Source organism: Leptidea sinapis, chromosome 15 (genome assembly GCF_905404315.1).
Source record: "Leptidea sinapis chromosome 15, ilLepSina1.1, whole genome shotgun sequence".
NCBI lineage: Eukaryota > Metazoa > Arthropoda > Insecta > Lepidoptera > Pieridae > Leptidea > Leptidea sinapis.
This window is the reverse complement of record NC_066279.1, coordinates 1,444,445-1,588,623: the sequence shown is the minus strand read 5'-3', so window position 1 is coordinate 1,588,623 and position 144,179 is coordinate 1,444,445. Positions and strand designations below refer to the sequence as shown.

At 33.4% G+C, this 144,179-nt stretch overlaps 1 protein-coding gene and 3 non-coding genes across 4 annotated transcripts; 3 read left to right on the top strand and 1 right to left on the bottom strand.

Moving 5' to 3' along the window:
• Window positions 1-25,517: 25,517 nt before the first annotated feature.
• Window positions 25,518-138,382, top strand: LOC126968395 (facilitated trehalose transporter Tret1-like). The gene is made up of 6 exons (XM_050813402.1): window positions 25,518-25,709; window positions 67,221-67,252; window positions 108,360-108,536; window positions 117,991-118,150; window positions 126,899-127,086; window positions 134,148-138,382. Exons 3-6 carry the CDS (start codon window positions 108,435-108,437, stop codon window positions 135,177-135,179), a joined length of 1,482 nt encoding a protein of 493 aa, XP_050669359.1. The 5' UTR covers window positions 25,518-25,709; window positions 67,221-67,252; window positions 108,360-108,434; the 3' UTR covers window positions 135,180-138,382.
• Trnag-ucc (transfer RNA glycine (anticodon UCC)) lies at window positions 34,398-34,469 on the top strand. Its single transcript has one exon. It is a non-coding gene; the product is annotated as a tRNA-Gly (tRNA).
• Window positions 63,594-63,665, bottom strand: Trnag-ucc (transfer RNA glycine (anticodon UCC)). The gene has a single exon. It is a non-coding gene; the product is annotated as a tRNA-Gly (tRNA).
• On the top strand, window positions 67,054-67,125 carry Trnag-ucc (transfer RNA glycine (anticodon UCC)). Its single transcript has one exon. It is a non-coding gene; the product is annotated as a tRNA-Gly (tRNA).
• Window positions 138,383-144,179: the final 5,797 nt, after the last annotated feature.

Here is a 144,179-nt window from a genome sequence, read left to right as displayed (position 1 = left end):
GGGATTTGTAAGAATCTATTCCTAAGCGGCACTACATTGTAATGGGCATGGCGTATCAATTACCATCAGCTGAACGTCCTGCTTCTTCTTGTCCCTTCTTGTTGTCGATCGGCTCTGAGAGGCTTCAAGTATGTGTGATGATGGATTGTCGTCTAGGTAGAGTGTCACGATGACATAGATATTAGTTTCGCGCAAAATATGCATTTTTTTAGTCAAGGTAAGTGTAGGTCTGCTCTTAAATGTCAATGAAAACACTCATAATTATTATTCAAAATTGCTAATTTATTGGTTCTTACAAAACAAACGCGTTCTAAAGTTCTAAGCTTAACTAAAGAGTGACTTTGGATGTTGAAGCGTGACACTGCATGTCCTGAGCATACTTTTCATAAGATGGTAAGTAATTACCGATTTTAGTTTATTAAAAAGCACTCGCGATCGACCGTTTGAGCACCCCTGGTAAAGACAAATAAAGCGGGTGAAAGACAAGATCTCTTAGGTAGACAGTAAGATAGAAGAGGTAAGCGAATATATTGTCACAACATAACCGATTTTGATTGACAAATTGCAAACAGCCAGCCACGCTTGGAATTAAGAGGTAATTTAGTATTTAAAACACTTACACTTCTATAATAAAGTCCCAGCCACTGTTCAGGCATTATCTATAAATAAATTTAAATGTTTTATAAAAAAAATGGCTTTGTGGTAAATCCTATTACTCCACTGCTGAATATCTAAATGATCGGACAGCCTGGGACTAGATTGTGATTATTTTATAGCGATAGAAATGACTGTACAACATTGTATATTTTTATTGAAAAGAGCGCAAAAAAAGAATGCTGGGAGAGTTTCTTGCGCCGCTTCTTCTCTCTCAGAGCGCCATTTCCTTCCGAAGCGGTAGTAGCATCTAGTAGTTATTAGAAATGACATCTAAAGGAATCAATTTTGAGAAAAAAAATGCCTTTTATGCCTTTTAAAATAAAAAACTTTATATACATAAATTTTATACATCTAGATAGATAGCTGTGAAAGCACCGAAAAGAAAATTGAGTTTTGAACTAGTCTCTATTTTGAGCATTGCACGCACACTAAGCCGAAGTGTCATACAAATCGCGAGTGTAAGAAATAGCTTGTCACGCACAATAAACTAGTATTCGTGGGCTATTTTTTACCATTGTGTTACAGTAAGAGACTATCTAAACGTATTAATTATCTAAGGTAAAACTAGCTACCGCACCCATTGAAAAATAAAAATTTCTGACGAATTATCAGGCTGCCAGGTGATCTACTCGCAAGTATTTTCTAAGTCTGTGGTCTACACCGTTGTAGCTACAACATGAAATAAAACCTACAGTAAAGTTTCCTGAATCTTTCTTCCACGTACATACGAACTATGAAAAGAGCTTTTATGCGCGGTGGTTCCAGAACGAAACGAAATGGTTATTGGTAAACTTAAAACAACAAATACACTATCCTTAACAGCCAAGAATGCTCCTGTGATTCCTCTGATCTTGAAGTAGAATGTAGGTGGCGGTAATCATTTAAAATCTGATGACACATAATATGCTCGTTTGTTCTTGAATTTTTACTTCTCTCCCATAAAAAAAACTCATTTTGATCGAATTTAAATCTTATGCTAATGAAATTCTTTTTATTCAATAACAACTATATATAAATTTAGTAATAGATCCGCGATAGACGCTCTATTTAGAGCCTCTGTTTAAGATTTAGAATTAATTATGAATTTCTCCCACGCGGAAAATGCGTAAATTAATAGCATTTTATATTTAGATTCAATCGATTCGCCTTTAATAGGCGTGAAATTACATACCAAAGATTATATAATTATACCATTTTCTGCCGTGAAGCAGTAATGTGTAAGCACTACTGTGTTTCGGTGTGAAGGGTGCCATAGCTAGTGAAATTACTGGGCAAATGAGACTTAACATCTTATGTCTCAAGGTGACGTGTGCAATAGTAGTGCCGCTCAGAATTTTTCAAGAATCCTGAGCGGCACTGCATTGTAATGGGTAGGGCGTATCAATTAACATCAGCTGAGCGCCCTGCTTGTCTCGTCCCTTATTTACATAAAAAAATACGAAATTCGTATAAATTAGAATTTGACTTTGGCGGCGCGCAATGGTTACTGTCACATTTCTGTGAAGAATGGACACTAAGGCGGCATTTAGTGCTCGACCGACGGTGAACGCTGACGTCGGTCAAGCGTAGCTATTACAATGAAAAATTATGAACGCGTACAATCCAGCGCTGTTGAATTGCTACGCGCGTACAGCTAAGTCACATTGACGAGAATAAAAAGAATCTTTGGTCCGGCGTACGGCGTACCGATTCGCTATTGTGATAATAAAGCGCATTCAGTGCGACGCCGACTGAGTAACTGACCGTACGCGCGTGCTTAATATCTTTATCAAAAATCGTAAACAAAATTTCAAATATATATGTCGGAGAATTAGAATATAAAAGTAATATGGCCTGTATGATTATATTCTACTCTGTGTATTGGGCTGAACTGATGGCGAACGTCATCTGTCAAAGTTTATTCGAAGTTGTCATTGTGTACGTCAATGTATGTGACACGATTGAAGTTAGTTATTATTGTCCATCAGTAGAGCGCTCATTGAGAAGTCGCAGTCGTCTTCAAGCTAGCGGCCGCGCCGGTTGTGCGCAATGATCGACTTAAAACAACATGGGGGATACCAGCACGGTGACGCCCGATTTTAAATCTAAATAAATCTCCGAGATATAGGTACCAAATTCTCCTTCAATTTGGCGCTCTATAATAATTGGATGAACATAATATCTTTTCCGTCTCTTATTTCGTAACCGTTTGCGTGTACAGTGCGCACATATGAAAGAGATAACAAATGAATTTAATTTTCATCGCAATTGTACTTGTTCAATCAAGTTTGCTGAGCACTAAACACACCATGGTCAGCGCGTATGCGTACGCGTTACGCCCCACCGACGTCAGTTCTCACCGTCCCGTCGGTCGAGCACTAAATCCAGCCTAAAAGCTCACCAGAATTTTAAATGATACATAAAATATATTATATACTATGCTATCGTCTTTTGTTCGATCTATATACGCAACAAACACATTTAATTATGTTTAATGATCGTCCATTTTTATGTTGAACGATTAATAAAACCATAGATTTCCTTTTCGCAGTAAATCCACCCGATTTGCAGTAAACAGGACGTTCTAAATTTTTATACGAAAGCCACTAATCTGTTCAGTAACCTACATTCTATTACTGACTGTGCGTGGGTAGAATAGTGCTTAGGGTTACATCACAATCACAAAAGTATAAAGTAGAGATGAAGTCACGAAATGTAACACAATGCACTAAATCAAACAAATTTAGAACCATTATATTCATTTAGGTCAAATAAATTACACTTGTGAATGTCAAAAGTAATACTTTTTACCATTTACCACCACTTGAGAACAGGTTGAGCTTTAATGAGAAGAAGTACCAAAAAACTCATTGCCACTCTTTCAAACTAAAATAAAAACCACGAGAGTTATTGAGTGCAATAAATGCATCAAGCCACACGCACTGTAAATAAATAAAGGTATATAATAAGAGTTTTATATTAACAATTATAAAGATATATATAAAAAAGCAATGTTTCCGATGACAGAATCATTCAGCCACCACAAGAAGCGCCCATTGACGAGCACGACGCATGGACCAGTCATTTACCATTGGGAGGCTCCTTTGCACAGGATGCCGACTAGATTATGGGTACCACAACGGCTCCTATTTCTGCCGTGAAGCAGTAATGTGTAAGCATTACTGTGTTTCGGTCTGAAGGGCGCCGTAGCTAGTGAAATTACTGGGCAAATGTGACTTAACATCATATGTCTCAAGGTGACGAGCGCAGTTGTAATGCAATTTAGCATTATTGGGGTTTTTCAAGAATCCTGAGCGGCACTGCATTGTAATGGGCAGGGCGTATCAATTACCATCAGCTGAACGTCCTGCTCGTCTTGTCCCTTATTTTCACTAAACAAAGCCATCACCTCGATCGACCACATTTAAGGAATCCCAACGTTCACCCCCGCCACTTTTTAAATATTTTTGTCAGTAAAAACATCAGCGAATGCAAATGATTATTATATAAATCCTTCATACATTACTTATTTCACTTAATTCTACTTAATATTATTATACTATAATAACAATACAAGTAATGGAACATACACGATATTTTTCTGGACAAACAACACCAAATACATCAAAATAATTTTCAAATATTCACAATGCTTTTCAAAATAATCGCACCACTAATCCCGTAGGATAAGTAGTGTTTCTAATAGTTAATTAAAATATTTTATATTATTTTAGTTGTCACTAGCATTAAACTAGGCCGGGCCTGTATTTTAATACTAGTTACTTCCAGATACATTGTTTTTTACAGATAACTTCAATACATAAAAGCGTATATAAGAATTTAACTTATGGAAAAAAAAAATTTTTAACAGTTCTACGAGAAAATAAATAACATTTGTCTATCATACATATTATTGGATAGTACTTGAGCGGTCAGTAATAAAATTGAGGGTATACTTAAAAACATTTGGGTTGACTACAAAGACTGTTGACTTGGGCTATTTTCATATAATAATATAGTAAGGTATTATTGATTGGGTTTATTTTGAACTTTTAAAGTAATAATGTATAATAAAGTATTAAACATAATAAATTTTAAAGATAAATATATAAAGGTACATGTATACATATAGATAAATAGAAATTTTAATTTATTGTAGATGTGAAATATAAGCTATTATTATGCATACTATAATTTTATAAGATAATGGTATAAAATAAACAATGAAATTTAAAGTTTTTTTTTTCCTGTATGATGTGCGTATATCGGTAAGGTAAGTAAGGCTGGATAATTAATAATTTAACGTATAGCTATAAACAAATTTTCAATTTCATCATACTTTTTATTTTTTAACCAAACAGTTAGCTTTTTTTTACAGTTAAATTTGTTTTCAGAGTAGATATTAATATTTTGTTTAATTTATTATAGAGCATGGGACCAAGATAGCATTGAAATTTACGTATAAAAAAAGTTTTAAAAGTGTTTGTAGGACAGACTTTATCTTTACGTCGTTTTGCTACTGCTTCTGGAACAAATATAAGTTTTGAGTGCTGTGCCATTATAGTGTCCCTAATAAACAATTGTCTTACAGACAAGACATCGCATTTAGTGTATAGTTCACAAGTAGGATACCGAAAGGTTTTGTAAATAATAACCTTTAATAGAGCACGTTGGGCCCGTTCAAGCTTCAAAAGACATGATTTTCGAGCGCCACCCCACGATTTAATACAATAAGTTAATAAGGATTGTGCTAATGCAAAGTAAACATTTCTCAAAAGAGTGAAATCAGCAATCTGACGTAAGGTTTTAAATACGAAAATAAGTTTTCTAGTCCTTTCTGACAGTAGATCAATTTGCGGTTTCCATGATAGGGTCTCATCTATTAGAACTCCTAGGTATTTAATTATTTTCGTTTTATTAAGGTAAACACAAGAGCATCCTTTATTTTGAGTCAAGACTTTCTTACAATTATGAACTTGTACGGAAAAATTTTCGTCTGAGGGAATTTGTCTTGTAGTAATGCCAAAGGTGATATATTTTGTTTTAAGAATGTTTAGAGTTAACAAATTCTGTTGAAGCCATTGAAAAGTTTTTCGAAGTCCTATTTCAACCTTGGTTTTGACATCTGCCCAAGAATCGGCATGAAAAATTAAGGCCGTATCATCGGCATACATAAATGTTTTGCAGTTAATTGGATTAAGATGACAAAGGTCGTTCACATAAATCAGAAACAAAGCAGGACCGAGCACACTGCCCTGAGGTACACCGTGAGTTACTGGATGAAAAGAGCTTACATAATCACCTATTTTTACACTTTGCTTTCTGTTTGTAAGGTAATCCTTAAAAAGTGAATGCACCTTTCCTCTTATTCCAATTGCCTCCATTTTGTCTAAAAGAAGTGGTATAGAAACGGTGTCAAAGGCTTTCGCAAGGTCAAGAAAAACGCCCACGCATTTTTCTTTAGCATCTAGACGGGCTGCCACAAATTCTGATAGATCCGATACTACATCACTTTCTGCCCTAAAGCCATACTGATGCTTAGATAAGATATTTTCTTTATCTAGAAAGGACATAAGTCTTTTACTCATAATTTTTTCAAATAATTTGGAAATAGTCGGTAAAATTTAAATAGGGCGATAGCTATTGGCACATGATTTTTCTCCTGATTTATATATGGGTAGAATTATGGAGAGTTTGAAAACCTGTGGAAAAGTACTCGTTTCAATACATAAATTAAAGATGTGTGTTAAAAGTGGAACAAGGATATGTCTGCTCAATTTTATTATTTTTGGTGATATATTGTCCCATCCAACAGCTGAGTCATTTTTAAGGTTCGTTATTAAGTTTTCTATTTCTTTTTCTGTTGTTTTCAACATCACCATAGAGTTTGATGGCGTCATTGGTTTTTTATTAGAACAATTTAAATCTACGGGACATTGAACGTCAGGAATTTTGTCTGCTAGGTCCTTGCCAATACCAGCAAAATAGTTATTAACTTTCTCAACTGCGTTTTCAGGCTTAGTGTCAATTCTCAGGAGATCCTGTTGTAATTCTTTTTTGTTAGTTGTGTTTGTGAATTTTCTTATTGGTGTCCATGTGTTTTTAGGATTTTTAGCGTGTTTTTTTAATTCATTTTGTTCATATGTTCTTTTTAATCTTTTTAATAAATCGTTACAGTGGTTTTTGTATCGCTTGTAAGTAATACTGAGAATTTGATTGTCAGATATATGAAATGTCTAAAAAAATTTATAAATTTACGGAGATCGCCGTCTTAGTTTGCATTATTAATTAGTTAAATTTTATTTGTGTAATTAAACGCAGAAGTGAGGGTTATCACCTTAAAAACATAACAAATTGTTTAGATTAGCAAGAGCTAGACATCTCAAGTCAATTTCCTAATATGCAAATATTGGGTTGAGCAGGTTATCAACTGTAAAGTAGATCTTGTAGAATGTAGATGAAGCGACAACCTGAGGGTTGAACAAGGCATACATGATTTTATGAACGATACGTCACTCGAACGGTTGGCTCAGTTGGAAAGAGCGTTCGCACGGAACGCGAAAGGTCGCAGGTTAGAGTCCCGCATCGTTCATAAAATTTTGTTTTCAGTTTTATTTGTGTTATTTATTATTACTTATGGCAGTATTGTAAAACAAATTGTTATAATTTTAACTGTCTTGATATTGTAACTTATGCTATAAACAGTATTATATATGTATAAAAATGTTGGAACGCTGCATCGATTTTCAAGCAAAAAATTAAAAATCATTTAATTAAATAATATCATTCGTCTTTATTTTTGATAATAGTTGATGTATTTTAATAAAATTTAGTTGTTTGTTTATCGTTATAAGTTTTTATGTTTGTAAGAACTTTATAAAGTAATTTAGATAGTAAGTAAACAAGGATTGTCTTATTTAAATAATGTTATTAAGTACTTGTAATTTAATTAATTGCATGTCGAATTAGCCCGTAAATGGGGTTTACGATGTTAGATTTTACAATGACTTATTAATATGCAAATGAAGTACAACGTGGGCTTCCTACTTAATAAAAAACAAAAAAAAGCCTACAAACATAATTATAAGAAAATGCGATCTTTCGTTCCAATTATTGTGGAAAATCTATTGCCGAAAATATGTCGAGAGTTGTGCCTGAACTGACCTGAAAACCGCGAAGGGCTTCAATCCCTTCTCAGCGTCCGTACTTCTTAATTATTTCAAAGATTTCGTCGATACTTTTGAACATATTATATTCTACATTCAAAATCACAGTGAGAATTAAACACAACATTGATATTTTAACGGCTATCAGAGGCTGATGATCAAAAAATAAGATTTCGATTGTACGAATTGACGTCGAATGACGAATGCAATCGCAGTGCCACACAGAATCTAGTGTCATTACTCCTAGGCGGCATTGCAATCTAGGGGGCAGTGTGTATCCAATTACGCTTAGGTGAACGTCCTGCTCGACTCGGGACTTTTAACCATAAAAAAATAAAAAAAAAGCATATTGCTATCTGTATTTCTATTGGTAGTTGCCTCTTCTTGGTTCATCCACTCTTTTCTACCTACTACTACTACTACTAGTGAAATTACTGGGCAAATGAGACTTAACATCTTATGTCTCTAGTGATTAGCGCAATTGTAGTGCCGTTTAGAAGTTTTGGGTTTTCCAAGAATCCTGAGTGGCACTGCATTGTAATGGGCTAGGCGTATCAATTTCCATCAGCTGAAGTCCTGCTCGTCTCGTCCCTTATTTTCATAAAAAAAAACCTCAAGCTATACTTAGACCATATTGTCTTGCCTGCTATCGTCCTTACTTACTCTGACCATCTTCTGTATTGCTTTACTCGTTTTCATTTTAGATTTCTGGTGTACCAGTCCGTGATGGATTAGCACCACTTGTACGTAACCCGAAGTGTGTGCCCTGTCCAGTGCCATTTTAATTTTCTCAATTATTGTTATTTCTCTTATAGATATGTTCATCATTCAATATTTTTATTAATGTTCAGCATCAAATAACATTATATTTTATAATTATTCATATAATAATGAAAAAATGTTATGGAAGCAATACTTACTCAGACGTAAGAAGGGTATTATGAAAGATTTAGGACACAGTCGTCTACGAAACAAAGATTTAATTTGCTGCGAGAGTTAGGATGTATTCATACTATTTTGTTTATGATTTCTAGAGTTTATTTTGATTTATTTGGTGATTGAATTGTGCTCATGTAATTATTGATTTATTAATATTATTTTACGTAGCGGTGTTGCTTGGGCAATGCTAAGTGCAAGCCGCGGCGGACTTGAATACTGCACAAATTTCTTCCACGGCCTGCCCATAACCATTCAAATATTATATTTCAAAGATGAGTCTCGCAATACTAAACTGGTGTTATTTTGAATAGAAAATGCTATGGTGATAATTTTTAGCTTGAGATTCTTAATTTATTCGTATTATATTATCTATATAGTATTACGTAGCTTCGTAGTAAACCAAATTACTTTCTTAAATTATTAAATCAAATCAAATCAAATCAAAATCACTTATGAAAGTCAAAAAAAATTTTTTTTCTTACTGAATCTACCGCTACTTTGAAAAGAAAATTATATTATTGATAACTGAAAGCGAAGAAAAAATAAATTAAAATTTGGGTGCTAGCATTGTGATATAACGTTAATGTTTGCTAAGTTTATTTTATTTTATTATGATATTATTTCCTTTATTTATAGTTGATACGGATTTATATGGGGGTTTTATCGTGGTACATAACTTTTAGCATACGGATATATTCTAAATATTTTACTGGCGATCCAATAGTTATTACATCGTATATTATATCTAGAATTACAACTATTGCCGTACAGTAACCTCGGCTTAACAGGAACACTTAAATTACGGCGACAAGTTCAAGAGCCATTTTAACTATACACTTTCATAAGTTGTTTTTCGTTCGAAATGTGTCAAGTAATGACATCCCTTGCGACCATATACTTCTGGTGACCTGGTATTTTATTAGTTTGACATATATTGTCTAACATATTTAAATCTAACAATCGAACATTCTACTTTCTTCTAGACATTTTTAAATTGGTTTTCATGAGAAAATAGTGATAAAACGAGCTAAAAGTGAACTTTTTGAACTTGAACTTTTCAGGTGAACCTGAGGGTGAGTGGTACATCAATTAGCAGTCTTCACTTTTAGACATAACATAATATTAAGTCTCAAAATCTTCCGCCCATTTTTGGATAATTCGATCGGCACAAACAGCGCTAGTAGTAATTTCTTTCATTAGACCTTTAGAATTTTAGAACCTTCTTTTCATTAGAGAAAATATTATTATATTCTCTAGATTCTAGATCTACAGTTTCTTTTAAAAATTCAGTTGCAAGACACAAACGAGTAAAATAAGAAGGACTCCGTGTCACCTTACATAACAGTGAGGCACCAAAACAAGCCGGTAAACACTTACACTAATACAAGCCGCTCGGCCACCATTATGAGATTTGCCATCGTCTGTGACAGATCAGTTTGCGTCGCAATAAAATATTTAAAAAATGCCGTCGTGCGTTGTGAAAAATTGTAAAAAAATACTATAAAAGTATTTGTGGATAAATGATTATTTAAGGGAGAAAAAATTGTGTAACTGGTATACCCCGTAACCGCACACACACTAGCATAAAGGTGCTTCACTTGCTTATATCACGGCGCGAGTCCTACTTTTTTTACTAGTCCGTGTTGCAAGATATGACCCTTACTAAAAATACAATTAAAATAAAGCTAAACGTACGCTCACAGTGAAATTCACACACAAAACAAAGAAAAAAAGAAGACATAATAATATTATTGTTTTCGTCAATTCTCATAACACAAACAAATCAATTATCAATAATCTAACATTGTTTCAGATGAGTAATTACATAATGAAGTCATAACGAGAGATTTACTATCGTGTTGTGTGTTTCAAAATAACGGAAAACAATGAGATAGTGATATGGAAGTGTACGTTCCGTCCGCTGTTCTAATAAACTGTTTCAATGTGTTTTTAAAACACGTGGAAGCCGAGAAATAGACGCTATTTGATTATAATTTTTAGGGCTTCAATTGATTATCTAGTTTAGTTCGTTCCGTCGATTCGTTTGTCTATCTCATAAATTGCGATAGTACCTAAGATAGCTGAGATTTATACTTCTCCTTGCCAAGAAATAATAAAATCAAAGATGGCCAATTTGAAAACGCTTGTCATATAAGAAAATTTTTCTTTTCCTGTATTTTAAAAGTACTTATATTTCGCTGTCAACTTGATTGATCGACACAGTAATTGAGTAATTGGTTTTTATTCATTTATCTAAATAGATGCCCTTTTATAAATATAAATACGAATACTTAACTTATCTGCTGAGTGCACAACAATAATTAATACTTAATTGTAGCTTAGTTGTGACGTATGTTTATTGAATAAGTAAATTCAAATACTAGATAAATAATATTGCATATCATTAAAATATAAACTTTTTTTTGACCTTTTATTAAAATAAAAGCTTAGTTGTGACGTATGTTTATTGAATAAGTAAATTCAAATACTAGATAAATAATATTGCATATCATTAAAATATAAACTTTTTTTGACCTTTTATTAAAATAAACACTGTAATGTCATAGTAAAAAAAGGAAAAAAATATGCGGAAGCATTTTGCCTTATAAACAATTTTAAAATATTTATATAAACCTTATTAAACGCAATTTTTCTCTATTTATAAGTTTAGCTAATCTCTTGCTCTTAGACAACCGATGAAAACAGGCCAGGAATATTGTTTGGACATATAGCAAGATGAGGCTATGTGGGAAAGGCCAATAGGAAGATGTAGAAAAGTACGTCCTAGGAAAAGGTGAATAGAAGATATAAAAGTGACAGCAGGAAACTTATGGAAAAAGATAGCAGTGGACAGAGAGGCCTGGAACAAGCTGGAGGAGGCCTATAGCCAAGAAGAGGTTCCAATCAATAATGATGAAGACAGTACATAACAACAGTTATTAATATCACTAGATTATATTTTTTTCATACATAAATATTATGTAAAATGTAGATATTTACTTACCATGTAAATAATTATAACAAAACTAGCTGACCCAGCAAACGTTGTATTGCCGATATTAAAATCGCGATACAAAAGTAACTGTTGATCGTAGATGGGTGAAAATTTGAAGTTGTATGTATTTTTTAATGCTGACTAATAATCATACAAATTTAAAAAAAATGTAAAAAAAATTAAAAAAAAATTGTGTGGACCACCCTTAACATTTAGGGGGATGAAAAATAGATGATTTCCGACTCAAAGACCTACCCAATATACACTCAAAATTTCATGAGAATCAGTCGAGCCGTTTCGGAGGAGTTCAAAGTTTAACACCATGACACGAGAATTTTATATATTAGACTACCTGGCCCAACAAACGTTGTATTGCCGATATTAAAATCGCGATACAAAAGTAACTAATGATCGTAGATGGGTGAAAATTTGAAGTTGTATGTATTTTTTAATGCTGACTAATAATCAAACAAATTAAAAAAAATATAAAAAAAAAAAATTTCGTGTGGACCACCCTTAACATTTAGGGGGATGAAACATAGATTATACATAAGTAATATTTATTATTACGGATGTAATCATAGATAATAACTGTAATATAACAGTAAGAATGTAATTTAATACATAAGATACGTAATAGCTTTAAGGGTAAATGTATACACTTCTATAATAAAGTCCCAGCCACTTTTCAGGCATTATCTATAAATAAATTTAAATGTTTTATAAAAAAATGGCTCAGTCGTAAATCCTATTACTCCACTGCTGAATATCTAAATGATCGGACAGCCTGGGACTAGATTGTGATTATTTTATAGCGACTGTACAATATTGTATATTTTTATTGAAAAGAGCGCAAAAAAAAGAATACTGGGAGAGTTTCTTGCGCCGCTTCTTCTCTCTCAGAGCGCCATTTGTTTCCGAAGCGGTAGTAGTATCTAGTAGTATAAGAAATGACATCAAAAAGAATTCTAAAGGAATCAATTTTGAGAAAATAAATGCCTTTTATGCCTTTTAATAGTAGATTGGAAATAAATAGGTTTTATTATTATTATATGTGCTATTTTATTGGATGACTTTTTGCCATTTAGTAAGTAAGGACATGATACCGTTTCTGCAGAAATTTTTGGACTTCATAGCAAAAGAAAAAAAATGCGGCAACCTGCCAGTCTTAGCAACTGACTTAGACTGAATCAGGTCGAAACCTGAACGTGAAAAAAATAGCATTAGGCTTTTTTATTATTAAGAGATTTTTGCTAATACATCGTAAATATGCCGTTAGTTTTGTTTTTTTTTAGTAACTAATGAAAGTGAATCAATATAGGATTGCAACGCGTGGTAAATGGGATGAGAAACTAGCGATTTATGAATAAGCACCGAATTCCACCTTCGCACGACTCGCCACAAGTTAGGATATCATCCCCACCATCTGGATGTGTGGCGGTCCTCCACAGTGCGGTTTTCAAGGAGCTTTCTTCCACGTACTACAAAGCTGTGGAATGAGCTTCCTTGTGCGGTGTTTCCGGGACGATACGACATGGGTACCTTCAAAAAAAGCGCGTACACCTTCCTTAAAGGCCGGCATCGCTCTTGTGATTCCTCTGGTGTTGCAAGGGAATGTGGGCGGCGGTGAGCACTTAACACCAGGTGACCCGTACGCTCGTTTGTCCTGCTATTCCATAAAAAAAAAGCTTGTGAATTAAACGAAATTTGTAATTTTATTTTTCTAACATTTTTTTCGATACGTTTGCTAACAAAGAAGACTTATCTACGCGGGTTTAGCGTGGAGAAAGTTATAATTTTAACTTCCAAATTAATTAAGAAAGTTTTTAATCAAAATATTTTATGTACAAATTTTTTGATTATATTGATTGTTTACACCGTAATACATGAATTATATTTAAAATACGTTCATAAAATATATTCAAATTGAAATAAATAATTAAATAATTGAACGTATAAAAACCATTGTCCTATAAAGAAAGAAAAGGAATTGTAATTTGAAAAATGAGATCCGATGGTGATGACTATATTTTTCAAAATTGTATCAAAACATCGTTTGATGAACGTTCGAAATTGTTAGTTCTCGTTTCCGCTTTAAGCTCACGCCTTCAGCTTGAGTATAAACAAACCGAGAATAGTAAAGAAATTACAAATTTTCCATAACTGTATCGAAATGATGAGGATAATATATAAGCTTGTGGCGTGCAGGGATCATATTACAATTTGATTTTAACCCCAAGTACAAATTGAAGCAAATCTATTGATCTATCAATTAGGAAATAGGATAGAGTTTCAAGGGACCCGAGTATGCGGAATGATTGATACTGATTGTCTGGGCTATGCGGAAGTTTCCAGATGAATGATGATTTATGACCACCCATGCTGAAAGATAATAGATTTTGATAAAGACGTATATATGAATATGATATATTTTTGAAAAGGCATACCTGAACTTTATTTTTATTTTTTATGAAAATATGGCACGAGACGAGCGGGACGTTCTGCTGATGGTAATTGATACGCTCTGCCCATTACAATGCAGTGCCGTTCAAGATTATTGAAAAACTCAAAAATTCTGAGCGGCACTAACATCTGCGGTCGTCATTTTGAGACATAAGATGTCAATTCTCATTTGTCCAGTAATTTCACTAGCTAGGGCGCCCTTCAGATTGAAACACAGTAATGCTTACATATTACTGCTTCACGGCAGAAATAAGCATAGTTGTGGTACCCATAATCTATCCGGCATCTTGTGCAAAGGAACCTCCCACGGGTAAACATATCGTAAATTCAGTAATTTAAAATAAATATTTCTAGTGACGATTCAGAACCGCTTAGTTTTAGCCTATTTGAATAAAATTTATTTGACTTTGACAATATTTAATTATATTTAACAGTGGGATGCCGGCCACAACGGCGCCTATTTCTGCCGTGAAGCAGTCATGTGTAAGCGTTATTGTGTTTCGGTCTGAATATAACTTACAACTATCTTGCCGTTTGCCCCCTTTTATCTGATTAAGGATCTATCAGTAGACCGCAAACAGAATATTTGTATGAATGTTTTGTGACTGACATACAAATGCCCTCGAAAGCCTTTATAAGGTATACAAAGGGGCAGAGCGGTAATTACTTATCATCATAATTCACTACCTCATTTGCCACTGGTATCAATTCTAAAAAAATATCTGAATCATTCCATTATTTGGATGTGACGTAATATTCGTAATTATGTCTATTCAACGTCTCACAAAGGACTAAGGAAATTGTAACGGATTCGTCAGATAGGAGGAAAAGCGGTTATACTAAAAAGGTGGATATAAAATCGCGGATTGTGCAAATTTTTCGTCTGTTATTTAGAAAAGGGCGCTAGGTTTTGTTCTTACTTTTAGTGTTATCGGGAATTTTGTATGTTGTCTCCTGTTTCAAATGACATTGTATTTTTAATAAATTTCAATTTCAAATATTTTTATTCAAAATAGGATGTGAAATCACTTATTGAAAGTCAAAGATAAAACTAACACCCATTCCAAAATGAATGGCTCAGGCCTGAGAAGAATGGGCGCAACAAACTCAGCGGGCTTTTTTTCATCAAAAAATATGTTTAAAAAGTAATATTGTACAATTAAACTTATTATTTAACAGCCTGAGGGCAGTCGCTCCATTCCTAATCTGTGGTATTATTAGAAAGTCATTTAGGTTATACCTTTACCACACAAACGTTTTTTAACAATTCTTTTGAATAACGTAATACTTTTGTTTTGAACATTTTCCGGGATCCTGTTGTAATAGCATATACATCGCCCCACAAAAGACTTACTAACTCGACTTAGCTGAGTAGTAGGCATTATATGTGTATTTCTGTTCCTGATGTTAACATTATGGTTATGACAGTGTCTAGCAAATTCACTTATGTACCTATGAACATACATTACATTATCAAGAATATATTGAGAAGCAACAGTCAAGATGTTAGTTTCTTTGAATTTTGCTCTCAGTGATTCTTTAGGACTAAGGTAATAAATAGCGCGAATAGCCCTCTGCTGCAGCACAAATATTGTATTAATATCGGCATTGCATTTACAATTTACCAAAGGACATAATACTATGGAAATAACTAAAGTATACTAGTCGCGCCGTATCTATGTCAGTTAATTGTCTAATCTTTTTAGCCGTGTATGCTGCAGAACTAAGTCTGTTCGCCAATCCTTCAATATAGGGGCCCCATTGTAATTTGGAATCCAGAGTAATGCCAAGAAATATAGCAGATTCCACCGGTTTTATCACCTCTCCGTTTAACAAAACACTTGCATCAACATTTTTGACATTTGGTACGGTAAATTTTATATATTTCGTTTTCTTGCTTTTTAACAATAGGTTATTAGCGCTAAACCAGTACACGATGTCAGATAGAATATTGTTCGCTTCGTCATACAAAGTTTGGTTTTCTTTTCACTTTGAAAATCAGTGAAGTCTCGTCCGCAAACAATACTACCGAATAAGAACTTAAATTTAAATACAATTTTAATTTGTACCGAAATCTATTGACGATGGGGAACTCAAGTCCGCGTCTTTTGGATTCCGTGCGAGCGCTCTTGCCAACTGAGCCAACCGTCTGATTGCCGCATCATCCGTCAATTGATCGATTGTTCATTGTTTAATTTACATACTACGTTTATTCTTTATATTTCAACAGCTGAAAACCTTTTACCAATCAGTTTCAATAACTGATGGGACATTTCTCTCCTTTATCAAAATATAATTACGTAAAAAATTACACTTTTGGCTTAAAATATATTAGCTTTAATGAGAAAAGTAGCAAGAAAATAACTGTCATTATTTTAACATTTTAATTCAGTTTTCTGCAATATTTCTATACAATATACGCAATGTAATGCAAAAGTACCTAAACGTAAGGAAGTTATATGGATGAATATTTCAACCACAAAACCTAAAAAAAAGTATTACGAGTTCGGCAGATACATAAATCTGTACCTACTGATAACAAATATATGAATATTTAATAATAAAATAATAAAGCCTTTTTTAATGATCTTCCATTTGATTTTCTACATTTTGGTGTTAGTATGTACCTATGTTAGTATGTACGACAAACATGATTATTTTATTATTAACTTTTATGTTAGTAAGTTATAATGCATGCGCTATGTTAGTTTTATTCATAATTTTCAAATGGATCCCAGTTGCGTAAAAGCCTCCTCCATTCCTTTCTATTTTTCCCTTTTTCGAACCAGTTAGTTCCGCCAATCTCTATTATCTCATCGGTCCACCTTTTATGCGGTCTGCCCACATTTCTCTTCCCTTCCATGTTGTGGTCTGAATGGTCCATCTAGCGTCGGTAAGTCGGGAAATGTGTCCGGCCCATTTACAACTTAGTTTTAATGCTTGATATTGTTTTAATGTGAATATTTAATCACCATTAACTTTAAGAAATAAATATTTTTTCTAAAAATCTGACACAATAAAAATGACGACCTGTATAGCCGAGTGGTTAGCGATCCTACCTACTAAGCTAGAGGTCCCGGTTTCGAATCCCGGTTGGTGCAAGCATTTGTATGATGAATATGGATGTTTGTTTCCGAGTCATGGATGTTTAAAATGTATTTATGTATGTTTAAGTAAGTATATTGTATTAAACATATAATTGTCTAGTAACCCATAACACAGGCTATACAATGCTTAAATTGGGGCAAGATAATTTGTATAAAAAGTGTGTAATATTATTATTATTACAATATGGCCTTAGAATACATTCTTCTAACAATTTTAAAAGGTAACCTCTTTAATCTTTAAAATCGTAAAAACTCCCTGTGGGAGCGCTTCAAAGATACACCTGTGTTTTGTTATATAACCAATAATAACCCTTATCATAATGCGTTAGGGGTCATTTTTATGCCAACACAATATATGCAAAGATAATGCCACGTGTCAAAGGGCACCACACAATGGATTTTAAACTCTGACCAATGAGGTTATAGTTAATTTTCAAACATGAATACATTATTATTGTTATTTAACTGCTATGCTTATTTTCTAATGGTTATTAATAAGTTAATTCTCATATTGTAAACAATAGTTCCAACATGTATCTACTTAAAATTAAGGTTATTTATTACTTACGCTTCGAGTTCTGATTGAGTTTAACTTTAGAGCCCTTATATTTATTACTGGCCTGTGCTTCCCCGGGGCATAAAAAGAATAGCAAAGTCCCAGGCCTAAGGATGTCGTAAAAAGCCAGTAATGGTATTTACCAGTGGGAGGATCCCTTGCACAGAATGCCAGCTAGACTATGGGTACCACAACGGCGCCTTTTTCTGCCGTGAAGCAGCAATGTAAGTATGTGTGTCTCGGTCTGAAGGGCGCCGTGAAAGTGCAATTACTGGTCTAAAGAGACTTAACATCTTAGTCTCAAAGTGACGAGTGCAATTGTAGTGCCGCTCAGAATTTTTGGGGTTTTTCAAGAGTCCTGACGGTCACATGGAAGAGAGCCCAATTGGCCACATGCATCAAAAAATGCATAAAAAGGCATTTATTTTCTCAAAATTGATTCCTTTATAATTCTTTTTAATGTCTTTTCTAATAACTACTAGATTCTACTACCGCTTCGGAAACAAATGGCGCTCTGAGAAAGAAGAAGCGGCGCAAGAAACTCTCCCAGCATTCTTTTTCCGCTCTTTTCAATAAAAATATACAATATTGTACACTCATTTCTATCGCTATAAAATAATCACAATCTAGTCCCAGGCTGTCCTATCATTTAGATATTCAGCAGTGGAGTAATAGGATTTACGACAGAGCCGTTTTTTTATAAAACATTTAAATTTATTTATGACTGAACAGTAGCTGGGACTTTATTATAGAAGTGTATACATTTACCCTGAAAGCTATTATGTATCTTATGAAGTCTACTAGACAAATGATTTAAGTTTTCTTTAGTGTTAATTCCGCCAATTTTTAAAACAATTCGAGTTTCGTCTCGTCGTGCCAGATTTTGGCGAGACAACACGTCCTGAGGATGCCTTGTGTAGAGGCGAACCACGTGTCGAATTGTTTTAAAAACAAATATTGGCGGAATTAACACTAAAGAAAACTTAAATCATTTGTATAATTATGGATTTCCGCAAAGTAACGCCTAATTCAATAAAAGTCTACTAGAATTAGTAACAAGAAATCCCTTATTTCTAGTGTTATAATATCATCACGGTGAGCGTTCAGAGGAATTGTTCAGGTTGTAGAGGAACAAGGCATGCAAGCTAGAAGATAGGATTCAAGATAGAAGAACATCTTTAAATTGACAAGTTGTGAATAGTCAACCATTCTTGGAATAAGTATTTGTAATATTATAGTAGCTAAACTATAAACTTAGTATAATAACTTAACTATAACTTAGTATAATAAAGTAATAGACAAACACTCTCCTCATGAGACGAGACTAAATTTAAAATGTTTATGTGTGCTAGTTTTAAAGATGTGTAAGTAAGTTAGTTTATTTTATTAAAATAAGGGACGAGACGAGCAGGGCACTCAGCTAATGGTAATTGATACGCCCTACCCATTACAATGCAGTGCCGCTCAGGATTCGTGAAAAATTCTGTGTGGCACTACAATTGCACTCGCCACCTTGAGACATAAGATGTTAAGTCTCATTTGCCCAGTAATTTCACTAGCTATGGCGCCCTTCAGACCGAAACACAGTAATGTTTACACATTGCTGCCTCATGGCAGAAATAGGCGCCGTTGTGGTACCCATAATCTAGCCGGCTTCCTGTGCAAAGGAGCCTCCCACTGGTAAAGTTAAGCGAAATTATTCACGTATTATCCCCTTTTCAGGTTGTCTATTCTAAGTCTAAGGTGATAGCACAGACCCCCATGTCATCAAAAGAGAAAAAAATAAAAGTGTGTGTGTACTTATGTATGCACGCAAGAAGTTTTACTTCTTTGGCCTAGCGAAGCAAAAATCATTTATTCCTCGTGCTGTTCTACGTTTGTAGAAAGAACAATATTGTAAAAATCTTGCAACGATGGCATTGACAATTAATTATCAAATAACGAATACGGCTGTACGAGCTTGAACCCTTTGCCTATCTTAATAATGGACGAAGAAACCAAAAAAAAAATAACGAATGTCGCAAACGTCAAAAATTTTAGGAACCAACTTCAACCTATTTTGTGATGCGCGCGCATCTTAAAATTTCACTCTTATCATATTTTCATAACAAGCCTAAAGACGTATAACTTCAATAAAATTCTTAAACTGCTCTTGAGTTATACACCGATAATACTCCATATATTTGACTACAAACATAAAATTTAGCACTTGTAAAAATTATTGATCAATCTTTGATCTTAAAACGGAAGCAATACATATAAATCGTGATACATACATGACCTCAATAGCATTGCATTAGTAACTGCGTCATGGCCGCCTTCTCATAATCTTCATTTATTTTCATTCACATTTATTTATTACTTAGATCATTTATACGTCACTGTACTCTACTTTATACCACTGGATTGGCGGCTGTCATAGTGCTTTTGTGGCTGTTTGATATTCGCCATTTTGGCGCTGTCGGCCATGTAGCGAGAGTCTGCCGTACTAAAACTTGTGATGACAACCTCAGCAAACATCAATAGATGGTGGGACAGTATCTACAAAAAAAAATGTGTACTTTATTACGTTGATTCTTGAAGTTTAAATAACACGGAAAATGAACGAAATTAATTCAAAATGCAAAAATACTTCAGAGTATTGTTCGTTTCTTTGCAGCCATTTGTATTATACGTCAAAAATAGTTCTCTGTACGCTCGCGAGTGGCGCTTCAAATAGGCACATAAAATTTGCTGTCAAGCATATGGAACAGCCTGTCCAGTGGTCTTTATACAGGTAGATAGATAGACTATGACAGCTGCGAAAACGTTTAAAAAAATTGAGCTTGGAATTAACCTCTGTTTTGAGCAATGCACGCACACTAACACAAAGTATCATACAAATTGAGAGTGTAAGACGTAGCTTGTCACGCACACTAAACTAATATTCCTGGCCTATTGTTATCGGTTATCTAATAGCAAGAGACTATAGAGTCTTATATCGTATAGAAATCTTAGATACACTATAGTATTTATGAAGTCACTCTTCTATACGGACGCTTGATTTGGGGAGAAAACTGGCGAATGCGTGACGAGAGCGTTACGAAAATTGTGATAGGGCGAGTAGTTCGTTTGCGAGATTGCAGGCGATACGCGAACGGTGATTTCTTGATTATTGAAGTAAAACTTCAATACACACGCTTGATTTGGGGAGGAAACTGATGAATGTGTGCGAGCGTAATTTCATTTCATTTTTGAAATTTTTTTTAAATATATGTTTGTCTTACTTCAATAGTCTAAATCACACTAGTTTTTTCTAGGAAAATAGTAGATGGACGAACGTTTAAGAGAGTGGTTACAACGAGAGGAAAGAAGGGAGACCATGTAAGAGATGGAGAGACATCTTCAATAACAGATGTGGAACTACTTGGATGCGGACGGTAAGGGAGAGAGACGTTTGGAAGGAGTTAGGAGAGGCCAACACTACAGCAGGGACTACTTCTTTCCAATTTTAATAACAAGTATATGAACATAGTTATTTAATTAATTGAAATATCTTATATTATTTAAACTAGAATTAATTTTCACGGTTAGGTATAATTGTAGTAGAAAAGAAAGTGTGTGTACGCAAGAAGTCATACTTCTTTGGCCTAACGAAGCAAAAATCATTAAAATGATTTTTTACTCGTGCTATACTACGTTTTTAAAAATAATAATTTTGTGAAAATGTTGCAAAGATGTTTTTGATAATTAATTATTAAATTATGAATACGGCTGTATGGGCTTGAACCCTGTGCCTGTTCTCATAATGGACGAAGAAACCAAAAAAAAAAAAATAACGAATGACGCAAATGTCAGAAAATTTTAGGAACCAACTTCAACCTGTTACTTTTGTGTTAGGTACAGTGATGAACGCGCATCTTAAAATTTCACTCTCACCGTTTTTTCATAACGCGCTTATAGAAGTATAACTTCAATAAAGCTATTTCATTTTATTTTATTTTATAATGACCCAAATATTCTATAACATCGTGAAGAAAAATTTTAATCTTGAAAATAAAAGCAGGTTTAATTTATATAAGAAAGTTAAACAAACCGCAAAATTATTAAACTTAAAAGCATTCTCACCACAAAATTTATGCCATTATAAGGAAATTCTATTAATAAATTGATTTTAACGAAGCTGAATTGCTCGAGACAAATAAAACTTTACAGATCGTAAAATATCAAGTTGATAGTGATGGAGAGGAATAAACTTGAATATTAAACTTCATGCGAGTGAATATTAAGATATTTATATCTGTAGGTCCTTAACTTAGACCTAATCTAGTTTATAGCATTTGCTTAACTTTACTATCGCATATATGTAAATGTAAATAAAAGTAACGTGTGGATTTTATTTAATATAAAAAAGAAAACTTTAATATGCAGACTTCTAAGCATAGACTAATAATATACTTGCGTATTGACAAATCAAATCAAATCAAAATCACTGTATTCAAATAGGTCAAGGAAATGACAGTTATAAATGTCAAAAAAAAAATTTTTCTTATTGAATCTACCGCTACTTCGTAAAGGGTTGAGCTTATGAGAAGAGGTAGCAAGAAACTCATTGCCACTCTTTTAAATCCATATTTACAATTTCATTGTTTTGCAAATCATTTCAATTATGATATAATATGTAAACTGATGAAACAAACATACAAACAAAGCGTGTCAGAGACAACTACATCTCTAATTTATAATACAGTAGTAGAAAAGGTAAATATGTTGTTACTGTAACCGGTTTTGATTTAAAAATCGTAATTAGTCAGCCACGCTTGGTATGAGATGTATGTTTTGAATATTGAACCACGAGCTAACCTACATATTGACAAATCAAAATTGTTCAGTGCATTATCGGGCTGTATACACTAGTAGGACTACTGATTTAAAAAAAAATCAAGTGGTCTTTGTATTGCGAATTTCTTCACTTTAAAAACGCTGCTTCGGGTAAAGTCACAAAAAGTCGGTTAAAATTGCGCGATTCTTTTGTTAATTGCGAAATTTGTAGAAGTTCAATCAGCACACAAATTATTCCGTTATTCCCTGCTCTTGTGATGAAACAATGTCGCAGCAGAATAATGAAACTGACTCAAAAATGTATCTCATAGAATTATTAATACAGAAATAAAATTTGAAATTAAAAAGTAAAAGGAAACGAATTCAAATAAAAAATATCCTATCTCTCAAGTTGGATCAAACTGCAGTGTGCAAAACCTGATTAAAATCAGTTCAGTAGTTTAGAGGAGTTCATTGTAGACACCCAACATAGCACGAAATTTTTATATATTATTGTATTTATTAAAAATGTTATAACCACCTGAATATAGTACTATATAATAAACATCGTCTTGAAGTAGTTTTTACTTCTGTGGGTATGTGGTTACTCTTATTTTTGTCTTTCTGCTTTACCTTACATCTTATAACATAAGTTATAATTTCACTGCAACTGTTACATTACCATGTAACGAAATCTACATAGACAAAGTCGCGGACAGGTGCCCGTTACCAATAGGTATCACAGTTACATATTCCAGTTTCCCAGGGAACATTCTAGGTCCCGCTTTGTATCCGTACTGTTCAATATTCAGTGACAGTAATTAACACAAATCATTATATGATTTTCACACAGTAATGAATGATATCTAGAGGCTTTTATTGATGCCCATATTTGGACACCGTTAGGTGTACGGTTCAGTATTGACAAGCTTATGGTTCCAAAGTCTGCGTTGACTTCAAAGTGGGTCCGCAATGATGATGGCTAGTAGGTTGGACTAGATGCTACGCCGCTGCTTGTGGCGGCGACGTAGGGCGGGTCGTTCCTTTCCCCAAAATATGGTCGAGGGAGGCGATGGCTGGTCATGCGTCATGCTCGTGAACGGGTGCTGCTTGTGGTGGTTGGATGATCCTCTCACCGGGAAATCTGATGTATGTTTTTTTATTTCCTTTATTTTTTCTACATTTTTTTAAATCAAAGTTATAATATTTTTTTTTATATAATAGCTAATGAAATGCTCGCATAATGCCTTTATTTTAATTACGGTATGTGTGGATACCGTACCGTAAGTACTGTATTGTACTTTAAGAATGTACTCAATTACTATAAATATGTTTTTACTTATTAATTTACATTTTTTTTTTACTTACTCGTGTAAGGCATTTAGTAATTGACGTTTGTGTATTTTGTTGCATCACTTTGCATATATTGTAGTTGAAATGATTTGTAAAATTGATTTGTAGAATTAGTTTTGAAAAGATCAACCTTAGATTTTCTTCCTCCTTCTACTCTAAGGTAATCTGCATTCCAAACGAGCTGTAAGAAAAAAAATACATACTTCAAGTCTTATGCAATTTACCTACGAAATAAAAATATTTTTGTGTGTTTGATGTGGCGTCGGTCTTTTTTTATAAACAGACTGTGGGCTCCTTTTCACAGAATGCCGGCTAGATTACGGGTACCACAACGGTGCCTTTTTCTTCCGTGTAGCGTTAATGTGTAAGCATTATAGTGTTTCGGTCTGACGGGCGCCGTAGCTAGTGAAATTACTGGGCAAATGAGATTTAACATCTAATGTGTCAAGGTGACGAGTGCAATTGTAGGGCCACTCAGAATTTTTGGGTTTCACAAGAAGCCTGAGCGGCACTGCATTGTAATGGGCAGGGCGTATCAATTACCATCAGCTGAACGTCCTGCTCGTCTCATCCCTTATTGTCATAAAAAATATACTAAGGTTAAGTTCGCCTTTATGACGAAATCCATATTGTGTATTTTTGCAATACTTAATAGGTATTTCGTTAGGGTCGACACGGGAGTAGCTCAAATATTTTAGTAATTATTCTTCTTAAATTAAATCTTCAGTGACTAAGCATTGGCAAGAGTGATCACCTATCATCAAGTAAAACCCACCTATCATCAAATAAAACCAAGGGTTTACTTGATGATAGGTGATCACCCATAGACATATGAAAAAGGGAATAGATTCTCCTACCATGAAATATTTTTTTTTTAATTCTCAATTATTAATTGTCTAATTTCTAAAAATATTTTGAACGGCCGCATAAAACTGCTATTTTATCGAGTAGTATAAATGGTTAAGGAAAACTATGACGATAATTTAATTAGTGAGTCGATCTTTTAAATTGATCACGTACTTGGTACTTGGTGATTTCACTTTCCTCTCTAATTACTCAGAATCCTCAATTGTTATCTAGAGAAGATTCTTAAAATACTCTTTATCATTTCTGGAGTAATGCCATGTGTGGGAATTCCTAGTAACAATCTGACAATATCTTCGTAAACATAAAACATTGACACGAGTGAATCACATGTATAATTGTAACAAACATTCTGAGCTCAACAACGAATAATGCTAACACATCAAGTCTTAAAAACATTAATTAAGGTTATAAACGTTACTACCAAAAGCTCTAACGTTTGTCTTCATTCATTTATACGACAAATGCCCGACTTACTAACACAGATAAGCATTACAATTGCATTGCAAAGGAATCTCAACTGTATGCGGATTTGATAAGAACGGTTTTGGATTAAGTGTTCGATAGCGTTGCACATGGGGCTTAGTAAACATAGTGGAGAGACGCCGGCGCACGATTCAACAGTCTGTTTCTGATAGTTGAGTTGAGAGCAGGCTATTGAATGCCACGCGCTAGCGACCGGAGTATTATTATCGAACAATAACATTTCGGGCGTACTCCAGGGGTGCACTTTTGGTTCAGTGATTTATAATTTATACGCGAATCATACTCGTTGCTTTGTGATTAATGTGTATTGTTTTGTGATCCATATGCATTTACAGCATCACATGGTAAGTGATTTTGAAATGTTTCTTGCACTGTTTGAATGCTACCATTGTTTAGGAGGCAGTCTTTTTGCTCAAAGCGTCAGCATCAATGGTACTTTCATCTCCGTTTTGTTTTATTTACAAGTTTATCAAGTTCTAATTAAAGAGTTGTAAACGCTTTAACGCCGGCTGTAAAATTTTAACGAGTTTTAGCTCGAAACGTAAATTTTATCTTGGAATTGGTAAACATTTATTGTTGATATGTACTTGAACTTCTGTTGGTGCTATATTGTTTACGTTTTAACTTTAACGGTGTCATTAGTGTATGGGAACTAAGCGATATCGGGGAAATGTAAGTAGGTGGTTATTTGTACTAGATACTATATCAGTTAATTACAACTACTTTCTTCTACATTTTATTGAGTTTTCTCTTAAGTTGCCTCAATTTCTCTACTAAATACTCATAAAATATATAATTGCATAAATAGTATAAATTAGACTTATAATTTAATTGTTTTTATCAGAAGCATTCCTCTCATATCAGATAGTATTCGTTCGCAAATTTTCTTTACCACCGTGATAATGTAATAATAGGCCTTGCAATATTTTATCTAATCACTATCATTTGTTTAGTCAATTAATTACGTTTCTGTTGCCTTAAAATTAACAAATACTGCAAGATAAACAAGAAAAATATATAAGGAAAATATTAATACTTCTTTACTGTTAAAATAAATTATTTTCATATAATCGCCTAAAGACATTAGCTTTATTTAAAATACAAAAGGGTGACCTACCTGTTGCCTGCTTAAAATTCGGCGTATTATAAATCAATAACTATATTTTTTTGTCTTTAACCGTTTGGAAATGAAACAAACACTAAATTTTACGGATCATGCCGCAATATATCACAGGCAAATGCGTCGAAATCAGTTTAATTGTTTCTGAAATAAAAAAAAAAAACGGACATAAATACTAAAAAACAATCTTAATATCATCGGTTAAATACGTATAGTGTGCAAAAAATTTTTTGTTGAAAAAATATTTGATTTTATTATAATGTATAATTTTTTTATAACCAGCATGGACTTGAACTGGCGACTCATTCCTCGATAATGTCTCTTCAATATTCATCATGGAACCATAAAAAGCCTCAATCAATTTCTCTAACTAGTTAAAAATATGAAAAAACATATTTGTTGTTAAGATTGTTTAGAAAGTGTACAATTAACCAAAATGATTCCAAATATATTTGTGATTTTCCCAATTTATCTTACGTAAACAACACTCAGGTAATCTTTGAAACGTCTGCTATTGTTATGGTAATCTTCGCCCCTGCTTTATTCTTAGTATAACTTCTTACTCGAATTGTTGCATATTATCTTGTAGTGCAATGTTAATGACTCAAAAGAACTCATATTTTGCTTCGTATTTGAGTGTTAGCGTGTTTAAAATAGTTTTAAGTTCGGTGGCAGGTTTGATGAAAAAAGTGTGTACAATACACGCAAGAAGTTATACTTCTTTGGCCTAACAAAACAAAAATCTTTAAAATTATTTATTTCTCGTGCTATTCTACGTTTGTTGAAAGAACAATATTGTAAAAATCTTTCAACGGTGGCTTTGACAATCAATTATTAAATAGCGAATCCTGCTGTACGGGCTTGAACCCTTTGCCTATACTAATAAAGGACGAAGAAACCAAAAAAAATTACGAATGTCGCAAACGTCAGAAAATTTTAGGAACCAAGTTCACCCTTGGCTGAATGCGCGTGCATACAGTACAGTGCCAAAAAATATTTCACCCTGTTACTTTTGAGGTGAGTTGCTTTTTCGATGTTAGGCTGACTTGACTTGTAAAGTAAAAACTCCAATTCTACGATGAAACGGAACCTGTCGGTACAAGTACACTTTGAACATTTTAATTACTTGACACTTTATTTATGAATATTGAATGACCTTGGCTATGTGACTCTCGTTCAGTATTCAGTAGTAGTTCATAGCCGACTCGAGTTGCATAAGGGCTTAGTTGTATGATAATAATCTCTTCTTTATAAAGTTTTCATATGTGTCGTATGGCCGAAGCGATACGTGTTTTTTTCCATTTTAATACTCATATGGGTGATATGAGTATTCGTCTTTCATCTCCAGTTTGAATTATTTATTTTTGAGCGTCAGCAATACAAACTGTCTGGCAGAATATGAGCTACCTAACTATACTTCTAGTTTATGAAAAGAGCTCGCCTGTTAGCTATAGATGAACGTACAGTGGACCCAAAAACTTATTAGGATACACCCCTTGTAGACTCCACGTATAGTGGGGACGATTCTTATCTTCTGAATATACTTAGTATGAGGCGGGAGATCATTTTAAATTATTCCTCGTGTGTATAAACCTGGCATCTGTTTAGGAAGAATTAGCGTAATTTTCTACAAATAGCTCAGATGTAGCTGAAGTTAAAGCGGTAGAATTCCACCCCTGAACACCACGTTAATAATATGTAGAAAATGATGTCAGACATCATTTGTGAAATCCACTGATGTGAGTGATGCAGTATTCCAAAACCATTACAATAGAATTTAGGGACTCCTAATTTTAAAGCATAATCCTATCGCAAATGTTGGCAACATATCGCTTGACCTCTATTGCGGTTGTCCATTGGTGTCTGGTTATCACTTCAGGTGAATTATTTGTAAGTTTGCCCTCCCAACTAATAACATCCTTTACCGACCAGGTAACGATCCTGTGATTACTCTGGAGTTGCAACAGAGGATCTATGAACACTCCGTAAGCCAGCGTCTCGGCCGCTTTATATAAATTTTTAATTTAGTAATATTACAAAAATCGTAAATTATTACTTAAACATACATCACAATAAAAGAGAAAGAAATACATATAAACATCCATGAATCGGAAACAGACATTAATATTCATCATATGAAATATGTTTACACCTGCCGGGATTCGAACCCGGCACCTCTATCTCAGTAGGCAGGGTCACTAATCACTGGGCTATATAGGGGTCGTAAAAAAAACCAACAGTTAAATAGTTAGATGTTTTGAGATTATCCGTAACAAATAAACAATAAAATGTTTTCTCTTCACCATAGACTTATCAAAATTCCTAACAAGGGTTATTTGAATTTGGAACCCACCCGTATATTAGTACTTTCGGCCCAGTCGTCAAATGGATACGAGGCCACTTTTAGAGAAGGTGTAATCTATATATTATGTATATAAAAAGGAATTGCTATTCGTTAGTATTGCTAAAACTCGAGAACCGCTGGACCGATTTGGCTAACTTTGGTCTCAAATTAAGAAATATGAAAATCCTCGGAATTAAATAAAAACAATAATTTTGTATTTACTTTGATGCGTCCCCTGTCGTTCAAAATCAGTCGTGTTTAAAATCAATAACTAATTAGAATCTTTATATTTCTAACTTTCTCGGGAGGTAAAAAACAAACTTTACTCTTAATGATTTTTTCTTATTACTTTATATGGCAATACAACGTTTGCTGGGTCTGCTAGTATAAAATATATTACATAATATATAATAGCAACACGGCGATTGAACCCGGAACTTCATATTTGACCCATATGTTGAAGTACAGTGCCATCCCGAATCTAAACGTCTGACACGATGACTCAAAACGTAACCATAATTTATTGTTGATACTGCTTTTATTGGGCCGTTCACATGAAGGGTTGTGCACAAGTGGGTCGCGGATTTGATTCTCTTTAAGAGCTGTATAATCACCACCTTGTTAGCAAGAAACTCAATTCCCCCTGAGAATATGTTTTTACATTTGTATTAGTTTTTTTTAAATATGAAAATAAGGGAAGAGACGAGCAGGACGTTCAGCTTATGGTAATTGATACGCCCTGTCTATTACAATGCAGTGCCACACCGGATTCTTGAAAAACCCCAAAAATTCTGAACGGCACTTTTAACTGCGCTCGTCACCTTGAGACATAAGATGTTAAGTCTCATTTGCCCAGTAATTTCACTAGCTACGGAGCCCATCAGACCGAAACACAGTAGTAAATAGGTTGTGTACCCATAATCTAGCCGGAATCCTATGCAAAAGAGCCTCCCACTGGTAAAGGTATATTGTTTATTCAGTATATTATTCCACACGATCTAAACACATACTACATATAGCCTATTACTAGTAATAATGGTCCCAGGCAAATATATAAAATTGCAGGATGATACTGCTACCAGAAACTCTGATTAATTTTTTAAAATTAAATTAATTATATTTTACACAAATAAATTTTGAGAACAAAATTTTATGAACGATGCGGGACTCGAAGCCACGTCCTCTGGCGTTCCGTGCGAGTGCCCTTCCTGAGATAACCGTTTGAGTGACGTATCGTCATAAAATCTTGTATGCTTTGTTCAACTCTCAGGTTGTGGCTTCATCTACAGGATCTACTTGACAGTTGATAACCTGCTCAACCCCAATATTTGCATTAATATTTTTTTTTATCGCTTATAAAATACTCCCATAATCCTTTATTTATTTACGGTGTGTGTGGTTTGATGCATCTCTTGTACTCAATATTTTTTGTGTTTTTACTTCAATAATTTACATTTAGGTACTTTATTTGACTTACGTATGTGTAAGGCATTGACTAGTTGCCGTTTAAGTATTTTTGTTGCACCACTTTACATATATAATAACTGAAATGATTCGTAAAATGATGAAGCTATTAATGTTGATTTAAAAGAGTGGCAATAAGTTTCTGGCCACTTCTTCTCAATAAAGCTCAAAACTCTCCGAAGTGGCGGTAAATATAAAAAGAAAAGAACACTTGATATTCATAAATGTCATTTCTTTGATCTACATGAATTGATTATGATTTGATCTGATTTTGATTTGAATTGAATATGTTGAACACATTGATTGATTATAATATATATTTAAGACATTCAAAACTGTAAAACAAACATTAATAATAATATAATAATGAAGCTTTATTTGATTCCATGCAAAAATAACAATTGCTTAATATTACTCCAAGTTGCTGTCTCTATCTCTGCTTTTGTTTGGACCCCTTTTGGGTAAAAGCCTCCTCCAAAGAATTTAGTTTTGGTGTTTGCAGTCTCTATCCAACTTTGCCCCGCAACCGCCACTATTTCATCTGTCCACCTACCACAAAGCCTGCCTCTCTTTCTAATACCTCGAGGGCCGGACCATTTAATTATTCTGTGTGTCCATCTGTCGTCAGAGTATCTGGCCACGTGCCCTGCCCACTTCCATTTTCTTTTGAGGGAGAAATTTTTAGTTTTGCTTCGGATATCTGCGTTTCTCACCCTGTCTTTAACTTTTAAACCTAAAAAAAACAAACATTCATATTATTAATTAAAAAATATTTTTAACCTACAGAAAGTTCGACTCCGGACCCTTAGCTTAGCACAGAGGTCAAGATTACTAGACACTAGGCTATGATATAATAAATTAAAGGACTGTTTAACTTAAATATTCTCGAAATAACGAACTATTTTTTATATAATACTAGCTGACCCGACGTATAATAAAAAAAAATACTATTTTATAGGAATTTGCCAATAATATTTCAAAACATCAAGATTTATTTCGTAAAAAATGCTCCCTGTTGTTATAATGAAATTGTTTCACAGCAGAACTGTCAAAGCGCGCGTCAATAAATTCTCTCACAGAAAATATGTACATACAAATATTGAAAATAAAAATAATAATGGGTCCCAAATCTAAATAAAAACTATCCTATCTCTCAAGACAAACAACGTGTCACGTAATTTATATATATTAAGATGTAAGGTCTCTAATGTCACATACGAATGGTCCGTTTCGACTGCAAATCTTTTTTTTTAATGAAAATAGGGGACGAGACGAACAGGCCGTTCAGCTGATGCTAATAGATACATTACAAAGCAGTGCCGCTCCAGTTTGAAAAGCCCAAAAATTCTGAGCGGCACTACGATTGCGCTCGTCACCTTGAGACATAAGATGTTATGTCTCATTTGTCCAGTAATTTCATTAGCTACGGCGCCCTTCAGACCGAAACACAGTAATGTTTACACATTACTGCTTCACGGCAGAAATAGGCGCCGTTGTGGTACGCATAATCTAGCCGGCATCCTGTGCAAAGGAGCATCCCATTGGTGAAACTCTGTAACTCGAAGTTAAAATAATAACTCGATCATCTGCGAATTTTTAGTAAGGTTGAGATTCTCATCCATGTTGATTGATACATCGAAATTATAATCCACTTACCGAAGTAATCTTCGTGGTGTTAATATGTCATTTGTATATCAATATGACTTGGGTAGCGCTTGGCATGACGCGGTTATCGCTAATAATTAATCCAACTGGTATCGCTTTTCTGTATGAATATTATAAACAGGAAATAAAACAAAAATCCTTAATAAAAATACTAGTGCTATTTTACGTTTGTAGAAAAAACAGTATTCTAATGATGAAGATAGGGTAATAATTCAAATTAAGTTAAATAACGTGTAATTAAATATCATTAAACTATTTTTATAAAATTGCAGAGACTAAAATTATATAGTTATTGAAAGCTATTTAATTCTCGTCCATTTGTTGCGGTTCAGTAAACATATGAGTTACAAGAGGCTTGGTAGCTGAAGTAAACAATTAATGGTATTGTTGACCAGCTAACGTCAGGGTGTCGAATTTGCTTAATGGTGTCCTCGCGCACGGTTAAAATACACTCTGATAATTTTTCTCTAACGGGCCAATAGAAGTATAACTTCAAAAACTCAATAGATATTTGACAGGTTTGATGAGTCTTCCAGCAGTAGAACGGCTGATCCCTGAGTAACATTCATCATCATCATTTCAGCCAGAAGACGTCCACTGTTAGCCTCCCTCAGCCATGACGATCGGTCCTGAGCTGCTCTCATCCTATTACCTATTCCGGCGATCTTGACAAGATCGTCGGTCCATCTTGTCCTACACAACACTACGTCTTCCGGTACGTGGTCGCGATTCGAGGACTTTACTGCCCCAACGGCTATGTGCCCTGCCCACTGCCACTACAGTTTCACAACCAACTGAGCTATGTAGGTGACTTTGATTCTCCTACATGTCTCTTGAGTAACATAATCTGTATTTTATTCAAAAAAGGAGAAAGTTAGTAAATATTGTAGCCACTATTGAGTTGTATTACGTGCTATTATATAGATCAAGGCGTTATTATATTACTTTTTTTACAGTTAACACAATTTAAACAATATTTACTCAAATAGGACACTTTTATATGTGTGTTTCAAAGCACTAGTGCCAAATGCATGAAGGAGGTTTTTTATCAAAAAGTTTTTTGTACAGACTAATTTATGGCGTAAATACAATGACGTTCTATACATAAATGTCTTTGCGTAAATACTATTAATACTTGAATTAAATTGAAAATAATTATTTTTTTACATAAAGTACAATGTTAATAAATAAATCACACAATAATAGATAACTATTTTTAATTTATGTAACTTAGTTTCAATGAATTGGCTGAATGCATATTAACCGTTGCCCTGTCATGTCCTCTTAAAAAATATAGTTCTGCGAATTTACATAACTGCTTTATATAATTGAAATTTTAAAAATTGAGCTGTTAAATTCAAATATTTTTGTTTAAAATAGGACTTAAAATAACTAATTGAACGTAAAAAACTAGGATCCGCCCATTCGAAAATTTGTGGCTCCGACATAATAAGAACTGGCGCAAGAAATAGTTACCGCGATGAATATATTTTTTCATTTCTCATACTCGGAAAGTAATGCTGTTTTCATCTGATTATTGGGTGGAAAATGCTGCTTCCCTCCATAGAGAGGGAAAAACTCATACAAATTACTTCCCATCTAAAGGGCCGGAATGAACTTTAAAAATAGAACTGCTGTCAGCTGGGAAGAGTTTTATGTAAAAAAAAACTAATTAAAAAAATCCTGCGGCCATGTGATTTTCTAAGCAGCCAGTGTGAACTTAGCGCAAACTTCTTTGAGCGGAATAAGCCGCAACGCGATGAGTTCCATATTTAAAATTTAAAAAGTCCACATAAATTGTCGTAATTTGACAATTAATTTTAAATAGGTACTACAAATATTATTACATATTATCTATGAATAGTTTAGATAAACAAATAGTTTTATTTTCTTCATATTCGAAATGAAAAGTAGAGTGTTTAACACGGGTAAAAAAATCAATTCCTACTCGGACTGTAGCCGCCCTCGCTTCGGTTAACAATCTACTATTTCGCAAATCTAATTCGGAATTATTGTAATTTCGTCGTCTCGTCTCAACTCGTGAAGAAATGATATACAGTACCTATAAAGAAGAATAAAAAAATCTGTATTATAATTATGAAGATTTTCGTTACAATGTGACCTATAAAGAGTTCACATTGTACTATTAAAATTAGCTTGAAAGAAGCCGAGGCAAGCGGCTAATTTTAAATTAAATATTTTTTCTGTTTTATAAAATATTTTATAACATAAAATAAGCCGGCATGGTCTCTCCATAACAGGGTCAATAATAAAAATGTAGTAATAAACAACGGAAGCCATAGCATAATGCACTAGCACACCAAACTTACTTTTTTATTTTGAATTTTGTGTGATGTATTTACTTAACTATTGGATCAGCAGCTGCTTTTGCACACAGCGGAGAATGATTACTTTCTAATATTCAAATAAGTTTCCACAGCGTTGGTGGTGTAATGGTCAGCATAGTTGCCTTCCAAGCAGTTGATCCGGGTTCGATTCCCGGCCTACGCACATTTTTTTTTTTAGATTTTAATAATTTTTTCTCTTTTTATTTTACGAATAATTTTTATTTTATGACGAGCGGGCTCCCGCGACTTGGCTCACGTAGACTTACTTTTTTTGTGTGTGAACTGATAGAAATGAATCAAATAATAAAAGTTATGAGAAACTTGCCACAAAACGTTACGGACAACTATATTAAAATCTGTTTAGCCCTTCTCTAGATTGGCGTGCACAAGCAAGCGTACCAAAATCAAAATAAATATATTTTTTGAGCCTCGGTAGCATAATTAATATTATGATATGTACACAGAAACTATAAGATATTAAATAGATATTTTATAGCAAAATAAATCGATAGGTGTATTAGACCATTTATACGTGTAGATCTACATCTGTGAAACGTCGCAAAAAATTGAGGTTGACAGTTAACCTCTATTTGGAGCAATGCATGCACACTAACACAAAGTGACATACAAATAGCGGGTGTAAGACGTAGCTTGTCACGCACACTGAACTAATAAACTTGGCCTGTTTTCATCGGTTGTCTAGCAGCAAGAGGCTCCATCTAAATGTATAAATTAACTAAGGTTTTTGTGTAGTTATATTTTTTTATTAATATCTGGGGCCCTATTAATTTGAGAGGCCCTGGGCTACACCCCAATAAGCTCTTATACTAATCCACTCCTGTAGATATCACCAATTCTTGCAAATAAACAATAATATATAACTGTTTATTGATATGAATTTGCATTGGCAAGAAATGCATGTTGGCATTGAGGTGATCTTGATAACAGCGGGCTAAGCACCTTGACAATCACATTCATTCAATCTATATATTATTACTAGCGGACCCGACAGACATTGTCCTGTATTCACGTCTTAAATTTGCCGTTAGGAGGAGTTCACGAACATACACACGGGCAGGAGAATTGTATATGGACTCACTCTCAAATTCACTGAAACACACAAAAATCGTCAAAATCAGTCAAGCCGTTTAGGAGGTAGTTCAATTGTGAATCTAAGCCATCCTCGAATCCACTTGAAGACATACAGAATATATCATTCAAATCGGTCCAGCCGTTTAGGAGGAGTTCACTGTCAACACAAGTACAGAAGAATTTTGTATTTAAAGATTATATATTAAATTCTCGTGTCACAATGTTAGATGCCATATTCTTCCGAAACGGCTTGATCAATTTGTATGAAATTTTATACGTATATTTGTTATGTCTATGAATAGATCGTAATCTATTTTAATACTTTATTGCAATTTTTTTGTTAATTTATATATTATGGTGATACAACGTTTACCGGGTCAGCTAGTTTTTATATCTTAATATATATAAACTAGCTGACCCGGCAAACGTTGTTTTGCCATATAAAGTATAATTCACGCGATAGTTTTATAAGTAATAAAATATTGACTATATTATAGCCTGTACATCATCTATTGTCAATAGTTTTTGCAGCGCACGCAAAAATAGGTTTTCGATTTTACACCTTGTGTTACAAAATAGCAATTTTATTACGGATCCCTAATTTAAAAAAAAAAACATAGCCTCGATAAATGGACTACCCAACACTGAAAGAATCATTCAAATCGGACCAGTAGTACCAGAGATTAGCGCGTTCAAACAAACAAACAAACAAACACTGCAGCTTTATAATATTAGTATAGATTACGTTACACGTTGTTTGTCCGCGATGGACTCCTAAACTAATGAACGGATTTTTATAGGGATTACTTCATGGAGTGCAGTTTAGTCCAACTTGAGAGATAGGATAGTTGTTATTTCGATTTGGGACCCATAATTATTTTTATTTCCAACATTTGTTTTGTATGGACATATATTCTATGAGAGAATTTAGTGACGCATGGTTTGACAGTTCTGCTGTGAAACAATTTCATTATAACAACAGGGAGCATACGTTATGAAAAAATTCTTGATGTTATGAAAAATTATTGACAAATTCATAAAAACAATGGTTTGTTTATTATTATGTAGAGAACAACGTCTGTAGAGTCAGCTAGTATAATATAAGTTGCCAGTTCTCACAGTGATGATATGTCGTCACTAGTTAAATCGAGAAAATATAATTAAGCATGTTTAAAAGATAAGTTTTTTAGTAGTGAAAGTTATAGGTAAGGCAAATTATCTTAAATCTGAAACTGCTGCTAAAATTCTCGCAAAATGCCTCTATTTATTTATGGTGTGTGTGGATTGAGGCATCTGCTGTACCCAATAAATCTTATTATTACATGTATTTGCATTTACTTTTTTTTACTTACTCGTGTAAGTCATTGACTATTTCAAGTTTGAGTATTTTTGTTACATCATTTTACATATCTATATTATTGTAGTTGAAATGATTTGTAAAACGATAAAGCTTTAAATGCTCATTTAAATCAACATTTATTATTTTCTTGACACTTCTTCTCATTTCAACCTTTACCCTTCTTCTCGTTAAAGCTCAACCTTTTCCGAAGTTGGGTTTTGTTCCTTGAATTCACAAATTATTAATAATATATGCTGTTGGTTCGAAGTTCGTTTGAGAAATTTAGAAGTCGAATTGAAATGTTAAAGGGCTTGTCCATCGGTGATTGTACGTTTTTGCTTCAGTGGGTGATCATCTAACATCAAAAGGCATCAAACAGATACCTCGATGTGTATCATAAATAGCCCAAATTTCTATTACCTACATCAATGAAATTGATAAAAACATGTTCTTGAATCTAAAACGATTTTTTTTTCACATAATTACTATGTCACATAACATTTACATTTATATTCTTTTTAAATCCAATGGTTATTCAAATAGGTGTAAAGTTAAACACTTCTGATACGTTAATGCATCTAATGGAGAAGTAATTACCACCGCTTTCGATTTTTCTGTTTGGATAATTAATATGGTAATTTTTTAAGTAATGGCGGAAGATTTGTAGCGTTGGAGAGCAAACGGGAATTAAGATTAACCAATTGTATGTAAGATACTAGCTGACCCAGCAAACGTTGTATTGCCGTTATTAAAATAGCGATACAAAAGTAACTGTTGATCGTAGATGGGTGAAAATTTAAAGTTGTATGTATTTTTTAATGCAGGCTCATAATCAAACAAATTAAAAAAAAAAGGTCAAAAAAATGAAAAATAAAAATTGTCGTTGACCACCCTTAACATTTGAGGGGATGAAAAATAGATGTTGTCCGATTCTCAGACCTACCCAATATGCACTCAAAATTTCATGAGAATCGTCAAGCCGTTTCGAAGGAGTTTAACTACAAACACCGCGACATCAGAATTTTATATATTACATATTATGTATTTATATGCAAATAAAAACCTTTTTATTGCAAAAAAATATAATTTAAATATTTTTTTATGAAAGAGAAGGACAAACCAGAGGAACCACAAGAGCTTTGTCTGTCCTTTAGGAAGGTTTACGTGGTTTTTTTAAAGATACCCAACTCGTATCGTCCCGGAAACACCACACAAGGAAGCTCATTCCACAGCTTTGTAGTACGTCGAAGAAAGTTCCTTAAAAACCGCGCTGTGTAGGAACGCTACTCATCTAGGTGGCGGATAATAGCCTTATTTGTGGCGTGTCGTCTGAAGTTGGAATTCAGCGGCAGGAATCAGGTGAACCGCCCTTCGGAACACTTCCCGTGCTAATTGCGGTAGAAGACACACAATGAAGCGACGTCTCTACGCAACGCCAAGTTATTTAGCCGACACAGAGCACTGTATCCCCGAAAATTTGAGCAGCTCTGTGTTGCAAGCAGTCAAATTTTGAGCTGATACTGGGAAGTGCCAGAAATCAACTAATTAATGTTTAAGCATGGATGTGTTTCGGTTTTGAAGGGTCTCGTAGTGAAATTTTTGACGTCAATGTGAACAGCGGAGTTGCGTTGAGTCTAAAGCGGTAATGCACTGTAATGGGCACTGAATATAACTTACCAACACATCGTACAAGGAAGGCCATTCCATAGATAAGTTGCAAATGGAAGAAAGTTCCTTGAAAATCGCACTGTATAGATACGCAAGACCCCCAAGTTTCTTCGAAGTCAATTTGGCTTTGCCTTGCCAATTGAAAGTGTGGTCGAAGAGCGGTGATACGATAAATGGAGTATTCTTAGTAGTAAACTCACAAACTCCTGAGGGTTAAATCAATTCAGATCAAAATCACTTTATTCATTCAGGTCAAGAAAATGATACTTATGAATCTCAAACTTTCCTTTCTTTTTACATTTACCGCCACTTCGGAAAAGATTGAATGAGAACAAGTGGCAATAAACTCGTTGCCACTCTTTTAAATCAACATTTACAGTTTCGTCATCGTTGTACAAATAATTTCAATTACAATATAATATATAAAGTGATGCAACAAAAAATACTCAATACACAATAATTTGTACAATGTTAATTGTAATCTTATTTCGCGTGTAATCTTTCTCATAAGAGGACTCGACAGGAGAAAAATTTTCTTTCGATGACGATGAGGAAGGACGAAGTCCCGATGGAGACTTGCACGGCCCGTGTATTCTGAGATCACGTGACGACCAATACACTTACCGGCTTTATTAATAAACATTATTATTTAATGATAGTAATTAAATTATGCATTAAACTTTTTATTTTTATATGAAAAAAAGGGACAAGACGAGCAGGACGTTCAGCTAATGGTAAATGATACGACCTAACCATTACAATGTAGTGCCGCTCAGGATTATTGAAAAACCCAAAAATTCTGAGCGGCTTGAGAGCGGAAGCTTGAGACATAAGATGTTAGGTCTCATTTGCCCAGTAATTTCACTAGCTACGGCACCCTCCTGACTGAAACACAGTAATGTTTACACATTGCTGCTTCACGGCAGAAATAGGCGCCGTTGTGGTACCCATAATCTAGCCGGCTTCCTGTGCAAAGGAGCCTCCCACTAGTAAACTATTTTGCATTTAATTAAATTATCCACGGGTCAATTGCATACTGTTTTGTTGGGCATAAATATATACTTATAAAAATAAGGGACTCGTTTGACTTGTCTGAGTAACGTTGACATGCATGAATGAAACAAAATATTTGATTCCACGTTAAACGCGGGGATGAAGGCAGTTGTTATCGAGCGCTCGAACTGAAAGGTTCTCTTGAAAATACAAGTGAGTGTATTAAAATAGATATTTGGCTACAAAATTTTAATGTTTATTTAAAGTAAAGATTGGTCTTGTAAATACGTGAAATAAATGTTATTGTTACTATGAGTATTATATTTCCATACAGTAACTTCTACACACGTGGTTACCTAATCCCATAAAAATGAGGTGACCATATAATAGAATTAAAAAATTTCCATCAGGGCTATTTAGTACGAAATACAAGCGAGTCTAGTCAACTCTAGCCGACTTTAATTGTTACTTATCCAAGCGTGACAGCTCACTTCTCTATATATATATATAATATATTCTCGCGCGGAACCCTAACATGTACAAAACATAACTGACATAACCTGTCATGTTAACTTGTTGTTAGACAATCGTAATTAATTAGCGGAATCTTAATTAAGATTTCTCACGAACTTTTACATTTCTACACGAAATATTGCCCAGACGCGCACATGTTGAATACAATAATTATTTAGATGTGTAATGGCTTAATTGGACCTAACATGAAATTATATACTTTATCTACTTTCATTCCATTCGGAAGAACTCCACTGCTGGACAAAAGCCTCCCCCAAAGATCGCCATGACGATCGTTCCTGCGCTGCCCTTATCCAAACCATTCCGGCGATCTTGACCTGATCGTTGGTCAATCTTGTGGGTCTCATCATCTACCAACACTACGTCTTCCGGTACGTTGTCGCCATTCGAGGACCTTATTGCCTAATGCCCCACCGGCCATCTGTCCGTTTCGTTATAACCACTGCCACTTCAACGATAAAAATACAACACATAAAACAAAACTGTGGAATGAGCTTCCTTGTGCCGTGTTTCCGTGATGAAAAAAGCACATACACCTTCCTTAAAGGCCGGCAACACTCCTGTGATTCCTCTGGTGTTGCAATACAATAATCTCTTAACACCAGGTGACCCGTACGCTCGTATATCCTCCTTTTCCATAAAAAAAAACGCTAGCGCTGCAAAAGAGTAAGGCGGGGTTATCAAAAAAATGTTTGACATTTATTGTTGTATCCTACCTACGTGAGTAAAGTGAATTTGATTTGATATGGATACAACGGCGGGCGCTAGCAAAGCCATATTTTTTCTAAAAATGTGTTTAAATTGTTGGTGGCTCAATAGAACTCTACCAGTAGGAGGCTCCTTTGCACAGGATGCCGGCTACATTATGGGTACCACAACGGCGCCTATTTCTGCCGTGAAGCAGTAATGTGTAAACATTACTGTGTTTCGGTCGCAAGGGCGCCGTAGCTAGTGAAATTACTGGGCAAACGAGACTCAACATCTTACGACTCCAGGTGACGAGCGTAATTGTAGTGCCGCTCAGAATTATTGGGTTTTTCAAGAATCCTGAGCGGCACTGCATTGTAATGGGCAAGGCGTCTCAATTACCATCGCCTGAACGTCCTGCTCGTCTCGTCCATTATCTATATATATATAAATGAATTGGTGTTCGTTAGTCTCGCTAAAACTCGAGAACGGCTGGACCGATTTGGCTAATTTTGGTCTTGAATTATTTGTGGAAGTCCAGTGCAGGTTTAAAAGGTGAATAAATAGGAAAATGCTGCTAAATCAAATAAAAACAACAAATTTGTTTTTCCTTTGATGTGTCCATACATAACTTCTATGAGATAATTTATTGACGCACAGTTTGACAGTTCTGCTGTGACACAATTTCATTGCGACAGCAGGGTGCATATTTTACGAAGTAATTTTTGATGTTATGATATATTATTGACAAATTAATATAAAAACATTATTTTATTTATTATATACAGAACAACGTCTGTCGGGTCAGCTAGTTTTAATATAAAAAAAAGGTTGAACCGTTGATTCTCATATCTGCGCCCCCGGTTCGAGTCTCGCCTGCCACAAACCAATGCGTTTCCTCCACACCATCAGGTGACCCTACAAATGCTTGTTTGTATACCTCTTCCATAAAAATAGTAAACTTTCAATTAGATATAAAGTACTATTTGAAAGTTTAAGTAAAGCTTTTCACACGTTTTCCGTCCGTTGTTACTCTAAGTGACAACACGATGTACTAACATAACAGTCACCATTGAATGTAAGATCTGTATATTAAAGCTATTAGAACGAAAAGTAGTGTAAAAAGTTTCTACTTGAAAGTTTCTCTAAGAAAATCAAATGTTTGATGATTCGAGATAAATAAATGAATCTGGTCTAAACAGCGATTAGTGTTGTCAATATATTTACTAGTCGGAGGCGCCTTTGCACAAGATGCCGGCTAGACTAGGCTAAACAAACAATATTGTGTGTAAACTATATTGTGTTTCGGTATGAAGGGCGAGTTTAGCTGAAGCTAGTGAAATTACTGGGCAAATGAGACTTAACATACATACATAAGTGTCTCAAGGTGACGAGCGCAATTGTAGTGCCGTTCAGTAGGTATTTTTGGGTTTTTGAAGAATCTGAGCGGCACTGCATTGTAATATGCACTTCGTATCTATTACCATCAGTTGAACGTTTTGCTCATCTCGTCCCTTATTGTCATAAAAAATATATTTACAATAACAAAAAATTATATATATAACCTTCTTAAGTTGACTTATAATTCAATACTACCCTCACTATGATAATATGGATAAAACAATATGTGGAGCAGCGCATAATATTGTGATTAGAATTATTTCATTTTCATGTCCATTTAGAAACCATAGTTTCAGGCAAGGCTCGGAGGGCGTAAGACTAAACCATCACCGTTTTAGTATAAAGAGTATTTTTTAGTTTATGTTCTACTTTTAACCAATTTATTACCAGAACGTGTGGCGTTGTACCACTGTGTATACAAATTGGTTAACTTTAAAAAAGCGCGTAGACCATCTTAATAGGCCGCTCCTGTGATTTCTCTGGGGTGCAGGAGACGTGACGTTTACACTCTTTTGATGTCCCCTTTCATAAAAAAAAATATTTAATGTTGCTTATTAGGTAAGTATCTGTCTGGTCGGTCACTCCCTCATGAATGAGGATCCTGCTGGTGATTGATACATCTTAGGCACCGATCCAGATGTTGAGGGTTGGTCATTTGATCGCTCCATCTGGTAGGGAACCGTCCGTGGACTCGTTTGCTTTCACTGTTCCCAACTACGATCAGCTTTTCAAGGCTCTGACCTCCCCTCCTCATTATGTGACCGAAATAGGTAAGAATTCTCTGTTGACAGATCATAGTAGAGAGGCGGGTTCGGACACAATACTGCGAAAGAATTCATTGGTACGCTATGCTGTCCAGGGTATCCTTAACATGCACCTCTAGCACCACATCGCAAATGCTTCTATCCTCTATTTAGGTATATAAGTATGTGCGTATAGAATTTCCAAAGAAATTCTATTCACTTATGCATCTAGTTCAGAAATTCCTAATTGAATCTGGTTCTATTGTAATTCTGTCGTATTGTGCCAATAGGTTGACATAAATTAGGAGAATGTACGATGACCTTACAGATAATCTCTCACGATGCAGACGAAATTCTTAGCCATTGTGAAACAGACTCCTTTCGACTGTAATCTATTGATTTTGTCACTACATTGCACTACTGTTTCCAACGCAATTTTACTGTATCGAAATTTTATCAAAAGGCGTATCTGGTAGAATAGTTTTTTGAAGTGATATAAAATTTAGTCTTAAAACAATGAACAGATTTAAATAACCTCAAACGTAATTACTTGATGATGCGTTGCTGAGAAACGAGTTGTGATAGACGATCAATGAATATACGCCCTTGGGTCCCAATTTTTTTTAATAGGTACGGGATATTTAAAATGTAAAATAAATATGATTTAAATGAATTTATTAAACTTATCAGCCCTTTCTCCATTCTCAGGGTTTCGTTCTCGAAGGTCAACCAGCGGGAACCGACGACTGAAGGATACTTAGTAATTCTTTTCTTTTTATGGAATAGGAGGACAAACGAGCGCACGGGACACCTGTTTTTAAGTGATCACCGCCGCCCACAATCTCTTGCAACACCAGAGGAATCACAGGAGCGTTGCCGGCCTTTATAATTCTAAGTACTTAATAATAATTAGTATCTTATAAGCCGCTTTAGACGGCTGAAGTTTTGACCAAGCGCGTATTATGCATTACTATTGTCGCTAAGACAACAAACTCAAATCAAAATGTCTTATTTAAAATTGAATGGCACGTAAATTAAAAAAGAAAAATTCTATTATAAAAGTATTTGTAAAAGAAGTTAAGTAATATAAACAATAACTAAACCTGCATGTGTCACGTTTCGCAAAACTTTTTTTCCTCAACACAGGTTTTATATATAAGATTAAGAAGTATCAAATATAGATAATCAATACATAAATTGCTACATTGACCTACAATAAAACCTCCTTTGTGTCACAACTATTTTCACAACAGCTAAAATATTCTAAATTTAAAAAAATGTATTTACAGCTGTTGTTTTATCATTGGGCTGCAAATACTTTTGTCACATGACAGCTAGAACTTAAATTTAAAAACATTCTTATTACCTTGTATTATAATATTACGAAGTGCAATTCTTTTCGCTGAATACGTGATATATGATTCGCTACGATATGATAACAGCTATTTTGTCTATTGCACAGTTTATTGAGAGTGGACAGGCGAGTGTGGGAATTATGTTACTGTTTTTTTTTAAACTAAAGTTTAAAATACTTTATTATGGACATTTGAATGTCCCACACCGTCTTGCATTTTGAAATGTACGCCTAATGTCCGCTTTCAGAATGCTTAAAAGCCAGATTTCATGTTTTCCATCCTGATTTTATTTTTTTTATTTGAATTTGCATTTCAATATTGTAGCCTTGATATACAAATCCTTATATTATGACCTACTTGGAGGTTTGTTACGAGGGTCGCGTTCATCTTTGCCTTTCTAGCCCCTTACTGAGCCTAATAGCCTCAGCAAGCAATATGGCGCTGTCAGTATGACGGGAGATCTCAATGTGAAACGTAATCACAAAAATGGGCAATAAATGGGTTATTGAATAAGTGATCATCAATACATCGGGTTTTAAAATGTCGAAAAATGTGTTAAAATTTGCTCGGATCGCCATTTAAGGATTGCGATTGCAGCCGCCCTCTACTTTTCACTAAATTATAACAAAAGAATGAGTTATCTTGTGGACTTAACAAAATCTATATTAAAATTTTTGTTGATTCTAGATTTACATACCCCATTCTTCTTTGTTTATTTTGTAAAGTGAACATAACTAATATAGTAAAAATAACACCATTTATTTTTGTAATATAAATTTTATAAATTAAACGTATATTATAGAAATCCGTCGTAAGTCATTAACTCAACGATAAGTCATTCACTATATGAGTAATATTTACTTTCATCGACACACACACACACACACACACACACATACACACTTTATCATATTTCATTAACTTCTCAAAGTATGATATTTTAAGACTAAGAGAGAGCGAAGCCTCCTGGCATAACATTATTTATTTGTTTAAAAGGAGGTTCTTGTCACTGTATGTTAAGGAGAATGTATAAAAACAATTAAGAGTTCTTATTTTATATTATTATTATTCCATCTCTTTATGACCAAACAAGTTTTCCTTATCAATAAGCGATACGGATAACTACACCTTCTATATAAGTTATAGTCAGTCTCTCAAAGAAAAATTTACAGAAAGAAATATTATGACTGTTCATTCTCAGTACATTTATGAAAATCGTCACCTTTTTGCTTTTAATAGTGATTTTCATTATTATAACACTATAAATAAGGGATTGCTTGTAACTAATTCTAGTAGGCTTCATAAGATACATAATAGATTTAAGGGTAAATGTATACACTTCTATAATAAAGCCCCAGCCACTGTTCAGGCCTTATCTATAAATAAATTTAATGTTTTATAAAAAAATGGCTCTGTCGTAAATCCTATTACTCCACTGTTAAATATCTAAATGATCCGACAGCCTGGGGCTAGGTTGTGATTATTTTATAGCGATAGAAATGACTGTACAATATTGTATAATATTTTGCGTCGCTTCTTCTCTCTCAGAGCGCCATTTGTTTCCGAAGCGGTAGTAGTATCTAGTAGTTATTAGAAATGACATCAAAAATAATTCTAAAGGAATCAATTTTGAGAAAATAAATGCCTTTTATGCCATTTATACGTCTAGATAGTGTATGACAGCTGCGAAAACGTCGAAAAAAATATTTTCCTCTATTTTGAGCAATTCACGCACACTAACACAAAGTGTCATACAAATTGCGAATGTAAGACGTAGCTTGTCACGCACACTAAACTAATATTCCTGGTCTGTTTCTATCGGTTATCTAACAACAAGAGACTCTATCTAGAAGTATTAAAATTATCAAGTAGTAAGTATTGCATATGTAGATGAACATTGTTTTGTTATTCGGTAGATTTCTCGTGACAGGCATCATCATGCTCGCTTAAATGCCTCTGCTTGTGGCGGCGACGTGGGGCGGGTCGTTCCCTTCCCTAAAATATGGTCGATGCGTCATGTTCGTGAACGGGTGCTACTCGTGGTGGCTGGATGATCTTGTTACCGGGAGGTCTGCTTGATGTGTTTTTTATTATTATTATTTCCTTTAAAGTTAAAATTATTATATATTTTATTTTATGATATGCTCACATAATGCCTCTATTTTTTACGGTATGTGTGGATTGATGCATCTACTATACTCAATAACTCTTGTGTATATAAGTATTAATTTACTTTTTTTTCTTTTTTTGACTTACTCCTGTAAGCCTTTCAGTTTTTGACATTTGAGTATTTTTGTTACGTCACTTTGCATATATTGTTATTGAAATGATTTGTAAAACAATTAAAATTTACATCTTGACATAAAAGAGTGGCAATGAGTTTCTTGCTACTTCTTCTCATTAGCTCAACCCTTTACGAAGTAGCAGTAAATTCAATAAGAAACAATATTTTTATATTTTTTTTTCACATTCATAAGTGTCATTTCCGTGATCTAGGTAGCATGAATAAAGTGTTTTTGAATTAGAATTTGAATATCTAAGCTATATAATATATAACGATACATCGCTTTTTAAACAAACTCCTAGCCCTGTTTTAATAACAGAAATGTCGGTGTGTTTTCCCATTCCAATATAACATTATAATTGTGTTCAGTAAATCTATCCATCTGGTTCAAGTTACCTTGTACAACTTCGATAGCCGTTACTTTAACAACATTAAGAAATAGATTAACTTGTAACGTGCACCATGAAAGTATAGACAGAGCATTGATATATATCCACGTGACGTCACTAATAAAAAAAACATTATTTTTTCAATATTGAAAGTGATATGGATTTATTGAATTTAATGTACCTTTTAACCCTATCATTGTTCCATACGCAAAAGGTAAACCAATGGGATATTACTAAGTTCTTCGTCTGTCCATCCAACTATCAGCAGTATAGAGCCAAACAGACCAAGCACATTGGCTGTTCCATTTCCAATATGACGGGCGCATTTCATTGGAATTGGAGTCATCTCGTGGTATACTACGCCATACATGATCATATTGCTATTATTATTTATAAGTCATAATTGAATTTTTATATAAATGTGTCAAGGCCCAAGGGCCATATATTTGTCAACGCTAAGTAATTCATTTTGTAGGACTTAATCTACTAAATTCTTGAAAACTGTATTATTAGATGGAAATAATATAGTTTCTTGCTACTTCTTCTAATTAAAGCTCATCTTTTTCCGAACTGCTGGTAAATATATAAAAAAAAACTTTAGACATTCATAAGTGTAATTTCCCGAACCTGCATTAATAAAGTGATTTTGATTTGATTTATATACTTATAACATTACCCCGTAGCAAGTGCCATAGTGGCTACATTGCGTCCGTCTATCGATTTAATAGGTTCAAAAGTACCATAACTTTAGTATTGGTACCTCGTATCTTAATACGGGACATGTTCGAGAGTAATGGACCCTCCATCGATCATTCCTGACGTAATGAAGATGTCATTATTACACTGTGTCTCAACGAGTTATTAGCCGGTGTACTTTTGATGAAATTAACTAATGATTTTCGTGGTGCATAGGTATACGAAGATTTAGATGGAGTTATCATTTAATTTACTCCAATTGCCTGAAATTACTTATTACCAATCGATTCAAAAACAAAATAATTACGTATAAATATAACGGCAACGCGCATATATATTTAGTTTTAAAAATATTTACAATTAATTTAATTATGTATATTTTATTGAATTAACATTTACTTAATATGCAATAATAACATTAATTATTTTGTAAAATTAAAACCAACAATTGTATAAGATCAACTTTAATTATTTTGGAAAATAAAATTGAGTTTATTTTTGTTAGATTAACATTATTTTATTTCACCGGCATCGACTTCAAAGCTATCAATATGTAGCACATACAAATAATAGTATTGAGAACCTCCTCGTTTTTGGAGTCAGTTAAAAAGAAAAAGGCTTGAAAAACTTGAAACTTAAATGTAAAAAGAAAGAAAACAAAACAAAAGTATAAGCATTTAGGAGCTAATACATATGAACAACATTACATACTAAATAATTTACGAATACCCTCACTATTAACACTAAAAGTATTGTTGCTTTCTATACAGAGTGAATATTTTATTAACTATCAATTGCATATGTTAAATATATTTTTTATACCAGCATTTCAAAATGTCCTAACAACAAGAAAAAGGCTTTGCTTAAGTTTAGTAGATCTATAGTGAACTATCGGGAATCCTCCCAAATATGAAGTTTAATTTACCGCTAACCGGTTTAATTAAACCGTTTGAGTCGCGTTAATCGCCGTCTTGGTGATTTAACTTAATTAGGTTTAAAATTAAGTTTCATTCAACTCTATGTGATGCAACACAAAACTCAAATATTGTTTATTCATGTCTTTCACAACATTTGGAAATTACTTTTAGTAATAACAAAGAGAATAGATTCAAACGGTCAGTGATAGGTTTTTATTTATGAGAGAAAGTGACAGGACGTTCTAGACCTGATGGTAATTAGTTATACTATCTGTACATATCAATGACGTACAACTCAGGATTTTTATTTGAAATGAAAGTTCTGAGCGGCATTCGCAGTTGCACTCGTCAAACGTCATTATTGTTTGATAAATTATTCTTAACTACGAAAGCCAAATGAATACAGAGTAAGGCGAAAACAGAGAAACAATCTTCAATAAAATAAAGTTGTGGAATGTATAGGGGCTCCGGTATCCGCAATCAAACAACTTCATCAACATCATCATCACCATCAGTCTCTGCTGCTGGGCAAGGCCTCCCCCAATGATCTCCACGATTTTCGGTCCTCGCTGCCTTCATCCAATGTATTCCGGTGATCCTGACCAGATCATCGGTCCATCTTGTGCCATCCTACCAACACAACGTCTTCCGGTACGTGGTCGCCATTCTAGGACTATACTGCCCCACCAGCCATCTGTTTGTCGAACTATGTGCTCACAAAAATTTAATGATAATTAACCATTTAAATGGCCGGTAACGCTCCTCTGCGGTGTGTGCGAATTGGTGCATCTACTGAAGTGATAACTTCTTATAGTTCGGTAGACAGGCTCCTCCTTTCTCAATCTAATCAATTGTCACTTTAAAAAGCTTAAATAATTATATCAATAATGTACATACACAATATTCTAATGTAAATAGTAGTAAATATTCAAGAATTGTAACTAATAATAAAATATATTTTTCACTTCTCATGCTCTGAAATTGCTTATTTCTGCACGATATAGGCACTTTGTGCACAAGTGCATTAACGTATCTACTCATAAATGTATCTATATTAAGGCAAAGAAAATTAACGATACAGCCAAACACGATAAAAAGGTCCGAGGTAGAATTTGTTTTTTTATAATATTTACTTTAATTTATTTGCCTCATGTGTTTTTAAGACATAAAAGATATTAAAATTTAAATTAAAATACGGTACGTTATTTAATTAATTAATATATATATATATTAAAAAATTAATTAAATAGTAGGCTGTAAAGGTCTGGAGCCCAAGCCAATATCAATGTTGTAAGATTTAAGAAAGCGACGGGAAACAGGTCTTGTTTTTTCGTGCGTTTATTTATGTCTTCAAATTTGCTAAAATTGTTAACAATGTCCATGTTATACTACTGTTTTATTTCCTCGCATTCGAAATGAAAAGCAGAGTTTATAACTCGTACACAAAACCATTTTATCCTCGACATTACTATCGGCTGCTAAAAGTCTCGGATAAAAATGGTTTGTTTTGTGCACTCGTTGTAAAATCTACTATTATTATCATATTAATATACATAACAATTAAGTAATAACCTAAGCTTTTTTCAAGTTAAATTATTTCAATATTAATTTTAAGTTATTACTTCTTTCGGGCGTCCCGAGACTCACACGTTTTTTAATGGTTAATCACTTCTGTTTCTAAAACTATCACATATTTTTTTAACACACACTCGTAAGTTAAAACCTTTAAGGAATTCTGGTGCATTACTTTACATTCATCAAATAAAATATATTATAAAATAATGTAAAATGCTGAAGCTGTAATTTATACATTATATTAGATTAAAAAAAGTGGCAATGAGTCTCTTGCCACTTCTTCTCAAGCTCGGCTTTTTCGACGCGATGGTCTTTGACATAATTTAGTATCGTTGTGGCCTACTTGAATAATGACTTTTCTTTCTTTTTTGATTTTTCTTATTTTGCTAGAGAATTTGTTAGTTGTCATCATTTGACCGGTGCGTTTTTGACAAACTCCTATTCCAAAAAAGGAATGCTTTATGTAAAAAAAAAAAACATTATGATATTAGATATTATTAATAAGGTACTTTAATATCAGGTGGGTTATTATCTTCGTATTCTTTTAAAAACGTGTTGAATTAACAGACATGATAATAAACAGGCCTATTTATTTAACTATTATAAATGATGCAAAATATTTTAATGAGACCCACTTTTTAATTATACGCTTTCACAGTTTCAAATAATTTAAATTTACATTTAAATGTATAAAATGTAAGTCACTATTTCTAAGTATAGATAAGCGAAAAGCAAACATTAGGTAGTTGTGACCCTTGGTTTTGTCCTAGGTAAATTATACATATATACATCATATATATACATAACAGATTATCCAGATTTGCTTATACATGGGGAACACCAAAAGATTTGCACTTCTAGGTAATCGGAACTATTTGAATTTCGAATGTTATATTTTTTGAAACATTCTTTGTAATAAAAAAAATTATTGGCAGGAAATCATTTGCCAATTGTTTTCTATCACACAATTTTCTACGTACGCAACGAAAATGGAATTAAGTCGAAATGATTTTAGAGCGATGATTTTTTATGATCTCAAAAGTTCTCTCTCTCTCTGCAAGACTGTGCCGCTCGTCTTCAAAATGCTTTTTGGTTATAACATGTTGTTTTTTACATTTTAAGTTACGCAAAACTTTTGGTTTGACCTACGTATTTACAGAATTCTGACGATGATGTTTCTGATTTCTGACCTTACTAATGTTTTTTTATATGTGTGTATGGCTTGGCATCCAATTATATGTAATATCATTAAATGAAAAAAAACATAAGTTTGTAGGTACCTCTTTCAATTAAACTCTTCAAAATATTAATATTTATGGCTATAGAATTCTTTTAAAGTATAAAAGCGTTTATAATAATATGAAGGCCATAATATGAAAGCGGAAAGATTTATACCATGTCACATTATAAGAAAACTCAGTGCGATATAAGAGTCCGAAGAACGGTAGAGTTTATTTGAAAAGTTTTGATCCTATAGGATTCTTCTAATAGGAAGAAATTACGCGATTTTACCAGGATTGTCGCAAATGCGCATTTTTCTGTACAAACGTTTCCGACTATTTTCGCCTTGGTTTTTAAAACTAGATAAAAATGATTTTCAAATAAGACCAATATCGAAATTATCTGTGATTCTCTGTTACATTTTTTTTCGATATTTTCATGTTTGTTGTGTTTGAGTATTTTTGTTGCATCACTTTAGATATTATATTATAATAAATTGAAATGATTTGTAAAACAATGAAGGTGTAAATGTTGATTTAAAAGAGTGCCAATGAGGTTCTTGCCACTTCTTCTCATTAAAGCTCAACCTTTAAGAAGTGGCAGTAAATGTAAAGAGAAAAGTAAACTTTTGACGTTAATACGAAAATATTAAAAAGTTATTTTAATTTTTGATTTTGTTTTGAAGTGAAAACTTCTTTGCCATCGTTGTGTTTGAAAGTCGATGAAATGAAAAACCGACATTAAAAAGAAACAGATACATAAATTCATACGATAACGTGGGAGAAAATGAGATAGGAAGCATTATACTGTGTTTTGGTAACAGGCGATCATAGTCGTAGAAGAGATTGTCTTATGTATGACGCGAGTATACCTTAATATATTCTGACGTCACGCACACGACAAATTAATTACTACATAGACACCAAGAGAACATATATATGGTAGCGGTGATAGTAATGTCTTTCATAGCGGTTGAAATCATGTGTTATCCTAGCAATATGTACCAGGACTTCATATGCAGTTTAGAATTTAATGCGCAATGCAGGTTTCACTTCTGACATGTGTACTGCATTTTTTTTGTTAATGGTAGAGTAGGTATCTCAGTGTTACCAGCTTTATCAAAGGTAAACAGCATCATAGGATACAAATCCGATGTTTGGTTAATTTTTGAAAGAGGAAATTGCCGTGAGTTACTGAATTTTGAATTATTAACTCACGATTTTTTGTCCTTACGCACTTATGAATGTCGCGACCGCGTTAGCGCGACGGTATGTTGTTTTAGAATTCTTCAACCTGAAAAAGGCCACAGCTAATGTCTTTTAATCTCTCCCTAACCATCTGTATGACACATGTGTTAATAAAAACCTCAACAAATATACCTACTCTATTCTATTTCCATTTAATAACAACATTAAAATTACTTTCATGCCAGAAGTTGCGTATTAAACTTCAATAATTAATTTCACTTTTGATGTTTCGCTGGGGTGCCGCAATGCTGCGGTCTGTCTGAAGAACCTTTATAGATTACGAAATATTATGTATTCAAATATAATTATTTAGGCGTTAAATTCATAGACGGAGCAAACTCAAATTAAGCATAAATGATCGCTTATGCGTGCAAAAATAACTTACTAATAAGTATTAATTAACTATACATTATTTTCAAGTTTGTTAGTCAAATGTCAATTTAATTTAAATCTCATTGCTTGTCGATGTGTATATTAAGTTTCATTGTAGGTTAGTGACTTCTTAATAAAAAGGAATTTAAAAGTTACAGATTTACGTGTATCTTAAGCTGCGACCACAGAAGAATCGATTGACGATTAGTGCTTACATGTGTTTTCGATATACGACACTTAATCTGCGTAATTAAAGCTAGTAAGGAAGATGTTCTACTTACTCAGGGGCATGCTCTCCAATTACTTTCCCTTTAAAGGATTGACAGCGGAGCCATAGTAATAGGGTGCCCATTACGTAACCCTAAAGCAGAGTATTGACAGGTGGATAATCAAACCAATAAGTTGTAAACCATATAACGGTTCCTATTTTTCAAAGATACAAAACTCTTAACATAAATCGATTCAAAGGTCTATGCTTGCTCCGTCTATTTTGTTAATAAGTCGAATTCTGGATAAACATTTTGGTTGTAATTGCATTTTAACTGCACTAAATTGTTTTTAAACGGCCAAAGATATTGTGTAACCTATACTGCATAATGTTGATGAACTTCCTGTCTGGGAATTCATTTTATCTGTGTGTTTAATATAATTTATTTATTTCCATTTATTTAAGCAATAAAACATATTAATTATAATGAAAAATGGCATTATCAAGCAAAATATATTACAAATAACAAAACACTTCTTTCACTTTACGCGACAACAAAAAAAAGTCTAATGGTTTTTGAAAAATAAAGTCGTACTTCGTCAGATTATACACATTTGGAATTACAATATAATTTTCTGTGAGTATTGAAAGCTTGAAATTTAAGTATAAAATTTTATATTTCTAAGTTTCAAATGATTCTATATATTCATCTAACCCTTCCATATTGGTACAAAGGAGGTTAGCAAAATTTTATTGAACTACATTTTATGTTAATCTTAGAGAATTGCATTTTTAGCCTAAAAGATAACTTACTATAATCTATACAAATAAATTTAATTGGAGTGTCTGTTTGTAATATTAAAATAACCGTTTTTTACTACATGTATATGAATACACCAAAATAACATTTTTACAATTTTTGTCTGTCTGTCTGTTTATTCCGGCTAACCTCTGAAATGACGGGACTTTTATTGGCATAACTATTATTAATGTTAAATGACTCAGCTATGAAGATAGGTGGAAACAATCGATCTTATTCGGTTCACTTGGCAAAAAATTAAAATGAAATTAATAACCAAAAACCGTAATATAGTTAACAGTAGAATAAAATCGTATATAAAGTTCTCGGTGTAAATTAAACCTTAACCGGTAATATTTTTTTTCGGTTTCCAAGTCATGGCTTAAAGAATTCTCTTCGTTGCCAATCTTTCTATATCTGAAGCACAGACATAAAAAAAGATAATCAACATGTTTCGAAATTTCACGCATCGCATCCACAGATATAAAAATAGAACTGTCAAAAGGAATGAGACTACATGTCAGCTGTCACCAGGAAAAAGACAGGCCGTCTACCGCTTGCTCACTCGAATGAATTTGCAACTGACGCTGAATAAATCCTCGCAAGTGAGATGTTTATTTGCTAATCTATGTAATGTCACAGTTGCGAGATACGGTAAATTATTGCCGATCTAATCTAATTCCAGGGCTGTCGCGAGTATTTTGAATACAAACTTATTCTGTTGATATTATAATGTCTTAGGGCCGATTTTTCAATCCTCAGTTAAACAACTAGATAAGAGAAATTCGACGGATAGCGCAATTTCGAATTTTTCAACAGGCAGATAGAAGTTATCGAACGAATTAATACTATATCGGGTGATTATATTTATCGGCCCCTTTGGGAGCCGTTTTTAAGTTTCTTAGGCTATATTTGTAGATAAGTCATTCTCTAGTTATAAGTGTATTATCTATGCTCATGTCAAAAGATCTAATAACTATCATATTTTGACGACTACACACGTAATTTATGTTATAACTATCTAATATAGTAGAAGTTATAATATAATGGATATTTTTGAGACAATTGACGACTTCGCGAATGAAGAAGAAATCCATTTCCTCAACAACAACGAAAACAATTTTAAATTGAAATAAACTGAACAAATAAACGAGTGAATTAGAGGTTTGTTATTATTCATTGTTGTGATAAATGTCTAATGTCAAACAAGCATCTTTTGACCTTTCTCTGTCTTATGCGTTAAATAATATATATGTCCATCTCGCTTGCACGTATGAAGTGTAAAGTTGCTTCGACAATACCACAGACAACTATTCTTTGGATAATTAGCGATTGAAAAATTCAAAACTTTTAATCGTTACATAAACAGTAAGTTAATTTTATTCATTCGATACTAGTGATTTATCTGAGGATTGAAAAATCGGCCCCTATAGGAGTGACATTTTTACGTACGTAACTCAGACGCCAGGGTATTTGTTTAATACAGTAACAGTCTCTTATTCCAAATAGTTTTAACTCAAATTCCTGCATTAAGCCATGAATTTGGGTTGTCGCGTGACGTCCGGACAGACAATTCATCATATCTAAATCTTAGCTTTATAGCGTATTTTGTTCTGCATTGCCAGAGTAGTGTAACTTACATACCGCGTACTCGCGTACTTTTCCAGCAGACGAATGTGTGACACATTGATACCTCTCTAGCACCAATGATACGCCCCGGGTTGATTTAATTTTGAAGATTCCATTCGAAGTTTTCCTTGTCAGTATGATATGGTATCTTTAAGAGGTCGAAAGCGCTGATGTTACTAAAGATCACGCGGCGCTAACTTTTTTATTATTATTAAAATAAGGGACGAGACGAGTAGGACATTCAGCTGATGGTACCTGATACGTGCCGCTGCAGTGCCGCTCAGAATTCTTGAACCTGAAAACCCCAAAAATTCTGAGCGGAACTACAAGTGCGCTCGTCAACTTGGGACATATTCAAATTCAAATTCAAAAACACTTTATTCATGTAGGTCACGGAAATGACATTTATGAATGTCAAAAAAAATATATTGTTTCTTATTGAATTTACCGCTACTTCGTTGGGTTGAGCTAATGAGAAGAAATAGCAAGAAACTCATTGCCACTCTTTTAAGTCAAGATTTACATTTTAATTGTTTTACAAATCATTTCAATTACAAATAAGATGTTAAGTATCATTTGCCCAATAATTTCACTAGCTACGGCGTCCTTCAGACCAAAACACAATAATGTTTACACATTAGTTGTGGTACCCATAATCTAGCCGACGTGGAAAGGAGCCTCCCACTGTTAAACTTATTATCAAGGGACTCGTAAGCTTATCGTACTCCTATTACATAAGAAAGTGAGATTCATATGTGTTAAGAGATGTCTTCTCTAAATATTTTTAAAGGTTGGTTGACGTAACTGATGATCATTTAATATATGAAATATCAACAAAGCTTTCATGCATGACAGATTTGTTACTACGATGACTTGCATATTATTTCACATTTGCTCTTTCGAACTGTATTTTTCTAAACTGTGGCGTCAGTTCGTTAATCTAACTGATTCGGTGAAGGGTAGGCGCGTGGTTATAATTGACAGCATAATTTAGTTATCAGCAAAAGGAAAGTTATTTATATAGGAGAGATAGTGCCAGTTAATGGCGATATAAGTGCAAACAAACATTCACTTTTTAATGGTTTACCATTAAATTTGTTCGGTAATCGTTAGGTATATTCGTAATTAGAGAGGAAATTGATGCATCTAATATACTGTTAATATACATACTACATGATAACTCTTCTGGTTTTTGAATTGAAAACATCTTTAGCGGCGTTGATCACTTTTCTTGGGATGGGTATAAAATGTTAATATCGCGTCAGGTCACGTGGCCTGATCGATAATTCGTAAGACAGTCGTTGATATTATTGATGAAAGATTTATACTTGTAACTATATATCTTTCATCCATAATATCAATCTGTATTTTTTTTTAATTATTTTTTTTTATCGACTGAATCGTGTAAGTCATGGTGTTTGAGTAGTGCATGGCTTCAACTAGAATGAAATTGAAATAATTAGTAAAAGATTGAAGTAGTAAATATAGATTTAAAAGAATGGCACTGAGTTCCTTACCACTTCTTCTCATTAAAGCTCAACCACGTTATAGTTTACTTACAGTTGGTTCCGAAATGTTTTTTTAAATCAACATTTACAGCTTCATCGTTATTCAAATCACATCAATTACAACAATATGTGCAAAGTGATTTAACAAAAATACTCAAACGTCAAATACTAAATGCTTAACATGAGTAAGTAAAAAAGAGTAAATTCAAATTAACTAAGTAAAAACACAAGAGTTATTGAGTATATAAGATACATAATAGCTTTAAGGGTAAATGTAATTTTTTGAATCGAGTTCCAGCCACTGTTCCGGCGTTATCTATATATAAATTTAAATGTTTCACTAAAAACTGTCGTAACAGGCTCCACAGCTGAATATCTAAGTGATCGGACAGCCTGCGACTAGGTTATGATTATTTTATAGCATTAACAATGACAGTTCAATATTGTATATTTTCTTGCGCCGCTTCTTCTCTCTCAGAGCGCCATTTGTTTCCGAATCGGTGGTAGAATTAGAAATGACATGAAAAGAATTCTAAACTAAAAATCAATTTGGAGAAATTGATTTTTTAACCATTATCAATCCACACATACCTTAAATAAATATTTTTTATGAGAGCATTATATTAGCGATTATAAAAAGACAATACCATTAATAACAGTACCACCTTCTTCCATTTGACCGCATACAACGACGAGCGGCTCGAATCATCGACGATCAAGCCATCTCCGATCGGCTTGATTCTTTGTGCATTGCGTTAAGATGTGGGTTCTCTCTGCATCTTCTACCGCATTTATCACGGGGAGTGCTCAGAGGAGCTGTTCAGGTTGATTCCAGCGGCCGAATTCCACCACCGGACATTACGTGCAAAGTACCACCCGCATCACGTAGACGTCTGGCATTCCACAACCACGCGTTTTGCAAGAAATTTCTTGCCTCGCACAGCCACTATGTGGCAGCCGGTAATTGTACCGGCTGCGGTTTTTCCGAACGGGTACGAATTAGGGACGTTCAAGAAAAAAGCATACTCCCACCTTAAAGGCCGGCAATGCATTCTCTTGACACCTGTTGTTGCGGATATTCATGGGCGGTTGCCTCACCTCTCCCCATCCCGTGAGCCTCTTGCCCGTTTCCCCTCCTCTTATATAAAAAAAAATATCGCTAATGTAGCTTAACGCTGTATAATTCCTATCATGACATTTCTTTCAAACTTATATCACAAAATGAGTGTGAACTAATTCTATAATGAACATATTCTACCTAATCTATCTTAACAAATTATTGTTAATTATTACAACAATCAAAAACATATTAAAGTGAAAACACAAGAACATCAATTTGTCTTCATTTAATAGAAAAAAAAACATACAAAGACCTCTTGAGAGGACCACACATAGTTATAAAATACATGTCTATTATCGCGCATCAAAATCCAATTTCAGCCCATATTAATAAATATGTTTGTCTATAAAGTTGTAGAGTGATTCAACTAGGAGTAAATAGATGGAGCCTGGGGTTTCGGGAGACTTAATGGCCTTTATATTAGCTTCACTTGTATGTTTGTAACTGACTCCTTTTGACCCACTTTAAACGGCCAGATTTTATTCAAACTTTGTAGATTTATCGAGGACAGATGACAATGCACTAATTTGATAAGATTATTCCATTATTCAATCTGCAAACTAAGATTTTTGTCAATTTATATAATTTTTATCTATAGTCGATTAGGCAGGAATTGATGTTAAAGTAATTGTTTTAAAAATAATCTTTATAAATAATTGATAGTTAAAAAAAACTAAAAAGCACGCTTTATATAAAATTCAACTAAAATATAGAAAATAAATTTTAGTAAATTTCAATTGAAAATAGTGTAAAAAAAAATATTTTATTGTAAAAAAAGCGTGGGGTGCGTTTTAAGATATTATTAAAATAATAATTCATCTACACCCCACGCTTTTTTTTACAGTAAAATATATATTTTTTTACACTATTTTTAATTTAAATTATTGTTTACGTTGGATATGAAGGTTGGCTGTAAAGGAATAATAGTGGTATTGTCCTCCAACGATATCGTGTCACATTGAAACTAAAATAAGTAAGCACACATTGTTAAAGATCCAAATTGTTGGTCCTATAAATTATCCAAAATTTTACATACTGATAATCCTATGCATCCATTTTAAAGGTAGCTCTGCCATGTGAACAAAACAACAGCAAAGGGGAAAGCCGCAATTTGGATACCTTGCGGTTTTAAAAGGACTTATTGCCATATAACTTTCATGGAGAAGATAAAATAATAACAAAATATTACTTATATCAAATAATATCTTCTTGTTTATAAAACTTACCGAATTATGTCGGAAAATTTCGTTATTCCTCGCAGACTAACACAGACATAATAAATAAAGATTTGTTATAAATATATCTCACGCGTGTCGTTTGTCAATGTCGTTTCTCGTTTTGATCTGTATTTATGTTAAGCTTTCAATTGTGTAGACGTAAAGTTTTCTTTTAAACAAAATATAGAGGTAAGCAAATACTTTTTAATGGAAAAGGAGATCACTTGATAGTGTGCGTTCTCTGCAGGTTCTACCAATCTACTGAGCTACCGAAGCCTTTTTTATTTTCGTAAGACTGTTTGATTTGACTCAGAAATCAGAAAATGACTCAAAAAATCAGAATATATACAGCCCAACAGAGACAAAAATTAAATTTAAATAAACTATTAACTCATTATAAATATAAAACAGATTATCTAAATCTACCAGGAGAGTTTCATAATTATGTGATTGTACAAGAATGTATGAAAGTATGAAGAATTTTTGATTTTTTTAAATTATTTTGAATCCTATTAATATTATAAATGCGAAAGTTTGTATGTCTGGATGTATGTTTGAACTTCTTTAACGCAAACACTACTGAATGGATTTTGATGAAACTTTGCAATAATATAGCTTACACACCAGAATAACATATAGGCTATAATTTATCAAAATATTGTGTGAATTATCTATACATTTAAATAAAATTAGAGTGTCTGTTTGTAATATTGAAATAACCGTTTTTTTACTAAATGTATATTATGAATATATATACGGTACATACACCAAAATAACATTGTTGTCTGTCTGTCTGTCTGCTTGTTCCGGATAATCCGGCGACTTTTATTGGCAGGTAGCTGATGTAATAAGGAGTAACTTAGGCTACGTTTATTTTAGAAAAATAAAGCAATGTCCAAGAAACGGTCTAACTCTAACAATAATTTATATGGCAAAACAACGTTTGTCGGGTCAGCTAGTATGAAATAAATATCGTGTGGATCGCAGTCATAACTGCGTAAGGTGCCGATGAGCTAGGAACGTTACCTATTTCAATTAATGGTTTGATGCTTTTTGTGCCCCTTCTCTTCTTATTTGTTTTAAATTATTTGTGTGATCCAAAAATAATGTTGGTATGTGTTTCTGTTATAAATATTGGTTTTATTTACATTATCTAGGCAAACTTTGGAACGACAATACCTTCATCAGGGTTATTTTTTATTTTAATTCACTATTGCGACATCACCAAATCACCAATGGTTTTCAAAACAGCACAAACCAGCGCAAACCAACCCAACTCATGTTGGGACAGATTTGTGATCTATATATGAATTTATTCCACGATTTCATGGAATTATATTCCTCACCTGTTTTTCATTTTCATCTTATGTTTTCTCTCTGATAATCTTATTATTTAATGTATAAAATGTATTTTTTTGTATCTATAGGTTAAATAAAATATAATTTCTTTTCGTTTTTTTTTCTATGCAATCAATTTTTACCTTATCTTATTAAATATATTATAAAAATTTGTATATTCTTGTTCTCATCATCTAGCGATACTACATTTACCGACATCATTTTCAGAAGATACGTTTCTTAATAGCTCAAAGTATGAAACGGGTATTTATAAAATAATTCGTCTCTTTACCTACTGTCTATTTATTTTAAGCTCTGTGGATACAATGACGTCGCATTATTCTGAATACCCCCAAAAGGCATTAGACCATAAGAAACCTTAACACTTGAAAGTTAAGTTTAAAGTTACACAGCGAATGTATAATTAAGTTTTCAAACGGCCTACGTTGGTGGTCTGTGTCGAATAGGTAAGACAAAAAACTGTTTTTGACAGACGACAAGGAATTTAATGATGTTTTTAAAAGTTTTGTTCTTTTTAACCGACTTCAAAAGGAGGCGGTTCTCAATTCAACTGTATTTTTTCATATTTGTCACCTCTAAACTTTCAACTGGGTGAACCGATTTTCATGACTTTTTTATTTGAAAGCTTCCCGTGCCGTTTCCCGACCGATTCCAAAAATAATAATAATTGTAACTACATTATATTGCCGTAATAATTTGTTGAATTTGGTCGTCTACTATTTTTCATTTCATTTTTAACCGACTTCAAAAAAGGACGAGGTTCTCAATTTGTCGGTTTTTGTTTTAAGTTTGTTACCTCGAAACTTTCGACTGGGTGAACCGATTTTTGTGATTCTTTTTTTATTTGAAAGCTGGTGCTTCCCGTGTGGTCCCATTGTAAGTCGGTGTCATCCATGATAGGTTTGTAAGTACATACATAGTTATAGGTGAGATGTGCTAGAGTCGTGAGGAAGCGAGAGGCGAGAGCGGGTCGCGGCGGAAGGACACCGATTCCAAAAATAACAATAATCGTAACTAGATGTAGATAAATTAATAAGATTGAAAAAATACGCAATTATTTTTATACTTTTTAGTGCATATTATATCTATTGTTTTGGAATAGTGTATTTAAAGTCGGTTGTTTTTTGTTAAAAAAATTTTTTACTTAGAAGAACTCTAAATATAAGTTGATTACTTAGACCATTTATACGTCTAGATAGACTGTGACAGCTGTGAAAACCTCAATAAAAAACTAGCCCCTATTTTGAACAAGTCACACACACTAACACAAAGTGTCATGCAAATCGCGAGTGTAAGACGTAACTGGTCATGCACACTAAACCAATATTCCTGGCTTGTTTTTATCGGTAGAGTTTCTACTAAGACATATAAATTATCTATGAGTAATCGTATAACTTTTGACATTCATAAGTGTCATTACTTTGACCTAAATGAATAAATTAATTTGACTTGATTTGATTTAAACGAAACTTTTTCGAAAGTCTTTGTCTAAACTACTGTTGCCCGAATTAAATAAATAATAGTATCAAACTGTATAAGCTGTGGTAACAGCTGGTATTTTAGATCGGCCACGACAAATGGTGATTTATTTATAGATCCAAGTGTCTGCCAGATTCTTCTATTTGCGATGTCTGCCCAATGAACTAGGCTGTTTCAATTAAATATACACGGCTTACTAATGTGAAAGATCGGACACGTGCCGTTAATACTAATTTTATTTATATGAAACCTTCTCCAGAAGAATCTTTGCCACAACTTCTTGTCTCTTTTGTGTTGATCTTACATACGTTGTGTAAAATAAAATGTTGAATGCTAAAACAATTTACTAATTTATATATATACTAGCTGACCCAGCAAACGTTGTATTGCCGATATTAAAAGCGCGATACAAAAGTAACTGTTGATCGTAGATGGGTGAAATTTTGAAGTTGTATGTATTTTTAATGCTGACACATAATCAAACAAATTAAAAAAAAATGTCAAAAAATTAAAAAAAAATTGGCGTAGACTACCCTTAACATTAACGGGGATGAAAAATAGATTTTGTCCGATTCTCAGACCTACCCAATACGCACTCAAAATTCCCTGAGATTCAGTCCATCCGTTTCGAAGGAGTTTAACTACAAACACCGCGATATGAGAATTTTATATATTAGATAGATTTAAAAGACTGGCAATGAGTTTTTTGCCACTCTTTCTCAATAAAGCTCAACTTTTCTGAATCTTTATTTTCTTTTCTGGCTAAATCTTTAAAACTCATATTTGTTTCTTTCTTTCTTATAATGATTTTTAGACTGATTTCGAATATTTTTTTCACTTTTGTTATTCTATTTCATGAAGAAAAATTGTACTGGCCTTTCAAATATTTTAAATTATTAATTATAAAGGCTGTCGAATAGGTCATAAAATATTTCACTGCGTATCTACGTATGTTTTTCTGCGTTTTTTTCCCTCGTAGGTAAGTGTTAGGAGGAAAAGTAAAAGAAGAAGAGTGTTTAGAGGCCCTCGGCTTCGGCTCGTAGAAATGGATTTACTTCCCTTTTTATCCCCTTTACATTTCTTGGTGAAGAATATTCTATACTTATTTAAATTTGCAAGCGATTCTCAATATAGGCAATAATATCAGATTTAATATAAGTAGGTATATTGAATCTGATATTATTCATAATGAATTAAAAATTTACGCGGAACCCTGTAATATATGTTCCGAAATACTCTATAGAAAATATTTGAAGTTTTAATGCAGCGCTAAGTCATAAATGAATAAGGTGTTAAATAGTTTATCACTTTGACTACTAAAATAGTAATAAAAAAGAAAGAATGCGACTCAAATAATGACGAAAATAATATAAAACAGATGTGTTTTAGAGTTGCGCAACGTTGACCCAAATGGCAGTAACGACATAAAGTGAGAACTGTTTGAGAAAAAAAGTGTGCGTAGGCCGGGAATCGAACCCGGATCAACTGCTTGGAAGGCAACTATGCTGACCATTACACCACCAACGCTGTGTTAAAATTATTGAAAACATTTTATTGATAAATAATTATTGTATGAATTCATTCAATTCATAATTCAGCTGATGAAACAAATTAGAAACGCATGTTACACACGAAGCAGCTATAGGACAACTCAATGTTGAATCAATATTAATTTTGTTATCGTAAATGTCTGATTGGTTTAATTGCAAACAATTATATATTTCATTCATCTTTTTCATCATATAAGTGAGTTTGTTTGTTTGTTTTAAATAAAATAGGAAACTTAATGGGAATATATCCATAATTTTCGACAAATATTTTAAAAAGATCTTATTGTTTGCTTATGAATTAGCTCAATAGACAACCGATTCTTCAAAAAATTATTTCCTATAAAGCGAGTAACACAGTAAAGCCGGCCCACATTCTAGCGCTCTACAAAGCGCAGGTCCGGCCACACATGGAGTATTGCTGTCATACCTGGTCTGGCGCACCCCAGTATCAGCTCGATCCATTTGACCGCGTGCAACGCAGAGCAGCTCGAATTGTCGGGGACACAGTGCGCTGTGAACGGCTTGATCACTTGGCGTTGCGTAGAGACGTCGCTTCATTGTGTGTCTTCTACCGCATTTATCACGAGGAGTGTTCTGAAGAGCTGTTTAACCTTATTCCTGCCGTCGAATTCCACCTTCGCACGACACGCCACAAGTTAGGATATCATCCTCACCATCTGGATGTGTGGCGGTCCTCCACAGTGCGGTTTCCGGGACGATACGACATGGGTACCTTCAAAAAAAGCGCGTACACCTTCCTTAAAGGCCGGCAACGCTCCTGTGATTCCTCTGACGTTGCAAGAGATTATGGGCGGCGGTGATCACTTAACAACAGGTGACCGCTCGTTTGTCCTCCTATTCCATAAAAAAAAAAGTAAATGCTGTATGCTATTTAAAAAAATACAAACGATACGAATATTTTATGGGGTAACCCAAGAAACCAATCATTTGTTTTTCGTTGATTGGGAACAAATTCAACAATGCATACATTAATTTTTGAAATTAATATCTTAAATAATATATATAAATTACGTGACACGTTGTTTGTCCGCGATGGACTCCTAAACTAATGAACGGATTTTAATGGGGATTACTTCATGGAGTGCAGTTTAGTTAATTGAGAAATAGGATAGGTTTTATTTCGATTTGGGTCCCATAATTATTTTTATTGTCAATATTTCTTTTGTATGGACATATTTTCTATGAGAGAATTTATTGACGCACGGTTTGACAGTTCTGCTGTGAAACAATTTCATTATAAAAACATGGAGCATATGTTACGAAATAATTCTTGATGTTATGAAATATTATTCACTATACTAGCTGACCCGGCAAACGTTGTTTTGCCATATAAAGTATAATTCATGCGATAGTTTTATAAGTAATAAAATATTGTCTATATTATAGCCTGTACATCATTTTGTTCTATTGTCAATAGTTTTTGCAGCGCACTTAAAAATAGGTTTTCGATTTTACACCTTGTGTTACAAAATAGCAATTTTATTACGGATCCCTAATTTTGAAAAAAAAAAAACATAGCCTATAGCCTTCCTCGATAAATGGACTACCCAACACTGAAATAATCATTCAAATCGGACCAGTAGTACCAGAGATTAGCGCGTTCAAACAAACAAACACTGCAGCTTTATAATATTAGTATAGATGTACAGAACAACGGCTGTCGAGTCAGCTTGTAATATACGATATTATATTGACTCTAAACTTTCGACGTTTGTCGTTTAGATATAAGCCTTGCTATACATTTCGGCGTTTATAATTTGTTTAAGCCTTGAAGTTGGCAATCCTCTCGGGTTACATGAATGATAAAAATGAAAATAAAAAAAAACATCTATTATAGATATATTGAAAATGGTCATTGTTTGAGGCTCAATCACACCTAAACCACTGAAACTACCACCATTCAATGCGAAATTTATCCTAGATGGTTTATGGCTTGTTTTCCGAACTCCATTGTTCCTTTATTAATTTATTTTATTTTAAAATTCGCCCCGGGAACGTCTAGGTATCCTATAAAATAATTACTAATTTTGACACGTATGTTAGCAATGCAACGCACGATTACGTTTTGTCTAATGTTCATATTATGAGTATCCTTTCGAGAGGGTGTATTATTAAGAAAACCACTTACACAAGCATAACTATAGGCCTCAAAGTATTTTTGCAAAAAGCCTTAAATAATTTATAAGTCTAGAAAGACTGTGACAGCTGGGAGCAAGTCCAAAAAAAAAAGACGAACAGTTCACCTCTATTTTCTGTATGTCATATACGTATCGTGAGTGTGAGACCTAATTTGTCATGCACACTAAAGGAATAAACTTTTTTTTTGTGAAAATAAGGGACAAGACGAGCAGGACGTTTAGCTGATGGTAATAGATATTACAATGCAGTACCGCTCAGGATTCTTGAAAAACACAAAAAATCTGAACGGCACTACAATTGCGCTCGTCACCTTGAGACATAAGATGTTTTTTTTTTAAATAAATTTCGTTAATTTCAAAGATTACATATACATTTTTTTGTGGTTGAGACTTCCCAGTAAGTTGTCTTAGGACACTTGTATTGGGAATATCTCGCAATTTCCTTAGCAGATAACTTTTTATTTAGTAAACAATATAGAAATAAACAGAAATGATTAAAAACCAAATTTTACAATTTACAATTAATTGTGTGTGTGTGTATGTGTGTGTGTGTGTGTGTGTGTGTGTGAGTGAGTGAGTGAAAGATGTTAAGTCTCATTTGCCAAGTAATAGCTAGCTACGGCAGTCAGAAACACAGTAACGTTTACACATAACTATTAATATTATTATAGTTACCATTATTGTAATTTTTGGAGTCGGTGTGATCTAAGATAGGTTTGTTACTACATACATAGTTATAGGTGAGATGTGCTTGAGTCGTGAGGAGGCGAGAGGCGAGAGCGGGTTGCAGCCGAAGGACACCGATTCCAAAAATAACAATAATCGTAACTAGAATTAGATTAATTAATTGGATTGTATAAAAATACGCAATTATTTTTATACTTTTTAGTGCACATTATATCTATTGTTTTGGAATAGTGTTTTTGAAGTCGGTTGTTTTTTTTTAATCTTTTTTCTGATTGTGCACGATTATCTCAGAAATCAGTTTGCACAAATTTTGTACCAAGCTCCATTTTATGTTCGTTAGCAAACAATATAAACAATATTTAGTTACGTTAATTGAAATATTATGTGGGAATATTAGCGGGCGAGGTCGCTAGTGTTAAATATTTAAATAGTTCAATTTGTTTGACTGGCTTTTTGTTTGACAAAGCAGATATTGTTTTCAGTATATAAGTTATGTATTATTTCAAAATTGAGGTACAAGCGTTGGTGGTGTAATGGTCAGTATAGTTGCCTTCCAAGCAGTTGATCCGGGTTTGATTCCCGGCCAACGCACAATTTTTTACTAGCTACTACGAGCACCTCTGGCTTTCTATATTACGTTACTTTATAATAATACCTTTATTAATACTGTGTTTTTTTTTTTTCAGATTGAATGCAGTCAACACGTTTCTAATAAATGGTAATATATACATACGGACATAATTTAGTTAAAAAACGACTTACCATTTTAGGTATAGTTGCACCTTGTGGAGGAACATTTTATTAACGTGCTGTTCTGCTTAGTACTAAATCACTACTTACTGAGTCGAGAACACTTATCCCGGTTATGTCTCTTCAAGTGCCTTCCAATTTACAAATAATTTTGAAAAGCAAAATTTTATGAACGAGGCGGGACTCGAACCCACGACCTCTGGCGTTTCGTGCAGTGCTCTAACCAACTAAGCTAACCGTTCGAGTGACGTATCGTCATAAAATCTTGTATGCTTTGTTCAACTCTCAGGCTTCATCTACAGAATCTACTTTACAGTTGATAACTTTCTTATTTAGATTTCTATATGAGAACCTCATAAACTATCATTATAAGATTTAAAACGGTTTTGAAGTTATTTAAAGATCGCATACAAGTGTGAAATTGCAATTAGAGTTATACTAGAAACTCGTAAAGGTCATCAGTTAATTACCAGTTTTCCCATGATAGTTTCGTCACATAAGGAAACAAGGGGGTCACTTCATTACCTCTAAGGTTACTTCTTTTACCACCTCTTCGTTTATGAAGGTTAAAAATAAAATTCAAAGTCAAAGTCAAATAAATTTTATTCAATCAGGCTCAAAACTAAGCTTTTTAAATCATCAACATCATCATCAGCCGGAAGACGTCCACTGCTGGACAAAGGCCTCCCCCAAAGATTTCCACGACGATCTGTCCTGCGCTGCCCTCAACCAACCTATTCCGGCCACCACCATTTCATCACCATATTTCTATGAAATTACTGAATCTACCATATTATGTTTGGAAAAAGTATAGCTCGTGAGAGGAACACACAAGAAACTCAAAGGCCACTCTTTTAAATCAAATAGAGTATTTTACAATGGCTGTATTTATTCGTACCTGCGAGACGGAACATTGGTCTATGGATGTAACCGCGGTCTACTCCAGGATGTTTCATATCCAGGGTTTCCTTCTTCGCGCAGCGCGTTTCTTTCTCCCCACCTTGCCCTTTGCAAGCTTTTGCTGCCAAGCAGGTTTAATGCAATCACTTCGGTTTAAATACATATATTCCCATAAGTTTTAACATAAATCACTTACATGAGAATTTTACATATTTATACAATACAATATTACTTTTGATTACTATGACTAAGAACGAAAAACAAACAAAGTGAACAATTACTAAAAATGAAGGTAGATTAATAATTACTCAACTCAACAGGATCGATATATTTTATATTTATACGGAATAAGGACTATGTGGCTAAAGACTTATGTAACAGTTGAAGTAAACTAAAATAATACCTACTATTTGAACCGTTGTACAAATAAAAATAAGTATGTGTATTATATGTACTTATTTCAACATTCTAGTTCATATCGCATTTGTTCTCTGTATAATGAAGTCTGTTAGAAGGTGATGAAGACATATTCAATCCACCAGTCCCTAGGTTCGGAAGACTTCTGTTAGAAAAATCGAATTATTGGCTTGGGGACTGTGGCGGAGTTGTATTCATCTAGCTTAAGTTAATGTTTTTAGTTTTATATAAAATCTAGAACACATTTAAAAGCATGCTGTGTTTACTTCCAGAAGGAGGCACTCGCCCCAACATGTTAACGTATTTTTCTGTTTTATACAATATTAAGAGTGTATCCTGTTTAGTGAACCTAATAAAAAAAACGGCTTTACTCAAGAGTAATCGGTGCGGGTACCGGCTAGTTTCGGACCATTCGGAGGTCCTTTATCAGGGTGAGTGTAGTGGGTTCGAGATAACGCCCCGTCTCACACTGCGGTCTTGTGCTCGTAGTGCGCGGCTGGACAGGGCGGGGGGCGCGGGGTGCGCCGGTGGTGATGACAATTGCGGAATTACTGACACTGTGTCACTATTGGTGTTCACGTGTGCACAAAATGTACCTACAATGTCCACTACGTGATCATCGGCACTATGGGTCTTATTGCGAAATGCGTTTAATAACACATTTCAAAGTAGGTGGCAGAGCCCAACCCTTGTATCTATAAAAATTAGGTCGACGGCCAATTCCCATGGCTCCAGCAGCTTGCGAGACACAAAGTTTTTATTGCGAGCCAATAATTATACCGTATCGAACCTAATATAATGTGACGTGTTGGAGTTTAGCGCGTGCTCTGCCACTGCCGAGGTATTGCTATCTAACTTACGTACACTGCGGATGTGGGCTGTGAGTTTGATTTTGATATTGCGTCTCGTTTCACCAATGTAGCTTTTGCCGCACTCGAACCCACTACACTCACCCTGATGACGGACCTCCGAATGCTCCGAAACTAGTCGATACCCACACCGATAAATCGTGATTAAAGTCGTATTAGTAAATAAGTTGAGAATGTCTCACGAAGGTTTTTTTTCCTTTATATAAATAAGGGACGAGACGAGCAGGACGTTTAGTTGATGGTAATTGATACGCCCTACCCAATACAATGCAGTGCCGCTCAGGATTCTTGAAAACCCCAAAAATTCTGAGCTACACCACAATTGCGCTCACCTTGAGACATAAGATGTTTAGTCGCATTTGCTCAGTAATTTCACTAGCTACGGCGCCCTTCAGACCGAAACACAGTAATGTTTACACATTACTGCTTCAAGGCAGAAATAGGCGCCGTTGTGGTGCCCATAATCTAGCCGGCTTTCTGTGCAAAGGAGCCTCCCACTGGACTGGTATTTTTAATAGTATTATATGTAGCCTATTATTAAGTGTGTGCAATGGAGCATTATTTTTGACTATTATCATTTTATAATTCGTAATAAATTTAATATTAAAAACACTTATGACTATAAAATAAATGTCAATTCCTCTTCTTTAACTCGTCATTTCTCTCTTATTTCTATTTTGGGTGCAAGACCTTTTAAACCAATGCATGCTTTCCTTTGATAAGTATCTTACAACATGTTTACATTCTACAACTTTTATCAGATCAGCTTGTATCTGAAACAGTTAGGTGTCATCTTACACTTAACCTTAATTAAAGCTTGACTTTAAACATAAAATATATGAATAGTTAAATAGACAATATCTTTGGTAAAAATACACCTTCATTGATCTTGAATCTATATTGAAGTTTCTTTATAAACAAGCGAATCTAAAAAATCACTTTATATCACTGACCTCTCCTATATACCACTGGACTGGCGGCTGTCATAGAGATTTTGTACCTGTTTGATATTCGCCATTTTGGCGCTGTTGGCCATGTAGCGAGAGTCTGTCGGAACTAAAACTAGTGATGACAACCTCAGCAAACATCGATAGATAGTGGAAAACTATTTACAAAAAAAATCTGTACTACATATATTACATTGATTCTTGAAGTATAAATAACAAATGTAAAAATACTTCAGAGTATTGTACGTTCCTTCGCAGCCATTTGTATTATACGTCAAAATTAGTTCTCTGGACGCTCGCTTGTGGCGCTTCAAATAGGCACAAAAAATTGCTGTCAAACTTAAGGAACAGCCTGTCTAGTGGTATTTATACAGGTCAATGGTTTATATAAGTTAAGAGCGCTCGTCCGGAATCCGAGAGTTCGCGATTTTGAGTCCCGCATTGTTCATAAATTTCGGTTACAATTTTAATTTGTATAATTAGTCCCAGAAGTTAGGGATATCACTTTAAAATAACAATTCGTTTAGATTTCAAAGAGCGACAACTTTGCATTTACATTGCTATAGAGTTACCTCTCGCTATCAAGTTATCACCAGGATTCCATACTCCATAATTATTTTAAAGAACACGAATAAAAATGAAAACAAAATTTTATGAAAGATGCGGGACTAGAACCCGCGACCTCTCGCGTTCCGTGCGAGCGTTCTTTCCAACTGAGCCAACCGTTCGAGCGACGTACCGCTGATAAAATCTTGTATGCTTTGTTCAACTCTCAGGTTGTGTTTATAAAAAGCAAGTGTTTCTATCTACAAGAAATAAAAATGCATATACAAATGATTTAAGTTTTCTTTAGTGTTAATTCCGCCAATATTTGTTTTTAAAACAATTCGACACGTGTTTCGCCTCTACACGAGGCATGCTCAGGACGTGTTGTCTCGCCAAAATCTGGCACGAGACTTGCGAATTGTTTTAAAAACAAATATTGGCGGAATTAACACTAAAGAATACTTAAATCATTTGTATAATTATGGATTTCCGCAAAGTAACGCCTAATTCAATAAATTTTCATAAAAATGCTTTTTAATATCACGATCTAAAGATTTTTGAGGATGTTTGATTTATCGTTGAAATATCGAGAAACTCAAAGTTCTTATTTTAAATATCCCGCTATTTTGCTGGTAATTTTAAAATAGCGTTGTTACTGAAGTAGATTTAAAACTTCGAAATTGAAGTTATCCTTCTTTAGGCGCTTTATGAAAAAATGATGAGAATGCAATTTTTAGATTCGCGCGCAACACAAAAGTAACAGGTTGAAGTTAGTTCCTAAAATATTCTCACGTTTGCGTCATTCGTTATTTTATTTTTTGATTTCTTCGTCCATTATTAGAACAGGCAAAGGGTTCAAGCCCATACAGCCGTACTCATTATTTACTGATTAATTGTCAAAGCCATCTTTGCAAGATTTTTATAAAATTGTTCGTTCTTAAAACGAAGAATAAATCATTTCAATGATTTTGGCTTCGTTAGGCCACAGAAGTATAACTTCTTGCGTGCATACATTTTTCACACAAATTTTTTTCTTTTTTTTATTGAGGCTGTGTAACGAACCAATAATACTATGAAATATACCCTAATTTCATTCACAAACAACACGTTAAAGTCCAAATGCCGCGGTAAATAATAATTAAGTGTAGTTTATTGTTTAATTTACGAGTGAAAGTTCAATTGTCTCAATAAATTATACGTTAGCGTGGAAGAACTTATAGATTACATCTAAGCAGGAATAGATGATGCTGCCAGAGGTTCAGTATACCGAAAACTATTGTTTTTAACTCCTTTTAAACACTCTTAATAACTTAGATACTTAATACGTCTAGATAGAGCCTTTTACTGCTAGACAAACTACGAAAACAGGCCAGGTTTGTTACTTTAGTGTGCGTGACAAGCTACGCCTTACACTCCCGATTTCTGTGTCACTTTGTGTTGGTGTGTGCATTGCTCAAAATAGAGGTTTATTGTCAGCTTCAATTTTTGTCAACGTTTTCACAGCTGTTACAATCTACCAAGACGTATATATGATCTACAATTTGTTCTGTGATAAAAGCTGTAGCTCCGTCTAAAATATTCTGAGGTTTTATGTGATGAGAAAGATTTTATCAGTGCATGGTGCATTAGGTACAGCTGTTCAGCTGTCTCTCTCTCACCACACTCTCAGCCCTCGGTCCGAACCTCGTCCATCATGTACCAATGTGTTTTCGGTTTTCGAATTCATATTATATTGTACGTTTATCAAATCAAATTCATTCCGCGCGCCCTTCATACTGAAACACAATAATGTTTGCACATTACTGTTTCACGGCAGAAATAGGCGCCGTTGTGGTACTCATAATATAACCATCATTATGTGCAAAGGAGCCTCCCACTGGTATTAGCGATTATATAAAATATAATAACTAATACAAGAGAGTGCCATCAGAGCAAACGTCACTTAAATATACCACATAAACTTAAGTATCTCAAGATCAGCGGATCCCTAAATATGATTTATGGCAAAGCTTATCTTTGTCGTTATAATTGTATTAGAGAGAGTGAAAAATTTATCGTCCGAAAAAGTGGGTATTTGGCGAAATTATCATAGATTAACGAAATTAAAGTTAAATTCAATTTAGATCTTGACATTAATACGTTCTAATGGCTCTTCGAGTTTCTAATTTAGTGTTCCGAGCAAATTATGATGATTCTATTGTCAGTAAGTCGTCATTTATATTGTATTGACGACCCACATAGCCGAATGATTAGTGACCCTGACTACTAAGCTAGAGGTCCGAATTCGAATCCCGGTGGGTGCTATCATTTATATGATGAATATGGATGTTTATTTCTGAGTCATGTATGTTTATATGTATGTTTAAGTAAGTATATTGTATTAAATATATCGTTGTCTTGTTGTTTAGTATAGGCTATGCCTAGTTTAGGGCAAGATAATTTGTGTACATGTGTGTCAATATTATTATTATTTTGAATTTCATTATAAGGGTATACGATATATTACTCTAAGGTTGAGATCTCTTATAAGGGATTGCTTGTAACTAATTCTAGTAGGCTTCATAAGATACATAATAGCTTTGAGGGTATATGTATACACTTTTATAATAAAGTCCCAGCCACTGTTCAGGCATTATCTATAAATAAATTTAAATGTTTTATTAAAAATGGCTTTGTCGTAAATCCTACTACTCCACAGCTGAATATCTAAGTGATCCGACAGCCTGGGACTAGATTATAATTATTTCATAGCAATAGCAATGACAGTACAATATTGTATATTTCATTAAAATAAAGCGCAGAAACAATAATGTTGGGAGAAATTCTTGCGGAGCTTCTTCTTTTTGGGGAGCCCTTTTGTCAGTGGACGTCTTCTGTATATATGACACAGAGTGGACAATTGAAAAAATTGAACATCAAAATTTATTACCAAATTGGTAAACGCTTTTAATGACATATTTGACATTGGACACAGAGCTTTTTTGATAACGAATTTAGCAGATGAATGAAATATGTTCTGATTATGGCTTATATATTTCCATAATGCTAACGTAATTTATGGGAGTATTTATTTATGTACAGTGAATGCATCTACTATACGAGATAAAACTTGACATTTTTAAGTTTTTAAATTTTTTACTTAAGCGTGTTTGAAGTATTTTTGTTGTATCGCTTTACATACATTGTAATTAAAATAATATGTGAAATGATGAAGATGTAAATATTTATATACAAGAATGGCAATGAGTTTCTTGCCACAATTCTTCTCATCACAGCGCTCAAATTTTTCCGAAGTTGTTGTAAATTGTAAAATGATATGTGACATAAATATTATTTTATTTCCATGGAGTCTTTTTTTTCTTTAATGGAAATAAGGGACGAGATGAGCAGGACGTTCAGCTGATGGTAATTGATACGCCCTACCCATTACAATGCAATGCCGCTCAGAATTCTAGAAAAACCCAAAAATTCTTAGCAACACTACAATTGCGCTCGTCACCTTGAGACATAAGATGTTAAGTCTCATTTGCCCAATAATTTCACTAACTACGGCGCCCTTCAGACCGAAACACAGTAATGTTTACACATTACTGCTTCACGGCAGAAATAGGCGCCGTTGTGGTACCCATAATCTAGCCGGCTTACTGTGCAAAGGAGCCTCCCACTGGTAAAGTCTGAGTCTGAGTAAACCAATTGTCAAGATTAGAATATTCCTGTAAAAATCGCAATCAAATTTAAACTGAAACAAAGATTATTTAAGTTATCACTAGGACTTCACCATACTCTCAATAACATCAATATTTCTATTGTTTTTGTCACCAAATCTCAGTCCTGACCGTCACCATCTCCACTTTACCTCGTCCCACATGAAGCAATCGCATCATCTTTGAATATACATTACAGAATCCTAAGCAAGCATGTTTATAATATTATAAAAAATTATATAGCGTTCATAAACTAAGGCTTAAAATATAACCCAAGAGTTTGGCAAGGTGACCTTTATTACAACGGAATAAGGTTCAAATCACCCGTTGGTTTATTACGCTCTGTATGAAAGCACTCCTTGTTACTGATACTTGACACGACGAACGTTTTCGTTGTTATACGTCACGACAAAATACATAAATTGAATAAAAAAACTGATTTGATTTGATTATTAAAAAAGGTACCTTAATATACATTTGGCGTGTATAAGAGAGGTAGTATTTATTTTGAATAATTTACTTTGATATACTTAGGTGATACTGTTTTAGTTTGACCACGAAACAGCAGTGGACTTCCCCTATTTTATTCCAAGGTGTGGGTGCAGGCATATGAGGCGTGTCATAAACACAACTCGAAGTAAAATTACTTCAATTGACAAAACATTAATGATGTCACAGATCATTATGTGGGGTTCATGCACAGGCTCCAACGGTAATGTAAGCTAATAGATATTAAAAATAATATAGTTGGTTTTATTCATGAACAAGTCATACATTGATAAAATGACATGAGAATATGTAATCAGGATGTACTTTAAGAATGGTTGCTAGAATCCTATATTTACTTATATTCTTGTTAAATTTGGCATATTTGTAATAGTAATGAAATAAATTGCTTTACGCTTAAGCAGTATGCAATATTGCAGTCAGTAAAATTGCAATATAATTATGTAACTTAATGTTTTCTATGTAGTTGTTATATAAAGTAAATTACTCTTTAAATTATGTCATAAAAGATTAATAAGTATGGATTTACTGCATTCATTCGCTGCCTCTATTTGATGTGTAACTAAATATAGAATTTAATAGAAAACATATGAAATCCGTAAAGGAAAAGAGGAACACAGTTAACATCCATTGTTATATTATGCTAAAATTAAACAAAAATGAAAAATATTTTTTGTTTTTCTTTCTTGGTACTTCTTCTCATTAGAGCACAAGTTTTCCAAAGTGGTGCTTAATGTTAAATTGTATAACATTATCATTCAAAGAGTCATTTATGGTATTCATAAATAAATGAGTTTTGATTTGATTTGATAAAGTTAAGATATTACAATAATCAGATATTCATATTTAATAAGCTTTGTTTAAATAGCTGATAATATTGATAAATAATTTAATTAATTAATTATAAGATTATAAAAATAATTTATCAATGACTAATATAAGTAGCGGTGAAGAGTACTACGTAGCATCAGAAATTGTCGTGGCAGTGTTGGTGGAATAAACCAGACATAAAATATACAAATATTTTCACCGATACTTCAGAATCCCGTGGTAAAATGGAAACGTGTAACTTCAAGTGTCTGTAACGGTATCAGTACATGCCTGTACACCATATCTCGTAGCCAGCCTACCTTAAAATAACTTGGACTCCTTGACTTAAGTAATCGTTTTTATGTACACTGACTTAATAGTCCTACGCCTAGCAACAGGAAGAATTATGTACTCCTTAAGAGTAGGTATATTTTACGAAATAGGAGGATTTATTTATGACCATTTTTTGTTATAGAAATAACAATAAGCTGTTCAGTAAATGGTTTTTTAGGCTATTATACCACCTTTCAATAATTATAAACCGCTAAATATAAAAAAAATGTGGGAAAACAATGTAAAATTTTCTCTTTTTCTGGTTGAATTTCTGGGATATCTATAATAACGGTGTAACTGGTGGATATTTTAATATTGACACACTTGAATAAGCGCAGTACATAAAAGACATTGATATATTCAATACTATATTCATACAAGCATCCATGACTTGGAAACAAACATCAATATTCATCCTATAAATGTTTGCACTTATTCGAAATCGAACCCCTCTAGCTCAGTGAGCAGAGTCACTAACCACTGCGCTATAGGGTAGTTAAAATACGCCGTCGTGATACGTAAATATAATTTGATGTCTGGGATTTGAATAATTATTTATGTGTATAATGATAACATGATTCCTGAGGGTGGTATGGACAAAATACATTCCTTTGGCGAGCAAGTAATAATTTTAATAAATTATCTAGGGATAATACAATCTATCTTTTTCAGACTAGCTAAGCAAGCCAGGAGCATGTTAAGCCGGCGTCTCCTTAATAAATATTAAGATAGTAGTTAAAAGTAGTACTGTAATGACACTGAATCGTTACGTTTTTTTTATAGAATAGGAGGACAAACGAGCGTACGGGTCACCTGGTGTTAAGTGATCACCGCCGCCCACAATCTCTTGCAACACCAGAGGAATCACAAGAGGAAGCCTTTAAGGAAGGTGTACGCGCTTTTTTTGAAGGTACCCATGTCGTATCGTCCCGGAAACACCGCACAAGGAAGCACAGCTTAGTAGTACGAGGAAGAAAGCTCCTTGAAAACCGCACTGTGGAAGACCGCCACACATCCAGATTGTGGGGATGATATCCTAACTTGTGGCGTGTCGAGCGAAGGTGGAACGTGGTTAATTGAGTATTAACTGTTTTAATTATGTAATTAATTTAAATTGTGCATTGTATTTTAGTAGTATACTTTAGTGTTTATTAGTATCGTTGAATTTAAAAATTCTGTCAATACTGGTGGACCTATAATTGGCTCACAGTTATGTAAATTAACATATAAGGTAGCTTATAGCTGTTGCTCTTCCTAATAAATAATAGGCTATAGAGTATTAAACCACACGTCATATCTTACCTTAAGGCGAAGAGTAAGCAGAAAACACGCAAACAAGGTGTTTTTAAACACGTTTTGTGGTGAAAATATAGCATTTGGAGCTATGAACACTACTTTATCATGTTACACATACCCTTAAGTCTTACTTGTAGGTTGCTAATGCTTGCTGTTAGTTAAACTTAACACTCCAGAGCTATTTTGAACTACCAGTTTTGTTTGCAGTTAAACATGTTTTTTCTCGGCATGATGCATTTGTTTAGTATACTGCTCTCATAAAAGTCGTTCTCATAGCTTTTACTTTTTTGTGTTGGTACATTTATTAAGATTAGTAATCAATAATGAGGATTATTAGCAATTAAACTGTTTGCGCCTGTTAAAATGTTAAATTTTCGACGCAAGAATTTTGAAAATATTGGCTTTGTTACATAGGAGCCGTAAACTCATATCGCTCAAGGTCGCCGGCATTTAGTGTCGCCTTAAATATTATTGAGTGTTGTGAGGTATGTCAAACAAAAAAGCGCTTCCAAAGCGCTGCTTTAAGCGCGTGAGCGGACGTAATGGTTAGTGACACGCAAATCTAAAGTTCAAGAAAATTGTTGGTTCGTAGTTCATCTTAAAACAATAGGCGATTGCGTACGCCTGTTTCTTATGTAACATAAGTCATTAAAGACCTGATTCATATAGACGTATTTATGACAAGAATTATTATACGACTGTGAAACCACAGGGCACAGTTAGGCCGAGAACTATAGAGCCTACTTTGAAGATTTTACTCAAACTTTACCTACTTTAAACTTAGCTGAGTGTAAACTTAGCGTAATCTTTGATTTTGTTTTTATATTCATTTGTCTGCTGATATTATGCTGAGCATAAGTTAAGCTAAACAAATGCAAAAGTGATGTACGCGTTTTATCACACTCAGCAAAGTTTTATGTAAGTAAAGTATGCAAATAAAATTTGAAAACAAAATTTTATGAACGATGCGGGACTCGAACTCACGACCTCTCGCGTTCCGTACGAGTGCTCTTCCAACTGAGCTAACCGTTCGAGTGACGTATCGTCATAAAATCTTGTATGATTTGTTCAACTCTCAGGTTGTGGCTTCATCTACAGGACTTTATAGTTGATAGCTTGCTCAACCCCAGTATTTACATATTAAAAAATTGTCTTCAGATAACGCTCTTGCAAATCTTAACAAATTATTTAAGTTAAGTAAGAGGAAAATGTCAGTCTGCTTTATAGACTCAGTCTTAGTTCCAAATAAAAGTTTTATGCAATCCCAACCAAGTACATAAAAACCTCAACTAAGTAAACACCAATGCTATTTGATATTTATCTCTAGATAAATTAATGTCATCGGCTGCTTATCTGACGAAATAAAGCTGTCACCACGTGACTATCTTGACAGTGGGTCAACAATAATATTTATAGAATGTCACATCTGGTTGTCAACGTGTTATTCTTTGAACATAGACGAGCCTGTCTTTGGTCAAATGTTACTGAGCTTTGAAAGAAGGGACCTAAATTCGATTTACGCTTTTTTCGAACTCTCCTATAAGTTTTTGTGGTATTTCTTTATGCCAATCTATTATATGTTTTTTTTATGAATATAAGGGACGAGACGAGCAGGACGTTCAGCTGAAGGTAATTGATACGCCCTGCCCATTACAATGCAGTGCCGCTAAGGAATCTTGAAAAAGCCAAAAATTCTGAGCAGCAGAGACGTAAGATGTTAAGTCTCATTTGCCCAGTAATTTAGCTAGCTACAGCGCTCTATAGACCGAAACACAGTATTGCTTACACATTACTGTTTCACGGCAGAAGTAGGCGCCGGGGGTATTCTTAACATGAACGAGGAAGGAGAAAATATCCTGCAGGTATTGCAGAACTCTTTTAAAACCTTTTTGAGTGTATGGGAGTCAGTTAAAAATTAATTTATTTTATGAAAACAAATGCCGGAATACGTTGGATGAGGGCAGCGCAGGACCGATCGTCGTGGAAATCTTTGGGGAAGGCCTTTGTCCAGCAGTGGACGTCTTCCGGCTGATGATGATGATGAAAACAAATTAGTACTTCGTCAGAAGACGGGGCAATAATATTAATATGTACATCAAAACAATTTGAAAAGAAGCAAGTAAAAAAAAGCCCCTATAGATAATTTATACGTCTAGGTAGGCCAGGTTTGTTACTTTAGTGTGCCTGACAAGCTGCGTCTTGCGATCCGCGTTTTGTATGTCACTTTGTATTAGTGTGCGTGCATTGCTCAAAATAGAGGTTAACTGTAAACCTCAATTTTATTTTGACGATTTCACAGTTGTCTCGGTGTATATAGATGTATTAATGATCTAAGGCATGCGTATCGCGTGACTTGGAAGTGTACCGATTGGGACTCATTTTGACATTGAGTAACGTTTGCTTACACAATATTTATCCAAATGTTATGAGTTATCTTAAGTGTTAATTGCGCTAAGATTTGCCTATAACTAGTTCGACTAGTATGTCGCCTCACCACGGGGCATTATCAGGAGACGTTGACTCGCCAAACTCTCGTTCGGCGAGAACGAGAACGTGAGACGGACTCTCGTTCCAGATTAAGAATAAATTAATTAAGTTGAAAATTTTTTACTAGTTGGCTGCATCATCTGTTAATTTTATATCTACAAGATTTATCATCTCCTGTCTATTTTTATGTGATTCTTGTTGATTTTGTCGCCTTTTTTCACCATTCTTGTACCAAACCTTTAGCCATAATATATTGCCCTACTTACGTATATTTTAAAATATACGTATTCTAGTTATTCTAAAACCATTATTTAAGTTATATCACAGAGTTATATCATATCTTATCAAGTGCAATGAAGATATTGTTAACGATTAAACTAACCGGGAGACGTGTTTAGTGGTCATTCTTAGGCCTACTACAGACTTGCGACACAAAACAATAATTTTTATTCGGCCTCTAAATAGGAAGCGGTTTTTCACTGAGGTTACTGGCTGAGTTCTTAACCGATTCTAGTTGGTCCTGAGGTGAGTTCTTAACCGATAATTAAAGCTTAACTTTATTAAAATAGGTTAGTTTTAATTAAACATAATTATACAGCAATCATGTAGACTTGAACCAAATAATTTCTCTTTTGAACAAATTTAATTAACAGTTTCTCTTTTCTGCAAGTTAAATTTAAAGCTATTTTCCTATTCGTTTTTTCACTAAGTATTGTTTTAATGCATTTTTTTATTCATAAAAGGTACTTCCATTTCATTTCCTTTATAATTATTTATTTCTATGATACATTATTAATTTAAAATTTACCCCAAAATAATATCCAACTACAAAAACTAATGAAAGTGAAATGTGTCTTAAATGAATTTAATGGTACTTGTCACAGCAAAGATGTATAAAATCGATATCTTTATACTGTTGAAGTATTTAATTATTTAGTTAATTTATTATACTGTTCACTATATTTGAATTTGTATTTGTATATCGTCTGTACACAGCCTTATATTTGAAAGTAACCAAACAAAGATTAAGCTATGAAGATAGTCGGCATGTTTACTTCCTCGTGTACTTGTTAAATGCGTAACTTAAACTTAACTATTACATGACTGCTAAGTTTTACACGTGTGTGGCTTGTTTGAGATATTTGAAGTTATAGGTTTACGACTTATTTTACAACCTTTTTTGTATGGGTGAAGCGTTATTTGTAACTTAAGGCTTTACACCATAATATTTATTGCACAAGAGAACGGCCGAGACTTCTCTGCGTTAATTTCACTTGTGTGTCAGTTCTTCTCATCAAATTAATAATCAAGTATTTTTATTTAAAACTAGCTGACCCGGCAAACGTTATTTTGCCATATAAATTATTTTTAGAGTTAGACCGTTTCTTGGACATTGCAACATTACTTTATATTTCTAAACTAAAAAAAATTTTGTAAAACAAACGCAGCCAAGTTACTCCTTATTACATCATCTACCTGTCAATAAAAATCCCCGTCAAAATCGGTCCAGCCATTTCAGAGATTAGTAGGAACAAACAGACAGACAGACAAAAAACATTTGGTATATGTAACGTATATATATATATATACGGTTATTTCAATATTACACACAGACACTCAAATTTTATTTATATGTATAGATTGAATATGAAATCAATAATTGAGAGTAAAAAACTACCACTCATTCGAAAAAGTATGTGTTAGACCTGAGAAGAACGAGCGCAAAAAACTCAGCGTGCTTCTTTTCTTCATAAATAAAATGTATCATTTAATAGCCTGAGAGCGGTCGCTCCATTCCCAATCTGTGGTATCATTAATAAAGTAATTTAAGGTACCTTTACCACACAAAACACTGCTACTTTAAGACTGCAGCAGATGTTCATATTACTCTATTGCCAATACTCAAAAGTTTCCCTTTTTTATATAATTTGGTTCTACTATATATCCAGCGGGAATTGAATCTGCACTCTATTGTTCAATATCTAGACGTTTACACCCATACGTTCGTGTTTCACGTACGAATCGTATCATATTCTTAGAAACGCTAAATCTGTCCATTTGTCTCCAGTATCGCGCCGTTTTAAAGGAAACCCAAAAATAAATCGTGCTACAAAAAAGGTTGAAATTTACAGGAAACGATTGTCAGAAACATTATCTGTTACTTTCCTCTGAATCGCAGTTTATTATAAAATAAAATACTTTTTAATCAATTAATTACATGTGGGAGGCACCTTTGCACAGATACCGGCTAGATTATAGGTACCAACAACGGCTTCTTTTATCTGCCGTGAAGCAGTAATGTGTAAGCATTACTGTGTTTCGGTCTGAAGGGCGCCATAGCTACTGAAATTACTGGGCAAATGAGACTTACCATCTTATGTCTCAAGGTGAGGAGCACAGTTGTAGTGTCAATCAGAATTTTTGGGGTTTTTCAAGAATCCTGAGCGGCACTGCAATGTAATGAGCAGGGCGTATCAAAAACCATCAGCTGAACGTCCTGCTCATTTCGTCTGTTAATGTCATAAAAAAATGAGTGTAATTTGAACACTAAGAGCCATCACTCTACTATTAACCACTTTATTAACAAATACAATTAAAAATCAATAAAGTAGTTTCTAGTAGATCATACGGAAATATTAAGTGGGATTATACGTTTTGGTATCACTTTAATCTAATCATCTTCTACCACATTGTTAACAGGGAGTGTTCTGTACAAGTAGCTAAATTCCAGCACGAGACATTAGGACAAAATTCCATCCGCATGTTTCCTTATGGCATTTTACAAATACGTGTTCTCCGAGAAACTTACTTACCCCCTGTTAAACCGATACGACTTAGGGACCTTTAAGCATTAAAACGTAATCTCAACTTGCGATTACGATCTCAAGGGCGTTAATACATCCCTTGACCCCTTTTTCATGACAGTAAAGGACAAGACTAGCAGGACGTTCCGCTGATGGTAATTGATACGCCCTGCCCATACACTGCATTGCACGCTCAGGATTCTTGAAAAACCTAAAAATTCTGTACAACTGCGCTCGTCACCTTGAGGCAAAAGATGCTAAGTCTCATTTGCTCAGTAATTTCTCTAGCTAGGGCGCCTTTCACACCGAAACACAGTAATGCTTACACATTACTGCTTCACGGCAGAAATAGGCGCCGTTGTGGTGTCCATAATCTAGCCGGCATCTTGTGCAAAGGAGCATTTTACAGTTTAGTTTATCTATTATATAAAAACATCACCTTCACCTAACAATAAGTAAAACAATCAGTCCATAAAAATTTCATGCGCTTATAAATATTGTATCGGTAACTTATGTAATTTTATGAGATTTTTATTCGTGTGCATAGAACAATACATTCAGAGCAGGTGGTCCAATAAAAAAATAATAAAGTTGGAGTTATAAATACAATTATATGGTTCTGTTTCAATTGGACAACGGCTTATGTAAGACTTATTGCTTAGTATTGTTTTTAAATTGGTAGCTAATTAATTGGTTGGTTATACTGCGCTGTGGCTGAATCTAGAAGGAAATATTATTGCCTGTACTTTCCCGGGACGTAAAAAGAATTTTCCAAGGCAAAAGAGGCAATAAAGAAGTTTTGCATGAAGTTTCACAACAGAAGCTTAACTGGATAGTCAGTGGTTCTAAAAAAGATTTTACCCCAAGAGAATACCAGCTCTGCCAGAGACTGATATTCCCTACCTGAGAGTTCTCCCTCAGGCCCTTCCTATTCGGGTGAGGTGTTTTCGGGTTTTATGGGTAAGTTTTGTTGATATTCAATTGAACGTAATGCAAGCCAACTTGGATTGTATAAATCCCGTAAATGCTTCATACCTAAGTGTTTTATTTTTATGGAATAGGAGGACAAACGAGCGTACGGGTCACCTGGTGTTAAGTGATCACCGCCGCCCACACTCTCCTGCAACACCAGAGGAATCATAAGAGCGTTGCCGGCCTTTAAGGAAGGTGTACGCGCTTTTCTTGAAGGTACCCATGTCGTATCGTCCCGGAAACACCGCACAAGGAAGCTCATTCCACAGCTTCGTAGTACGAGGAAGAAAGCTCCTTGAAAACCGCACTGTGGTAAAAAATATTAACAAACATAGTAAAAAACTTAAATGTATCGTAAAAATAAATTGACATCTAAGGCCTATAATAATGTGAACGATTATTTGAATGATAAAGATAGTTGGAATTAATGCAATGACATTCTATACATAAACGTCATTTGATTAATGTTTCAAAATTTATTATCAACTAGTTGACCCGACAGACGTTGTTCTGTATATAATAAATAAAATAATGTTTTTATATGAATTTGTCAATAATATAACATCAAAAATTACTTCGTAAAATATGCACCCTGCTGTCGTATTGAAATTGTTTCACAGTAGAACTGTCAAACCGTGCGTCAATAAAGTCTCTCATAGAAATTATGTATGGACACATCAAAGGAAAAACAAATTTGTTGTTTTTATTTAATTTAGCAGCATTTTCCTATTTATTCACCTTTTAAACCTTTCCTGGACTTCCAAATAATTCAAAACCTAAATTGGCCAAATCGGTCCAGCCGTTCTCGAGTAAAACTCGAGAACGCGATAAAACGCGAGACTAACGAACAGCAATTCATTTTTATATATATAGATTTATTGTTAATGAATATTTTTATACTCATTTTAAAGCTATTGTAACTTTTGTAACATCCTGACTTGCACTAAATATTTTTTAAAGTTTTACAGTAAAAAAAGATTTATTTGAATTTGAATAATTAAATAAATTATTTTTGACTTTGACAATTATTTGACAAGACATTAGTTGACAAAGATACATCTCAATCGGAGTAACTCTAAGGCGGTGCGTTAAATACGAATAAACGAATATTATTTTGTGTTAAAACTTCTCTAGCGGCACTTAATTTTGTGAGTATTTAATGAGACTGAGCCGTCACGCTCGACGATGTAACGCACTTACGGGTAAAGTCGGCTAGAGCCAACTAAGGGTGACACGCTCGTATTTAAAACTCGCCGTGTTGAAGTTCAGTCTTATGGCATTTCTTATGCACAAACTGGTTTTTTATATTAGCTTAATTAATAAACTTTATATATTTTTTAATTTGAAATTTGATTTAAATGAATTTTATTTAAACACACTTTATGTACATCAGTTAAAATCTCATACGAATTGGCTAAGCCGCTTCAGAACTAATAGAAAAAACCGCACCTACATCGCTTAGATGATACTTTTTATAAGTAACCTTACGCAAACAAAGTATGGTAAAACAAGTCTTCCATGTATATATATATGTATATATATAATGAAAATGGTCTTTGTTTGAGGCTCTTTCACGCCTAAACCACTGATCGTATCGATATGAAACTACCACCATTCGATGCGAAATTTATCCTAGATGGTTTATGGCTACTTATTTTTTTATTGTTTAATTTATTGCCTTTTAAAATTCACTTTGCGAAGCGGACGACAACTAGTTACTTCATAAAATATTTGAGGGCGGCGAACTAGAGGAACATCAGTTGCATGTGTAAAGAGTTACTTAAGGTCAAGTGACTTTCGCTACAAAATATTATATACCGCGAACCATGACTTTATTATAGTATAGACAGAGTCACTTATAAAGTATCAAACTTTACATATAAAAATTCAAAATAAATCAAAATAACTCATACATTATCGCTTGTAATAAACAAGTCAATAGTTTTTGTAGTCAACCCAAATGTTTATGAATACCCACAACGTATCAATAATAAGTAATTTATGTTATACTAATACCACACAAACGTTTAACAATTCCTTTGAAATTCTTAATACATTTTACATTTCCTAGGATCATGTTCTCAAAGCTTATACATCGTCGAATAAAAGACTTACTAACTCGATTTAACCGAGTAGTAAACATAGCAAATATATGTTAGTGGATATGTATATATATATTAGAATCGCTACGAGTGGTTAGCGACCCTACCTACTAAGCTGGAGGTCCCGGGTTCGAATCCCAGTAGGTGCAAGCATTTATATGATGAATATAGATGTTTGTTTTCAAGTCATGGATGTTCATATGAATATATGTATGTTTAAATAAGTATATTGTATTAAATATATCATTGTCTTGTAACCCATAACACAGGCTATATATGCTTAACTTGGGGCAAGATAATTTGTGTAAAAAGTGTGTCAATATTGTTGTTGGTGTTAACATTATAATTCTCACAGTTTCTAGCAAATTCGCCAATGTGCTTATGAACATAAATTTACATATTCTAATTCAGTACAAAAAACCCTACAAAATGATACATAGGTAATATAATTACATGTCTTAACTGATAACAAAGTTATTCCACAAACATTACTAATTTACACAGTTTTCACTATAATCAAGGTTCAATATCTAAACAACTATGTAACTTATATAGTTATGTTATTAATACATTCACATTTATGCATTCTACCCGTTAACAATTTACATTTACAAGAAAATACAATAGAAAATGGAAATAGAAGATATAAATTCTCATAACATTACAATGTGTGGGACAAGGACAGAGACAACATTATAAAGAATATAATATATTGAGATTGAACAGTTAAAATGTTGATATTTTAGCGGGGTGATCTATGCCTATCTCGTCATAGATATCCCCGTAATCATGAAGACAATAGAATTCTAATCGGGTTGTTATTATTTCAACAATGGGGCGATGTATATGCTTTTACAACAAGATCCCAGAAAATATTCAAAACAAAAGTATTACGTTATTCAAGAGAATTTAAAAAAATAACATATATGACTTTCTTAATCATACCAAAGATTGGGAATGGAGCGACCGCCCTCAGGCTACTAAATAATAAGATTAATTTTACGATATTACTTTGTAAACATATTTTTTTAGATGAAAAATAAGCCCGCTGAGTTTGTTGCGCCTATTCTTCTCAGGTCTGAGGCATTCGTTTTGAAATGGGTCGTAGTTTTTTACTTTCAATAAGTGATGTCACATCCTATTTTTTATTTTTATGTATTATTCTGGGCGTATACACGAGTTCTTACTCAAGTAAATTAATACCGCCGGGGTAGCGAAACATATATAAGGGTTGTAAATTTAATAAAATTCTGTCAGGGGTAAATTTAAAGATATCGCATTGTTAGAAAAAAAAATCTGTTCCGTCTATAGTATTTACAAGTCTGGGACATGGAAGTACAAAGCCACAGATGACAAACAGATAGTAACCACAGAGTATTAGTTACAGTTGCTATGGTCGGATTTCAACGAAAATGTCGTGTGAAATTGTGCACTGTGGCGGTATTTGAGATTATAAAATCATATTTATTTTATCTGCGGATAACAGACAGTAATTATATATAAATTATGCTGACAGATGAAATTTTGACATAATGCATATCCAAGGGGATTAAGAACACATTTAAGTAAATACTTTTTAAATTACATTTGGTTACAACATTTTTATTTTTCTTTAAAAACCAACGTTTATAAGCCTTTGCAATATTGAAAACCATGACCTACATGAAATGTAAGAGGTTATATTACTTATTGCCTCTATTACATAAACTATCTGATAAAATCTAAAATGTTGATTTACAAAATGGATGACGTGCAAACAAAATTTATGATGTAGATGAAGCCACAACCTGAGAGTTCAACAAAGCATACAAGATTATATGACGATACGTCACTCGAACGGTTAGCTCAATTGCTTAGAGCACTGTCACGGACCGCCAGAGGTCGTGGGTTCGAGTCCCGCATTGTTCATAAAATTTTGTTTTTCAAATTTTATTTAAAGAAGAAGTATTTAAAATATAGTGTTAGGTTTTGTACGATGGTAGAAAACCTTTAGCGTTAGTTTTTTGGCTCGCATTTGGCCATATATCGGATACGGATTCAGAATAAAGTTGTCCTATAAGAGATATAGTCTAGTCTTTCGAAGTAAATGATAAAAATATCAATCCAATCTACGTAGAGTTTACGTTTGCGTAACGAATATTTTCCTTTATTTTTAAAAGCACAATATGCTAGCAGCTTTTCCGACAAAGAGGGTAATGAGAGGCTTTCGCGGCCTCCCTCAATGCTGATTGGTAGTTGACATTGGCTGCGATATGCACATTGAAATACAGGGACTTTCCACTTTGATGCACTTGAAGAATACTCGCTAAAGCATTCATTTAACTTGACCATGCTTTGACAATTTATAGGGCATTTTGCTAGATTATGAGTTAATTTTTTCAGAATATTAGCCTTATGGATTATAATTTTTCTTTTTTCATATTTAATGGTAGTTAATAGTACAAAATACATAGCCCAGATTAAGTGACAGTGGGCAAAGCACTTAACACGAAGGACATATAGCCGTTGGGGCAGTAAAGTCCTAGAACTGCGACCACATACCGGAAGACGCAGTGTTGGTAGGCCCCCCACAAGATGGACTAAAGATGGTCAAGATCATTGGAATAAAATGAATAAGGGCAGTGTTGGACCGATCGTCGTGCAGATCTTTTGGCGAGGCCTTTGTCCAGCAGTGGACGTTTGTCTGCTTAAATGATGATATTATCAGTCACAATGAAAGCTTATAGGAATGGTAAAAGTTTAGATAGATAAAATAAATAGTGAATGTTCCTTCTGCCTCCAAGATGGCTAGAAAGAACAATTTTAAATCATTTATTGAACGTCAAAGCTTGAACCAAGTCGAGAGCAAGACACACGTTAGCCGCTCTGAAACGCTCTGAATAAATCTATGAATATTTTCGGTGCTTTCAGTTCGAGAGAATTTTAGTTTTCTTAGGGTCGCCATGTATATACATTTTGAAGAATCTTCCATTGGATGTTACCTTTTTTTTTATGGAATAGGAGGACAAACGAGCGTACGGGTCACCTGGTGTTAAGTGATCACCGCCACCCACACTCTCTTGCAACACCAGAGGAATCACAAGAGCGTTGCCGGCCTTTAAGGAAGGTGTACCTTTTCTTGCAAGTTACCAGTGGTAGGCTCCTTTGCACAGGATGCCGGCTAGATTATGGGTACCACAACGGCGCCTATTTCTGCCGTGAAGCAATAATACATGAGCATTACTGTGTTTCGGTCTAAAGGTAGCCGAATGAGAATCTTATGTCTCAAGGCGACTAGCGCAATTGTAATGCCACTCAGAATTATTGGGTTTTTAAGAATCCTTAGCGGCATTGCATTGTAAAGGGCAGGTCGTATCAATAACCATCAGCTACACGTCCTGCTCGTCTCATCCCTTATTGTCATATTTATCGACCTTGAAAAAAAATGGGTTCAAGCACGTTTAACTTCCTATTCAGAATGTTTGTTAGAAGCATGCTACGATATAAATATTAGGGCACTCGGAATCTTCACGAGACTTTTAATAGTGCTGGCTCATCCTCTGGAAACCGTGTTCCATATACACGTGAGTTCTTGGTCACGTTTCGTCTTCCTAGCGGTTACATAAAGCCTGTTGGAGCCGCGTGGCGCGCGCCACGTGCTTTGGGGACGATATTGAATGATTGACTGAGACCCATAGCTGAGGAATGTTATGTCATTTCTGACGCCAGTTCTTCTTGACAATACTTAAAGTGTTTAGAAGGATTTACTCTCCGATTGCCTTTGATTTAAAAGGCATTAAAAGGCATTTATTTTCTCAAAATTGATTCCTTTAGAATTCTTTTTGATGTCATTTCTAATAACTACTAGATACTACTACCGCTTCGGAAACAAATGGCGCTCTGAGAGAGAAGAAGTTTATAGGCTCACTTGTCCAATATTTTGCTACTACCATCCTTGTTAACTGGTAATTTTTAAAAATAAACATGACACGCATATATACAAAAACACGCTTACTGTAAATATTTTTTTTGAAGTAATACTCCTTTTGAAACAATTATCAGAGTGAATTTTTACAATGGGCGCGGACAGCGTCACGCAAATTCAACACCCTGATGTTAGCTGGTCAAGTACACCATATGTATCACACTTCAGCTACCTCTTGTTACTAATATGTCTATTGAATCACAACCAGTAGACGAGAATAAAATAACTTTCAATATATTAATCAATTTGATTACAAAACAAAAATGCAACGCAAAATTGTGATATTTATAGACTAACTACAGTGTCAGTTGGTGTACCACAAAGTTGGTTTAGTTGTTTTTCTATTAAGCATGTACCTACTTATTTGCGATACTTTATTGATATCAATATCTTTATTGAGACGTAATGAAGCCGAACTGTTTTTGAAGAGATTTATAATTAGTGATGAAGCGTAGATCACGCACATCAAGAAAGTCCGAAAAAGATCATGGTCAAAGGCAGGCTTCACAGACTGTGACAAAACCCGGTTTAATTCGCAGTAAGGTTATGCGGTGTATATTCTGGGATTAGAAAGGCCGAGTAAAACCATCGATGCGGATCTCTACTAACAGCAGGAAGTTGAGAGAAAGCGGCGGGAATTGATCAATAGAAAAGTCATGGTCTTTCATCGCGATAACGCTAGATGAAGACCCATCTTTAGCCACTCAGCAAAAATAAGGAGAGATTGGCTGGAAGGTATATTAATTCATCCATCATGTGCTCTTAGCTTTGACCTTGGACCTTCAGATTCCTAAATTTTTCGGTTATTTTCAGTGCCCCTTTCTAGCTGTCCCATTTTGGATCAAAGTCGCAAAGTTTTTTAAATATAAATAAATTTTGAATATAAATGTCTTGAGTTTTCTTATGAAATACGTAGAAAGCTTCCCCCAACGTCTCTATTAAATATATTTCTTGTTTAACATTGAAGTAGCGTACAATAGCAATAAGAAATTGCTATAAAATATTAATTAATGCGTAAATATATAGAGTGTTCAATCTATCCTCCGATCCCTTTTAAAATATTTCGCTAGAGTTGCGGTATGTCGAATAAATTTCGAATCGACACATCAACCATCGATTACAAGCTGTGCGATTAAACGATACGATCGTCACGTCGTGTTATAATAACGCCTCGCCGATAATCGGTAATGAGCGTTCGGTTATAATATGGGCTCTTTTACAACATACGATATTTTTCAGTTTTCAATAATAATAATAATATATTTACGTTGAAAAATCATAGTGAGTTTCTGAGTCATGGATATAAATTCATATAAATAAGTTTAATTATGTTCCATAATATAATAAATATATCATTTTGTGTCCTCCATACTGCTATGGATAGGCTTTGCCTAGTTTTGGGGCAGAAATATTAGTAAATTACGAATAATTATTACTATTAATATTTAAAAAAAAAGGGGGGTGCGACGACATATTATTAAAATTTATAATGACTCTGATCAGTTCGCCTGAGGGTTTAAAATTTGAGTAATGGCGGTTTTGCTTCTAGTGATTAAATTAAGTTAACTCTGAATATATTGAAGTTCTGGGAATTGTAAATCTATATAGACACTTTTATTTGTGTATCAAAATGTATTACTTATCTAATAGGCATAATTTAGTTGTTTTCGATGTGTGTACAAAATCATTGTGAGTGATGTCAAGAGGTTTTAAACCTGTGCTTAGTTTGATCAACTTAATATATATTAAGTAACGTTGTTTATTGGTAATATAAATTCAGTGGAGTAATGATTTTAGTTCGAGCAACAAGTGAGTTAACCTGTACCACACTGCTGAAAGCAGTCTAATATTTACTAATTAAAATACTCGTTCTTAAAAAAATCTCTACAATTTACTTATATTATGATGAAGTAGGGATCTCGTATTTAAGTTTAGTTATAGGAGAATCCAAAGTATTGTTTTGTGTTCTGCCACAAAAAGCCAGTATCGTATTACTCCTTTGCCATAAACCACCATCTTCACCGTTTGGATGTTTAGCGTTCATCCACTAAAATATTTTTTTATCAATTAGAGCTAAGAATCGAACGAGTCATTCAATAGCAAGCGATTACTCACTCTCTTTAGCAACACTTGGAAAATTTGCAGCTGTAAGCGATATTGGGTAAGAGTATTCATTTTCGAATTCTTCCACGGGCTACCAAGTTTTGGCTGTAAGCGAAAATTAAATTTTCTTTAACAGTGTCATATATACATGCGAAAGCACCTTAAAGATTGTTTATTGAATTCTCTAGTATTGCAAGAGAAAATGGTCTGAACTGACGGAGCAAGCCTCATTTGTCCTATAATTCAATATACAATTGCATTCATAAAAGTAAAATTAAAATAATCAATTTCTAATTTCATCTGGTAATATTAATTTGGACAAAAGTATATCAAAACATATTATAAAAAAACTCCTCCACCGCGTCTGTCTATCTGTCTGTTCACAATAAACTCAAAAACTACTACACTGATTGTCATGCTATTTACATTCATAGCGCGATTCTCGTGGAAGGTTTTGGTATATAATTCGTTATGTTTTAAATTTGACAGAACATCGTTTGTCGGGTCAGCTAGTTAGATATAAAATAACATATTTTTGTCGTTTGTCCGGTTTATTTGCAACTATCAGGCACGATAAATTATCGAGTTACATGTCGTACATTATAAACGTCTCACTTTAAGATGATTCGCTTTTATCGTATAACGATTCCCCGAGGCGCTAAAATGATTTTTTATAATTCCACACTTAACCGCTGTTTCTCTCATGTTATTACGCGTAATGATGACATATCGCCGACAACATCGATATTTTTACGACTAGTTTTCATGTGAATGATCAATTAATCGAATAATTAATCATTTTTTATCGGGTTTCATAATGACGCGGACAGAAGTTGGCGAAATTAAGTTCCTTACATTTAATTATTTGCGTGCTGACAATACATTGTGTTACAATAATATGATTATTGTATGTTTAAATAATACATGTTATATATATTTGTTTCTACTTTATATATATATATATATACTAGCTGACCCGGCAAACGTTGTTTTGCCATATAAATTGTATTGATCTTTCCTTTCTAGTTGATAAGAGATGGCGCTAGTTGTATTCATTAGTAACAATCACACTTCTTTTATATTTTGTATAATTCACACTATAGTTTTATAAATTATAGACTATTTGTTATTCTGGTGTGTAAGCTATATTATTGTAAAGTTTCATCAACATCTATTCAGTAGATTTTACGTTAAAAAAGTTCAAACATACATCCAGACATACAAACTTTCACCTTTATAATATTAGTAGGATATATAGCTACTATTATTATATAATTTTCTCTCAAGACAGTAAAAAACACCCGTGGAAATTAAAAATAATAAAACATTTTTTTTTTTATTAATTTAAGTCAATAATTGGACGTCGAAAGATTTGCGTCAGACTTGAGAAGAACAGGTATAAGGAACTCAGCGAGTTTCTTTTTGTAATAAACTTTCGTTACAATAAAATGTATCTAGTGTATGAGCGATTGCTCCATTCTCAAGTAAATAAGAGTCTTTTGTTATATTTACCACAGCCAAAGAAAACTTATTCTTAATTCTTGTGAATTTCGTAACACTTTTGTTATGTACATCGCCCAATAAAAGACTTACTAAATCGACTTAACCGAGTTGAAGGCATAACAAGTTCTTACATTTTTATGAGATCATGTTACAATCCAGTGCAGATACCACGTTTTGGCATCAATTCGTAAACAGTAACCAAAAGCATGAATACTCTCAATACTTTTCAATTACTTTCTTTTTTATTGTACCTACTATAGAACAACAGAGTTGATAGAAGGCTATTCTGTTCATAACAAGTGTAATCAGACTACCTTACGAAATTGGGAGGGTTCTGTAGAGGTCCTTAAAACTGAATTGTAGCTATTGGCAATTTAGCAAGAATTTTCTGTAGATACAGAAAATAGACATAGCCCAAATGATTGCGAAATTGAAGTGGCCGTGGTCAGGGCACATAGTTCGACGGATCGATGGCTGGTGGGGTAGAAAAGTCCTCGTCGTCCTGGTAGGCCCCCTTAAAGATGGACCGACGATCTGGTCAAGATCGCCGGAGTACGTTGGATGAGGGCAGCGAAGGACAGAACGTCATGGAGATCTTTGGGAGAAGCCTTTGTCGAGCAGTGGACGTCTTCCGGCTGATGATGATGGTGATGTCACATGTACAACTTTATCTATGGCTCTCAGCTGTTGCGACGAAGTACATTTCTGTTTTTTTTTTTTTTTACAAAATTCTAGTAATTATTAATGGAGATAATTAGATAGCTATGACTTATGAACGGGCAATTATCAACCCCCCACTTTTAAAATCAAGTTGTTTTACATCCTATAATGCCATATATAAGTTTGTATAGTTAAGACTAGCTGGTTGGAGTGTCTATAATAAATAAAAGAAACTTGAATGTTTTTTGGTTCACTAATCGTTCAATTCCTCAACGTATAATTAATTATATTTTCTACTAAATTGAAACGAAATTATGCCTTTGGGCGGTGGCTAAGGTGAGCATCCCAAACTTGCTTAATGACAATATAAGTGGACAGACACTGCTCAGTTATAAATATTTTTCATGTATTTTTTAAAACGAGTAATAAAAGAAGATTAATATTCGGGTATAGCAAAAAAAAATATCAGATTTAATTTTTTTTAAACTACCCTCTTTGTTATAATTCATGTTTAAATATTAACAATGTATCCTTAGATAATTTATACACTGTGAGAGCTGTTAATACGTCGAGAAAAATAGTGGTGAACTGCTCACCTCTATTTTCAGCAACACACGCACACTAAAACAAAGTGAAATAACATGTATCGCGAGTTTAAGACGTAGCTTTTTGCGCACACGAAAGTAATAAACCTGTTTTCATCGGTTGTCTGGTCTAATCAGACAACACTCTAGATTTGCGTGCATTGCTCAAAATAGAGGTTAACAGTTAACCTCAATTTTTTTACATTTTCACAGCTGTTACAGTCTTTCTAGACGTAATAATGATCTAAGACACTGTCTGTCAAACCTTGTATGATTGGATGACTTCGCTGATACTCACCGATGTACTGTAAATTGGGATATAGATTTTTGATCTCGATAAAATGTTATGCGATGAAAAATGAGAGCGTTAGTAATTTATTAAGTTTTATACAAAGCTCTGGAAAAAATCAGCGAACGATTTCTGCAAAACATTACCCGCTCGAGTTAGTATAAACAAAACTTCGAAAACAATTTTGATGAGTTACAACCGCGATAAATAGTTTTGGCAAATGTTCTTGGCGTGTCAACGACCCATCACCTAGATTTCTTTATAGCTGGGTGGATAAAGAGTTAAGTTTTGCTGTTTTTTTTTAATTATATTACAAGTAAATCCACCGTTACTTCGCTTCTTTAGACTTGGTGGATAAATACCAAAGGCATAAAAAGCATTTATTTTCTCACAATTGAATCTCTAAATTCCTTTGAATTCTTTTTGATGTCATTTCTAATATACTAGATACGTCGTGATGACTGCATTGTTTTTGAGGTTTTCATTGTTACGTTTTGACTTTTGTTGTTGATAGTTCTGTAGTTTCTGTTGTTCTGTGTCGTTCTAATATAGTTCTGTCAGAAAAATTAATACTGTTTGTATTTAGCCTAGAAGCTATCCTTAATTTTTCTTTTTTTTTTGTTTTCACAACAGAATAATACAGAAAAAATAAATCAATAATACATTTAAGTGCTAAAGTTTGAAAATGAGTTATTATTAGTAATTATTATTTAAGTTTTCCCTGTTCTTGTAAGGTTAGAAGGTTTACCCATGGCTACTTATGATATTTTTTACATTCAAATTATTAATTATTCTATTAATTAATTTAAAATTGTATTTTTTTTCATTTCCATATTGTATTTCTACAATCTCTTTATTAAGTTTGATTGTAATTCAATTCTAAGAAAGAATGTCACAGCAGATCTCTGCGTTAAAAAATTATATCATAGAATTATTGAGACAGAAATAGAATTAAAAATATTAAGAGTCACGCATCGAAATTAAAACTATACTGTCTAAGTTGGATCAAACTGAACACAGTGTGGTAGAAAATTTCATTCGAAAGAGAGTTTCGACCTCAGTGATCAACAACATGTCGAGTGGCAACATTAGTTCTAAGCAATGACTTTGACGTTTTAAAATTACTGTTCCCCTCACCCCCTTTCCCCTATAAAATGTCAACTTCAATATGAATTCAATAAATTACTCTTGCTGAGATATTTCATTTAGCTGAGATATTGCCTTTTATGCCTTTATGCCTTTTATACGCAACACTGCATCCAAAGTTAACGCATTTCTAAAATCATCAAAAGTTAATAACCATAGTTCGTCCAAAGCATATAAAATCAGTCTTCCTCACCGCTACTGAACAAACAACAAAAACAACAAAGTCAAAATGTCAGTGTTTTCTTTAATCAAAACACGTATTATTAAGCTGTACTTTTTGGTTGCGATGTTTCTTAAATTAAGTGATCCTCGGATGTGTACTCGTCTAACCTCTTCCTGAAACAGAAAGGTGCGTACAGCTGAGCGGCTTTAGGAAGGCCTAAGGAACCTTCCTTAAAGTCGGGCAGAGGTTGTCACTTAACACCAGGTGACCCGTAAACTTGTCTATCCTCTTTCAGAAAAAAAAAACATACGAATATATAATCATTTCATATTTAAACACATACCAAATTAGCCATTTAAAACATTACAGTAAATTTTCCTCCTCACTGTTTATTTGTGTTACGCCGCTCTGCTTATTTTTGGACACGATAACCAGACGGTCACGTATTTTTAGCGAATTCCAGTTTGTCTGAAGCATAGGATATCGGAGGCTATAGAATTTTTTCATATTGTCTTCTGGTTTTGTATAGTGGAATGTTGTTATGTAGGTCACTGTATGTAGGTAATACAAACAAGGTGAAAATGTCAGTATTTTCTTTAATAAAAACACGTACTATTAAACTGTACTTTTTGCTTGGGATGTTTGGTAAATTAAATTTTTAACCTACCATTTAGTTCCCTTTTCAGGCAAATCGGTAATGTATACCTATAGAAGTCTGAAAATGAAGCTTATCACTTCAAAAAATAACAAATTGTTTAGATTTGACATCTCAAGCCATTTTCCTAATTTGCAAATATTAGGATTGAGCAGGTTATTAACTGTAAAGTAGATCCTGTAGATAAAGCCACAACTTGAGAGTTGAACAAGGCATACAAGATTTATCAACGGTACGTGAACGGAAACGGACGAACGGAACGCGAGAGGTCGTGGGCTCGAGTTTCACATCGTGCATAAATTTTGTTTTCAAATTTAATTTGTGTAATTAGTCCCAGAAGTGAGTGTGAAGTGATTATAGCTAAATCCTTGCGGTACGACTGTCTATGTCTGGTCTATATATACATACATTAAATTGCTACATATGCCTGGAACATTCCAGATCAACAGTGTGCAAAATTACGGCAACACAAATAAATTAAGAAGCGTAAACTAAAAAAACACGCTTTGATTGAAAAGATAATGGTTGAAATTTAAAATAAATATCAGTTCCTACCTTATTGGCGATAGATGAAAAAATTACATAAATTAACAAAAATCTTATTGTAAATTGAAAAATGGAATAATTTTATCAAATTAATGTATTGTCATCGTTCCTCGATAAATCTACGAAGTTTGAACGAAATCTGGCTGTTTAAAGTGGGTCAAAATCGCGCCCAAATGAGTCGATTACAAACAAACATACGTATACAGGTGAAGCTAATAAAACACGTGTAAAAAAGATCGTGTTTATTAAAAAAAATAGCAAATATCTCATTATGATTGGTATATAAAAGGTCCATACAGAATTATATAACCCATAAATATGATTGTAAAAAAAACCTGAAACAGGTTAGTATTTACCGTTAGTACATATCTATGCCAACTCCGAGGTAATTACTTGTACTGAATTAGTTTAAGGTGTAACACTCCAAAGCTATCCAATAGGTTTCCCTCTTGCAATAAATGGTTCTTCCTAAGTCTACTAGGACAACTGGGGACCTTGTTCCTGTTACGAATTTGTGGCCAGTTTTATTCAATTGTGGACTTTTTATTGCGCTTTTCGGATCCCTATTACATAATTTGAGGATTCTTCTGTAAGCAGTAAGAATATTACCCAAGAATGTGATGAATGAAAGCTTTGACGTCTGTGATTTTACACGTATTGTGCAATGCACATAAGAAATATACTACTGGTTTTTTCCATATGTTATCGGAAATGTATCTAGAAATTGTAAACAATTCTCAGGAAGTACATTGCCGAGCCAAATTGGGAAATGCTAATGTATCAAAGGTTTGAGTGAAACTTATATTTTCTTGTCAGAATATCTAACGACAAAGTATTGCTTTTGCGTAATATTTGCAATAGATATTTGAAACACGTATTTGTGCAAATGGGTCGAGAAGAGATACATACCTTGAATTAGATAAGATTTTTACAAGTACCCTTTTGTACTCCAAAAATTATTGTTTTTTTTTAAAGAACATGGTTCGCTCTAAATAGCATGCCGAATTTGAGTGTCTTATGCAATTGCCAGATAGAGCTAAAGCTAATTTTACTATTGAAACAGTGCATAAATTCAGTACAATATTTTTTATACATTGCCGAGACACCAAGTAATAAGAAGATAAATATAAATATAATATTTTCGTGTCCCGGTATTTGTTACCAAACTCCTCCGAAACGGCAAAACCAATTTGTTTGACAATTTGTGTGTATATCGGGTAGGTCTGAGAATCGGCCAACATCTATTTTTCATACCCCCTAATTGATAAGGGTCACCCACTCCTAAATATTTTTTAATTTTTTTTTGACAATTTTTTTTATTGTTATTTTATTACAAATCAGCATTAAAATACATACAAATTCAATCTTCGATCAACACCTATTGTTGTATAGCGATTTTAATATTATTCTATGCCATCCACAGATTATTTATTGATTTTTTATTACTTTATATGGCAATAAAACGTTTGCTGGGTCAGCTAGCATAATATGAATTTAAAATTACCTAACTTTTTAAAAAATAGACGTAATTAGTTTTTTTTTGGTCACAAGTGATCTGTTTTAGTCGGTATACGGGCTACTATTGCATTATTTTCTGGTCACTCGGTTAAGCCACGCCGGTACAGATTCAATTTTGAATTTTTGCCCATAATCTAATTTTACTACCGTCAATAAACCTCAATGCGCAACCTTACTGTTATATAAACACGGATGTCGAGTGAATCAGAAGTGTCAACAATAAAATATATGAAATAATATCGCGGCACACATAACACTTTATAATGGGAGATCTAACATTGACCTAATTCTGTGTAAGGTCTTTGCGGCTGTGCTATACTGCAAGATATACAATACTTATACATATATACATATCAGTAATTTGTCTCTTTGTATTTAAAAATATATAATAGTTTTATTTTTGGGAATTTTCCCTCTACATATACCAGTAACATAATATCTAATACTATTTGTCTGTTTGTATGTGTTTTAGTTAATCTTTGAAGCAACTACAGCAATTTTTACAGGGATTTTACTGCCTGACAGATAGTTTTACTTTTATTATTAGAAGTACACCGGGCTAATTTTATGGCAGAAAATGAAATATTCTTGTGTCGAAAATCTTTGTAAAAGTATATCCTAAATTGTAACTAAAATATTTACAGAAGAATAAACCATTCTTACATATTTTAATGACAAATACATCCTGTTTTAATTTACACATTTATTACAATATAGTATATAGTATTTGACTATAAATTGGTACCTACATATACCTCATTCAATGATTCGTCAAGCTTGAATCTCACGTCACCATGACGACATTAATATGGCGGCCTGTCCCTGTCTAAGCGCGCGGGGATTATAATGTAAAAACGTTATTAATTGATTCCTGGACAATTCTTTTCGATGTAATCTTAACCGCTACTATCAATTCAGAAACAAATGGCACTTTGAGAGAGATAAAACGTAACTCGATTCTTTAGAGATTGTTTAAATGTAGCAAAAGAAGTGTTGAAACAGCTGAGCCATCGACAGATGAAATACATGTCGTTCTTCTCTTTGATAAATATCTAAAAAAAAGCACTACATGATATATTCGTAATTCTATACAAAAGACACTCAATGTAGTTATATCAGCTTATTTACTTGTTTCATAAGCAAAAATTGTTATTGAATGTAATTAAAAACTTAATATTTTATTGAAGGTGAAACTGGATGCCCAGTTTATAGCAAATATACGATACATAAGCAAATATATAGATAAACCCTGTGTAAAAGTGTTTACTTACTACAAATTTGATTGTAAATGTATTGGCAAATAAATGTCTTTGGAAGTAACTAGCATTTTAAACACAGTCCCTAGCATGTTCTAGCAATGTAGAATTCATTTCAACGTCTAAGTTAATGATTATATAAGGCTTGTGTTAATCTGTACATATAATAAAATCGAAGGCATACAGTGTCTGTTTAAAATCTGTTCTTCAATTAAACAATTTTTTTTATGTTAGTATAGTTAAAAATTGCTTAAGAATTTTCGTTTTTTTTTTGTGGACGCTTATCTCAGAATTGGCTAAGTCGATTTGATTCAGTCTAAATTCTAATCGGAACAAACCTCAAAGTTGAAGCTGTCAAAACTCGACTCACGAGCATGCGGTCATAAAATAAATAGTAATAAAATTTGGCATTTAAACTGATAAATCGTCAAATCAAAATAAAACACAAAAATTTCTAACCATCAAATGAGCCTTACATATACGGGCGGCTTTCAATAAGAAATTGAAAGAAATGAAATACGTGCCTCATGAACATATTTTAAATACCTTTAAATATAATTGATATTACAAGCAAATATGTAAATTGTGCAAAAACACATGTTGAAACAAAACTCGGACACTGAACGACCTAAATAATACGAATATAAATTATTCGACACATAAGGGTGACAGTTCAGTTAAAGATATAAATTATTGAGCTATTATCTAAGCCTAATCTGTGGCTTATAGAGTGCAATATATCACTTTATGGTTGAAAGGTTCAATTAAAAAAAGGTTAAAATTCACTTATTTTAAACGTCAAAATTTAGCACACACGAAAAAGCATTGAACCTGAAAAAACACAATTAAAAGAAACTCTCCGGTCCCTCTCTCAGCCTCTTTTATTAATAAAACTGTACAGGAATAATTTTTTCTTTCATTATTATTAACTATTATTTTAATACAATTTTGCCTGTAATCATATGTGCCTATCTTTACGATAGTTAATAGGTGTCATGATTTCACAAGTCTGGAAATTGATTATGTATGACAATTGATTATAAATTGTCTTCTTAGGCTGCAAATCATGGAAATCTTTCCATACTCTTTACCAGACTACGGAGAAACAAAAAGACAGGCTATTATTTTGACCGGTATGTATTTATCTATTCCCTCATAACTTGTAAATATGTTATGATAATTTAACAAATGAGATTTTTCTAAGACTCAGCGTTTTTTAAATGTTGGTTATATTCTTAATGAGGTCATAAAATCTGTTACAAATAAAAATGCATTTATTTCTTAAGGCAACGACTACAATTCTGTTTTCTATTTTCAAAAACGTGTAAAATGGCGGGATACTATCGTAGATTCAACAGAAAGGGTATACTTCATTATTATGCTTGCATGTACTCAATATTTTAAAGCATGTCTTACTCTATAGCATACGTAGTCGGGTTAGTAGTGGTAGTTTTGAACTTACATAAGTTTTGTGATTCTTATAAAAACATTTTCTTTGCACCACCAAAATTTCTAATAAATATTCATACGACTTGAGATATGGCTTGCATTACAACTATGTAGCTGCCAATATCTTAAGAACATCATATCTTTCAGTAGCGCACAGTCTTAAGCAAAGTGCGTCAACATTAGTCTTTGAACAAAAATATCTGCATATTTATAATTACTGAACGAAAACTAGAGATGTTTTCATGTTCATGTTCCGACTTCCATTGACGTGGTTTATGTTTTGAAAATATTTCCACTGTGAATCCATTCTGCTCTTGTGAAGGATAGTTAAAGCAACAACTAATTCATTGTTACTGATTTGAATTGTTTGAAATAAATTAAAATATTCTTATAATAAACTAGCTGACCCGGCAAACTTTGTTTTGCCATATAAAGTATAATTCACGCAATAGTTTTATAAGTAATAAAATATTGCCTATATATATATTGTACATCATTTTGTTCTATTGTCAATAGTTTTTGCAGCGCACGCAAAAATAGGTTTTCGATTTTACAACTTGTGTTACAAAATAGCAATTTTATTACGGATCCCTAATTTTGAAAAAAAAACATAGCCTATAGCCTTCCTCGATAAATGGACTACCCAACACTGAAAGAATCATTCAAATCGGACCTGTAGTACCAGAGATTAGCGCGTTCAAACAAACAAACAAACAAACAAACACTGCAGCTTTATAATATAGTATAGATTATTAATTCTAAGATAAAAACTATGTAATTTCTTGCACAGGAAGGGTCTTGTATAAGTAAACAATAATGTCGTTCTATTTGCATGACGGCCATTTGCTAGGTTGCCATATGGAGTTTTTTTATATAACTAGCTGCCCCGACATACGTTGTTCTGCAGATAGTAAAAAATACTGTTTTAAAGGAATTTGCCAATAGTCAAAACATGAAGGATTATTTCTTAAAAAATGCTCCCTGTTGTTATAATAAAATTGTTTCACAGCAGAACTGTCAAACCGTGCGTCACTAAATTCTCTCATAGAAAATATGTCCATACATAAAAAATATTGAAAATGAAAGTAATTATGGGTCCCAAATCGAAATAAAATCTATCCTATCTGTCAAGATGGACCAAACTGCTCTCCATGGAGTAATCCGCATTAAAATCCGGTCATTAGTTTAGGAGTCCATCGCGGACAAACAACGTGTCACGTAAATTATATATATTAAAATGATATTATAGCAACAGTAAAACACACTGTCTAAAGTTAATTTTTGTTACATTTGCAGTATATTGGATATAAACGAAATATTTCTTTTACGACAGTAATTTAAAATTACAGTGTTATATATAGTTGTTGTTTAGTACGGAACCCTTCCTGTACGAGTCGCTCGCCCTAGGTTTTTATAGAACGCGTTGTTTGTTAAATGACTTCTATTTTATTATTTTGGTAATAACATTATTCGAACATTTTTTCAATTCAAATTTTTAATTATTTCCTAATAGTTTTAGATACACTATCACATACGACTAAATTAGCTAGAAGCCGATTCACCAAAGTAAATGTAGCTCTTATATGGACATAGACAGTACATTATATCGATACTTATTAGTCTGACGATAAGCGATATATATATATAATACTAGCTGACCCAGCAAATGTTATATTGCCATCATAGTATCATCATCAACTGTAGTTAATCTATCAACTATAGGTAGCTAAAATTAAGTTTTTTTTTTAACTCCTGAGAAAGACAGATACAAATATTCTAATTAGTTATTCATTTTAAACTATTCTTTCAATTTGATTTCTGAACGACGGGGGACGACACATCAAAGGAATAACAAAATTGTTGTTTTTTTTTTTTAAATTCCGAACATTTTCATATTTACTCACATTTGAAACCTTCCCTGGATTTCCACAAATAATTCAAGACCAAAATTAGCCAAATCGGTCCAGTCGTTCTCAAGTTTTAGCGAGACTAACGATCAGCAATTCATTTATATATATATAGATAATAATAATATAATAATAATATTGACACACTTTTTACACAAATTATCTTGCCCCAAGTTAAGCATATATAGCCTGTGTTATGGGTTACAAGACAATGATATATTTAATACAATATACTTACTTAAACATACATAAATGCATTTAAACATCCATGGCTCGGAAACAAACATCCATATTCATCATATAAATGCTTGCACCTACCAGGATTCGAACCCGGGACCTCTAGCTTAGTAGGTAGGGTCGCTAACCACTCGGCTATACAGATCGTCTATATATATATATAAGTACCTACTTTGTACAGAAATAATTTCAATCAAATATCCACTACAAATGAGGTTAAGTTTGATTTTCTAATCACGACGATATAAAGGATTACAGTGTATGTAGATTGAAGACACAACTATACTTAATTACTGTTGTAGTTTTAAAATTATAATATTAACTCTACTATGTATATTTTTTTTAATTACTCGTTGTAAGTCATGACGTTTGAGTAATTTTATTGCATCTCGTGATACAAATTGTTATTTGAATTATTCAAAATGATGTCTGACTCTGAGAATCTGTAAATAATTATGAGTTTCTTGCAACTTCTTCTCAATAAAGCTCAATCTTTACCGAGGTGATGATTATTGAATAGTAGGTAAAATGAATAACTTTTGCATTCATAAGTATAATTTTATTACTTAATTGAATAAATTTGATTTGATTCAATGACACCAAAATCTTAAGCCAATTTGAAATAATTTGACACTCATTTTGATTATTAGCTGTTTAGCATAGGATCTGTTTAATTATTGTAATATCAAAGTGGACGAATCACCAGTAATAGGCTCCTTTGCACAGGATGCTGGCGGCGTTTTTCTGTCGTAAAGCAGTAAGATGAAAAATTATTGTGTTTTGGTGTGAAGAGCGCCGTAGCTAGTGGAATTAGTGAGAATGAGACTTCATCATCATCTTCATCATCATCAACATCTTATGTCTCAAGGTAACGAGTGCAGGCTTTGGGTTTTCCAAGAATCCTGAGCAGCACTGCATTGTTATGGGCAGTTCGTATCAATTACCATCAGCTGGACGTCCTACTCATCTCTTCCCATATCTTTATTGTATGAAAATAATTCTGAGCGGCACTACAAATGCGCACGTCGCCTTGAGACATATGATGTAAGTCTTATTTTCACAGTAATTTCAGTAGCTACGGCGCCCTTCAGACCGAAACACAGTAATGCCTACACATTACTGCTTCACGGCAGAAATAGGCGCCGTTATGTTACCCATAATCTAGCCAGAATCCTGTGCAAAGGGGCCTCCCACTGACATAAATATTGTCATAAAAAAATCTTTCTTCAAAATTTATCTCATAGTAACTATGTCATGTGTAGCTGGATCGCTATTTGCTATTTAAGATTTTTTTTCTTGCGGTTTTCCTTATTAATCGCTGAAAGAATAGTATTTAATAATGTTTACAGTATGTTCTTTCAATAAACAATCTTGTATGACGCAGTAACCTATGTATTGTTAGTGACGGAGCCAAGACAATCTGGTTGGTACTTGGTCATCTTGCGATCTCAGTCGAGTAGCAATCTTGCTCTCAGATTGTTTCCTGTAAGGAAAAATAGTTCGTGAATTGTAACTATTGTGATATACTATGACTCGGTGATATATATGGTAAGATATATGTATATAATAGTATATTATCGATTATATATATGTATATGTACATAGGCACATTTGCGAACACCTGGAACAAACTTAACGTTGTGATTTATATATATTTATATCTACTGCAAGACTTTCCAGTCTCGTACTAGAATTTGGAGAGTCACTTCTCGCGAGGATGCCTCGTGTAGAGGCGAAACACGTATCGAATTAATTGAAGTTGAAACTTAGCGGAATTTACAATCATTTGGTTAATATTAATGTAATTAATTGAACATACCTACAAATTATCAACAAAAATGAACCTGTTTTAACCCGGCAACCTTAATGTTGTGGCTGATAGAGCTGGTAACCATTTTTTTTATTCTTTACATAATTTACTTTAAAATAACGTACAATTTACTAAAAAACATATGGTTACAATTTACATCAGATAATTTATTACTCTAAAATGAATAACCGATAATATGGCTAATACGTCGCTTATTCCCTAAGCGTTCATTTAAAAATAGTTCATTAACTAGTAGGATCTTACCCCCTTATTCATAATAGTCTGCTAACTTATAGCATTCCTAATTCTCACTCTGTCTTCTTCTATTGACCTAAGTCAGAATGAGAAAAAACACTCCTTAGCGGCTGTTTAAAGTTAGCGGACCATTATGAATAAAGGGAATAGAATATAATTGTATTGACTTATATAATGAACACCGTTCAGGTGTTATCTATGTAAATAAATTTAAATGTTTTATTAAAATGTCTCTGCTATAAATCTTACTCGACAGCGGAATATCTAAGCGATCGGACAGCCTGGGATTAAATTATGATTATTTTATTGCAAATGACATAGTACATTATTGTTTAATTTAATTTTATATACTCGGAGAGTTTCTTGAACCATTTTTTCACTTAGTACGTCATCAACAATTTTTCTAAAGCAATCAATTGTGAAAAAATAAAAATGTTCTTCCCTGATTTAATCTCAGCCTATTTGAACAGGATATTACTACGCAGTCAATTTAGTCGAAGTTAATATTAATAAACAAATAAAATTTGAAAAACAAAATTTTATGAACGATGCGGGATTCGAACCCACGACATCCGGCGTTCCGTGCCGGTGCTCTAACCAACTGAGCTAACCGTTCCGCCTCGCTATAAAATTCTGTTTGCTTTGTTCAACTCTCAGGTTGTGGCTTCATCTGGGTTCGAATCCCGCATCGTTCATAATTTTTTTTTTCAAAATTTATTTGTGTATTAATCTAGAAGTGAGGGTTATCACTTTAAAAACATAACATATTGTTTAGTTATTATTATCTAAAATAAAAAAAAAGGTATTAAATTTTATAAACTACTAGCTGATCCAGCAAACGTTGTATTGCCATATAAAGTAATAAAAAAATTGTGGGGTATAAAAAATATATGACGACCGATTCTCAGTACTACCAAATATATCGTACATAAGATTTATCATACTAAAATAATACATTCGATTGCCATCTTGCAACTCTATTGCGTATCTGTGGATGGAATAGAATAATATTAAAATATCGATACAAAAATAGATATTGATCGTAGACGTGTGAAAATTTAGTGTTGTATGTATTTTTTAATGTTGTATCATAAAAAAAATAAAAAAAAATTATCCAAAAATAAAAAAATAAAATTGGCGTAACATATAGGAGGATGAAAAATAGATGTTATCCGATTCTCAGACCTACCCAATATGCACTCAAAATTTGATGAGAATCGGTCAAGCTGTTTCGGAGGAGTTTAACTACAAACACCACGACTCGAGAATTTTATATATTAGATTTTAAATATTGCCATCTCTGTTCTCTACAAAAATATGTTCGTGTGTCCGCAGCTAAGAAAATACACTTAATTATCTATTTATTACTTATTTACTAATCTTTATTTATATTTATTCTACAATCTCAATATTATGATCTGATTTAAATAAAATCTTTTTAATTATAGTTTACACACGTGAGTTGAATGGGAGAGTTTAAGCCGTAGTTATTTCTATAAAGTTATTTAAGGACAAGTGTACTTACACATATCTTTATAAGTCCCTCGTGCGACCCCAACTAGAATATGCAAGCCCAATATGGAATCCTTTTTACTCGATCCACGAAAAAAGAGTCGAGACTGTTCAAAAAAAATTCTTACGCACATTAAATTATCGTGTAAAAGGAAACCGAGCCCACTATAATGATTTGCTGCTTAAATACAACTTTCTTCAGCTATGTCAGAGCCGCACTATAACAGACTGTGTAACTTTAAAGAAAATATGTACTGGTGAGCTGACATCTTCTGAGCTCCTCAGTCTCGTAGGCTTTCACGTCCCAGCCAGGTCTCTCCGCACATGCATTACTTTTGAGCTATCGTTTCGCGCGCCATTACTCAGAAAGTCAAAATCTTACAACAATAGTTTTCTTGACATCGACATATTTTCGTGCTCCCCTGCTGTGTTCAGACACAATTTAGAATTAAAATTAAAATCGTTCTTATCGTTGCCCCAAGTTTAGTTTTAATTAATTTCATTTGTTTACATCTTTTGTATCAATGAGCATAATCAAATTAAAATTAGTTACTTCTGTGAATTTTGCGTTTTGTGACTTTTCCTTTGTTTCCTTTGATTTTTCTTTTTGTTATTATTGTATTTGTGAAACATGTGTTAGGACGCATCTATATTTATATTTTGTATCTCTTTCCTATATTGTTCAGTTCTTGTGATGTGTTTGTTATGTTTCCTTGTAATAATAAATAAATAAGTATTGGGGAATAAAATATGGTCGTCTTCCGAATGATATTATTCATCAATATGGATGACAATTTTATTAATTGTTGTTATTTTTGTTACAGATACATTCAGAAATACCGAACCAAATGTGATGCGATCGATTTGAAACTTTATAAGTGTTAGTGTTAACTGTGTTAATGAGTGAAAAAGTGATTAGTGGCAAAATGACGAACATATCACCGGAAGCGAGGATCATGATGATCAGGAGTGATGATCACCGCCAGGGGTATCGGAGACAGGTGATTATATTTAACTTAATACTTAACTATGGAAATTATTATCCGCCTTTATGAGTGTTTCGTCTGTTTTTTTACGATATTGAGGGCAAGAGCAGGACGTTCAGCTGATGATAATTGATACGCCTTGCCACCTTGAGACATAAGATGTTAAGGCGAAGAGTAAGCAGAAAACACGCAAACATGGTGTTTTTAGACAAGTTTTGTGGTGAAAGTATAGCATTTGGAGCTATGAACACTACTTAATCCTGTTACACATATCCTTAAGTCTTATTTGTAGGTTGCTAATGCTTGCTGTTGGTTATAGTTAACATTGCCGAGCCTTTTTGAACTACCACTTTTCTGTGAAGTTAAACAAGTTTTTGGCATGGAGTGACGCATTTTTTTGGTACTTCTCTCAGAAAAGTTAGACTTATAGCTTGTACTTTTTTGTGTAGGTTCATTTATTCAGATTAGTAGTGAATAACGAGGATTGTAAGCATATAAACTGTTTTCCACCCAAGAATTTTGAAAATATTGGCTTTGTTACATAGATGGCGGGCCGGCAGCCGTGAACTCATATCGCTCAAGGTCGCTGGCATTTAGTGTCGCCTTAAGTCTCATTTGCCCAGTAATTTCACTAGACACGGCCGTTCAGACCGAAACACAATAATACTGTACAAACCGCACCTTACGAACGAATTTGTTAAATATTACAGCTATCGTAAAATACTCTAGTTGATTTAAAAGAGTGGCCGTTAAGTTTCTTTTTTTCTAACCTCATTATGGTAGATTCAGTAATTTAAATTTAATATTTATAGTAACTATTCAAAAGCGCCTAGTTTAAAACCAAAACCTTATTGAATAAAGTTTTTTTGCCATTGACAGTGTAACGTAAGTACTTGAACATTCATTACACTTCACACTATACTACAACTTTATCGCATGCAGGAGGTCTACTCGCAAACTCGACAACGATACATTCGGAACGATATGATAATACTCCGAATATATCGCAACTATCCTACTCTAACAAATGTTCGAATTCGTTATCGTTTATCGTTACCATAGACTAATATTTTGATTTTTTTACGATGTTAGTGTGAATGAAATATGTTCAAACCTAAACATTATCTGTGCTATGTCGCTGTTAAGTGTCAAAAGTCAAAACATAGTTTAGGCGCTAAGGAACATGCCAGACTCTGCACCACCAATTTGGCATCATTTACACATAATGTAAATGTTAAAAAAATATGTAATGAATGTTATATGACCATTTAGAATTGAATAAATAATACAAAAGTTGCGGATAATAAAATGAAAAAAAAGTAACTCAACGATTTATCGAATATCGATTTTAGTAGTAGGCCCCCAGGGTCGGTAAATCTAGACATAGTTCTCACGCATAGAAATAAATTATTTCTCATCATTTTCTAAAGGCACTATAGCTACTATAAAGTCAATAAATTTGGTTTGGTAAAAACCCAGTTTTCGGCTGCATAATCCCTAAAATTTGCTGTATTCGCCGGGTATATCTATTATGTCTAGTTAAAAGTGAATTAAAAACAACTGCAATGTTAATTTTAAAATATAACAACCCGTTAGAGCTGTCATAGCAATAATAAATGGCCGCTTTGAATATTCGATAGAACAATATGAACCAATGAATCTATAGATAGAGTCGAAAGACAGAGTAAGAAAAATATTCTCTCAGGACTGAAGATGATTCTAATGTTCACCACTACTTCAGGTTTGTTGAGTTGTAAAGAGAGGAATTGCAAATGAAAAGAAGTGAAGCAAAACTCATTGACAGCTTTCGATATTATACAAAATAATTAAGCATTTAATATATTATGCAAAGCAATGTGTCGCACATGATGAAGGTTGTAACTTACCTGAGTTGGTTAATAATCGGCACGAAGCTGTGTCATTCCCATGGCCGTGTATTTTGCGTAAAAACGTCTATATGTAACGTAACGTCTATATGTAATGTAACGTCTATATGTAACGTAACGTTCACACTACACACATTACGTACGCCTATCTAAATTACGATATTTACAATTTACCTTCAAATATTTTTTAAGTTATACTTCTTTAGGCGCGTTATGAAAAAAGATGAGAATGAAATTTTAAGATGAGCGCGCATCGCTGTAACACAAATGTAACAGGTGAAGTTGTTTCCTAAAATTTTCTGACGTTTGCGTTGACATTCATTATTATTTTTTTGGTTTCTTCGTCCATTATTAGGATAGGCAAGGGTTCACGACCGTACAGCCGTATTCGTTATTCAATAATTAATTGTCAAAGCCATCGTTGTAAGATTTTTACAATATTGTTCTTTCTACAAACGTAGAATAAATAATTTTAAGGATTTTTAATATCTCCATACTATAACTTTAACACTAAAATTTCTTTACGCAATCGATAAATTTTAACGAGAGCTGAGGATTGAAATCTCAAAGTCAAAGTCAAAGTTTTTATTTGCATAAACATGTTAGATTGATGTTACATAAATATTATTAAGTACATGTTTGCCACATTTATGACGTGCAAATTTTATAATATACATTTCTAAATCATTAGCTACAATATTATAAATTTAACAAAAGATTAGTAGCAGTATTATATAGTATATAGTCAAGTTTTTAGTTGAAAATATTCGTCTAATTAATATAAGCAGGCGTTACTTTGCGGAAATCCATAATTATACAAATGGTTTAAGTTTTCTTTAGTGTTAATTCCGCCAATATTTGTTTTTTAAAACAATTCGACACGTGTTTCGCCTCTACACGAGGCATCCTCAGGACGTGTTGTCTCACCAAAATCTGGCACGAGACTGAGTCTCGCAGCAAGCAGTTTTTACTAAGGTGTATTTTCAATTTAGATGAGAAATTTCTATTTGACGATACCTCTCTTATTATTTTTGGGATTATAGATTTTTATGCACATACACAAACAGTTTCTCTGAAATAATGTAATTCTCGTAAGTTCTAAATATAATAATCTATGCGAAAGTTATAACAATTTCCTTGATTCGTTCTTCGTAATTCTATCGAGTGATATATTTAAACTTCACATTGTTTAAATGATATGTAGCAATTATACCAAACTGTATACTCAAATTTTGTTACCATCTGTTCTTGATGTAGATCCGTTATTAAAGTACCTCAAACATCATTAACAGTAACAGTCAAAAATATCATTAAAGTTGTCAGTATAGATTCTAAATCTGACACGGTGCGAGAAACCGACTCACCCTTGACGGCTCCATCTAGGCTTTTATATGTTTATGACAATTTCCGAAACGTTGTTTATTTGAAAATAAACTTTAAGGTTCATATATAAGGTCGATAATCACTTGTCCTTTATATAATTTAAGTCAGTGTGCCGGTCGATGACCCTGCCAAATGTTCAGTTCAATCTAGTGACGGTTTTAGATAATGCAACTAGGAATGTAATAAGTTCCGAGTCGATAATCGACAGTTTAATGCAAGAAGCCAAGTTATTGTTAAATATAATATTAACCTCAGTAAAAAGGCATGAAAGGCATTTATTTTCTTCAATTTGAGAGTTATTTTTGATCTATGCAAGACACAGATCAATTATCAAAGCATATTTATTTTAATTTTAGTTTACAATTTAAGCAAACTTACAGCTCGATTCATATTTAAGCTACATATTTACAAGTTTTCACAAATAAGGACGTATTATTGTGTATAGTCGTTATATTAATATTTAACTACCTTTTTTTTTATGAAAATAAGGGACGAGACGAGCAGGACGTTCAGCTGATGGTAATTGATACGCCCAGCCTATTACGATGCAGTGCCGCGCAGGATTCTTGAAAAACCCAAAAATTTCAGCGGCACTACAATCACGCTTGATACATAAGATGTTAGTCGCATTTGCCCAGTAACTTCACTAGCTACGGCGCCCTTCAGACCGAAACACAGTAATGTTTACACATTACTGCTTCACGGCGGAAATAGGCGCCCCTGTGGTACCCATAATCCAGCCGGCTTCCTGTGCAAAGGAGCCTCCCACTGATAAGTTTTATTAATATTAATGATCAAATCATGCAGACCCATATTAATTTTCATGTTATTTTGCAAGTTCAGAAAACTTAGACTTAGATTCATATTTAAGGGTTTTTTTCTTTTATTTGGGAAACATACAGTCTAAAACAAAGTAAAACACAATTTAAACAAGTTGAACACTGTCTTGTAATAGAAAAAAATAAACTCCATTTTAGATAATAATAATAATAATAATATTGACACACTTTTTACACAAATTATCTTGCCCCAAGTTAAGCATATATAGCCTGTGTTATGGGTTACAAGACAATGATATATTTAATACAATATACTTACTTAAACATACATAATATATTCATATAAACATACATAAATACATTTAAACATCCATGACTCGGAAACAAACATCTATATTCATCATATAAATGCTTGCACGTACCGGGATTCGAACCCGGGACCTCTAGCTTAGTAGGTAGGATCGCTAACCACTCGGCTATACAGGTTGTCAGATATCGTTACTGTTAGGTTATTGACGTTGTTATTTGCTTCATAGTATTATGTCCTGAAGAATCATTAAGAGAGAAATTTAAAGAAGTGAACATTTTGACTGTTGCTTCTCAATATATTCTTGATAATGTTTTCTATGTTCATAAGGAGATTGAGGAATTTGCTAGAAACTATGACAATCATAATTTTAACACTAGGGACAAACATATACTTGTTATGCCTAATACTCGGTTAAGTCGAGTTATTAAGTCTTTTATTGGGCGATCTATATGCTTCTACAATATGATCCCAGAAAATGTACAAAACAAATGTGTTACGAAATTTAAAAGAATTGTTAAAAAACGTTTGTGTGGGAAAGGATACTATAGCATAAACAATATTCTTAATGATATCACAGACTGAGAATGTAGCGAACACCCTCAGGCTCTTTAATTATAAATGTTTATTGTACGATATTACATTGTAATCCAAATTTTTATATAAAAAAAGCCCGTTGTTTTCTTGCGCCCGTTCTTCTCAAGTCTGAGGCAGTCTCATTTGAATGGCTGATAGTTTTTGACGTTCAATAAGTTATTTTGAATAAAAGTATAAACACAAAAACATTAGACAGACCTTGCATAATATTTTTTTGTGAAAACACCGATACTATTTTTTGTAACAAAAAGTATTATTTTCAATTAACCAAAGAATTGTTTTATGGTGATTGCGTTCACGCTAGTTTTCCATTCGAATTTTAAGTACCTCTGTAAAAACATGAATTAATTATTTTCACTATTCTTACAAATCGCTTTAATTTTCATTAACAACTATCTCATTCGTGTATAATATAGTGTCTGACATAAAAATTGGATGAAGTTAAAATGTATATATTGAATCAATAATAACCGGAAGACGCAATGTCGGTAGCCCCCCACAAGATGGACCGACGATCTGGTCAAGATCTGGAATAGGTTGGATGAGGGCAGATCTTTGGGGAGGCATATAATATGTCCAGAAGTGGACGTCTTCCGGCTGAAATGATGAATCAATAATTTATTTATGAAACTGCTCTTCTTTAAAATATACTCAAATTATTTGTTTTGTTTTTAAAGTGAATTAATACACATATAAAATTTGTAAACAAATTTTATGAACGATGCGGGACTCGAACCCACGATCACGCGTGCCGTGCGAGTGCTCTTCCAACTGAGCTAACCATTCGAGCTGAACCTGAGATTTTAACAAAGCATACAATATTTTATGAAACTCGTTCGAGTCGAGTTCAAATAAATAATTGAGTTACGACACAAGTTTAGTTTAACAATTAATGAATATATTATTAAAGTCTGCATCGATAAAGTCGCACATCACTATTACAAAGTGCATGTAGCATTGATCGATACAGAACATACCTTCTCGTTGCTTCTGTCATTTAAGTACAGAGATCAATTATTTCTATCTATGGTACATATTATACATGGTATTTTGATTGTACCTCTTAATATATTTTTAGATAGTTTGTAATGAAATTAATTCAACAACTTGTTGACCTTAGATTAAGGATTGGTCTCCGCTGTGCTTCAAATAGATACCGCACTACCTTAATTGTAGTGCCGCTCAGAATTTTTGGGTTTTCAAGAATCCTGAGCAGCACTGCATTGTAATGGGCAGGGCGTATTAATTACCATCAGCTGAACGTCCTGCTCGTCTCGTCCCTTATTTCCATTAAAAAAAAATAAAAACTTACCACCAGAAAAACTTGCTTGACTCATCACTTTTCCTGTTAAAAAATATTTATTGTTCCTTCATTACAAACAAAAAAGTTAATTGAAATAATACAACGCAATCTACTCAGGCAAAGCCACGGGCGTGCGCACGTTAATTATAATAAATATTTAGTTTCTTCGCTTTTTGTCATTATGTAGCTTTACTTGACAGGCTGCAAATTAAGGGATACCTTCAAAAACAGCTGTTTATTTTTTTCTGTAAGTAAGTTTTTATTATTGTGGTTAGCTGACAGGTCTAATATATTGACATTACTATGTTTGCCATAAATATTGTTACATCTTCGAATTTTCAAAGTTAATAATAGGATTTTCTAGATTTTGAAGTTATACTTCTTTAGGCGCGTTATGAAAAAAATATGAGAGTGAAATTTTAGGATGCGCGCGCATCACTGGAACACAAAAGTATCAGTGTTAAGTTAGTTCCTAAAATATTCTGACGTTTGCGACACTCGTTATTTTTTTTTTGGTTTCTTCGTCCATTATTAGGACAGGCAAAGGGTTCAAGCCCATACAGCCGTATTCATTATTTTTAATAATGAATTGTCAAAGCCGTATTTGCAAGATTTTTACAAAATTGTTATTGAATAGCACGAGGAATAAATAATTTTAATGATTTTTGCTTCGTTAGGCCAAAGAAGTATTACTTCTTGTGTGCATACATAAGTACACACACACTTTTTTATTACAACTCTAGCAGACAACGTAAACTACTTTTGGCCTCCTTTGCACTGTTGGTGTTCCTTTTGCTTAGTATTAGAGTGAAAGGGATATTTACGCGACTTAGCCATGTGATTTCTATTTACTTTGAATAGATTTAAAGATATAAGGCGACACTAAATGCCAGCGACCTTGAGCGATATTAGTTCACGGCTGCCGGCCCGCCACCTATGTAACAAAGCCAATATTTTCAAAATTCTTACGTGGAAAACAGTTTATATGCTTACAATCCTCGTTATTCACTACTAATCTAAATAAATGAACCTACCCAAAAAAGTACAAGCTATAAGAATAACTTTTCTGAGAGAAGTACCAAAAAAATGCGTCACTTCATGCCAAAAAACTTGTTTAACTTCAAAGAAAAGTGGTAGTCTAAAAAGGCTCGGCAGTGTTAACTATAACCAACAAAAAGCATTAGCAACCTACAAATAAGACTTAAGGATATGTGTTACAGGATTAAGTAGTGTTTATAGCTCGAAATGCTATACTTTTACCACAAAACTTGTCTAAAAACTCCATGGTTGCGTGTTTCCTGCTTACTCTTCGCCTTAATTGAACATACATATTCAAAATAGATCGTAATTAGGTACATTTGTATACTGTTTCGCAGGTATTTACGCCCACCTTGGTACACTAGTGGCATTTATATTCTAAGGAGAGTACAAATTTAATTTGACGAATATTAGTAGCATTCATTACCATTTTTAACCGACTTCAAAAGGAGGAGGTTATCAATTCGATCGGTTTGATCCAATTTACGTAATTCGTGTTCGATGCGAAATAGATGCCATTTGGATAAAAGATTTACATAGGCATTTGGCCCAGTAGTTTTCACTTTATGAACATTTATATGAAAATTTTTGTCTACCTGGATGACATAATTGTTTTCTCTGTGTACGGCTTTTTTTGTAGTTTTCATTCAGGTTGATTATATATTATTACTAGCTGACGTTGTATTGCCGATATTAAAATCACGATACAAAAGTAACTGTTGATCGTAGATGGGTGAAAATTTGAAGTTGTATGTATTTTTTAAGGCTGACTCATAATCAAACATATTTAACTTAACATTTAGGGGGATGAAAAATAGATGGTTGCCGATTCTCAGACCTACTCAATATGCTCACAAAATTTCATTAGAATCGGTCAAGCGGTTTCGGAGGAGTACGGGAACGAACATTGTGACAAGAGAATTTTATATATAAGATTAACTGACACTAAAACGTAAAAAATAATTTAATTTAAAACACCTCTTATGCATACCTTTAATATTAATAAAATACTATTATTTGTATGTGCTACATATTGATAGCTTTGAATAGTTAAACGTAGTTTTTTTTTTATATCATTGTATTTCTTTTTTATGTATTATACGAATTCTTAGGAAATTAAGTTGGTACAATCAGGTTGGTATGTTTTAGAATATAATAAATTTATTATTTTTATTACGTTCTTATTTAAAGTAAATATTTCGCTTTTTGTTTACCTACGATATAAATTAAAAAGTAAATAATTTAAGATAATTCCATTAATATGTACAAACAAATAAAGTAATATATACTTACTCTTGTTTTATATGTTGAAGACATTCCTTATAAATATTGCAACTAAAAGAAAATTTTATGTTATTTAAAGTATTTTAAAATTGTAAACAGTTTATATAGTCAGCTGTGCGGCCATTATATGCATATCCCGAAAATTAACATATTATTTATATGGTACCTAATTTATTAAATTTATTTGAATACAAAATCTGCTGAGTTTTTGTTGTTTTCTGTTCTTCTCAGATTCGGGGCGTAAGCATTTGGTTGGTGGCAGATTTTGATAGTCTTTATGTGATTGTGAAATCCTATTTTGATTATAATTATTGAGTATTTCAATCAACCAGTGGGAGGCTCCTTTGCACAGGAAGCCGGCTAGATTATGGGTACCATAACGGTGCCTATTGCTGCCGTTAAGCAGTAATATGTAAACATTACTGGTTTAAGGTCTGAAGGGCGCCGTTGCTAGTGAATTTACTGGGCAAATGAGACAGCTTATGTCTCAAGGTGACGAGCGCAATTGTGGTGTCGTTCAGAACTCTTGGGTTTTTCAAGAATCCTGAGCGACACTGCATTTTAATGGGTAGGGCGTATCAATTACCGTCAGTTGAACATCCTGCTCGTCTCGTCCCTTATTTTCATAAAGAAAAAAAAAGTTTAAGTTAGTTTTATTGATAAATCTAGATACAAAGTTTGCTGTACTGATGATATTCGATTTACATTTAAATCTTGAACCGAATTAAATATTAAAAGGGCAAATCCAACATACAATTGCAAACGATGAGTATATATATATAATATATATATATTTTATGAAAGAGCTCAATAATTTTCAATCCTTATAATTTAATGAGTTTTAGTTAGTGCTACTTGCCCACTTGTGTAATAAAATTAGTCTTTTTTCCAGGTTCTAGCAGCGCTGGCAGTCTCACTGGGCCCTTTTGTGGCAGGTCTCAGCAAGGGATACATGTCTCCTGCTATTGCCTCCATGCAGGAGTCTTCTCTTCACGAGCAGTTCACCGTCACTGATCAACAAGCAAGCTGGATAGCCAGTTTGAGTCTTTTGGGTGAGTTTCTTGCAAGCTACACACTAGTTAAACCTATTCACAAATAACTGTTTCTTAATCTACACGTGTATAAGGAAAACAATGGTGGGAGGCGATGACTGGTCCTGACTGGTAAACGGACGCTACTTGGTATGTCTGAATGAACCTGTTGTCGTTACGTAGGCAGTCCTATTGATGGGATTGGAGATTTATTTATTTTATACAGGAAAGGCTTTCAAAACTGTCTGTCTTTAAACTACTACTATTTTATTTAACCAAAGTCAAACTAATACAGACACAATAGAAAGAAAATAGTAGTCATATATAGAGTACTAGTTGATTCACGCGACTTCGTCCGCGTAGATAAAGGGTTTTAAAAAAAATTAAGCAAGTTTGGAATTGAAGATTATCTCATGTCTTATTGCAGTTCCGGCTCTCGTTTTCGCTCCCGTTCCCAACATTTTATATAAATCTTATTTCGAGGAAGATTGCTATGGCAAACTAAACCTACTATGGGAGTAGTTATATCTCATCGACGTGAAATTCAGTTTTTCACACAACCCATGGGAACCATTGATTTTTCCGGGATAAAATGTCCTTTCCTAAGCTCTAGTCTATCGCTGTACCAAATTTAAACAAAATTGGTTCAGTAGCTCTGGCGAAAAAACGTAACAAACAAACTTACATTCTCATCTTCTATATGTATGTATAAAAATGAATTACTGTTCGTTAGTCTCGCTAAAACTCAAGAACGGCTGGACCGATTTGGCTAATTTTAGTTTTGAATTATTTGTGGAAGTCCAGAGAAGGTTTAAAAGGTGAATTAATATGAAAATTTTCGGAATTAAATAAAAACAACAATTTTGTTTTTCCTTTGATGTTTCCCTCGTCGTTCAAAAATCATATTGAAAGAATAGTTTAATGTTTAATGAATAACTAAGTAGAATCTTTGTATCTTTCTAACTTTCTCAGGAGGTATAAAAAAAACTTAATTTCAGCTACTTATAGTTGGTAGATTAACTACAGTTGCTAACTATGATGGCAATACAACGTTTGCTGGGTCAGCTAGCTTATAATATAAATAGGGATATATAATATACTTAATGTAAGTGTTTCTACTCAACAAGTTCTTAAACGAGATTATTTACATACTACGTATTTCCGTTGACGTTTTCGCTTTATCTCTTTCTCTTTTCATTTTCCGTAGCTAAGGCTGTAATCAGAAAATTGCTTTAAGAATAATCGTTATCGTCCACATATAAGCTAAGCAAATCTTAATCTCCACTAACTCGTTTATGTTGTTAACTTAGCAGATTACTTACATAATTACGTTACGGTTGTTAAACATATTAAATGCGTGTTAGGCCTAGCTTAGGTTACTATTGTAACTTAACAAGTTAATGCGACTTGAGACCAGAAAATCTAGTTCTTCGCTCAGTCATTATGCAGTGTCAAGTTCATCTTGGTTTTTAACGTCATTTTTGAGACAGCATTGTCATGTTACATGTTATATTCCATTGAGGGACATGTGCATGAAAAATCTCCATCTTAGATAGTAAATCATGTTATTCTATCACATTTCATATGGTAGGATCAATGGGGCATTTTTTTGGTTAGTTTTATTAACTAACAAAAGAGGGATCACATTTTGAGCATTTAATTAATTAATTTACAAAAAAATACCCACTTAATTGACTACTTTCTTATATCTACATATCATAAAAGTAGGGGTGTCTTTTTAACATTTAAGTCGGTTCGATTCCCAAATGAGGCAAGTAATTTTTAGAAAATCTTTGAATGCAGAATTACTAGCTTTTAAAAATAACATTAAGTCTTCTTTCAGTAAAATACCCTGTCTACGATATTTAAGGTATTTTCCCTTCATGTCCCATAACTTTGGGACATCCTGTATAATTATTCGCCTGTATTTCATATTTTGTACAATATTCTAATTACAAGATATAAGTTTAGAACTTCATTTATGACTAGTTAATTTTATAGAATTTAGACATAAATGGAGGCATTAGCACAAGGCTTACTTTATGGTAGATGATTAGGATTCTATTTAACTTCTATTCATGGGACAGAAACGTGGAATATTCAAGGTCCGTATATTATTTGTTCTGACGAGAATATTCATTTGTTCCAAAATTTATGGACGATGCAGGATACAACGCCGGTCCTCTAAAGATTACATCTGTAGCACACTTGTCCCGATGAGACGATGGAGTTACAATTGAAGAAGTGAACAAACATACCAAGATTTTTGAATGTCGATATCGGGCGGTTGGCTTAGTTTCAACAGAGAATTCGTTCAGAGAATTGAAGTCGTAGCTTAGAAGCGTAGAAGTTGAAGCGTTTGAATGCCTAGACATAATCGCGAAAGTGAGAAAAACTATTTAACGGTTCTACTCTTTGTCTGAATGAATACAACAAACATTTACCCATCACTTTTTCATTTGGATCCAACCTTCAAACCCGTGGCTAAAACATAAATAACTCGACCAACGGGACATAAAAATCGCCCTTGACCAGTTCCTAATCTCAGTTTATTATTATAATATAGGTCTTAGGTCTTATACGGCCCGGCGTAAAGTGCTAACAAAAGACTGGTTTGCTGTTTGTATTTTGTTCTGAATATAAGTAGAAGATAAAATGTATGATATGAGAAATAACGTAATATAGGGAATATGTATTGCTTCGCGAAAATGAACCTTGTCAGCATTAATAAAAAGTTACATTTGCAATGCCCACATATTTGCAAATAATTATAGGGGTGTCAACTTCCATTTGAATAGTTACCCTTTATATTTTCGTTTTGCTGTTTTGAAGATTTTTCGAGTGTTAGGAATTTATTGTAAAGTTGAATTCATTCAAAAATTTTAAAAAGTTATTTAGTTTTTTTTTAAGACAATGACAAACAAACGCACGGTCACCTGATGTTAACTGCTCATCGCCCTCATTCTCCTACATCACAGGAGCGTTGCCAGCTCTTTAGATAAACGGACGTGCTCTTTTTGTAGTCACGCCTAGGTCTTAAGTTACACGTTGCATTATTTTGTCACTGTTAATGTCAAGTGGCTTATATACTTGATAAAAAAACAACAATGAGAGAAATATTTCCATAATAAAGAATATTTGAATTCGTTTTAAGTTATGTAAGTAACGTATCTCAAGCTATGAACTGGCTAGAAGTAAATTCTATTAGAGTTAAGTGCTATTTCGCAACTGACAACCCTATAATGAATTTATTCACGTAGGGCTGTCGTAAATCGAGTGTTTTACGATAATTTCGTGTTTGAAAGGTTTGAGTACATTGACTTAGGCCGCACAGACTAAAATCTATATTCTGTACAATATTTAGAGAGACTATCTATCTATTTTAAGCTTACTACGCGATAGTGTGGTATTTGGAAGGTGATTCCATTTTATAATTCTCATAAGTACTACAACTAAAGATTAGATAAAGCAATAGAATAAAAAAGTTTAAATAAGAACTAATAAAACACGCTTTGGTTGAAAAGATAATGGTTGAAATTTAAATTTAACATCAATTCCTGCCTAAAGCGCGATAGATGAAAAAATAATATAAATTAACATAAATCTTATTTAGCAAATTGAAAAATGGAATAATTCTATCAGATTCATGTATTGTCATCGGTCCTCGATAAATCTACGAAGTTTGAATTAAATCTGGCCGTTTAAAATTGGTCAAAAATAAAGCTCAAATGTGTCGGTTACAAACAAACATACATACAGTTGAAGCTAATAAAAAGAGTGTAATTATAAAAATACCAATATCCAATCTATAGAACATTATACCAAAACGCGAATTCCAAATTTAAACATGACATTACGTTTTTTGATAAAAATTTTACCACACCAATTTTCGCGCGTTATTTGATTACACATATTGAGATAATTTCACGAGATTGCTCTAACAGGGCTTCGATGGGCTGCAAGGAGTAATTTAGAATTTTACACCATAATTCTGTAATTTACACTTGTGAGTGCGTTGATTGGAGTGTTAAGATCGTCAAGAGTGAGCGAGTGGTTTATCAACATTTTTCTATCGACGACACTGCAAGGAAGAAGTGCTTTCGTGTTTTTTTTAATATGTGTAAACCAGGACTCCGTCGTTTTTAAATTGATTTACATTTCCGTAAAGTTAAAACTGACGCGTTTAAGATAGACGACTTTAACAAAAGAAGATCTCCCATTTCTTCTAACAGACAGTGTAGCTGTGGTTGTTATTTCCGGTGCTATAGCTTGGAATTCATCTAGTATATATATCCGTGCAAAATATCTTCCTATTTGTAATTGGAACATATTTTTTTTTCATTCATTAAATAGTAAGATAACGTTACATACAATAATAATCCTTGTTGTAAAGCACACTCATTAAAATATTCATAATTCTTGAGAAATGGCATCACAACAACCGTTGTGTTTTGTACACGTGTACGTATAATATGTTTGTAGAGTTTTTTCATCATTTTTATAGTAAAATTCTTTATCATTTTAAGATTTCATTCACTTTTACCACGTGTGAATTGCACATTTGTTTTTGTTATCAGAAGTCTCAAAATTTCTACAGCAACAGGCAACATACCACCTATAAGATCGCAAAAAGGCATCAAACAAAATTTCACATAATATTATGTATACAAATAAACTTTGGAGAAAAATATGTCTCGAGTTCTCATATAATGCGAAAGAAACTTTTACTATAACCTATTATAACCCAAGCCTACTGCGCTTTTACCCTTCCAAGAAGCTTTCGATCATAAAATCATCTAATGTCGATTATATTTACATGTGCAAACTCAATTCGATTCGGAATGCAATCGATCAATCGAGTCGCAAAATCGATTGAAAAACAATCGAGCCATAAATCTCGCGTCGATGTTTTATTCTGAAACGATATTATTCCGTCCCGTAGTAAGTAAATTCTTACAAATAAAACGCACACGGTTCTGAGGAATTTGTTTGAAACAAGCTCATTTTTGCGACTTTATCTGCAATCGCAAAGAAATCCATTATTGTTGGAAATGTAGAGATAAAACTGTATCTTTGTAAAATTAAACTAACTAAATGAGAGTTAAACAAAGCATACAAGATTTTATAACAATACGACACTCGAACGGTTAGCTCAGTTGGTTAGAGCACCGGCACGGAACGCCGGAGGTCGTGGGTTCGAGTCCCGCATCGTTCATAAAATTTCGTTGTTTTTCAAATTTTATTTGTGTATTCATCCTAGAAGTGAGGATTATCACTTTTAAATCATAACAAATTGTTTAGGTTTACAAGAACGACATCTCAAGTTCATTTCCTAATATGCAAATATTGGGGTTGAGCAGGTTTTCAACTATAAAGTAGGTCCTGTGGATGAAGCCACAACCTGAGAGTTGAACAAAGCATACAAGATTTTATAACGATACGACACTCGAACGGTAAGCTCAGTTGGTTAGAGCACCGGCACGGAACTTAACTTTTTCAAATTTTATTTGTGTATTAATCCTAGAAGTGAGGGTTATCACTTTAAAAACATAACAAATTGTTTAAACGAAATTACTTTAAAATGAATGTTCAATCTGATTCTACTTTTTATGATTAGTATATTATTTATTTACGGTGAATGTGGATTAATTAAGATTACTATTTTGGATCACTCGCATAAGGCATTGACTATTTGACGTTTGAGTATTTTTGTTGCATCACTTTTCATATTTTGTAATTGAAATATGATTTGTAAAATAATGGAGGTGTAAATGTTTATTGAAAAGAGTGACATTGATTTCCTTGTAATCTGCCATCAAAGCTCAAACTTTTTACGAAGTGCCTGTAAATGTAAAAAGAAAAGTAAACTTTTGACATTGATAAGTGTCATTTCCGTGACCTACGTAAATAAAGTGATTTTGACTTGATTTGATTTGGGTATAGGACTTCAAATACAAAAGTGTTTATTTTCCATACCAATAAATGTGTACAACAATATTCGAGGTTGTAGCCTCCTTTTAAACATTTTTGTGCCTTTGTTAGGATAGAGTATAATAATTGTTACTGTAATTTTACATTACGTTTACTGCATATTTTTCTATAGCAAATATCTCCTCCGAGGCTGTAAATAACACTGAACTTCACTATGACAAATTAAAAGACGACTTCTGTGAACCTCAGTACCCCTGAAAACATCAGCCTGCAAAGACGTGACCTTTTATAAATCTGAAACGTCACCTTAAATAAATAATAATAATAATGTAACCCAAAAACTAAATGTAAAAATACAGCTACAATTTTACTTGTTTTAATCCTTTCAAAAGTATTTGAAATGATCAAAACTTGTAATACTCTCGTTAATCAAAGACCATTCTATGCACTTTTTATTCATATTTATATAGGGCTGATCTCTGTCACGATTAGTAATAATAATGCGGTCCAATTGACGTTAAAGCTATAACATTATGGAAGAATAGAAAAGATCATAATCCGTTTACAAGCTTATCTATATATAAAAATTAATTGCTGTTCGTTAGTCTCGCTAAAACTCGAGAACGGCTGGACTGATTTGGCAAATTTTGATCTTGAAATATTTGTGGAAGTCCAGAGAAGGTTTAAGGTGAATAAATATGAAAATGCTCGGAATGAAAATAAAAACAACGATTTTGATTTTTCTTTGATGTGTCCCCCGTCGTTCAGAAATCAAATTAAAATAATAGTTTAAAATGAATAACTAATAAGAATTTTTAAATCTTTCTAACTTTCTCAGGACTTAAAGAATAAACTAAATTTTAGGGAACTGTAGTAGGTAGATTAACATTAATTTATAAATCTTCAGTTTTTGTTTGTTTTTATATAAAAGGATTCCTTTTGTTTGTTAAGTTTATTTTATACAAAAGTTTAGGTATTTTATTTATCGATTGAGACAGTACGAATTCTAACGGCAGATAGTTGTTTAATAAAATTTATGTGAGCATGGTTGAGGAGAATTAAAGAAATCACACAATTGAATTTAAGATCCTAAAGACAGCTAAACATACATTTTTCATGATATGAAATATGTATATAAAGTTGTATATACAAAATGTAATTGAAGTAAAATACTACGAGGTAAGTACAGTGGCGCCGGATCCGCTAATAAATTTGTCGAATTTCCGTAAACACATACAATTTATATCGTGGAAGTATTTAGTACAAGTAGTGACGTGATTAAAACAAGAGAAGTAAGGGCTGGCTGCCGTTTTAGTCTCAGCTGTTCCTCTCAAAATAGAAAGATATATAAATAAATGCTGTTGATGAGTGTGTCGGACTAGGAGAATAGATCTTATCTGTATCTACTGAAGTCTTAGAACAATCTGTGAACGACTCGATCACCTGGCGTTGCGTAGAGACTTCGCTTCTTCGTGTCTTCTACCAGATTTGTCACGGGGAGTGTCCAGAAGAGCTTTTTCACCTGATTCCTATTCTATTCTGAACATAAAATTTGTTTATTTTTCTTTCCTACCTACACTTTTTTTCTTTTTTTTCTAAAGAAATGTTGAGGTTGTTTGATCATACAGAGATGATGGATGAACCCCTTGCTGGGGCAGAGGACGTCCTCAGGGCAGAAAGTCCATTAAAGAGCGCTGAACACTTTAATATATTATTGCGACACTTTTACACAAATTATCTTGCCCTAAACTAGGCATAGCCTGTACTATGGGTACAACACAACGATTTATTTAATACAATATACTTACTTAAACATACATAAATACATGTAATATCCATGACTCGGAAAGGAACCACTATATTAATCATATAAATGCTTGCACCTACCGCGATTCAAACCCGGGACCTCTAGCGCGGTAGGCAGGGTCACTAACCACTAGACTATATAGGTTTTAGACTTTAATTTGTGGGTATTGGATGAGACTGAGCCGTCATGCTCGGTTACAGCTCGGGTAAATTCGCGTCGACCAAGGCAGACTTGCTCGGCGAACATGTGCATTTAGAACTATCACAGAGTAACCAGAGATACTTACATAATGTATTATTAGCCTCGCCTTGATTAAGTTTTCTCTTTGTCGTCTGGTCTTAAGCACACACTGTCTTAGAGCAGTATCAAATATACAATCTCGGTGTCTTCTTATATCTTTTGTGTTGGGTATGAAACTAACGTTAAGCACAGAAAAATAACTCTACGCGTCCTGATGGAATGGCCTTAGTATTTAGGGTCCGGGGAGGGCGCTGGTGTATAATGTGACTTGCGTCGATACTCATCGCCTTATGATGTCCAAGCTACATTAATTCGTGCTGATGGAGCTACTGATTCGACTGCCGAAGACAGTAAACATCGCAAATATGTATATCTTTATGCCGTTTGGTGTCTAGAGCTCAATAGAGCTATTGGAAACCCAAGCGCTATTAGCTACTTCGGTCAACGGATCAGCTTAGCTATCCAACGAGGAAACGCTGCTACTATTTATGGTCAATGGGAGGCTCCGGCTAGATTATGAAAGGCATTTCTGCCGTGAATCAGTAATATGTTAATTACTGTGTTTCGGTCTGAAGGGCGTCGTAGCTAGTGAAATGACTGGGCAAATGAGACTTAACATCTTATGTCTCAATGTGACGAGCGCAGTTGTAGTGACGCTCAGAATTTTCGGGGTTTTTCATTAATCCTGAGCGGCACTGCATTGTATGCCTTGCTCGTCTCGTATTTTCATAAAAGGAAAAGAAAACATTATGCATTCTTTGTTTTAAGGTCGTTAATATATTTTGTTACAGGAGCGTTAATTGGCGGTATTCTGGGTGGTGTGGCGATGCGCCTGGGTAGACGAAGAGTTCTTCTGGCCATCGCTCTGCCGTACACCATCACCTGGCTGGCTACTTCTCTGTCTACCAGTGTCAACATGATATCTGTCACGTCCTTCTGCGGCGGAATGATCGTGTGCTGTATGACAATGATAACCCAGGTTTGTTACTATAATCCTACTATTTTTAGTCATGATTAAGGCGCGGTCATTCATCAATATCTACAAAAATTGTTTTCTTAGAGAGTAGGGTATAACATAACGCAATGAAAATATTCTGACGCAAAAAATACAGTGCACACAGAAGGACTTAAGAAAAATTTTGAACCGAATAAAATATTTAAAAAAAAATTGAAATAGTCAATAAAAAATTTGTGCTGTGTGTATCTTATAAGTGAAATTGAATGGATATAGTGAAAAGTTTAATGTGTATATACTGCACATTGTTGAAATAATGTTTTTCATTTGTTCATTAATACATTATTGAAACTAAGTTTTAAAATAAATTGAAATTAATAATTTAATTAATAATAATAATATTGACACCCAAATTATCTTGCGCGAAAGTAGGCATAGCCTGTACTATGGGTGCAACGCAACGATATATTTAATACAATATACTTACTTAAACATACATAAATACAATTAATAAATTATAAACATCCGTGACTCGGAAACAAACATTCATATTCATCATATAAATAATTGCACCTACCGGGATTCATAACCGGGACCTCTAGCTCAGTAGGCAGGGCCCAGCACTAACCACTGGGCTATAAGGGTCGTCTATAATTGTTTTTAAACATAATAAAATTTCAAATTTTAATACTATAAGTTCTAACTTATATTGGCAGTCTCTATAACTGCCATTTTTTTATTGCAGCGAGGTCTTACTTAAATGTTGAGTGGTCTAAGCTAATATTGTCAAGAGTTATGTCCGGTTCCGTTTTTCTTGTATAAAAATAGGGGACGAGACGAGCAGGACGTTCAGCTGATGGTATTTGATACGGCCTGCCTAGATTATGGGTACCACAACGGCGCCTATTTCTGCCGTGAAGCAGTAATGTGTAAGCATTATTGTGTTTCGGTCTGAAGGGTGTAGCTAGTGAAATTTCTGGGCAAATGCGACTTAACATCTTATGTCTCAAGGTGACGAGCGCAATTGTAGTGCCGCTCAGAATTTTTTGGGTTTCAAGAATCATCAGCATTCCATTGTTATGATCAGGCCGTATCAATTACCATCAGCTGAACGTCCTGCTCGTCTCGTCCCTTATTGTCATAAAAAAAGACGGGCTGTTTGAAGAAACATAGAGGAAGCTCTATACCCTTTTAATTTGATGAAGTGCACTCCCTCTTTATATAGTATTTTTCAAATTGTATCGTTTCAGTTGACCATCTCCGAAACATTACGACTTCTTTGTTTTAACTTCGTACACTGCAAAATATCATTTAAATTCATCTCGACAAATACCTCTTTAAACTCCGAACTTAAAAAACTTTCGCCGAAACTAAACGTAAAATATTTTTTATATAAATATAGTATTCACAAAGATTCGAGAGTAGTGGTTCATCGCCCGTTCATTCCATAAGTGGATTTTAAATAAACCATCAATTACTCAGGGAATTATAACAATAACACATTGTTATTGGATTAATATTTTGTTTAGACATGTAATTAATCTTTAGTTAATAGCAGTACAACGTCCATGATTTATAACCGTAGCTGTTGAGACCTATTTTCAACATAACCGCGTGTGGTGGGTAGTTATAAAATGTTTAAAGACAAACCCGTTAATCTAGTGGTTGCTTTCGAGCAGAAATTTATCAAAAGAAATCATCAATACCTTAGTAAAATTTACAAAATTGTCTTCTTATTAATGATTTCTTGTTTTGCAACTTAAAAAAATTAATTGTCAAAGTAAAAAAAAATTATTGACATAAAATTAACAGATTGCTCGTCAATGTCTATCACCGAAAAAAATACAATTCAAATAATGCAATTCAGTAAAACAATACAAGGCTTAACCATAAAATCTATAAAAAATTATAACTAAAATACTATTCAATTTCACATGGTCATATCGTTTACTTAATCGTCTTTGACATTAAATGTCTTCGCTTAATAAAGGATTTAAATTTATTTATTGATAACTAGCTGACGGGTTTTCTGTATATAATAAATAAAATAGTGTTTCTATATGAATTTGTCAATAATATATCATAACATCAAAAATTACTTCGTAAAATACTCAACCCTATTGTCGTAATGAAATTGTTTCACAGCAGAGCTGTCAAACCGTGCGTCAATAAATTCTCTCATAGAAATTATGTATGGACACATCAAAGGAAAAACAAATTTGTTGTTTTTATTTAATTTAGCAGCATTTTCCTATTTATTCACCTTTTAAACCTTCTCTGGACTTCCACAAATTATTCAAGACCAAAATAAGCCATATCGGCCCAGCCGTTCTCGAATTTTAGCAAGTCTAACGAACAGCAATTCATTTTTATATATTTAGATTCAGATACACTTTTTGGTAATTTATTGTAAAATTTAATACCATTGCATGCAAAAGTATTGTTTATTTTACAGAGCCTAGTAAGCACTATAAACTTGTAGTTATTTCTAGTGTTTAAATTATGGTTGTCGCTTATTTTACTGTATAAATTATAATGTTTATGTACGTGCAGGATATTGCTATGAATATAAATTATGACCATATCATTTTATTACTAATTTGAACGAAACAATTGATAGAAATTAATTTTTAACATTAGAAAAGTCCACTGAGATTTTTTTTTTAATTATTACTAAGCAGTGGTCACCACACGGACTGTTTCAATAAGTTTGAGTCATCCGGCAAATTTCAAAAGAATAAAAATATCTTGCAAAACGAAGAAAAATACCCTCGGCCTCGACTGCTGTGTAAAGTTTTCGCTCATTAACCGTTAAAATTTTTCATCGTTTGACATAAAAATAAATCGCATGAAGCTAAATCTGCCTCTTACGGAAGATAAACGTTTGTACCCCGATGTCTTCAATAGTTGATGGTCGAGTGGATCCGTTATCTTTGTCTTGGTGAAAAATAATACCACGCATGCAGATCCATGTGCGCTTGTTTTTAAACAAAAAATTCATTAAAAAAAAGACGTGTGGCACTTGGGGACTGCTGCGGTAAAGCTATTGCATAGCATTTTTTATCAACTTATGCAATTATAATTATTTATTTATTTTATTTATGCAGTATTTTTTTAATAAAATTAATTTAAAAAAAAGCAAACGGGAAGTGAGTAAAATTTAACTTGCAAGATTTGATTACAGACAGACAACGCGACAGGTGAAACTAAATAAAAATGCTTGCCATAATAATAAAAAATAAAAAAACGTGATAAAAAAAATAAAGAAATTAAATAAAAATCAAGACGAACCCCAGGCTCGAACCTGGGACCTTCTGCACAAATAGTATACGTGATAACCGCTGTTCCACGGTAACTGAAATGACCGTGGCGAAATATCTATATACATCTAGTAAGTAAGTCTTAGGTTATTTTCGTAAAGGAATTTCTGGATTCGGTCTCCACGCTCAAGGCCCGCGATAGAAGCTATGCAATAGCTTAAATAATAAAACATACGTAGAAAAAATAAATGTTAAATACCATTCACTCGTAAGCCGGCCTTTTGATAGAATTACTGCTACTTGTCTACACTGCGTCGAAAAAAAACTGCTGCCATTTTTTTCTAACTCTTCTTTAAACATACATTGTTGCTCTGTTACTGTATTATTAACAAACGCGAAGTAAACTTACTCCAAATTTTAAACTTTTTGTCTTTATCTTATCTTTGTCACTACAGGATTACATGACAAGGAGAAGTGACTTTAAACTTGAAGTAACTTTACATCGCGTTTATTAATAAGACAAATAAACTTGTTATAAAGTTATAACTGTGAATAAACTAAGAAAATGTGTACTATATCGTTGACAATACTGTCAATACAATGATAATTCTGAAGTTTTCCGAATGACAAGCTGCCTTGTAAATAAACGCGGGAAACGTTATACCTCCGAATAAACTAATTATAAGTAAAAAGTCTATTTCTAAACATTTTGCATTTTCGTTTATTCTCAAAATTAACTTTATACCAATTTTATTTGTAAGGCCTTTAGATATTAGGGTGTAAATTTAGACATTTCTTATTCAATCAACACATTAATAGCTAAAATAGATGCTGTTTTATACTCTATTTTAAATAATAACGGGTAACATGCATAGTTATTTCAGTTCAAATACATAAAACTTTTCACAATTCTGTTACGAATGTATGAGACACACGGCTCTAGAAATTGTGTTGCAATCAACCAATAAACAAATAAAAAGTCAATTATATTATTTATTTTATAAGATAACTTTTAATAATATAGCTACGTACATTTCCAGTGTAAGATAAATACAAGTAAATTATACAGGATAGTTTAAAAAGTGCGTTACATGCAAAGCGATTCTGGATTTGTCATTTGGGCTTAGATTCTTCCGATAATTAATGTTTAAATTGAGTGATAGTTTTATATATATTTTATTATTATTGAAGTTATTATTAAGAATTTTTCTCAAGTTGCTTAGATTTTGCTGATATTCTTGGGACGTCAGTTTTCAATTCTCAGGAGCCCAGTTTACAGCTTCGGCGCCCGTTAAACTGAAACATAAATAGTGTCTGTGGCGAAAAAAAGACGCCACTATGGAAGTCATGTAGCAAGTAAACTATGTAAAGGATACTTTGATAAATTAAATTATATTTAGTATTCCTGAGATGATGAAATACACTTAGAATCTAACCAAACATAAAAAAGTTAAAAATAATGAAAGTTGACACCGATGCCAACGTCTGGTATTTTGCCTTGAATAATATTGCAGTATGTAAAATTTGAGAGACACATAATATCAGTTAAGATATGAAAACAACTTGAGACTGACATGATATTTAAATAATTAATACCAATTTTTTTTCTGAAGCTTACATCCTTAAAGACAATATGTATATGCAAACATACGTTTGTTATCAGAAAAACTTCATACTGTTATACATTGTAATGTAGGCACAGTGTAGGTATGTCGCTGAAACAACTATTGTATCTCTGCTGTTTTCATAACAATTGTATGGACTATTATTATAAATAAAACTGTCTTCGTTGAGAATATCAGGGCGTAGATTTGAATAAATGAATGAATGAAAATTCTTTATGGCACTAAAAATAATCTTACAATTTGTACATAAGAATTATGTTAGTACAACAAGCGACCTTATCACTACTCGCAATCTCTTGTAGCCTAAAGGTTTTATTAGTTAAATCTGTGGATCTATTCTACCCCTTCATGTGTTTTGATTTTCACTCCCTGAAAGTGAGTAAAATTGAGGCTAATTAGACGAAAAACCTAAAGCGTTTATGCTCTTCCTCGAGTTTTAGGACTTAAACTCAACCCACTCTCAAACCCCATCATTTTCATCGAGGCCAATTTGGGTTTTTGTAAATACTTATTAACATATATAGATACATTTTCATAAAAAAAGGTGGTATTGTAGGTACGTTGCAGAACACCGTTTTTGTGTCCAGTTGGTGTTGGCTTTAGGTAGGTACAGTTAGGTTTCTTTTAACGTCATTCTTTATATATGCACATGGCTTTACATCAAAAACTTTATAGAAAGTAGCTTAATAGTACATTAATGTTATTGGATAGTGAAGTGTAAATATCATTTAATTTAATAGCTTTATATAGAAATGCGAGAATTGGCAATCAATGCTTAAATCGAATGGTTGTAAAATGATAATTCATAGTAAAATTAACATTGATGATAGATGGAGAAATTTAATGTCATATTTTATGACTATTGAGTCATATTTCACCGAGTTTTGATTCTAATAACAATCTTCTTTAATGTGCTATCTGGGGACATTGGGAAATTAAATAAGAGTAAGTAAGAAAATAAAAAAATCTTTTGATGAGATTGATTTTTGATTCCAAATTTCTAGGATAAACACTCGCTAGGCTAATCTTAAGATTGCCTTAAATTTCATGGATATCATTCTAGCCGGTTTGTAGTCCATACGCGGCCTTTTTTTCTATACATATAAACCTATGTAAAAGGCATAAAAGGCATTTATTTTCTCAAAATTATTTCCTTTAGAATACTTTTTGATGTAATTTCTAATATACTAAATACTACTACCACTTCGGAAACTAATGGCGCTCTGAGATAGAAGAAGCAGCGCAAGAAAAGTATGTATTGACTCATCACGATATCTCTGGAACCATAAGGCGTAGAGACTTGAAATTTGGTAGATATATTCCTTGCGCCGTGTAGAGGCTTAGAAGAATTTACGATATTCTTATAATTTCTTATTTTATTATGATTAGAACAACGTCTGTCGGGTAAGCTAGTATACACAGATTAGGCTACTAAGAGTTGCTACTCTAGAGTTAAGTTTAAAGACGTGCATAGGGCCTACATGAAGGCACTAGTTAACACACATATTAACAAATCAAAATTAGTCACGGACTGTCAAGTAGTCTAAACGTTAGTTTATTCTAACCCTTACAAGTGTTACACACTCTTTGTCTTTCGTTCGTTAGCTTTCATTCGCTGTCGTTTGCTGAATGTGGAAAAACCTTAATTGAAGACCTTTAGAAATATCTGTTTTACATAATACTGTTTTACAGGGTACAATCCAAGCTTTTGAAATATAATATGCTGAAATGATTGTCGAATTTGTCATAACTAATTCATTTAAATATATTATTTGTGATTCTGAATGATATTGACGGCAACAAATTGTGTTTACATGAAATCTTTAATAATTAGCGTTACGTATGTTTTCAAAATATTTCTTTGTTTATTTTAGACAATTGCCCATTTGATATTATTATTGTTTATTGGGCCTTTGTGCAGCAGTGGATGTCTTCTGGTACTTACGATATTATGATGTTTTTGATGATGATAATTGTTCATTTAGACACCCAAAGAACTCTAGGCACCGTGAATAGGGGAAAATCAAAAGGCTTGATTTCGGATTTTGGAAAATTAAAAATATTATACTTGAAATAAAATGTATACTCATATACCTTGATAAAAATTTAAAACAACTACTAGAATTATTGGATCAAAATCTGTCCAGCCGTTTTGGATCTGTTAATAAATGTAAATTAATAAATGTTTATTTGTCCACAGGTGTACGTGACAGAGATAGCAGTACCAGAAATACGAGGCTGCCTCAGTTCAGTCCTAAAAATATTGAACCAGATCGGAATTCTTATTTCTTTCTCTCTTGGCGCCTACCTCAATTGGCACCAACTAGCCCTGGTCGTTGCTTCAGCGCCAATTCTTCTTTTTATGGCTCTGCTGTTCATTCCCGAAACTCCCTCGTCTCTGCTCTTGAGGGGCAAAGAAGAAACTGCTGCTGAGTCACTGCAATGGCTTCGAGGACCCGATGCTGATATTCGCCAAGAACTAGTTACCATAAGAACAAATATTTTAGCTAGCAAACAGTTTAATGATGATAAAACTGGGAAACTGAAAGTGTTGCTGTCCAAGAGATTAACAAGGCCAGTTCTGATTACGTGTGGACTCATGTTCTTCCAAAGATTTACTGGAGCTCATGTTTTCAGTTTCTATGCAGTGCCGATGTTCAAGAAGACATTTAGAATGATGAATCCTCACGGAGGAGCAATTGCCACGAGTGTTGTCCAATTGCTCGCATCTTGCCTATCTGGTATGCTTATAGATAACGTTGGGAGACTTCCATTGTTGATGATAAGTGGTGTTATGATGTCCATAGCATTAGCAGGGTTTGGATCTTACGCGTATTATGAAGAGGTCTTCAGAAATTCAACCGATCTGACACATGTTGAGCCAGGCTCATACGATTGGATACCACTTGTGTGTGTGTTGACTTTTACAATTGCTTTCTCTTTGGGGATAAGTCCAATATCATCTTTGTTGATTGGGGAGCTGTTTCCTCTTGAGTACCGGAGTACTGGAAGTGCGTTAGCGACGAGTTTCAGTCATCTTTGTGGCTTTGTAAACGTCAAAACTGCTGCTGATTTCCAAGACCATATAGGTCTATATGGCTTATTCTGGCTTTATGCTGGTATATCAGTGTTATGCCTTTTATTTGTAATCTTATTCGTCCCTGAAACAAAAGGTAGAGAAATTGATGAGATGGACCCGAAATACGTTGAATCGTTATGTATTAACCGATAGTGTAAGTTATTTATAGTAATATTTATGCATAGACTGATAGGTTTTGTAAATACGAAGAATTTAGGAGCCTTCAACCAGTATTATAGTTAGTTGTAGAGAAAAATCTTAAACGCACAAATAGTTTATTGAATGATAGAAAAATGAATATTTATTTTATGCCACTGATTAAAATATTTAAGAGGCATTTGGAGGTTTAGCAAGTATTAAAATAGAGATGGAAATAATGAGTGATTATTATTGATAAAGGAGTATAGAAAGAAAAATTTAATAAATCTAAAATAAGACTCAAAATGAATAAAATTGATTGGAGACTGTCATATATTTTTGATATGAATAGAGTACAAGTTTAAGGCTTAAGACCCGTCTATAAGATTAGGTACCTATATCTTTTTGTTATGCAAGTAAATGTTTGATTATGAGCCCTTTTATATTGTGTGCTTTACGCCTACCAGCTTGAGTGATTGAATCGTGTTTGATATCCATAACATCTCCTTCAGAATGAATGTTCCAAGCCTAAGTCGTATTACTATTTGTGCATTGTATGTAGTTCCTTAAAACATCACACTAGTGTTCAGAGTTGATATACTACAGATCTAGAATTAGAATTGCGGTCAACTTAAGGCCTATCGCAGACGACAGACTATCCGTGACGCACTTTTTAGTCTGTGATAATAAAACATATAGATTTATATGCAGTACTGCATACGTCAGACGCACATAAAGTCTGACACACAAACTATTCTCGTAAATCTGACAGATGGCGCCGCACCGCACTGTATAAAAATTGCGCCAAAAACATAAAACGCTCACTTCAGTCTGTAGTCTGCACTGGCGCTAGATATCGATGTATCGATGTTGATTCAAGAAATAGAAAGAGAGAAAAAGAGAAATAGAAGCACTGTACATGATACATCTTTGACAGAGTATCATGACAGAAATTTAAAAAGAAAATTGTTGGATGAAGTGTGCAAATTTATTTGGATGTAGATTAAGAGCTGAATGTTTAATATGAAACACTCCCTTTAATAATCATTCTGAAAGAATAGAATGCACCCAAAATTCTCTATTTCTTCGTCTTTTTTAATATCTCAAGTAAGAAATAATACACCACAATCTCTGTACTTCCATTGCATGTACATCCCTACAGTTCTGCCGACAAAATGAACGAAAATCTACGTCGTGTGCGTTGAGTCTGTGAAATATCTGCTAAAGACATTTTGCGCGAAATGCAGACTTTTTGTGTGCCGCAGACTCAATCGCACAAAAAGTGTGTCTGCGATAGGCCTAAACTAGACAGATACTCGAGAATTTTTAAATGATTATTGATTGTCAACTTTATTGCATTTACTAAGAGTTAAAAATACTAAGCGGGCATCTACTGTATTGGATCTTAATCTTGAATGGTATTTTCAACTTTTTATGGAATTATAAGGTAGGAATTAATATTTTAAATCGCTCGGGTATTTTCATCTTACATATTTTGACCTTTAGATACTTTAACTATATATTTTTTAAAGAATTAACGTGTTTCTATACAATTATTGTACATTTCTAATTTAAGATCTGAAATTAAGTATCAAACTATAGTACTTTATAATTTTAATGTTGGCAGTTAATTAATTACAATTAAGTAGGTATATACTTTGAAGAAAAGTAGAATGATAGTATGGTGTATATCGCTATGAATATGACAAACTTACGAGTTCTGTCAATCTGTGTTCTGCATGGTTTACACGAATATTTCGTATTACAAGTTTTTTTTTAATAAGTTCATCTCACCAAATGTTAATCAAAACATATGAAAAAAATTTTTGTATTTTTTAGCAATAATTACTAACTTGTATTTTATTACGTACTTGATGTAGACATAAGATGCTTGCAATTTCTGGATCTTCCTCTTTAACTTAACTGAAATGAAACTTGGCTTAGTGAAAAAACTTCGAGATGTTTAGCCCTAAGTGGTCTAAGTTTGACTATATTTAGTATTTTAAATAATTGTGTTGATATTATTTTTCTATAGTGTGCATGTCGCGAACAAGATCAAATTTCGGTCACTGACCCCTCGTTTAATGTTCTTGTCAGTTTAGTACTTCGGTAACATACATGTACTCAAAATCATAGTACTCAAAAGCATACCAGTGGGAGGTTCCTTTACACAGGATGCCACAACGGCGCCTTTTTCTGCCGTGAAGCAGAAATGTATGTTGTTTAGGTCTGAAGGGCGCCGTAGCTAGTGAAAATACTGGGCAAATGAGACTTAACATCTTATGTATCAAGGCGACCAGCGCAATTGTTGTGCCGCTCAGAAATTTCGGGTTTTTTCAGAATCCTGAGCGACACTGCATTGTAATGGGTAGGCGTATCAATTACCATAAGCCGAACGTCCTAATTGTCTCGTAAATTTCATCGTCACTTATTGCCAATGAAAGAAACTCAAAAGCAAAAACTTATTGCTATTGCAAATATGCGCCAATTATAATGGAAAACCTCCTATGATGTTTCTGGGTCTATATTTCGATATGAGATTTTGATGTTATTTTAAAAATTAATTATCTATGTACTGTCATTTCTTAATAATGAAGGGCAATTATGCAGCTGCAAGAAATTGTAGTGAGCTATTGCCATTTAAGAAGCTTATTAATAAGCTGTGGCGATAGAAGTCTTCCAAAATGTACAGCGAAATATATTTTGTTGGAATATTGGTAAATAATATAATATATATATTGTAAATAGTATGATGTATTTAATGTTGTTAGCTGTTGTTTTGTAGTTTATGTCACAAAATATTTTAAAGTCAAAGTCGAAAGATATTGAAGACGAACGTAGACTCATTCTAATATTTTTTTCTTAAATTATAGATAGTATTATTAATTGAAATAGTTCTTTTATGTAGATTCTAGTTTATGTGAAACAGATAAAGTTCTACTAATTTATGTGAGAATTGTCTTAGAGAGCTTATAGTTAAAATTTTAAATAATATTATTGTTTATTTGAAAATGGGTGATGAAACATTAAAAATTAAACATATTACAATAAATTTGGTGCTCACAGGTGCCTTGCATTTGTAACCTTAAAATGTAAAATTAAGTTTGGATAGATATATTTATGTAACTTTTATTCATGTTGCCATTTCGTGTACAACATTTGTATTTTAATGTACTTAAACAGTGATTTTGTGTTTAATAAAAAAAAAGTGAACTGAATCATTGCTTTTATTTTTTTTTTCTTTTTCCCCAGAACTCTGTTTCTAAGGCGAAAATCCTCAAGGAAGAAAATCATTCTGAGAAAAAATTATATAAATTAATTTTATGTATATATTTGTTACGTAGAAAGTTTATAATAATCATAATCCCTACTAATATTAAAAACTAGCTGACCCGACAGACGTTGTCTTTATTTTATAATAAATAAAATAATGTTTTTATATGACTTTGTCAATAATATATCATAACATCAAAAATTACTTCGTAAAATATGCACCCTGCTGTCGTAATGAAATTGTTGCACAGTAGAACTGTCAAACCGTGCGTCAATAAATTCTCTCATAGAAATTAAGTATGGGCACATTAAAGGAATAACAAAATTGTCGTTTTTATTTAATTTAGCAGCATTTTCCTATTTATTCACATTTTAAACGTTCTCTGGACTTCCACAAATAATTCAAGACCTACATTTGAGAAATCGGTCCAGCCGTTCTCGAGTTTTAGCGAAACTAACGAACAGCAATTCATTTTTATATATTACTAGCTGACCCAGCAAACGTTGTATTGCCGATATTAAAATCGCGATACAAAAGTAAGTGTTGATCGTAGATGGGTCAAAATTTGAAGTTGTATGTATTTTAATGCTGACTCATAATCAAACAAATTTAAAAAAAAATGTAAAAAAATTAAAAAAAATTAATTCGGTAACCCTTAACATTTAGGGGTATGAAATAGATGTTGGCCGATTCTCAGACCTACTCAATATACTCACAAAATTTCATGAGAATCGGTCAAGCCGTTTCGTAGGAGTACGGGAACGAACATTGTGACACGAGAATTTTATATATAAGATATAGATAGATGTGAATGTAAGTTTGTTTGTTACGCTTTCTCGCCTTAACCTCTGAACTGATTTTGATAAAATTTAGTACAGAGATAGACTAGAGTTTGGAAAAAGACATAGGCCACCTTTTATTGCATAAAAATAAATGGAGGGGTTGAAATAGGGGATGGCAGTTTGTATTCGTCATTGAACCATGAAACTTTGTATTTAGGAACTCGATAATAAATTATTTATTAACATTTTTTCGAGAATTTTGAAACTTTGACCTACATGGGGATGAAATAGGAGATTAAAAGGGAAATATTATTAAAGCGACTGTCAACAATGACAAGGGATATGCTCTGTATCATAGAAGAGCGCTGCAAGCAGTGGAAAGAGCAGTTTGTATGTGAATTATTTGAAAAGTATCCTAAGAAATTAAATATATTGTTAAAAGTAACTATTCAATGCGGACGAAGTCGCTGGTAAAAGCTAGTGTATATATCGTCGTGTTAATGGTAAAACCGACTAAATGCCCAAGTTGTCAAAACGAGAGAACATATTGAAAGTTGAATAAACAAAATCTCTGATAAAATAAATTATAATTAAAGTTGCGCTAAAATTTATTTTTAGAACAATTACTTATCATTTCAGATAACTAAGCCCACTAGCTAAAAACAAAGCAACAGTTTTGAGGTCCGTCACTAAGTTCATTCTAATATTATATAGCACTATCTTAATTATTGTCGAATAAAAAGTACTATTTCGGTTAGATATGATTTAATTCTATATTCGAGTTCTGCTAAGAAAGTTTCACTAAAGCGAAAAACAGCTAACTCCTGATCGTATTTTTTGCATGTAGACCACCAAAATGGGCATCAAAGAAACTTTCAGCTTGAAAGAGAGATTTATTAGGATAATTTGTTTATTTTGTAGAAAAAAAAATTAAAACGATAATATGTTGTAATAATTGTTTTTAAGTCTCAACTTTTATGAAAAATCCTATTTTAGTGTTTTTTACCATTCATTATCTTTGTAACGCTGCGTAAAACTGCAATGTGGGTTTTACCATTAGATAGTTCTCATTTTTTTAAGAAAAAGTGTATTTTTAACTCAGTTTTCCAAAAATCGATACTTATTCGGTTTTACCATTAATACGACGATATAAACAAGGAACAAAATATGTAAACTTGTTATGTCCACTTCTCGGTTAAGTCGCCGGAATACGTTGGAAGAGGGTAGCGCAAAACCGATCATCGTGATGATATTTGGGGGCGGACTTTGTCCAGCAGTGGACGTCTTCCAGCTGTTATGATGATGAAGATGAATACAACAAGAGGAACACTTTTTTACCCTCCGGCCATGAATCTCTGGAATTCATTATGGTGGCGATTTATGATCCCTGTTGTAATTCTCTAATACTCTTGGTTACAAGAAATATAATAGCTTTAAGGGTAAATGTATACACTTTTATAATAAAGTCCCAGCCGCTGTCAGGCATTATCTATAAATAATATAATTTAAATATTTTATTAAAAAATGGCTCTGTCGTAAGTCCTACTACTCCACAGCTGAATATCTAAGTGATCGGACAGCCTCGGACTAGATTATGATTTTTTTACAGCAAGAACAATGACATACCATATTGTATATTTTATAAAAAAAGAGCGCAAAAAAAGAATGCTGAGAGAGTTTCTTGCGCCCCTTCTTCTCTATCAGGGCGCCATTTTTTTCCGAAGCAGTGGTAGTGTTAGAAAATCAATTTTGCAAAAAATAAATGTTATGCCTTTTATAAAGTTTTCATGCCAAACATAGTAAAAACGACTTATTATTAAATCTGCAATTGGCTATTCATATTCAGACACATTTAAACCTCTCAGAGTAAACCACTTGTTCTGTGATTTATGATTTTAATGGATCTCGTGAATCATGTAAGTACAGAATCAACATATGCTATCAATTAATTGTTTTGCATACTTGATTGAATACGAAGCAATTTGCTTTCGTTGTTAATAATAGTGATATGAGAGTGATTGATTTTTAACCGGCTTCAATGGAAGGAGGAGGTTATCAAAGCCTACCTACCTATTCTAACAGTGGGAGGCTCCTTTGAACAGGAAGCCGGCTAGATTATGGATGCCACAACGATGCATATTTCTGCCGTGTAGCAGTAATGTGTAAACATTACTGTGTTTCGGTCGGTGAAATTACTGGGCAAATGAGACTTAACATCGTATGTCTCAAGGTGACGAGCGCAATTGTAGTGCTGCTCAGTATTTTTGGGTTTTTCAAGAATCCTGAGCGGCACTGCATTGTAATGGGTAGGGCGTATCAATTACCATCAGCTGAACGTCCTGCTCGTCTCGTCCCTTATTTTCATAAAAAAAAAAACTTTACTTATTCAGTTACTCGGTAACAAACTTTGTGTCTTTATATAATTAATGATTATAATTTATTCTACAAATAAACTCCTGGGGAATACTCGCATTGTTATAATGAAAACTATTTCCTATAATTCATGCTTATACAGGATGTTACAAAACTACCCGTAAAGCCGAAAGGAGGTTAAATGGGGCCTTATAAAGTCCATTCACGATATTTATGAACCGTAGTAACGCTGTATAACATACCCCAAATAAAAATAAAAAAAAAGCAAACGGGAAGTGAGTAAAATTTTACTTGCAAGATTTGATTACAGACAGACAACGGGACAGCTGAAACTAAATAAAAATGCTTGTCATAATAACAAAAATTAAAAAAACGTAATAAAAAAAAAAGAAATTAAAAAAAATCAAGACGTACCCCAGGCTTGAACCTGGAAACTTCTGCACAAAAATCATACGTGTAACCGCTGTTCCAAGGCAACTGTAATGACCACGGCGAAATATCTATATAGATCTAGTAAGTAAGTGTTAGGTTATTTTCGTTACGGAATTTCTGGATTCAGTCTCCACGCTCAAGGCCCGCCATAGAAGCTATGCAATAGCTTAAAAATATTATTAATTTTACTGATGTGCCAACCCTATTTCAGTAATATTAAAGAGTAAACTACGCAGGATGTACCTACATTTCTAACTAATGCGGGGAACGACAAAAATTTTAAAAGACCTAACCTAACGAAACAACCTAAACGAACACTTGCTTTTTCATAATAAACGTCAAATTTACAGAAACAGCTCAAAGTGTGCTCCGCCTTGCTCAATACACAACCTCGCTCGTCAGGATACGGCTTGTGTGGCATTTCGTCGGTGTTATTGATGCGAAAACCGATTCAAAACGCTGTTCCATCTCTGCAACCGTTGGGCAATTAGAGAAAGACACTCTATCCTTCACAAAAACATTTTTTCCAACTTGACATTTTATGTAGCTACTACTTGAGTATACCAACATCCTTGTATTGAGGTAGCAAACATTTATAAATGAAAAATAGGAAAACTATTAAAGTAGAAAACCTAAAGCGGAGGAAATATGCATCACTCGGTGATGGATACATATTTGTTCCCTTTAGAGTAGAGACAATGGGTCCTTGGCGTTCATCGGCACAAAAACTCGTAAAAGAGCTATCCAGGCGTCTAACCGATTTAACAGGTGACCCAAGATCTGGTACGTACCTCTGTCAAAGGATAAGTTTGGCTATACAAAGAGGTAACGTTGCCAGCTTCATGGGCAGCTTACCTGCCGATAGCGATCTTAATGATATTTTCAATTTGCAATTAATTAATTTTGTTTGATTATTTAACTTTTATTTTATTATTATTGATAGAAATAGCGTTATTAATTATTAAGTCATATGTAAATAATTTGAAATATTAAAACATATAAATATTACTTGAAATTTAAAGTAGACAATTATGAGATAAAATAGGTACGTAGGCCTTTCCGTTTAATAATCTGGTTCCCTGACATGACACCTTACTAGGGTTGACAAAATATTTGGCTTTGATAATTAATTATATTTTTAAATGGATACGTAGAAATTGTACTTATTTCATGCGAGTAATTCTCGTGACGCTATAACATCATGCGCCTCTATGAGTGAGTGTTGTGTACTGACGTCACAGTAGTCAGCGGCCGCGCAACTCAGCGCCTAGCTCTACTTTATATACTCTACTTTTATAGCATACAAATGATAACAAAGAAAATGCCAGACTTTTATGACCTGTATCGGGGAAAACCTCCACAACATATGAACACATCCCAACATACATATAGGTAGATTGATTAAATTAAACAATAAAGTCGTAGCTACCAAGGCAATTCAAAGGAATAGATTCCAAATTTATTTCTTTTAAATATAACTCGCTATATATATATGGATCGGTGAAAACCTCCACAACATATGAACACATCCCAACATACATATAGGTAGATTGATTAAATTAAACAATAAAGTCGTAGCTACCAAGGCAATTCAAAGGAATAGATTCCAAATTTATTTCTTTTAAATTTCTATAACTCGTACCGAAATTTAATCATCTCTATATATTATATCTATGGTTTAGTCATTTACGCGTTTTAACTGTACACCAGTTTCTACTTTTCTATTGGTTGGAATCTATTTTTTATGATTGCAATATGTAGCGGGCTAAGTTATCTTTTTTCTCGGTCATAATAGCAACAGTGCAAAAAATGAACAACAAATGAAATTATATATAAGTTTACAGTTAGGACGTAAAAGCTTAATTATTACAGACACCTTTGATAGGAAAAGCACATGGGTACATTTTATCCCGAAATTTTGAAGATATCCCGAATATGCGCTAAAACGAATCTAACTACACACCCATCTTCATCAAGATAGTGCAAGCCATTATTAATAAAAGGACATACAGACAGATATATAAAAATTCAAAAATACTAGATGGCCATAAAATACATCACAAAATATTTTATAATATGTATTTACAGGGGCTATAAATTCATTTTATAGTAGCATAGGTAAAAATCTGTTGCATAACTTACGCTGTAGCAAAA

Excerpts from the sequence above, each read along its gene's own strand:
- LOC126968395 (XM_050813402.1), top strand. The coding sequence starts at position 108,435 with ATGAGTGAAAAAGTGATTAGTGGCAAAATGACGAACATATCACCGGAA. Across the intron at positions 108,537-117,990 it reads GCCAGGGGTATCGGAGACAG|GTTCTAGCAGCGCTGGCAGT; the intron begins GTGATTATATTT and ends TCTTTTTTCCAG. Across the intron at positions 118,151-126,898 it reads AGCCAGTTTGAGTCTTTTGG|GAGCGTTAATTGGCGGTATT; the intron begins GTGAGTTTCTTG and ends ATTTTGTTACAG.